At 43.4% G+C, this 144,179-nt stretch overlaps 1 protein-coding gene across 1 annotated transcript; it reads left to right on the top strand.

Moving 5' to 3' along the window:
- Positions 1–40,303: 40,303 nt before the first annotated feature.
- ADRA1A (adrenoceptor alpha 1A) lies at positions 40,304–117,899 on the top strand (the record flags this gene model as incomplete). Its single annotated transcript, XM_080926897.1, has 2 exons — positions 40,304–41,186; positions 117,382–117,899. 2 exons carry the CDS (start codon positions 40,304–40,306, stop codon positions 117,897–117,899), a joined length of 1,401 nt encoding a protein of 466 aa, XP_080783023.1.
- Positions 117,900–144,179: the final 26,280 nt, after the last annotated feature.

Raw genomic sequence — 144,179 nt, 5'->3', positions numbered from 1 at the left:
TGTGTGTGGGCATGTGTAGCCTTCTCCGTGATTCCTCCTCACATGATAGCATCCTTGGAGAAAGAGTATAAAAGCTAGTCTCGTCAACTGGAATCAAAGGTTTCTTCTTTGATGGTAAAGGGTCAGAAGGAGAAGTGTGTGTGGAGACTCAGGGCACCAAGATGGCAGGTATGGTTGAGGAATCCATGTGTCCTTGTATGTAGAGGTGCTTGTGTGTGTGCATGCTTGCACATATAGGAACATGTGCACATATGTTTGGAGGCCAGAGGCCAACCTCAGATGCACTTATTTTTGGAATATGCTTTTGAGACAAGCTCTTGTACAGGCTTGGAGCACACCATGAAGGATGGCTGATTATCGAGCCCAGAGATCTGCCTGTATCTCTCAGTGCTGGTGTTGTAAGCACTAGCCACCGTGCCTTTATTTTATTCTGATTTGTTTGTTTGGTCGGTCGGTTCATATAGATAGATTTAAGAGTGTCGCTCTCACATCTCCATACTTATACTCACTTCACTAGCTGGGCTATCACCCCAGTCATGAATTTCACTTAAAAAAATTCAATAGGCCAGTTTTAATAATATAGTGATAATATTTTGAGAATAGGTGGTAAATGTATTACATAATCTATAAAAATATAGATTTTTTTTTTACAGTGAGGGGAAAGAAGGAGCCGCCTCGTAAGCCAGTGTTGATGCTTCTTTTAAATTTTCAATTTCAGCCCTTAAATACACAGGAATCTGGATGTGTTTTAACTCAGTATTGTCTCCCAGGGTAATAAACACTAACCCTCATTTTCCTCTCTTTCTCCCAGCCATGTCTCTTGATCATAGGCTCTGAAATGGCGTAGCCACTCTGCCTACCAAGAACAAGCAGGGCCAAGCCAATACGCAGAAACTGTTCCAGCAAGGGATGGAATCTGGCTGTTTCCATTGGTTACACAGAGGTACTTGCTGCTTGTGCCAAATGGAACACTCATTTTCCTAGACCCGCTCACCCTCTGTTTGTCATGGAACTAGACAGTGTTTGCTGTTCAACTAAGGATGAAATCAACCTGCTTTCTTGTTTCATTTTGCTGGGAAGGAAAATATTTTGATTTTCTGACAAATTTACTGTTAATGCAGGAGCATTGTCAGCTGACAAGTTCCAACAAAGAATTCAAATGCAGCCTGTTATCAGTGATCTTAAGTATGGGTTAGCCATGCAAGTTTATTAAACCATAAGACAAAAGTGTCTTTTTTTTTTTTTCCATGAGTAGCTATAGGATGCTTGAAAATAGATATGATGTTTTCCCACCTATACTTCATGCTAGGGGCAAAGGGGGCTTTGGACCCCTGCCCTGGCCTCTACCAGTAAGTTAGGTCAAAGAGACTGGAGATCAGACTGGAGGACAATACACATGATCAGTCCTTCAGCTCTCTGGGTTTCTAATATATATCTTCCTTGTTATTAATCTATATTTTCTTGTTATTAATTCTTAAGCAATATCACCATATTGAATGATTACATAAAATTTAGATTTATTTATGTTATGATGAGAAATACTTTATGTGTTTGCTTACTTATTTGTGTGTATTGCTTGTGCATGTTCATAAGTATGGAGGTCAGAGGACAGCTTCAGGGGTTGAACCTTGCTTGAGGTAAGCACCCCAGCTCAGTATACCAATTGGCTGTCTGATGAAATTTGGGGGATTTTTTTGTCTTCATCTCCTATCTTCCTATAAGAGAGTTATGGTTACATACTGGCTACTATGCCTGACTTTTGTATGGTTTCCAGGAATTCATATTTAAGCCAGTTTACATGACAAATGCTCCACCCATTGATCCATCTCCCTAGTCCAAAAGTAAGCAACTTATAAAGCCTCCCAGCTCTGTTTTCTGGCTGTCCACATTCAGTTCTTGGGCTGCTAAATGAACCCATAACATTTACTTGTGTCATTAGCTTAGATGTTTCCATCTTCCAGGACCTTAACTACCTCTGCCTGGGTCCTTCTATTTCTACTTCTTGATGGAGTTCAGCCAGTACTCAGCTCTTCAATGAGATTCCTTACAAGAAGTTCAAAAGCAGGACAGAAATGCCCAACCTCCCGGTGTGCTTTATGTCAAAGAAAGAACTTTACATTCTCCATTATAGGGTTGTCAATATCAAATCTGTAGGTACTTTGGAGGGCCAGAAGCATGGACCAGTCCATAAAGAACTTGTGGTGCAAACACAAAGACCCAAATTTGAATCCCTACACATACATATTCCCAGCACAGCAGAGGCAGAAATAGAAGGATCCCTGGGGGCTTGCTGGCCAGTAAGTCTAGCTGAATTTGTGGGCTCCAGGTTCAGTGAGAGACCCTGCTACAAAACATAGCTGGAGATGATCAGTTAAGGAAGACAGCAGATTAAGAAAGCCTCCACACATAAGCACACACACTCACCCTTACATACATATCATAAACATATTTACATAGACCCAGACAGACACACACATACACATGTACATCACACCCGACACCTCAGTTTTCAGATCTTATACTGTGTCTCTTTCCATATTTTAGAAGGCAGAGCAGGACAGTGGAGATGCACTGGGACTCTTACTCTGGTTCAATCCAGGGCGGTCAGGCTCCAGGTCATGCGGCACAATAGATATTCATGCTGATGGCAGGGCCAGTGAAATCATAGCTTCTTTGGCATGGGTGAGAACACTCTTCTCATTCAATCTGTCTCCACTGGTATCTTGGCATCACTACCTGAAACAACAATGGGTCAAATGTTGTTCCACTTCAGCCTCTCCTAGAAACTGAGGTGAGAATTGAATTCTGTGCCAGGAGTGCCAACACTTGATGTCGAGGCTAGGGGCAGGAAAGCAAAAGCAAAAGTATTAGAGATGTGTGTGTGTGTGTGTGTGTGTGTGTGTGTGTGTGTGTGTGTCCCCTTCGGGTTGTTGTTGTTGTTGTTGTTGTTGTTGTTGTGTGTGTGTGTTTTAACTAAAAAAATTAAAAAGCCTAAGACAGACTATCATTGTCCTCTTCAGGTTGTTGTTGTTGTATGTGTGTGTGTGTGTGTGTGTGTATGTGTGTGTGTGAGTGTGTGTGTGTGTCCCCTTTGGGTTGTTGTTGTTGTTGTTGTTGTATGTGTGTGTGTGTGTGTGTGTGTGTTTTAACTAAAAAAATTAAAAAGCCTAAGACAGACTATCATTGTCCTCTTCAGGTTGTTGTTGTTGTATGTGTGTGTGTGTGTGTGTGTGTGTGTGTGTGTGTGTGTGTGTGTATGTGTGTGTATGTGTGTGTTTTCCTTTCACTTTCCTGGAAAACAAAATTCTCAGATGGAATTTTATTACTTTCTTTAGCATTGAGAAAATGAGTCACCTTCCTAGAGAGCAGACCACGGAACTTGCTGTGTCCGAACGTGATGGCTCTGTTGACGTCATCAGACATGGGCAACTGACCGGATAAGGATCGGTGTGGTCTCACAAGCTGCCGAAATCATTCCATGAGGCGACTCCACCCACCCAGACAAGAACAGGCGGGATTTACTATTTTCATTACTTTCTTTTTTAATTGGGGACACTGTTCATTTTCCTGGAAGCAGGCCCTATATTTACGTTGACAGTTTTATTTGTGGCCAGTGTGGAGGCTCTAACAACTTACTGTAAACTCGGTGGCTTAAAACAACTGAAACTCATATTCCCTCTGTTAGGGAGCCAGGAGCACAAGGTCAGAGTGTCAGTGGGGCCATGCGCCTTTCAGAGGCTCTGAGGAAGATTTCTTCTCCCTCCCAGGTACCTTTCAGTTTATGGCAGCATAATTCTCACCTCCCCTCCATGTTCATGTGACCTCCTCCTCCATGTGTTGTCTGTCCCCTTGCTTTGTTTTATAAGGTCACTGCCATTGGATTTAAGGATGATCTCATCTCAAAGTCCTCAATTCCATCTTCCAACATTGTTTTTCCAAACAAGGCCATGGGTGTAGGTGCTGCCGACATGTCTTTCAGACAAACCACCTTTCTACCAAATACCAGCAAGGATACCATGTAGACACCTAAGCTGACTGTGCCTGTGTTTCTGGTGTTTGTTAATGATTAGAGTTAGCACACTGGACACAGTAGCCTATTTGTCCTCCTCCCCCAAACCTAGAGAAAGGACAAACATCATGTGCTGATATGAAGAAGAGACGCTTGAAAGAGGGATTTCCACCATAGCACATAGTCTGCTTTCCAGCATTATAAAGAAAGACCTGCCACAAACTACTTATGGAATAAAAGGAGCTATATTTTAGGTCCATGGTGGGAGTTCAGGTCCATGATGTGTGGCATCCCAGATCTTGGCCTCTTCTTCTGCTGGCCCTCTCATGGCAAGCAGTCCAGCAGCCACCTTGCTCGCCCGGTTCACAGTCTTTGGATCCTCACATTTCTGAGCAGCAGGACAACTGCACCCATTGTCTCTGTTCTCTTCTTATTACAGATGTGTGGACCCTCTTCCTTCCAAACCTTTGAGGTTGCCTTTTTTCATCAGCTCTTCTGGAAACTCTCGTTCACAGTGAACCTTTTTCTTCAGCCTCTGCCCTTATTCCAGACATCATATCTGCTGGTGTTCAAGCAACTCCAGGATCCTATGGAAAAAATATCTTTTGGCCTCAAATTCCCTTCATGTGGTACTTCCCCCTGCCCCGTGTCCCCTGCCTCCCTCTTCTGCCTCTTTTGCAAGTCTTCACTTTCCTTGGACTCTGTCTTAGTTAGGGTTTCTATTGCTGTGAAGGGACACCATGACCATGACAACGCTGGTGCTGAAGAAGGAACTAAAAGTTCTTTGTCTTGATCCATAGGCAGCAGAAGGAGGCTGTGTTCACGATGGTTAGAGCTTGAACACAGGAGATCTCAAAGCCTGCTCCCGCAGTGACACACTTCCTCCAACAAGGCCACATCTGCTCCAATAAGGGCACACTCCTAATGGTGTCACTCTCTATGGGTCTATGGGAACCACCACAGATTCCATTGACCAGTTCTTTGTAGACACCAATCACACATGTGTCTCAGTCTCCCCCAGCTACATGGTGCACCTCTCTTTCTTCATCTTCATGAATTTATATTTGCTGTAGTCCCCTGGCCCTGAAGGGTTCTTCTTATTCAAGGGTTCATTTTCTGTAGACTGTGACTTTTCTTTTTAAATCTTCATTCAATTTATGTCAAGATAAAATCTTATGGCCGGTGTGTTTACTTCCTTTACCCACTAAGGGAAATACTTTTTTTTGAAAAGGAAATTTTGGAGAAGTATAAATCACTTCTGTATCTACTTCCTTTATAGTATTTAAATATTCTCCTGTTGGTATAAAATCTACCAGGGAGATGAGTCTTAAAAACTGGTAAGACATTTGTTTTCTGTTAAGGTGACTGCAACATAGGTTTGTTTATGGTTTTTTGTTTTGTTTTTGTTTTTTCTACAAACTAGAGTGTTAAAATGTTTCTTTGGGGGAAAAGAATCCCAGAATATCTCTAGGGATGTAAAATTGTAGAATACTTTATATACTTCTTAATTTGTTTTTTTTTCCTTTGTATTACATTTGTAAGTGTGCATATGCGTGTGCATGTGTGTACGTGTGTGAGTTCGTGTGTGCACGTCTTGTCAGAGGACGACTCAAAGAACCCACTTCTTTCTTTCCACCATGTAAGTTCTGAGGATTAAACTCAGGTTGTCAGGCTTGAGAGCACCTTTACCAACTTGTCAGATCAATTGATTTAGTTTTCAATTAGCAAAGTAACAAGTCTCCTGATGACGTCTGCATACTTAGTTTATACTTTGTACATTCTGCAATTCTCTATCCCCCTACCCTGGACCCTTCCACCCCAAGTCCCCGCTGTGCCTGACCTTTTCCACTCATAACACATGGGTCCTATTACCCTCTCACCCTCTTCCCTCAAAACTTTTCTTCCTCCCATCTCACAGTCTCCTTTTTCGTGTCCTGGTCTCACACACAGTTGTTCATACATGACTGGAATCCAGGCTCTGCATATGAGAGGAGGCATTTGCCTCTCCCAGATGCATTTAGATCACTTAATAGACCATATTTTCAGTTCTATTCATTTTCCTTCCAACTTCATTTTTCTTTATGGCTGAATAAAATTTCACTGTGAACATGGACCACATTTTCATCATCCACTTATCTGTTGATGAGTCTTTTATAGTTCAGTGAAATTTCACACCCGTTATCTCATTTGATGCTTGTCATGACCCTGTAGAAGAAGACTGTTTGTTGCTTTTCACACACTGAAAGAAAAAGTTTCAACCAGGCCACATGATGCTTCTAGCACATTAGGATATTCTCGAGTGCACACGCGCGCGAGCACACACACACACACACACACACACACACACACACACACCCCATGGCAACTTAGGCTTCACTTAAATTTAGGATTGCTTCCCTAGTGCCTAAATCTGGGAGTATGTGAAAATCATCCGGAGCCTTGGAAAAGTCTAGAGGCCAAGGCTTCACTCTACAATGATAAAAACAGAATCTTGTGAATTGAGGCCAAGGCTTCAGTAGTGAAAGAAGCCAAGCTCAGAAAGGAAAAATCTCTGTCAACTCCCATGCAGAAGGAGCCTCAAAAAAAAAAAAAAAAAAAAAAAATGCAGGTCTCATAGAAACCAAGCGAGAGGGGAACAGTGGTAAGGAGGTGACTGGTGGGGGTTAAGACTACCTAGGTTCAAGAGGGACCTAGTACCCTGCAGTAAAAATGGGTATTATTTTAGTTTAGTTTGTTTGTATATATGAGTGTTTGCTTCCATTTGTATGTGTACTGCATGCATGCCTAGTGCCTACTAAGTCCAGAAAGAGTACTTAGATCTCCTGAAACTAGGATTACTGGTACTTGGGAACCATGTATAGGTGCTGGAAACCAAAACCTTAGTCCTCTGTAAGAACAGCCAGTTCCCTTAACAGCTGAGCCATCTCTCCAACCCTGAAGGAATAGCTTTACAGCCTCAACACAAAACTGGTGGGGAAATTGATATAATTATCTGCTGAACTAAATTTTCTTTTCCACTTTGTTGAGACATGGTTTCTCTGTGTAACCATTCTGAAACTCCCTCTGTAAATTAGGCTGGCTTTGAACTTAGAGATTTTCCTGCCTCTGCCTTCCAAGGGCTGGGATTAAGGGTGTGCACCGCCACACCCAGCAAGCCCAGGAAGCCTACAACACAGTTGTAGCTGGTGTTTGCTACTTTGTGGGTTCTTCTTCCTTCCCCCTTCTCTATCCTTTCCCCCACCCTTTCAACCTAACACTAGATAGGAGAGAGAAGGGCTGGGAAAGGAAAGGGGACAAGTAGAAGGAAAGGACTTCCTGCTGACCTGGGGACAACTTTGATCTTCACAATTAGAATTTCGAATTTCTTGTTGTTGTTTCTTCTTTGTGCAGAACTACTTGACAAACAGCCATCAATAGCAGCCAGCAGCAACCAATCAGCAACCAACAACCCATTCTCGAGGCCCTACCCTTTAAATACACTCTGAAAACTCCCCAGAATTCCAAATGTTACACTATCACAGAAACTATCTGCAGATGGCCAAATCACACCCCTGCTAGTGCACTGAGGTAAACCATAGCTGCTGTAGACAATCTGAAGTAGTCCCATACCCCATACCTGGGATTAAAGCAAAAACATATTCCAATAATATGTCTGTGGTTTTTTTTCCCAAAACTCCAATATTGTCACTACAGCCAGTATTCCTAGGTGGCCTCCCTTCCAAGAACTAACCAGGTGAGACCTGTTTAGCCACAGAGACAGACAAGATCAGACACATTCAGAGTGGCATGGCCCTAGAACTGAAGGTTTTAACAATGTACAAACAAATTAAATCACTTTGTATTCCATGAATCGACACAATTAGTAATCATCAATTAAAAAAGAAATAAGGATTTTAAAGGGAAAGAAAAGGAGGAAAAAAAGAGGATGGGAAGAGAGAAGGGAGGGACTAAAAAATTGTAGGTAATTTCAGCGAGCTGCTTAATGAATACCAGTAGATAAACTACCCTCCCCAGAACATGGCTCTTTCAGAATCTGCCCACCCCACCTACTCTGCCTGCCACCCCCCATGTCTTTAAAGAGGTCTGTTCTGACATTATCGGGGAAGATGAACATCTGGGATGAAGTTTATCGCAGATACAGGTGTCAGCCTTATAAGGTGGAAATACATGGATATTCCCATTCAGATTGCTCTTCAAATCCCACAAGGCAAACATGTCTGATCCTACAGAAATAATAAACACAGCAGCAATGATCCAGATTCTCCGGGTTTGTTTCTCTGTGGTTTGCTTCATAGCTGGGGATGGCGCCCGACTCTGAGTTCTCAGAACCAGAGACACAGGAATGAGTGTTCTTCCCATACAGGAGATCTGAGAACTTCTTGGCTATAAAATAATTCTTGTGTTTCTCTGCCTGGCTCCTAGCACTGAACGAGAAGATGGGAATTATCGGGCTCTGCTTTCTGAACAGGCACTGGGAAGAGGCTACACCCGTAAAATGTAAGCCAGAAGCATGTTGCAGTTGTTCAAAAAAAAAAAAAAAAAAAAAAAAGAGTAAACGAAATATCCCCAGGGTGTTGTGTTCCACGAATGATGACAATATCATTGTAGAATTTCAAAATGATAGTTCCTGCGTCAGGCTTATGAGGAGAAAGTCTATACTGTTATTCTATGTTCTCGCTCTCTCTCTCTCTCTCTCTCTCTCTCTCTATATATATATATATATATATATATATATATATATATATACACATACATATATATAATACATACATACACACACACATATATATATAGATACACCCCCCCCACACACACATATATATATAAACATCTATAGACACACACCCACACTTACACACATGCATGCACATATACATACACATATACATACATACACACCCCACATTCACACATATCCACACACATACATACATATACACATACCCCACACACTCCCCCCACACCACACACACACACACACACATATATATATATATATACATACACATATATACACACATGCCACACATTTACACATACATACATATACACCCATACACATACATACACACACTGCCTTCTACATCTATGGCTTTCCACAACCACAGGTTAAAGGTGTCCAGGGACCAAACAAGTTCTGACCTCTTTTGTTGCCACCATTCCCTAAATCAGAAACCTATTTTATTGAATTAATAGTTGTTTATTCTCCAAACATAACAACTACTTAAGTAATATAGTATTTATACTGCATTAGTAATCTACAAAAAGGTGTGCATAGAAGATAGGTTTTTAAGGTGCCATTAAATGAAAAAGATGAACATCTATAGATTTGATTATATCTTTGGGGAATCTTATAATCAATCCTGTGTGGGCACCTGGATGTGACCATACACACAGCACACATTTCCAACTTATTGATGCTGTTTTCCTTAAAAATCCAATTTCAGGTATTACCCTACGATGGAAGGAGGCCTCTAAGTAGCTTTGTAAATGCCTGAGATGTGCTGGGGTGGTCAGCTAGACTTTGTTTGCCCCTGCTCGGTCATCAGAAACATATAACTTGGATTTACTGCTCCTTGAAGACTAATCAGTATTCAAGATTCTGTGACTGATTTTCTCATTACTCAGTAGATAGACTTTTGCCTGTTGATTTAACACCATGTCAACATCATTAAATTCAATAAAAACCACAGGTTAGCCCGTGTTCTGGCTCCCTTTCTTCTCCACCCCTGAGTTCTGTGATCTGTCCATAAACGGCATCAGGGTTTCCTGGAAGCATAGTCCACTTCTGACTGTAGCAAGCAGGCCAGACTATTACTATCCCTGCCCATGCTGAGTCTGTAGGGCCCAGTGTCCAGTGTGTGTGAGGAACCACATTCACTCTTTCTCCTCCCTGGATTGGAAGGGGCCCTGGACAGACAAAGCCTTCTCCTGCTGGCATAGCAACCTGTCAAGCCTGCCATGGTGCCCTGACGATGGAAGGACTGTAGGCCCCACACTTACATAACCCTGGGTTATGACTATATCATATCCAAAGTGATCTGCTCTCTTCAGGTGACAGCCTAAGGACTCAGAGTGCCTCTGTTTGCCATCCTGGACTCCGTGCCACCAGAGCCAGCTCAGCATCAAAGGAGAGAGCATTTTTTTTTCTCTAAAAGAACAAGAGGTTTTATTTTTATCATTCTAAATTGTTTATATAAATGCACACGTGAGTACAGGGGCCCACAGAGGCCAGGGGATCCCCTTGGAGCTAGAATTACAGGTGGTTGTGAGACAACCAACATGAGTACTAGAAACAGGTCACAGATCCTGTGTGAGAGCAGTAAGAGGGATTAACTGGTACTCATCTCGGCCCCAGAGAGGATTTTTCAGTTCTAGCAGAACATTAAAATCACCTCGGGGCCTCTTTCAAAAGTCACACAGTATGTCATCCACCACATAGAGCATCCCTACATGGTGTTTGTAGTATTGTCAGTGAAGCTGTTGCCCCCGTGAGAACACGGTTGTAACCGCATACACATCCACACACAGAGAGATCCAGTAGCTGTCACTCATCAGCCTCACCTTGCTCATACCCTCCCGCCCTGGACCACCATTAATCTTGGACTCTACACATCCATTTTCAGTTCTGCACGCTTCCTACACACTGCCTTATATAATGAGGGGCCTTGTACAACTGATTTCTTTGATGTAGCATAATTTTCCAAAGTCCACACAGGCAACAGAGCTGGCTTGTTCTTTTTCAAGATAGGGTTCACCTGTGTAGTCCTGGCTGCCCTGGAACTCACTCTGTAGACTAGGCTGGCCTCAAACTCAGATCTGCCTTCCAAGAACTGGGATTAAAAGTGTGTGCCTCCACCACCTGGCAGTACTCTGTTCTCATAGCTGAGTAATACCCAGTGTGTGCAGAGACCCTGTGCATTAACCTGTCAGTCAATGGCTGTTTGGGGTTGTATATTCTTTTTATTATTATATCCAATGCTTTTTGGAATATCCTTCCTCAACTTTTACCTTCTACAGCTTTTAGGTAGACAGATGCTTTCATTCCTCCTGGAGTGCCTTTAATAGAGTAAATAATAACTCAGTGTATGCTTCCTTTAATGATTACTAGGTGTTTGTTGGTGGTTGGGGGTGGGTGAGGTGGGATGGTGAGTTTTATTTTGAGACAGTCTCACATAGCCCAGGCTGGCATGTAACTCAGTATATAACTGAGGATGTCCTTGAATGTCTGATGCCCTGGCTCTAATTCCTAAGTGCTGCCATTACGGCTGAGCTACCACATCTAGTTTTGTGAAATGCTGGAGATCAAACCTCAGCAAAGCTTTCTGTGCAAAAGCTAGCCCCGTGACCAACAATGACTATTTTGTAATAAGTAAACTGCAAAGGGTTCCACTTGAGACAGATTGACAGGTCTCTGGGAATAGACCCACTAAGCTTCCTGCTGGCTGACAGGAAGCTGTGGAGGTATGGGAAGGCACATGAGTTGATGAACCAGGAGTCCACTATCACTTGAGATGTGCGTGTCTCGAACCGGTAGTTCATGATCTGCGCACCAGATGCTTAGCTGCAGGCTTTGGACATAGGTTGCTTGAAGTACGAAAGTGTTTGCACTTCATGATGAGCTGGGGTTTCCAGCCATCCTGTCAGGTAAGAACTTTCTCATTCCGGACTTGCTATGCATTTTCTGAGTGATGATGGTGATGATGGTGCTTGGGAGTGATGTTTTTGTTTCTTTTTGTGTCGGTACAGGCTGTTCACTTATCTAAGCATTCATGTAATGCCTCATATTTTAATTAGGAAGTCTTCTGTCTCTTTTTGAGGCAGGGTCTGGCTATGCAACCTCGTTAGCCTCTCAGGTGTTGTTATTATAGGTGTGTACGACTATGCCAGGCCACCTCTCTTCCTAAGGAACCGAGTTGTATATTTCATTTACATGACCTCTATCAGATTATTTAAAGACATTCTTGTAAAAGTAACTTTTATTCACTTGATATCATTGTTGTCTGGGGACCATCCTGCCTCCATCTGCAAACCTAAGCCTGGTTCTGGAAGCTTCTAGCTTCCCTACAGTCTTATCTAGGCCTAGAATGTTTTCAGCTGCTGAGACTTACTGCTGAATAAGCTCACCCCTTCTAGTTTCCAGTCTTTGGCTGGCTGATTCGACTCAGCTGTTTTGGTTTAAACTTCTCTCTGAGCTGATGGATTCAATCTGGCTTCTCTGGACTTCTCCTGAATTGCTCTGCTTGGCCTCAGACCAACTTTAGCAATCTGTTCTAATCATCTGTCTCCTTCTCATTCTCTGGCTTATTCTGTCTTCAACCTGTGTCTAGCTTGTTCTCTGCAACCTGTCTCTGTACAGCTGTCCTGATAAACTGCCTGCTTCTCTCCCCCACCCTCTCTTTCTGTGTATGTGTGTACACGCTGCTCTCTCTTAAGTAGCTTCTCTTTCCTCTCTTTTTTCATTAGAGCTGAGCGTATCCTATTCTGTTAAATATTTCTCAGATTTGTCACTTTGTCTGCCAATAAATTTGACATCACTTTCAATAAACTAATGTTTCCTTCATTGTTTGGGATCAAAGGTGTGTGATAAGGACCACACCACAACTAGTAACATATCTTCAATAAATAACACAATCTTAGGTTCACACTGTGATCAAATATCTTGCAGCATATTCTCTCTTATTCTAGAGGTATAAAAACATGTTTTAAACTATATTTTTCATACAATATATTTTAATCATGTTTTTCCCTTGACCCAGTTGCTCCCAGATCTTCCTCACCTCCCTACCTAGACAACTCTGTGTAATGCTGGGCCAAGCCAATTGCATTTCTCCAGTATGTAGCAGTCAAGTGCAGAACTGATGAATTAGGATAGTTATCACCACTGCATCCTAGAACCAACAGCCTTCGCCTCCAGAGAAATGCACCTCCTTACACACTCTCAGTGACAGTTCTCGGTGAGCCAGACCTCATTTTGTACATAGAAGTTACTATGTCTACAAAAGTAAATGAAACTGTATTTAACAGATGTGTCCAGGAATTGCCTCACAAACCACGTGAACATTGATCTCAGTCAGACAGGGATAGTTTATTTGAGCATGCACCCCAGGACTCATTGACCAGGGCCATGGTCTAGATTCAGGAACTGAGCTACTACCCCAAGTCAAGGTCCTCAGCTTTTTAAGCCTGATACCTACAAGCATCTATACCAAATTATTTCACCAATCAGAATTTAGGGATAAGGGATTACATTAGGAACATGTCTTTGTTTTACACTTATTCTGCTCCCACTGGTTGGAATATTCAACTGTGGCAGGAGACTTGCCTTGTCTAACATTTGTGGCTGATTTGTCAACTAGGGTGTCAATTGCCCACTTACATGTCTTTATCTGCCAGCTAAAGGGTCAGTTCCCAGGGAGGTCTTGGGAACTTAAACTTTACTTGACCACTGCTCAAAATGGAAGTCTTATTCCAAATATTTTTTTTATATCTCTCATGCTAGGATCCATACCAGGGGCAGCTTATAAAGAAAAATATCATAAAATCTTATCAATGGTTGCAGGAAGTACCTCTAGGTGGTAGGTTTGGGCTAACTATACAAAGCAGTTCTACTGATTTTTATCATGACTGGTTTCCAGGGTCGCAGACAGAATATGTAATCAACTTGGCATTAGAAAGTTTCCTAGTAACAACAAAAACATAGGAGAAAGTTTCCTTATAATGGCAGGCCAACCAGGTAACAGGTACATAGGTCTTAACATTTTACCCAGGCCTTAACAGACGCAATTGTCATCTCAGAGGCTTACTGCTAAATAATTTTTTCTGAACTCTGGCTGGCTGGTTCAACTCAGCTGTTCTGGCTCAAGACTCCTCTCCAAGGTGACTGAATAAAACTGGCTTCTCTTGGCTTCTCACTGAATTTCTCTGCTTGGGAAAACTGCCTCTGACTTCCACAAACTGACCTTCACTGACTACCCTGACTACATGAACTGAACAGAATTGCAGGAACTCAACTTAACTCAATGGCGTTCCCCTGAACTGCACTAGACTTGACCCAGCCTAGCTCCACTGCATTGGCTGAACTCAGCTGAACTGCACTCCACATTGGCTCTCTGGGTGCTGCTCTTCTGTGGCCTTTTTCCTCTGTTCTTGTGAGAGTCAGGCTTATTCTATCTCTGTCAAATTCTTCTCTGATTCATTGCTTTGTCTGCCCCTCAATTAGGCATCATTTTCAAACATGGCTGCTTCCTTCTACAAACTCACATTACCTACAGTATTTGGGATTAAAGGTGTGTACTAAGGTTTATCTGTATTTCAGCCAGAGGGATTAAAGGTGTGCCCAGACAGATTACACAGACCTATACAATCTTTGGATGTGATCTCTTGCCAGAGCAGCCATATTATTGGTTAAAATTCCTCTCCACAGAAAGCCCTTTCATTATATGATAAAGGAGACTGCCCTCATCTTTCAGAAACCCCACACTTTCTCTGCCTCTATTCCACTGTTTTCTACTGTTTGATTCCAGATGATGATCTGGGTTTGGGAGCTGCTCCTCCCCCACTGATGCTTGGATTTTTAGCTGAGGTACATGAGTGGAAGGGACAGTAAACAAAACAAATCTACAATGCCTCCAGAGAGTGATCTGTGCTCTGAAGAAAAAGGTAAATGAAGGCCATGGGGCAGACAGTGCTATATAGAGGAGGAAGGGTACAAGGTTGTGTGTCCATTACACAGGAGTCTGAAGACACAAATGTGAAACAACTTGTAGAATGCACACAGCACCCGGGGAAGCAAGGGATGTCTGGATCCCAATCCTCCTCTCTCTACATATGCCACATCCCATCAGTCTACCTGCTGTAGAGTGAATAATGCCCCTAAAATCCAGGTATTTGAAGCACTAACCCCTAGCAGGGCCTATGGTGAGGTCGTTAAAGGAATCTAACAAAATAGTTTTTGATTAGAGATTTTGTTAAAAATCAAAACATAAAACCAAAACAAACAAAAAACCTAAAAGCAATGAGGGGGCTCCATGGGTACAGGAGCCTGTTGCCAAGCCTGAAGAGCTGAGTTCAATCCCTCAAAGACCTACATGGTGGAAAGAGGGCGTCAGCTCCTGTAACCTTCCCTCTAACTACAAGAAGCACCACCACATACACACGCACAAGCACATGCACACACACACACACACACACACACACACACACACACACACACCACATATAAACACACCACATGTGTTTTTTAAAGAAAGGGCCAGAAGACAGTCTGTCATCCTCAGAGTAAGCATCCTTCCTGAGGCCATCCTCAGTTAATGGGCTCACATTCTCAGACACAGTCTTCACAGATGACATGTTCAAGTAAATCGCTGGCTTAGCCTTGACTTGCACAGCAGTTCCTGCATCCAAGCCTTGTAAACATCTCAGAAGAGATTTAAACAGCTCTCAATTGTTGTCTTGTTCTTTGGGCACAAGCTGAATATTGTGGTGGGGGAGGGGTGACCAGGGAGACAGGCGGTTATTTTCTCCTGAACTATCAGCTTCCCCGGGCAATTCACCCTGTGCAGAAGCAGCGAAGCATGGGTTTATCCATAATGCCACACACCCAGGCATATTAACCCAATTGCCTTATTAAATGGATTATAGAAAATTTCTTTTGTCTGCTCCTCAAAGAATTCCTACCAGCAAAAAATATTGATATTTAAAGCCTGGATTTGGAGGAGAGGAAGATTTTATTAGAATCCAATGTATCCCATGTTAGTAAAATATAACTGTTTATAATGCACTGCATAGGCCATAGGAAACATAAGGAAATAAATGCTCAGTCCTCTGCTAGCTGCTGAGTGAGACACATGAGACCCCCAGAAAACATCCAAAAGCAATATGATGACGTAGTTACATTCACCAAAACATTCTCAGTCCCTACCAAAGTCCCAGTAAAGATTTGAGAGAAAGAAAAACCAGTGCCACATCCACATGCATGTATCCACATGTGCTCATATGTATATATGCAGTAGTGCTTAACCACTGAGCCACCTTTTTAGCCTCTATTTATCTACTCTTAAAGCACATACATCATCAAATATGAATCTAAAAGCCAACACTGGGCAAACCCTCCTTTGGGGGAATAAACAGAAAGTCATTGATACCACCCTATTTTATATCAAGAAAAGATACCATGTTCCAATACAGAGTTACCCAAAACAGGTGCATTCTAAAGAAACGTGTCATCTTTCTTATCATAAAAGATTAGGCAGGTTGGTCGTCATAAGACATGGACTATACACGACTTAAGTGGAGAGCTGAGGTGTGATGTTGACACTCAGTGGATGCCACACACAACCTCATTATACAGATGAGAAACCCAGAACTAACCTGGCAGCCAGAAGAAGTGATTAGAACAAACACACATAGACATGCCCAGACATATGACTAAAGTTTAAATGCCATTACCACACACTTTGTGCACTAGAACCTTGTACCATGATATGCACAACAAAGTCTGCTTCAATGATGAAAGGAAAAATGACAGAAATAAAGTAACACTGGGAAGTCCTCAGACACAGAATCTCCCTGGTCTGAGACAAACAACAAGGTGACAATATGAATGGGTTAATGGTTGCCATGACACAGTGCCATTTAATTGTGAAGCCACCTCCTTTTCCAGGCCTACAACCATTATTGAATACTTTCCAGTGCCATTTTAGCAGCAAAACCTCAAAAAGAACACAGTAGAAATGGTCCGGATTCCAGTCCTCTGACCAATGATACACACACACACACTATATATATATACACCGAAGTAGGTATTGAGATAGTCAGAGAATATTTATTGCCTGATAAAGAACACTTACAAGCTATAGCCAATGCCATTTCTGCATATATATATATATATATATATAGAAATATATATATATATTTCTATATATATATATATATATAGAAAGAGAGAGAGAGAGAGAGAGAGAGAGAGAGAGAGAGAGAGAGAGAGAGAGAGAGAGAGAGAGAGAGAGAGAGCTTGGACTGCTCTTGCACAGGGTCAGGTTCAGTTCCAAGCCGCCACACTGGGGTCACAGCCACCTGTTAGTCAAATTTCAGGCAACCTGATGCCCTCTTCCGGCCTCCATAGACACTGCACTATTGTGCATAAAGCTATACACACACACACAATTAAAAACAAAATCAAATCTTAAAAACCTAAGAAAGGGATAAATACAACATCAAAGACTGTTGGGGTTGGGAAATACACACATTTACAAACATCTCCAAGATGTTACTGAAATTATATGCAAAGCATTCTTGTGTGACATAAACAAATAGCATAACAAGGGGAAGAAGCCCGGTCCATGACTTTGCCAGTCTGTGTTGTGCAGCTAACATACTTCGGCATCCAATCCGCAAGACTGCAGAAGACATGAGGTTCTTAAAGAACAACTGACAATGGTCAAGAAAACATATCTGAAAACAAGAGATTGAACTTTGTATTTGGAAATCTATTCACAGAGTCAAAGCAAAGAGAAAATACATACAGAGGTCCCACTGGAGGTCTAAAAGCACCAAAGTAGGTATTGAGATAGTCAGAGAATATTTATTACCTGATAAAGAACACTTACAAGCTATAGCCAATGCCACTTCTGCATTAATGGATTGCAAAATGCTTGGCATTTTTAAGAGGAGTAAAAGCAATTTGTAGGATGGAATTACAGTAATGTGAGCTCTCTTTATGCAGCTCACTTTATGCAGCTGCGGAATACTAACCGCCTGCGCCTCATAGCATCCTCACATTACTACAGCGTTAAAGACTTCGGACTGCGCATGCTCGCCCTGTGAACACTTCTCAGAATTCTCGCTACCCGCGTGGTGCTTTATCCTGTGCATTCGACCCGTGAACTCACGACTCCTTCCTTATTACAGAAAAATCCTTGTGGAGGTTGGTCCACATTCTGTCGCCATCGTGAAGCACCTGAGGTTAGCGACTTACAGAGAAAAAGGGTTTGTTTAGCTCACTCTCTTGGAGATTGGAAATCCAGTCCCTGCGGCACTGGTTCTAGCTAGAGCCCCCAGGGCTGTACCGCATCATGGTGGATGGCGCCACAGCAGAGGATAGGGAGGAGGAAGCCAGTGTGCATGCAGAATATAGGAAACCAGAGATGGGTTCAGAGTCAGCCTCAGAGCTTCTAACAACTCACAGTCATAAGAATTAACTCAGGGCCTAAGGACAACTACTACCTCCCCCCAAAACCATATTTTCATTGATTTAAATATCTTTATTGATTTATTTCATATCATACACCCCTATCACATTTGCTTCCCAGTTTTTCCCCCACCCCTGCCAACAAGTCCCAGTTTTGTGTTTTCTAATATATTTACTAGGGCCTTGTCAGACTCAGCAGCCAGGACCCTAAGTAGAGCTTAGTCCTTCCCCTCCTGCACCCCTGCTGAAGTCATCTACATGGAGGGTGACACCCCAGCATCCTTCCACAGTCATTAAGAGTTCTCTCCGATGGGTTCCTATCTAGGCTGATACTGTTTGTGTGTGTGTGTATGTGTGTGTGTGTGTGTGTGTGTGTATGTGTGTGGAGGGGTGTCACGGAAGTCTTTTCGTGTCCACTCTTTCCCAACCGTGCATCGGCAGTCATTAGTATCACAATGAAAGTAATTTAGTTGCTCTTTACGGATCCCAGGAGCATGGGTTATAGGCTTTCTAGTGTCAGCACAGGCCAAAACCAGGGCTCCCTCTTGCAGTAGGACCATGGACCCAGATAAGGCCTTTTGATGCAGCTGAGGTTACAGACATCAGCACTTTCGGCACCAGCATAAGGCATGGACATCGAACCAGTATTCAGTGGCAACATGCCCACAGACATCAACACAGACCCAGATATGGCTGTCAGTGGCAGCATACACCTGAACCCATGGACCCAGGCATCAGCAGGCTTAGGCACAGACCATGAACGTTCATGTGGTCTTCAGTGGTAGGTCAAGCCATGATGATCAACATAGATCCTGGAGACGTGGTCTTCACTTCGGTTTCAGGTAAAAGTGCAGTCCGCTCACATCAGTATGGTCACTGGGGGTTTCATGATCCACGGACATAAACATGTCTAGGCCATGAAGATCTGCATGTTGTCAGGTGAGAGCACGGTTTTCTGACATCAACCTCAACCTTGGCCAGGATGGGCCACTGACCTACAAATGGCCCTCAGTAGCACTTATAGATCTAGGGCAATTTTGTGTCTAGTCAGTTTGTTTTCTGCTTATGCTGCTGTAGACCAGCCCATCCACACTGCTGGGCAAAGACGTGTTCTGCCATGCACCTCTCCATGGCACATGCCCACTCCACTCCATTCCTCCATCACTCCATCTCTCCTTCACACATTGTCTCCTCCCAGTGGCTCGAGCCTGAGTGGCCTGTGTGCCATGCTGCGTGCTCTGCTGGCCTCTGACAACTACTTTAATCCTCCCCAAAGCAGAAGACCCAGCACACTAGAGAGAACAGATTCAAGCCACATCCAAACCTCAGCACCTCATGTTTTGTTTCCTCTCAGTGATCCCGCATCTTCTTTCAGGGACTTTTTTCCCCCATAGTGTTTAACTCAGGGTAGAAGCAGCCTCTGCATTCTCACAGAGCATATCTGAAACTTCAAACAATTTCAGAAAGGGGACCATAGCCAGCGAGTCCCTCAGAAGAAGTGTATACCCTTTGTGGTAATTTGAGTAAGAATGGCCCTCCAAACCCTCCACAATTCCCATGGTCTAAAACACCAACCATTAAGCATTCATGGAGAGACCCTTGGCTCCAGTTGCATATGTAGCAGATGATAGATTTGTCTGGCATCAATGGGGGGAGAGGCCTTTGGTCCAGTGAAGGCACATTTTCCCAGTGTAGGGGAATGCCATGGCACTGAGGTGGAGAGGGTGATTGGGAGAGGGAGCACCTTCATGGAAACAAGTGGAGGGGGGGAGAGGGTAAGGGAGCAGGGGGTAGGAAAGTGATAACATTTGAAATGTAAATACAGAGAATATCAAATAAAAATAAAATAATTTTAAAAAATGATTTAAAAAATAGAATGGTCCTCAAAGGATTTATAAAATCATGTGCTTAGTCAGCAAGAAGTGGCACTGTTTGAAAGGATTAGGAGGTGTGGCCTTGTTGGGGGAAATAAGTCACTGGGGTTAGGGTTTGAGGTTTCAAAAGCCCAGACCAGTGGCTGGTTCTTCCAGATGCCTTCGGATCCAGATGTGGAACTCTCAGCCACCATGTCTGCTGTGTGCGGCCATGCTCCCCACCAAACCTCTGAAACCATAAGTCCCAATTATGGGGATAGGGGGTTCTTTGTAGTAATAAGACACTGACTAAGACACCCTTGGGTTGCTTAATGTTTTCATCTTGACAAGAAGCTAAATATTGTTGTTAGAGATGAATGTGACCAAAAAAGAATATTAAATGAGACTCTTGAGAGACCTGCTAAGGAGCCCCACTGCCCCTCTCAGCTGGCATAATGTCTGAAACAGACTACATCGGTAAATAACACACTAAGCTGCAGACTTGGGATCTGAGGTCATCACACCACTGGCTCTCCTTCAACCCCACTGTTAGAGAAGTCAGCATTTACCAGACAATCAAAGGCAGCACCAATAAATATTAATAACTATCATCTAATTCCCTGTGCTGATTCATGACAACAGCTAAATTACACATCTGGTGGGCATAAAATCCATGTACGGAACATAAAAGGTTAAGAATGGTGAGTGATTCAGCTCCGAAATAAAGAAAATGAGCCAGCGGGGCAATGGGCATAAGAATGTGTGTTTTCATATAGAACATATGTATGCATAGTATCTGTACATGTGATATATGTAATATGTATATAACGTGTATGAATAGAATATAGAACATCACTATATACTATTCTGTTTTTTAAAAAAATCAAAAAAAAAAAAAAAAACCCACAAAACTATGAAGACAAAAGACCAGTAGTTGACAGGGGCTGCAGAGAGAGGCAAATAGGTGGAGCTCCAGAGATGTTTAGCTCTAGTAAAGCCCTCCATGGCCCTGTCATAATGGATAATTGTTATAGCGCTTCTACTCAAACTAATAGCATGTCCAGCAACAGGGTTACCTCTGATGGTAACTCCAGACATTAATTAAAAATGATGTATGCATGAGCTGGGAAGACAGCTTAGTCAGTCCTATCAAGCATAAGATCCGAGTTCACTCAACAGCAGTCATGTAAAAAAAAAAAAAATCTAGGCATGGTAGCACATACCTGTGATTTTATCAGTAGAAAGCAGAGACAGCAGGATTCCTGAGGTTCTCTGGCAAGCTGGTCTAGCTGAATCACCAGCTGATCTCTGGGTTAGACTTAGTGTCGCTGTAATCATAAAATGTTTGTAGCCCTAGTTTCTCTAGAGCATGGAAGGTTGTCCCTCACAGATAGAAGATGCCAATGCTGACCCACAAAGTCTTAGTAAACATTCATTTTGACTCCCATGATGGTGTTAGTCTGTTTCTACTTTGCCATGACCAAGTACCCAACAAAGCAACTTAAGAAATGGATTTATTCTTTGCTCTCATGGTTTGAAAGGTCTCAGTCCACAGTTTGCTGGTTCCCTGATGCTCACCCCATGACTACTGGGAAGCAGAGAGGCTCTAGCCGGAAGCACCACAGATAAAGCAAACCCTTCTGAGGCACTCCTCATTCTCCTTGTTCTCTACCCTGACACCACCTCTAAGTTCTAACTACTTCCAATAACACCATCACTTCCATGGAGAAATTAATCCATCCCTAGATTCAAAATCTGAACAGATCACATCAAGGTAGGGGAACAAGAAGGCATGGCCTGGTTCAGAAGGTGGTTTGTAGGTGCATTGAAAGCTGTATCTTTTACCAGTTTTTTTTCCTGTCACTCTGTCATGCTTTCCAATGCTACAGGGTAAGCAGCTTCTCTCTGCCACACCCTCCCATCATGATAACTTTATGTCACTCAAAAGCAACTGATCTCTTACTTGAATGGGAACCTCTGAAAGTGTGAGCTCCGATAAATCCTTCCCACCTTGTTTTCCGCCAGTGCCTTGTCACAGCAATGACAGGAAGTAGAGAGAGATAACTTGGAATGGCACTTGGCTTTTGACATTTCTAAGTCTACCCCCAGTGACATATTTTCTCCGGCAAGGCCACATCACCTAAACCTGATTGGGGACCAAGTATTCAAATACCTGAGAATATGGATGACATCTCATTCAAACCCACAACACCTTCTGACAAAGACAAGAGAATAGAGATTCCATTTGTGGCTGTTTCAAACTGTTCCGTCTAGCAAGTTTTTCAAGACACAATCGATGAAAATACCCTGCCACTCATCAACAAAAATGGGTGCTCGGCTCCTAAGTGACTGTGTACATGCCAACCCATAGCAGTTGTGGTCACCTCCATGAAATCCAGCTACTTAGAAATTCCAGCACCAGGGCTAAAGTGGACAAGAGCACTTTCTCCTCTTGTAGAGGACAAGGGCTCGTTTCCCAGCACATTTCCCACAACAGGCAGCTCAACTACCTGTAACTCCAGCTCCTGAGGGACCAACATAATATTCTGGAACACACACACATGCACACACAGACCCACACATGCACACACACGTACACACACACACACTCAGGGAGAGATATACATGTACATACCATATATTCACCCCCACACAGATGCATTCATATATATACCACACACATGAACACACATACACAAACATGTACACACAAATACACATATACATACATACATACATACACACACATATATGTACTCATACATGTATACATTTTTTAAATAATGATTTTTATAAATGATTCCAGCATAGGTAGTCAAAGGGCCCCCAAGGCTCTATCTCCAGATAAGGAGTTATTGGCACTTGAGAGAAAAAGAGTCACTTCCCTTTTGGGGATATGACCAGTGACAGGTTCTCTGCTCGCCAGTGGATGACTCTGTATTTAAGCAGCTTATGGATAGCTAGTATTAAAGATTCAAGTGCCCGTGTGTTAGTAAATGCCAAAATGTAGACATCCACACTCTATTGTGAAGAACATCGGCACAGGGCACTCCAACAAGACACCTTCAGAAGGAACAGTCTGGTTCCAAATTGTTTGATCAATATTTAGATTAAAGTCCCCCTCACAAAAAATCTCAGCTCGTTCATGTTCTCCAATAACATTTAAAAAAATAACATAATCATTCTCTAAATTATTGTCAAGAAGTAAATTAAAAGTTATAGCTTTTGTAATGGAAAAAGGCATAGCTGGGTGTCTTTTAGCCGTCCCTGGAGACCTAAGGAACTAGAGGCTTGTATTGAATAAAACAGAAACTCCTTAAAATGATATTGCAGGTTTAATGTTCCCATTAAATGTCTCCCCATTCTGCAAGGAAAACATTTTCTTTCTGTCTCCATGTGCATTTTCCAGCCGTGACCCTCTGCGCCCCAGACTGGCTCTCTGACGAATCGTGACTCCGGAGGCTGGGGACATGAGCTTGTGGCTTTGAGTCACAGTCGTCTGAGCCAAAGATGTCAGTTTTGTTCTGTCTGTTCCTTACTTCGAACAAGGTTCCTGGAAACAGGACTTTTGAGTTCAGCGGCGTTTATAAACCAGCCGGGGGCAGACCAGCACTGTGCCTGTGCTGCTGAGGAGGATGTCGCCTCTGCGTCACCAAGTTATGTTTCCTTCTTTCTGTGTAGTTAATGCTTTGCTTTAAAGAGGAGGAAAATGTGTATGTATGCATACACGCATGTATGTGCAAGTGCATGTATGATAAACACATGTGTGTGCATGTGGAAGCCTAAGATCAACCTTGGAACTTGTACCAACAGGCCACTGAGCCACATGGGAATCTGACTGCTGCCTCCTCCTCGGCATTCAGATTATAAGTGTGAGATAATAATCCACACTCAGACTCTGTATGGCATGGGCCTCAGGCATACACAGTAAACACTTATGAGCTCAGATACCAAATACCAAAGGACTTGTTATTTTTATTTATTTTGTGTGAACGGCTGTTTTGTCTGATTATATGTCTGTGGATTGTGCAGACATACGGTGCTCCCAGAGGCCAGAAGAAGGCATTGGAACCCCTGCAGCTGGAGTCACAGATGGCTGTGAGCCATGTGAGTGCTGGGAACCAAACCCAGGTCGCCTGGAAGACAACCGCTGCTCCTAACTATGGAGCCAACTAACTCTCCAGCCCCAGGACTGGTTGTTACTAACAGGGAGTTGGAAATACTTTGCGTAGAACTAGAAAAATTCAAATACAGACTGGGCATGAACCAACATGAAAGAGTTACTGTTGCTTTCGTTGTGGAAATTATATTGTTTACATTTCAGCAAAAGTAGCCACTTTTCAGAAGAGTATCTGAAGTGCTTAATAAGGGTGGATGGCCAGACATGTGTTTTTTAAAAAGCTAGTCAAAAATTAGTTAAAGCGGATGTAGCAGGCTGTAAATTGCTAGTGAGTCTAGAGGACAGATAAGGGGTGATTAGTAGAGCAATTGGTCTGTTTGTTTTGTTAGGTTTCTATGGTAAGGTAGAATACATCAGATCCTTTTAGAGCCTTAAGGGGACTCAAAGAATGGTGTGTGTGTGTGTGTGTGTGTGTGTGTGTGTGTGTGTGTGTGTGTGTGTGTATGTGTGTGTGTGTGTGTGTGTGTGTGTGTGTTATGCTTGCTTGTATAGGTACATGTGAAGCCAGGAGGCTGATGCCTGAATGTCCCTGTCAATCATTTCTTCTCTCCTCCTTCTCCTCTTCATCTTCCTCCTCTTCATACTTCTCCTCCTCTTCATTCTTCTCTCCCTTCTCATCCTTCTCTTCCTTTTCATCCTCCTCCTATTCATACTTCTCCTCCTCTTCATCCTTCCCTTCCTCTTCATCCTCCTCCTATTCATACTTCTTCTCCTCTTCCTCCTCATGGCCCTCCTCCTTCATCCTCCTCCTCCTCTTCATCCTTCTCCTCACCCTCCTCCTCTTCATCCTTCTCTTTATCTTCATCCTTTTCCTCCTCATTCTCTTCCTCTTCCCCGCCTCCTTCTCCAGACCCTGGTCTTTGTCCTACCACCCTGAGTGCTGAGACTATAAAACCCTCCTAGCAGATTTTGCACAGCTTTTGAGATGCAAACTCAGCTCCCCATGTTTGCAAAGCAATTACTTTGCCCACTGAGCCCTTTTCTTCCCCCAGCACCCAAAGAAACACATACTCAGATACCTTCAAAGGTGTTGAAGTCACTCTTTCCAGTGATAGCCACATTCTCCAAAGCTATGCCATTGGTTGGTGGGAGGACTCGAAGGCCTTCTCTCCAGTTCAGCTCTGCAGCTACATTCTGCTTCGTAGAGTCAGGCTTGACCACCTCAGGCTTGAGACTAGCTCAATGTAGCTGCCACTGCAAAGCCATCAGCTCCACCTCTTTCCTGCCAGCCTCAGGCATCAAGAACAACCAGAATTGTTCTTGCTGCCACTGTACAGTGACAGAAGCCCTGGTCCCACAACCTCTGTTCCCAGTGTCACCTTAGCTGCTGTCCCCAGCAGCAGTTCTACATTGGGACAGCTAGTCCAGCCCCTCTTCCATAAACCTTGGAATGCTTCCATCATGGATCACCAAAATTCTACCAAAGTCAAGGGAGGGCTCCTTGTCATTTTTAGCAAGGCAAAATTCCTCCAAGATTGCTTTATCCCCATGGGATTTGTGGATTGAGCTAACTTTGCATTTCTCTAATACATGACTCTGCTTTGAGCAGTTAGGGATATGCATCTTCAAAATGAATTAGTAGTGAGCAGGAGGGAGTTTCCAGAGCTTAAATGTATTGTTCCCACAGCAGGAAGGCCCAGCTAAGGTGGGTTAGGAAATTTCAGAGTGTCTCAAATTGTAAAAACAAAGCCCACTGTGGTCACACAAATCATACTGATGAAGGAAAAATTATAAATTTTACATTTATTTATTGGCGAAAGGTCCTCGATTGGCCAGCACACATGGAGGTCAGAGAATAGCCTTTTGGGAGTCAATTCTTTTCTTTCACCATGGCTGTTCTGGGGTTTGAGGATGAAACTCGGGTAATCAGGCTTGGCAGTAAGTGGCCCTGACTACTGAGCCATCTCAGTGTCCTGATCAAGAAAACTCAGAGTTGTAAATTCTCATGTGCTACATTTAAATCTTGATCCCTGCCGCCATTCTTCATTCTTTTTTCCTTCTGTCTGTCTGTCGGTATGTCTGTCTGTCTTGCAATGTAACTTCAGGCTTTAGCTTCCTATTTCATTGAACATTTTTGAAGTGTATGCCATTGCATTCTGACACAGAGCCAAGCAGCGAGATGATCGCTCCAGTCAGAGACATCAGCACATTTATCATCCCACAGATTCCCTCCTTCTCTTGCTTTTGACCATGCAGATTTGGGGCATGTGATGTAAGACTGTGGACTGCGCGTCTCCTCTCGGCCTTCGACCTCAGCTTTTGTAGCCTTACTATGAAAACCACCTCCCCTGTGGCCCCTCACACTTTTTTGAGGACAGTTTCTGAAGGTCAGATGAGAATAAAGATGAAGCAAACGCAGCATTCTGAGAAGACAGGAGATGGAGAGAGAGAGAGAGAGAGAGAGAGAGAGAGAGAGAGAGAGAGAGAGAGAGAGAGAGAGAGAGAGAGAAGATGAGCATTAAAGTCTCCCTTTCTTGAAAAAGGATGTTGCTGTCACTTTCCCTGGCCTGTCTCATATTTTCTTAAGAAACTTCAGTTTCCTTGCCTCGGTGGGAAATTATTTTCTGCTGTTAGATTCTTGCTTCTCCCCAGTTACAGGTGGTACCTATCATCTGAGGGTGAATGGCAAACAGGTAAATATGGGACATAGAAAAGCATCAATCACCCCAGGAAGAATCCATCAGCAAAGCACATTACCCTGTTTCCCTGGTTCCTGGGATGATGCTCTCTAACTGCATCCTCCTACTGTACTGCTTCACCACATTGTCTGATACTTTGTTCTTGATATAAATTGGTTTTTATTCATATGTATGTGCATGTGTGCATATATGTGTAGGTGCCCATGGAAGACAGAAGTGGACATTGGATCTTTTGCCACTGGAGTTATACGTGATTGTGAGTCACCCAATGTAGACGCTGGGAACTAGATTCTGGCCTTCTGGAAGAGCAGCTTACCATCTTGACTGCTGAGCCATCCCTCACTTAACTGCTTTGAAAATGAGCCTGAATGAGTGATCTTGAGTCAGATGCAACCTTAAGACAGGAAATCCTTCTCTTGGACACTCTGAATTCATCACTGTTGAGAGTTCATTCTTACCCCTCATGCCCTGCCCGACACCTGAAATCCTGCTCCACCTGTAGCAGCTGCCATCCCATTCCCCACTGTACACCCTGCTTGTGGCTCAGCATGGATGTGGGGTGTGCCTTCTTACAGACCAGACAAGCATTTCTTCCCACAGACACGAACACTGCAATCCCTTCTATGCCTTTTGCTTTTTCCCTTTTGCGATTGAGTCCTCCTACTCTTCTAGATAACTTTGCTCCAGGTGACCTCTGTTGCTGCAGAAGAGAATCTCTGGTCCCTCTGGATTCTGGATGCAATAGCCTGGGAGCAGCAACTTCTTTGATGCAGAACAGGAGGGCATCCTGTGTGTGCTTCTCACATCCCAAGTTTGCAAGGGTCTCAAAGGAGAATGGCTGACATCATTGTATCTGAATTTGGCCTGGCATTAACTCTTCTCTCACTACTGATACACATAAATCAATGGAAGCCTGGAATGGCTCAAAAGGCCTTGGTAGCCAAAATTAGTGCCAGGTTGTGAGAGAAATTTTGTGAAGGAGATCTATTTACACTGCAGTGAAATCTCCCTTTGGAGTTTCTGATAAGGGGTGGAGGGAGAAAGATGAACTACAAGGAACAGATGTGTAGATGGTAGCAGGGAAAAGGACTTTGTTCTTATGCACACTAGAAGCTGAGATGTCTGAGAGATGATGAGCAGACTGGAAAGCAGAGCCCCTCTGTAATGGTGTAAGCGGGAATCACATTTGCATGTCACTCAAAATACCAAGGACAGAACCACATCCTAAAGCTGTCATTTAGCAATGCAAACTCATGTAATGAAGACTTCCATGTACCAAACCTGCTCTGAATGCCAGCTATACAATGCATAGACTGTCACCAAACAGACATGGCATGGGGAAGGGGTCTCTACAGATACTATGGCCAGCAGAGTGTCAGTCCATGTAGGGCAAGAAGGAAGTATGAGTTCAACATACTCAGTGGTGTTGGTTCAAACTTCTAGAATATGACACCAGGCAGTTCCAGAAAAATAAAAAGGTTTCCTGGTATAACACTGTTCTGTGTACACAATAAAACTTAAGACATAATTACATTGAAATGCTTTTCAAAATATATGTCATCTCTTCTATAAAGATGGGTTCTATAGATAGACTACAGCTGTCATTCTAAGGGATTTAGAGATGATCTCATATGGTCTCCACCTTACAGATAGCACAGAGGTCACCTAGGCTAGTGACCATTTCCAATCCTGTTTCTAAGAGTCTCAGGGAGCCAGAGGTGGCATCTGTCATATAGAGAGTGGAGTTCACCAAATTATTAATCACATTCACTCCTAGCCTTTTGGGTAGAAAACAGGTTATACATTTCCTCCTTTGACGAGGTAGCCTTGTGTGTTTAACATTCCTGGTTTATCCAGTGCTACTTTGTGAGAACAAGGATCTTGTGCCCTCTGCAACACTGGTTTAATATCTGGTGGTGCCTGTCTGAGGCAGTGTTAGTCAGTGGTGAGAGCTCTAGTTCAACATTCTATTGGAGATTGAAGGGTTGATTTCAACTTAGGTCGACCAGTTGGAGCTTTCCTAGTGACAACAGGTACTTGGTAAGTGATTGTAGAATTTAGTGCTCTTTCACTGATTAGACTTTGTTAGCAGAAAAACTCTTTAATCAGAAAGATACAAGAGCAGTAGGTGTCACAATTCAGCTATATTCAAGGCCTGAAATATAATCACATCAGTGATAAACTTTCCTTCCGTGTTACTGTGTTACTATAACATATTACTGTCATTATACGTGTGTCTCTGAAGTCCTCAGGCATCTTTCTCAGCATCACATTCTTAATATTTGGCCCAGTGCTTTTCATAACAGGTATTAAATAAAAGTCTGCTGAAAAAGACATCCTTAGAAAGCATCGTGTTGTGTTAAATAAATAATAAAAGCAATAAACTCAGATGAACATATCAAATGTAAGGAAATCTATTCACGTCCTGTCTCTCATACATCATCTCTCACACCATAGTGAGTGGGTTTCCTCTGTGCTCACTATTGAGAACTCTCCTTTCTGGTATTCTGATACAGAGCGCTCTCGTATTCTGGTATTTCAGAACTCTGCTCGGGTCATGTAATGTCTACAATAGCTTTATGACTGCTCTCTCACAAACAAAACCAAAGGACTCATGGGGATAAACACACAGGCAGCCTGAGCCTCCAGAGGAAGCCCAGTGAAAGCTAGACCCCCCAAAAATGACACTTTCCTACTGGGGTTCAGAAATATCAACCTGTAACCGCATGGCATATTGGTTTCTAGAGATTTTCAGTGATCTATGTCTCTCTGTGTATATCGCCTTCAGTGTTGCATTGAAAACACACCAGGCAGAACTCCCCATGATGTTGTCAACATACAAGAACATTTGCTGGCACACAGGTGTACCACCCCTGCTGTGACTGGCACCTACAGAACCCCATAGGAAAGGAGTCTGCAAAATTAAGCTATAAAAGAACTAAACCATAATTATTTCAGGCTTTATGGATTTCAAACATCTCAGTTGCATATTCTTGTTAGGGGAGTGTTGCCCGCTGTTTTTTTAAATACACTTTAAAATATATAAAACATTCTTAGTTGGAGAACCATAGAACATCAGACTATACAGGACTCTGGGATAACACTTCATGGCCCACTAATGATCATTGTTGTACTAGTAACAGTAGCTAGGGAGGGAACCACCCTAGACAGCCACAAATAAACACAAGGATAAGAAACAGTAGTCATCTCAGATCAATGGCTTTTAAACTGCTGGGAAGAAGTATGAAACTATGGTATTTGCAGGAAAATAGATGGGAATAAAATCATTATATTAAATGAAATAAAGCAGACAAAATGACAAATAGCATATTCTCTCTCATTGTGAAACAGAGTTTAAATTATATATGTATGGTGTGTGTGTGCATGTGTGTGCACGCAGGAGTACGCATATATATATATATATATATATATATATATATATATATATGTGTGTGTGTGTGTGTGTGTGTGTGTGTGTGTGTGTGTGTGTGATTGCTTATATTCATGGGTAAGGGTCATGACACTGGAAAGGGGATCCAGAGAGGGAGAAAGATCTTTGAACTAGGGGTGGAGAAGCTAATGGAACATAGCATAAATGAATGCAAAGGGAAAGTTAATGGAGGTTCGGGGGAGAAAGTTGGGAGGGGGAATCAGAGAACATAAGTGGGGGAGGGGAACACACTCCAACAGAGAATCAGGTCACACATCTCTGAAAATAATATGATGAGACTTGTCATTTTACATATAAAAAAATCCACTGGGCTTGTCACCAAACCTGACCACCACAGCTTGATCCCTGGAACACATGGTTGAAGGAAAGAACTGACCTCAAACAAATTGTCTCCTGACTCTACACATGTACATCACACACATAAACACACACACATACACACACACACACACAGAGAGAGAGACTATTAATAAGCAAATAAATAAGTGTAAACATTCAAAGAAAATTAATAAAAATAAGCTAGAGGGTCATATTTTACCCATGATAGCTTCCTATCTCCTGGGAAATGTCAAACTCGCTTCTGGAAGGCGCTATTGTTCTTTCCCCTTGAAGATTCGTACAACACAACATGCAGTTCATTGTATTTGGGGCACTTTTATACTGAGCTACTAATTTAGTCTCCCCAAACCTGTCTGTCCCCAGTCGCTGTGTGATTCAGTCCTCCATTCATTTCCTTGTCTGAGCTTCAGTTAAGTTATCTTAATCACTTTAAGCTGTATTTTTATCTCACACATTTGAGTGTTTTGCCTGGAGAGATGCATGAGTGCCGCCAGAAAACAGCGTCATAGGAGTGACGAGGAGGCACTGGATCCTTCAGAACTGGATTTACAGGTGGTTATGAGATGCTGTGTGGGTGCTGGGAACATAAGTCTCGTCTTCTGCAAGAGCAACCAGTGCTCTTAACCACTGAGCCATCTCTCCAGCTCCAAGTTGCCTCACCTTTTAAAAAAATTAGGAACTTCAATATTTTAAAAAATACAAATATGATATCACACACCAAATTCAAACAGACCCGAAGTCTATATATACACTCAGTGAACTTCTATATAGTGAAGATTTTCTTAAAACTCTGATCCATTGCCTTAGAAAAGGAATGTGAAAATTCTTTACAAACTCTAAACTGTACTTAAGCCCTTGCTGTGGGGACTGTGAATGTCATTGAACTCCAAGAAAATATTAATTCTCACAGGGCATCATGGATTACTTTGTGTGGATAAGGTTCCAGTGATAGAGTGTGGGAAAACCCTAAAGGAATATTGGTTTGGATCGTAAATTATTAGCAAGCTATGAGCTTTTCTTAGAAACTGTTATTTTGTTTACATGGGAAACTACTTTTGGAGGAGAAAGTTGTGGTTTTTTTTTTTACTTTCCACATTCAGTGAATTAAAAACCACAAAAGAAAAAAATTTTTTTGCAAAGAAGTATTTTGAGAAGTGACTAATAAATGCCAAGGATTTTTGTCCTCCTGGCATCAAAGTGACTGAAGAGTCATTTCCATAGAAGACACTTAGATCTAGCTGATAATTAGCATAATCTACCTCAACAGAGAACCAGTTACATGCGGATGAGTAATGGTTGTAACCACCATGTTTGCTTGTCTAATACATTTAGGAACTAAACAGCATTGAATATCACTGAACTGTAGCCACTGACAAATGCTGGCTTTGTATTCTTCCTGCAACCCTCTAAGGGTATACTAATGACAAAGTAAGACCATTTATAAAATATGCATTAGAACTCGTATCTAATTCTACACTCTGTCTTCTTATCTTTAATATGCCTTATCATTATTTATATAGATCATTTAACATTTATAGCTTTAGGAGGAACAAAACTTGACATTTGGAACCTGACTCTTCCAGTGCCTTTACTCTCTGGATCCTCTATGTGTCACAAAGACAGGACAACTCTCCAGGCTCTTCTATTGTCCCAAATTATTCTCCTCATTAACAGTGAAAGACCACACATGCACTTCGCATGTACACACCACAGTCTGACAACCAGAGAGCTGCAGTAACAGCCTGTGAGGAAAGATATGCCCACTGATTCAGTAGAGGTGTGAGCCTTAAAGGAACAGAAAGAGAATGGAGTGGATAAAGGAGGAAGAGATAGAGTCAAGGCACATCACACATATTGCCATGGAATGCTGAAGGAATGAATAACACGAGTCAGTGAAATAAACCAAAAGGAAACTAAACGTACAGATCCATGAAGCTCACAAAGGACCACTGAAAAAAGCCACAGTGCACCCCAGCAGAGCAGATAGAGTTCAAAGAGAAATGGTTAAAACCAGAAGGAAAAATGTAGCCTGCTGCCTTCAGGAAGACAGTGATGGATATCTGACAGGCTCTCTCAAGACAATGGTATCTAGTAAACAAGGGAATATACAGATCCTCAAAATAATCTTCTTTCTTAACTATTTCAAATATTCCCCTCTCCCAATTAAGATTGTAACCCAACACTGTCTCTTTCTTCCTTCTAGTAAAACAGAAATTTGCATATTAGTATGGCTCAAGTTACTGGTTTTTTTTTAAAACAAGTTTCTTTTTTATGCAGTGTGTACCACAGTCTCTGCAGTGTGCGTGGAGGTGAGAGGACAAGTTCCTTTGCTGCTGAACCATTTTACAAGTTCTGGTTTTGATGTCATGGTTATATATATATATATTCCTAATCCTGATTGTCCAAACTCTCGAGTGTGGCCACTAGGTCTTTCACCAGTCTCCTCCTGTGAAACCCTTCTGGTCCGTTCTACTCCCTGCTGGTGTCTGGACCCACACTGGAGTCCTACACTGCCTTAATTCACTGTCTCCTAGAATCAAGGTTGACAGTCCTTTCGGACATTTTAGAATTTCACATACAGATCTGATTATCCACCCATCTTGCTAAGCTCACTGTTAGCTGCAGAAGTTTTGGAGACAGAGCCACGAAACAAATTTTATGGGAGAAAAGATTGGACTCTAAGCTTGAAGTTGGCTTTAAAAGATGAACACATTGTTTTAACTTAAACTTTGAGTGTTGGGTGTGGTCATCCCTAGAAAGTTGACAAATGTCAACCCCAAACATGTTAGTCTGAAATACTGTTTCTTACTTTGTTCGAAACTGACTGTTCTTTTTGTAGTTTAGAAACACACTCGTCACTGAAAATAGCAAGTAGACACTAAGGATTATCTGTTTTCAAGAGTTCATTTTATTTGTTTTTCTCAGCCGATTGTGTGATCCTCTGCCTTAGTTACTTTTCTATCATTGTGGTAAAACATGATCAAGGGAACTACAGAAGGAAGACAACATTCGAGGTTCACAGTTCGGGGTGGGGGTTCCGGAGGCTTCCTAGTTACTGTTGGTGCAAAATAAAAGTGGACTTTTAAAGGTATCTTTTCTCTTTTTCTTCCCTCTTAAGCTTAATAAAGTCCTGTCCATTGGGGTCATTGATTGCTCCCATTGAACACAATAATGATGAGGTACTTTAGAACTTTTTTTTAAAGTAGAATTTGCTGTCTTGATTTTTGCTGATACGAGGAACAAAAGTGTCTTACCAATTTCTGTCTCGTGACTTCTAGAAGGTAAATATGATGCATCATTGGAAGTTAAATTATCAAGACTGGATAGAAGTCTGGGTATTGATCCAGAGTACAAGCTTAGCCTTCAATAAAAAAGAATAAAAGCCTCCCCAGTTTCAAGCCTTCAAATGATGTCATACTTTTTGCTGAACTAAAGCTAGAAGGAATTAAGGGGCCTCTCTCTCCTGATGCTCTGCAGAGTCTTCATTTCAGAAAGACTTCCAAAAACATTTTTAAGAATTATGTGCATTCTTATGTAAATGTGTATGCATGGTTTTGTGTGATTATGTGTTTGTGGAGGTCAGAGGTCAATGAACCTCACATGCCTCAGTCTACCTTGTTTGTTGAGGAGTCTTTTACTGGCCTGGAACTCACTGATTCTGCTAGGCTGGCTGGACATCTACCTCTAGGGATGCTCTATCTCTTCAGTGCTGGGGTTACAAGTGTGTTTCACCATGCCTTGTTTCTTCCTAAAATAAATCCTAAACATGGGAGGGAAACTCAATGAGTCAAGAGGATAAGGGTAAATTCTTCCATGAGGTCACCCTTCCTTGTCACAGAGGGAAAAACTTAGAAACTCCTGGAATTTCTGCATGAAACACAGGAAGGTGCAGTTCTTTGGTAACCTAGGCATACATTTGACAGAGAAATAAAGCAAGGGTGGTTGGTGGATTGTCAAAGATGCTGTTTTAGCAAGCTTGAGATACTATTTGATCAAGTGACCAAGAACACTTGGTTGATATGGTTCATGTCATATTAGGTCATGGGATAGAGGACAAGAAAAGTCTCTCCCTACAAACAAGTTCATAACATGTTTCTTTAAATGTCTGTAAGGAGAAGAAATAAGAAATCTCAAAAATGCTCATTTTGGGTATTAATTTTGCTCTTTCAAGAAGCAGACAAGAAGGCACGATTAGGCATAGAAGTAACTTGTTGAGGAAATATCTGTGATGGAAAAAGGGAGATGGTGAAGTCATGGAGATCCAAATCCAAACCATGAAGTAAAGGGGGGGGGGGAGCAAGGGTGGTTGGTGGAATGTCAGACATGCTGTCTTAGCAGACTTCTACTGGATATAAAGAGTCCATGGGAATAAAGTCTCATGCCTGATTGGAGCCTGAATCCTGAAGTTCACCTGTCTCCATCTTCTCTGCGCAGACATCACAGGGGTGTTCTTGTCACTGCCAACATGTGACTCTCAGAAGGCTAGCTTAAAGGGCTCAAATGCACTTGCACGGTCCCTGCAGACTCAGGGAGAAGAGCAGCGGAGGTCTTTGGTCAGCTTCTCAAGGGTGCAGTGTTGGAGCCTAATGCCGTCATTTTCTCAAGTAAAATTTCAAATTCAGCATCCATGACCTATGCTAGATTATAGGCATACTTCTACTAAAAGTAAACCGAAAATGTGCAGGGTGGGGGGGGGAGAGGAACTCACAAGATTAATCCATTCATAAGATTAATGGTAAGCATCAGTCAGGATCATGAGCAACACTCTTCAGAGAATTGATTTCATGCAGCCTCACTAAAACAGCTTGGCTGAGCTTCATTGTTCCCTTTAACACTTAGGAAGCCAGGACCTGGAAAAGCCTCACAGGAAGTGGGGCTTTCTCCTCAGGTCTCCATGGCCACAGTCTCTTCACTATACCTTCCAGGAGACTGAGTCATGGGACATTTAATGTTTAAAGTATCGTTGGATATTTAAAGGATCACCATGCATTAAAGGATGACTAGATTGAGTAAAGAAAGTGTATAGTATGCACACAATGGGGTTGATCCAACCATGAGGAACAAAATGGTGTCATTTGCAAGAAATGTATGGAACCACCAATTATCGTGCTAAATGAAATAATCTAGGCTCAGGAAGTCAAACGCTGAATGTGTGCAACTTGATCTATACATTTATGTGTATAACACACATAAGTATTTCATATGACGTGAATGTAGAATGTAAAACTATTTGAGAAAATGTAGGGAACTAGAGAGAGAGGGTAATGGGGTGAATATGGTCAAAACACATGGCATATTTGAATTAAAGTGTCATTTTTATAAGCTATCATTTTGGATAATAAATATAAGCTGATAAGAAAATTAAGAGTAAGTAGAAGGTGGCTAGCTTCCCATTCATCAATTGGTGGTTAGCAACTGGAAGGCTTGTGCTGAGAATTCAAGCTGCAAAGATTGAAATTCTAAAGCTGAGGAGGTTTGGAAACATACTTGGTTGAAGTGAGTGGCCATTGTGGTTTGTGCAATAGTTCTAGTCAGTGATTGGTTTGGACATCATCCCATGTGTTGGGCTTAGAGATTTAGGAATCCCAAAGGTTTTAGTTCATTTTCCCCTCTATAGCCTGTTTTCTTGCAGACAAAACCACCTGCCTTATCTACCCTGTAACAGATATTAACAAGAAGGAATGTTCCTGACAGAGGGTAAGAGAATTCAAAATGAAAGAATGGCTCTCCCTCTAGAGGATGATTTTCCCGAAGAACAACTCCTCCACATTTATTTGACAAGGGACAAAAGTCCTGAGGATTCTGGAGAGCATGTGATTTAGTCTCTAGTGTTAAAGGAACTAAATTTCTTGTCTGTATGTCCACAAGACTTCCTCTGTGCTCCAAGTTCATGGAGAAGCAAGCCATTTGTGCCATCCGAATGCTACTAAAGTGAAAACACATCAAATGTGGCAGTGTTATGTCTCTAGGCTCAGGGGTGGTGAGATTCCATACATAAAGGAGAAATAAATCTAAGTACTAAGTCTTCAGTGTTGTCGGACCCCTGGCCTCATACGGCTGTGTCTCTGCACTCTGTGGCATATTGCTATTGAAAAGTCTCTAAACATCTGTGGAAAATGACTAATGTTAACACATGTTCATTCAGGAGAGGGAGCAGAAATATAGCGCTCTAGTGATCTAAGGCATTGTTTCATACATGCATTCAAGAAAAGACTGTACCTACTACATACAAGAGAAGATTGTACCTACTACATACAAGAGAAGACTGGACCTACTACATACAAGAGAAGACTGAACCTACTACATACAAGAGAAGACTGAACCTACTACATACAAGAGAAGACAGACTGGACCTACTACACACAGCTGCAGCCCCATGCTTCTAAGCTTACCCCAGCCTCACCGGATTTAAGGGATTCTAGCAAGCATTTGTGAAAACCAAACTCTGTCTGAGCCAACAACAATGAATGGCAGAGGAAATGGGAACCACACTGGGAGAGTTCTTGTTTATTCCTAGTTCTCTGAAATGCTTTTGACTTCATGTAGTCCGAAGTTAAGCAGAGCGTGGAATTTGTCCAGAAGAGATAAATAATAAAATTGGTGTGTAAGCTCTTCACTCAAAAAAATTACAAAGAAACAAACAAAAATAACAGAAGAGAAGAAACTCTCCTCCACGGTTATATTTTCTTCTGAGAACCAGAAGCAAATGCACTTGAAGACACAGTCATGGGAGCTCTTATAATTTTAAAAACTCTATGTAACCCAATGAAAGGTGGGCTGTATTTTAAAAGACTTTATTTCCCTTGAATTATTGCAATCAAATCGAAGGAATCTTCTCTGGGTGTGTGCCCTTTTTAAACATCTGCAAATAATGTCAAGCACCTGCCCATTTGCTAAGGCCAGCCACAGATTGTTCTGTCTAAAACAAACCCGGTCGGGAGTTGGACTAAACTTTTCAAAGTAACCTTTGGGGAATTTCTGTGAACACATTGTCTATTCCGTAGAAACTTGGAAATGGAATCTGCTTTTGGTTGGTTGGTTTTTGGTTTTGTTTTGCTTTGTTGTGTTTTGTTTTTAATGTATATATCAGCCTATTGATAGGTGGAGACCCAGAGAAGGAGAGGAGGGGGGGTGGAGATCAGCATCTAGAGTGGAGGGGGGAGGGTAGAAAAGAGGAGGGGGTAAATGGGAAGAGAAGACACGGAGGAGAGATAGAAAATGAATAGATAGAAGAGAAACGGAGACGGAGAGAGAAGAATCCACTTTCTAAGTAAGAAGGAGAAGGACAGTAAGTCTGAGCTTTACGAGATTGTGCGGGTTGCTGTAGAGGAATACGGTAACAGCTGGAGATTACGGTACTCGCTAGGCTACCGCCTGCCTTGTACTACGTCAGCCAGAGCCGCAAAGTTCCGAGCCGCTCTTTTCTGGTGTCCAGAAACTGATTATCAAACTGGTGATCGTGGAGTTATTGGCTCGCTGTATTCGTCATTTCTTTCCCCCTGTTTTCGGTCTTTATTTGAAAAGATCCAGAAGAAGCAGAAGCGAGTCCGGAGTTTGAGGTGCTCGGCAGTGGTGGGGTGAGTCAGCGGGTGCTAAGGACTGGGTCTTGGTCTTTGGAGATTGTCCCCTATTCTTCTGCAGAGAAGCAGCCGGCTGCAAGGGCTGAAAGTCTCGCTTCCCCTGGCTCCAGGGCCTCCGCAGCCGCGCAGCAGGTGAGTAGCGCAGCGGTGCGGGGTGCTGAGCGCCGGCGTCCCGCAGGGTCGGGCTGTGGGGTAGATTGGTGCGCCTCCACTTAGCCCTGTATCTACGCTTTGGGACCGGTTTTGATACCAGCACCCAAAAGCACCAGATTTCCCTGATTTGCCATGGGGAGTTACCTTCTAGTTAACAAGTGTCATTTTAACCCACATATAGACCCCAGGTGGGAGAGAGCGGTTCCGCAGTGGTGGCCTGCTTCGGTTTTCACCTGTGAGGACTTGAACTTGTGATTTTCATAGCAGCCTGCTCCTGAGATCCCTGCCTTAGGGCTCAACCCCAAAAGACAAAGTATACAGGTCCCCAAGCCCCAAACCCCTGTCTTATGTCTCCTGGTCTGGTTCTTTTGCAGATGTAGAAATCAGGTTATTTAGGTAGATCATGACCCCTAGCCCAGAAAATCCCAGGCATCCCCGACTGCTGGCACACGGGCTTGATTTTTCTTTAAGTCCCTTAGGGAATCCGCAGTGACTGCTACTCCCAAAGCCTGGTCCGAGGAGTAACGCGCTCCCTCACGGGTCCCCAGAAAGCCCGGGTGTGGCTTGAGATTGGAATCCCTAGAGCAGGCGCCCCTTGGAGACCCTGCCTGGATCTACCCGGACCCTGTTCAGCCCTGGGGATTGGCTTTGCTGGGAACCTGGCTCTTTCTCGAAGGTGGCTTGGCTAGTAGGCAGACCCGCGCATTCTGCTCCCACCAGCGTAAATTCCGCGGGAGTGAGCGTGCGCGTGGCCCTGCGGTTCCGTGCTTTCTGAGGTTCGCACTCCCAGGCCGCCCTCTCCAGGTGACTGTGGTGCAACCTGTTCAAAGGGTGACACGGAGGATCATCCAGATTCCACCGGCTTGCCTCCGTGGGGCAACGCAGCTGCAGACCGGTGTGGAGCTGGGGTGGTGGTGCGGGAAGGGGGCGTTTCGGTGTTTTATTTTCTCCAACCTGCTCTCCAAATTCAGCTTTCAGCTACTGCAGCTTGGGGTTTTGTTGTCATTTTTTGAGGTGGGGAGAATGTTTTATTTATTTATTTATTTATTGGCGTGCTTGCTTTTGATTTGGATTTTGAACTTGGTCAGCCACAGCGAGGTGAAGCATTCGAAGGCAGCTTCCCAGAAGGGAGGACTGCAGAAGGGGACAGAGCATGCAGTCCCCTCCCTTGTCCCTTGTTGCCTACGTCAGGGGCCTCACAAAGCCACTCACAGACTGCAGAGCAGAGGGCTCCCAGCAGGAGTCTGGTTACTGAGGGAGCTCCCTAAGGGCCTGGCTGTCCAAGGCGCTAAGCTCACGGTCTGCCTTTTTTCTTTGTGCTTTTTATTTTCAGCTGGATTCAGATAAACGAAGCTCCAGGGCCACTTCGCTCTCAGCAGATATTTCAGATCCATGTCACCTAGCCAGAACTCCTAGGAGCTGGAGCTAGTGGTATGCCATAGATGGGCAGCCAAGCTGAGAGTACCTGAGGTTCAGCTGCAGCACCCAGATGCCCAGCGTCCTGCCTTGAGTTTCGAAGGCTGAGCCACACTTAGCTACCATTCCAGACTTGTGAATTTCTGCTTGTGTGGATGCACAGGATGGAGCAAACTGCACAGAAAAACAGATTTCTATAATTTCTGGTTGCTTTCTCAGCATGTCCTTTTAAACCTTGGGACAGTGTCCCCAGAAACCCAGAGCGCCCCTGGCCATGTCACCTTTAATGCACTGTGCCTTAACGTGGCCCTCTGAGGGTTCCCAGGGCTGCCCAGGGTGGTTTGCAACAGGTGTGTTCTCTCCCTCCCCCAGCCCAACCCAGCCAGCAGGATTCCCCCAAGCTGAGATTTTTTGACTTGGCCTCTTTCCCCTGCTTCTGCACCCTCCCCCTCCACCAGAGGGTGGCCGGACCTTGCCCCCTTCCCTGGGACCATGGTGCTTCTCTCTGAAAATGCTTCGGAAGGTTCCAACTGCACCCACCCACCAGCACCGGTGAACATTTCTAAGGCCATTCTGCTTGGGGTGATCTTGGGGGGCCTCATCATATTCGGGGTCCTGGGGAACATCTTAGTGATCCTCTCGGTGGCCTGTCATCGGCATCTGCACTCAGTGACTCACTACTACATTGTCAACCTGGCTGTGGCAGACCTCCTCCTCACCTCCACCGTGCTGCCCTTCTCTGCCATCTTTGAGATCCTGGGCTACTGGGCCTTTGGCAGGGTGTTCTGCAACATCTGGGCAGCGGTGGACGTCTTATGCTGCACAGCGTCCATCATGGGCCTCTGCATCATCTCCATCGACCGATACATCGGTGTGAGCTACCCGCTGCGCTACCCCACCATTGTCACCCAGAGGAGGGGCGTCAGGGCTCTGCTCTGCGTCTGGGCGCTTTCCTTGGTCATCTCCATCGGACCCCTGTTCGGCTGGAGGCAGCCGGCTCCGGAGGATGAGACCATCTGCCAGATCAATGAAGAGCCGGGCTACGTGCTGTTCTCAGCGCTGGGCTCTTTCTATGTACCACTGGCCATCATTCTGGTTATGTACTGTCGAGTCTACGTAGTAGCCAAGAGAGAAAGCCGAGGCCTCAAGTCCGGCCTCAAGACAGACAAGTCAGACTCAGAGCAAGTGACGCTCCGCATCCACCGTAAAAATGTCCCCGCGGAAGGCAGCGGAGTAGGCAGTGCCAAGAATAAGACTCACTTCTCTGTGAGGCTGCTCAAGTTTTCCCGAGAGAAGAAAGCCGCCAAGACGCTGGGCATCGTGGTGGGTTGCTTCGTTCTCTGCTGGCTCCCCTTCTTCCTAGTGATGCCCATAGGTGAGTGTTCTCAGCCCAACCGCTGAGATGTCCCCCAGGACCCCAAAATGATGAGTTATGAGGTGGGGAATCTCCCTGGGACAGTCTAAGGTAGAAGAGGGGTCTGCAGTTCAAAGGCACAGGAAGGACTCCCTGGTGGGAGCTGGTGTTTCTTCTCCTTTACCCAGGCTTCCTTGCGTTGGTCAGCCTCAGTAAAGAAGGCTGCTAGAGGTTTTTGGTCCCTTTAAGGAGAATGTCAACTTTGCTTAATGTCCTTAAGCCTGGTTAACTTAAATCCACACAGTCTCTTTTGAGTCCCCAAAGCAGACTACTGGATCATGTTCCTGTTCTGCTATGGGTGGGGAAGAAAGTCCTCTTGGCTTGAAAATACGCGCCGTGATTGTTCTGGGCAAAGGTCCCGTATGATCGGGTTAGACGGTTTCCTCCGTTGTGTTAGCTCTAGTGTCTGCTTAGGCTCTGTCTGTGTTCATTTTTTTTCTCCAAAATTCAGTATGGAAGAGAATATGGTAAGCCACTCACAAGAGAAACATTTTTTTTCATGTCCAAACTAATTTAAAAGTCATAAAGAGCCCACCATTAAAAACACCAGTACACGAATACTCTTTCTTTTAGCAGTGAGTTTGAAAACAGACACCACCCTTATCCAAAACCATCCGGGAAGTTGCAGATGACAACTTGAAAAAATGCCACAATAGTGCTGCAGATCCAATTTTTGCAGATGTAGAATTGGCTGTTGTCAAAATTAATTAGTTTGTTATAAGTATCAACAAGCCAATCCACTGGGAACTGTCTCCTTCCCCGGAAAGGCCTTTCTTGCAATTCCTAAGCACTTCTTTGCTATTTTTGGTCTGTAAACGAAAATACGGACTCCCGTGGTGGTTACCACCAACTACAACAAAGGCAAAATCACAGCAAATGCGCCCTCTGACGTGCCTTTGAGACCACCATCAACCACAGTACCATCCTTTGCGACTCTGTGTCAGAATGACAGGTCTGGTTTTTGAGTACCAACTGTGCCCCAGATACTGACTTTTCAATACCTGTCTGTCCTCTTGCCTCCATACATGGGGAAAAAAAGAGACACTTTTCAACGCTATATTCGCCAGCCACACGTAGCTGTTTCAATGTGTGTCAGAATTAAACCATACCCGAATTCCATCTGTCAATCCCACTAGCCATTTGCAAGTACTCAGGGACCAGCTGTGGCCAGTAGCTACATTTTGAGATTATAGAGGCTCGGGTGATTTCCACAGTGGCAGGATTTGTATGGAACAGTACTACCGGAGAGGTTGACACAACATGATCTTCCTTGTGCCTGTCTGTCCCTGTTCCCAAGTCTTCCTGGAAGGACGTTGGAGCTTTGAGGCTGCCTTAGGCATTGCCTACTATCTTTCCACACTCCTCTCTCTGCCTCCGGAGAGCACACTGGTATAGCTGCACCTGCTCACTCCACAGATGCTTGCTGAACCCTTGTTCGAACCACTAAGGGCGAACAAGGCAGATAGTCTGTACTCACGAAATAGACACTTGCACAAATGCCCTAAAAATGTGAAGGACCAACCAGGGAGTACCATGAAGTAACTGTGCGGCATAGGGGATATTTGAGCAGAACCCTGCCTGAACTAAGCTTGTAAAATCCCGAGGGAAGAGCAGGTTGGCAGAGGAAACAGTGGCTGCAAAGATGGGAAAGCCTCACCTGCTCAAGCAAGAGCAAGAGACAAAAAAAAAAAAAAAAAAAAAAAAGTCAATGTCACATGGGTTTTTTTTTTTTTTTAATGGTGGAGGTAAAATTTGCATACTTGTGATTGGAAGCTGGTAGAGGAGTTTTAGCAACTGAGTGACTCATCTTTATATTTTGTAATGATTATTGTGGTAGCCAGGTAGAGAGCAGCTTAATACAAGCAAAGAAGGAGGCTGAAGGTCTAGGAGAGAGATTGTGAGTCCTGGGCCTCTGGTGTAGTATGAGCGGAAGCAGGGAGGAATGATCACCCTCTGCACTTCCCTCAAAGGCAGAGCCGGGCACAGGGTTGAGAAATCAAGTGTAATTTCTAAGTCCAGAACCTGAATAACTACATCAATGGTGATTTGTTTGACAGAGCCTGAAATGAATGGAGAATGAGAAAGGGGGAGGGGAAGGGGAAAGTGGGACATCTGAGCATCACTCCTACTATGCTGGGAATGTCTCCTGGACACTGAGGTGTCTGCCAGGTAGGCAGGACATATGTGAACTGGGGACACGAGTGTAAAACCTTGGGGGCACCGATGCGTACAGTGAGAGGCATGGGGAGGCCTGCCAGAGAAAACACAGAGAAGAACCAAGCCTCAGAAGTGTCTGTCAGTCAGGGAGGGAATCAGGCAACACAAGGAAGGAGAGGCGGGAGGAAAAATAGGAAAAACGAGAATAAACAATTGCATCACACACAACTCCCAGGTAGAGCAAGTGGAAGCCGCCTTGGTGATGAGGTGGCCCTTGATGGTCGACAGCAGTCAGGTGAGGCTGATGGCTTCTGTAGAGTGCTGGGAACAAAAGCCCTACTGTATATCCTCCAGGGAGAATGGAAGATCAACTGGGATGAGGGGAGGCAGACAACTCTGAAGAAGAGTTTGTTAGAGGTGCTACGAAAGAGTGTTGCTTGAGAGAGCCAGGGGCAATTCTCAAAATTGGAAGATAGGCCTCCATGCTTAGATTCTGATGGGAAAGGTCAGATAGATAGAGCAGGGCACCAAGGCAAGAGGACAGGTAAGAGCGGAGAGAAGTGCCCAAAAGAATGAAATGACAGCAGTGAAGGGATGTGAGCACCACAGCAAGAAGGGGAAGGAGAGTATTAGAGTTCTCAGGGTGCATCGATATCCCCAGAGAACTAAGAAGCAGAGAGAAGGAACAAGGAACCTGCCCAGTAGATAACAAGGAAAAAGGTGAGAGCTATCTTAGGAATGAGAGTCTGTATAGTATGAAAATTTAGTCAATACACAGTAGTGTCCTAAGGGCCTATTTGGAATGTATGGTCATGAATCTGAGACAGAGCAGGGAAGAAGGCTATATCATGCTGTCCCAGCGCTAAGTGACTGAGGGACACAGGGTGTGGCTGAGGATGGAGAGGTATTCTATGGATCTGGATAAGGAGGGCACATCTGAGAGGAACAAACACTAATGGAGTCAGAGCAGGGCCCAAACGGAGCAGATGCTGGAGAGAGTCAGGGGTCATGGATATCTGGGGCTCTAAAGGAGATGGAGTGTGGTTACCCAGATCCTGGTGTCCTGGAGAGTCGGTGGATGTTTGGAACATAGAGTCTTCTCCTAAGCGCTGTACTCTCAAGGAGTTGATAATGTCAGAGTAAAGATGTTGTGGTTTTAAAAATAAATTAAAAGTAGGTAGACAGACAGACAGACAGACAGACAGATAGATCTATAGGTAGGTAGGTAGGCAGGCAGGCAGGCAGACAGACAGACAGACAGACGGGTAGACAGACACAGAAAAATTGAAAACCTATAGTTTCACAGAGTGTCAGAAGGCTGCTCAGTGGACCAGGAGACCCCTAAACTCACCTCTGTGTGATTGTCAATTTCCTCTTAACACCGAAGGAATATGAAGGTATTTCTCCCAGGAGGTATGGACAGGTGAGCAGTCCCAAACACCAAAGCAGGAAGAAAAGAAAGATGCATACAGCACACCCTTGCTTCCAGGCCTGGCAAGTTAATTAAAAAGACACAGGCCCGAAATACAGTTGCTCAAACAGCATCAGTCCCATGTGCTGAGGGGTATACCCGTTACACTCATCTAGAAGTCACTGTAGAGGCTTCCAGAGGTAGCAGTGCTGATGGAGCAGGACTTTGGCTGGGCCGTCAGTGAGATCTGACTTGTTTTCATTAGCAGCCTTAAGTGCCTTTTTCACACAAGATATGAACAGAAAAAAAAAAAGCCATTCTCGTATCAATTCCCAAGAGAAGAGGTATCAATCCACACGAGGCGACCCAAGACTGAGAAGATTAGAAACAAAGCAGGGTCCAGAGAAACAGATATGCCCAGCTGCGACGTGAAACACCCACATGCAGACTATCTAAGGAAAGTCAAATGAGTGAGTTTCATTTTATCACCAAAAGTTCCTGACCACTGAGCTTCGATGGCTCATACCTGTAATCTCAGCACTTGACTACCCATCAAGTATCAGGGAGATCAAGAGTTCAAGGTCACCCTCTGCTATATGATGCTCGAACTACAATGAGTTTGGAAATGGCCTGGGCTTTGAGAGACCAGGAGAAGGCTTTTGTTGGTTTGTGTTCTGCCTTTGTTATGACACACTCCTTTCCTCCAAGCTCCTTTCCACCAAGCCTGGGGTACGTGCTGGATTGACCAGTGTGTCTGCAGGTGGGAATCTAACGGGTGTGCTTCCTAACCCATTTCTTGCTTGTCCTGTTTCCTTTTTGTAAGTCAAATGTTTAGTTGAAGCTCAGAAGCCTTTCAGCTGAGGGAGGTGACACTGGTGGCTGCAATCAGCCATTCTGACTTGGCAGTGATAGTCTAAAAAGTGGGTGTTGGTGGCAGAGAGACTAGAGAGTATTAGCCTTCTACTGAGGAAAGGAAGGGTGGAGACTGACCTCTAGGGAAGGGCCTGCAAGTGTACGGTGTCATCTTGGTAACCTGACCCCTTGTCTGTCTCCTGCTACTTCCCTGGGCCTGAGATTTAGACTTCAGCTCTACTTTTTCCTAAAACAGGAGACACCATACAGACTGGGTTTCCCCGTAGTGCCTAGCTCGGAGCAAATGACAACCATTACTGATCTTGTTAGAACTCACATGAATCATTATGGATGTGTTGACATATGGCTGTTGTCATGGGTGTGTGGCTGTTTCTGTGGAGGGCGGAATGTCCCTAGGGGCATGAGAGGGAGAGAGCATCAGAGAACAAGAGGTGAAGGGAACATTTCTCAAACATACGATTACATGTCCGAAATCTGCGCGTAGTGCGCCATTTCGACACAATGCCTGGCACTGCCCTTGGACCAAGCCACTGCTTTGGCATCAGAGGAGCCAATGAAGTGGGTTGGAATTTGACTTCTAAGGGCAGAGAATATTTGAGACTTGTGCTTCCCGGAAGACAGGAGCCATGGCAGAAAGGGAGAATGTGTTCTGAAGTTCCTGTGAAGGAAGAGCTGGTGAGATGCCTACTAAATGGAAGCAGAAAAAAAAATTTTTCTGTTTACTCAATAAAATTTCATAGACTACCTATTATGTTTAGGCGGCTAGAGAATCAGTGGCAACAACAATAAATCCCTGGAAGTCAGAACAGTTAGAGACTCAGCGGAGCTCCAGACATTGAGAGGTGAGAGCACGAGAAATTGGAAGTGCTGACTCGTAGGATGGTGTTGGAATGTCACATAGCTCCTGGTACCTCAATGGGCGCCCAGAGAACAGGTGTCAATCAGTGCCTTCCTGGAGCGAACACGGGACCAGGCCACATGTCCTATAGAAAAGGATGAAGTCTTACCACCCAAGAACACTGGCCAAGGGCAGTCCCTTAACTGTGTCTGTAGGCTCAGAACTAACTGGCCTTCATGGTAGCCGCTCTTCTTCCAGGGTTCTAAATCAATTTTCCTACAGTGAGACCATATGTCTCCCATCTTAGAGCATTAGCTACCAGGCAGTGGAACAAGCCACATCCACCTTTGGCCCAACATCACAGCTCTCTCTTTCGGGGTCACTGCAGGTCAGGAGACTGGCCTATCTCCAGAGGAAAAAGAGGCAGAGCGGTCTCTGGTACAGTAGTAATGAAGACATACAGGGATGGGGGCGCTGTTATGATCTTGCCAAGCCCCGGCCCTGCGTGTGTGAAGCAGCCTCTCATCTATGTTTCAGCTACATTGAGAATTTGCCATGAGCTGGACTTAACACAACACTCAAAGCCCTTTATTGTCCTTCCTGCCGCTTTCCAATTTCCAGAGTGAGACCCACACAAAACCCCGAATTTTTTACAACGTGAGAAAGTGGCTCTGGATGGACTAGGGTAGTCCTAGACACTAAGACTGAAATTCTCTCCCAGAATGACTTAACCTTGGAGCCCAGATATATAAATGGCTGATCACTAGTAAGCGGGAGAGCTGGGTATGTGGCTCCATGGGTAGAATGTTTAGCCAGCATGGTTGAAGCCCTGAATAGTGTGGTGGTGCGCACCTAGACTCCCAACACTCTGAGGTAATGGCAGGAGGTTCAGCGAATCTGAGATCATTATCCACCCTATAGTTAGTTCAAAGGCCTGCCTGGTCTAAAAGGGGGTTGGGGTGGGACAGGAGGAAAGAGAATGTGCAAAGAGCCTGGTAGAGCCAACCGGATGCCCACAGGGATTTTTCCAGATGGTCACTGTGGTCAGAGTTAATCCATGTCGTATGAAGCTGCAAAGAGAAGTGCTGGATCAGGCAAGGTTTGAGAGCCATTTTTACAAGTTGTTTTTAATCCGATGACAGCCAGGGAACAAGTTCATATTTCAACGGCTCAAAGATGAACGTAAGACTGTGGCTAGACCAGTTGGGAGACCTTTGCATTGAACAGGCTACACTATCTGCCTCCTGCCAGATACAGTCTGTATCCCACGTGCTTTCCAGGGTTCTGCATGCCTCCGGGGTTCCTCCTCGGGCAGCATCTTATGAGCTGATTTACAAGAAAACGTGCCTCATTATCACAGATGGTATATCTACAGTTGACTTTAACTGAACTTCAGCTTCCTCCAGAATTCAAATTGGTCTTGAAGATGTACTTGTCACATTGGCGTGACCCCTGCAGTACTGTGAACAATAGCTGAGTCTTTCAAGCCTGTGTAGTCTGGCAAGTTCCTAGGCCAACAAAACCTGGCTCTGTAGGCAGCACCTAAGGAACACATTGTTGTGCCTTACCTCAGCACTTTGAGGTGAAGAAGAGGATATCTTTTGAAGCATTTGCTTCGTCTAATGAGTCTTTTCTCCTCCCACCCTACTATTTAGCTTGCCAGTCTGACACTTAGACATAGTGACCTTTCGTTTTTAATCGTTTTTAATGGCAAATTTCTCTGCTAGCTGAACGCTTCTTTCCACATTTGTAGTAGTCATTTATATTTTTTTTTCTTTGACAAAATTGCTTGTCTGTACTTTGAGGGTACTTTTCTCCTTCATTGTCTTCAGTAATCACTCATAAATACTGGCTTGTCCGCCTTCTGCAGAACTCAGATGGGCTGAGAAGATACAGCTGCTTTATATTCCAAAGAAACATTTGATCTTTCAGATTTCCACAGCAACACACACACACACATGCACACACACACACAGCCACTCCCACACTTAATAGCATCCCAATCTGATCATTTAGCTCCTCTGATCTGATCATTTCGTATCATCCTACCTGCCCTGTATCCTTCACATGACTTGGTGCCTTGGTTCACATTGATGCCATTCCACATCTGGTTATTTCTAAACAACAGAAACTTACTTCCCATGGCTCTGAAGCTGGTAGGTCTACATCAAGGCACCAACAGACTCATGAAGTGAGACCCTAGGTTCTGGTTCATACATTGTTCTGGCTGTCAAAGTGAAAGAATGGAACTTTGGGGGCCTTTTCTTTGTCCCATCTCAAAGCCCATACCTCCTTATACCATTCTATCAAAGGCTGGATATCAACATACACATTTTGGAGGACATGAACCCTCAAAGCAGAGGACTTGGCCTTCCAGAACTTTCCTCGAACATACTGACTATGCCAGATCTTGTAGAACTCTAGGGTTGTCAGGGGCAAGAAATAAGAGATTGTGTTGGTCAGCTTTCCATACTATAATGGAATGTCCGAGGCAGTGAACTTATAAAGAAAAAAAGGTTGGTTTGGTGCATGGCTCAGCAGATTGTACTCTAAAGTCTGGTGGTCTCGTTGCTTTGGGCCTTAGATAAAACAGTGTGCCATGATGGGGGAGTGTGACAGAGCAAGTACTTAGCTCCAGGAGCTAGAAAATCAACAAGAGATGAAACCCCTTTGGAGCTCACCCTCTGTGACTTTAGGACCTTCTGTAAATCCCCACCTCCTGTAGGTCCCTAGCATGCTGGTCTTGGCAGCAAGTTTTTATGTAACCCACTTCAGGATGTTTCTGTACAGACTATGATCATAAATTTGTCTTATTGTTTTGTGTAGTTTTAGTGCTCTGCAAGGTGAGGTCAGCTAGCCCAGTGGTTGGCCCTCGGATATTTAGTCTCTAACTCTCACACCTGAGGAACCTCAGGCTGCTCTTCCACAGACAGCTGCTCCCCTGATGACCCTGCCACGCCCTGTCCTCACTAGGTAGGACTCTAGACGCTAAAGGTCTGACAGTGATTCCACCCACGCATGGCTAGGATCCACTTGCTTTGTTGCCACTGGACCACTCAGTCTCAAGTCCCCTTGCCCACCTTTGGTAACTTCCTGAGCCAACTTTGCAGTACAGTTAGTTTTTCATTCTGGGCTCAGCACAAAGAGATCTGTGGGCTCCTTGCACATGTGTGTGCTGCCCAAGACTCACTCCCTGTCCGTGATGAGCTCCCCAGCCCTCAGATCTAGACTGCCTTCACCACACACCGGAATGGAAAGTTGGAGAAATGTCCCCAGCCCTCTCTTGTCTTCAGATCCTGGCTCCTCCTTCTGCGCTGAGGAGCTCAGAGCAAGTGCCTACTTGCCTTTTTCTACCATCTCTCCACAGTCCCTCAGAGTGGACAGGGACAAGGCCTCTTCCTCTGGCAAATAAATGGGACGCTGCTGTGAATCTTGCCACCATTTCCCAGCGTGGCACCCAGATTCTGTGAAGGAACCATAGCTAGTGGGCTGCCGAGGGACAAAAACTGGTTTTAAAAGCAAACTAGAGATATGTTTATAGGATCCTTATACTCGGTGACCATTTGCATTTTTATAGGGCTTGTTTGTTTTCTGTCATGTAGTTATATAAAATAGTTATGCAGTCAAATATTTTAATTCATTTCCTCGTGGAATGTGTCCTCCAGGGATACTTGAAGGCGCTTCCCCAGCAGGGCGCGGATAGCCTATTTCTCCCAAAGCATCGTGTTTGTTCTATCTGGAAGTTTTAGTTCATATTTTGGTAAATGACATGTAACTGTATTAGTTTTGAGATGGCTTTAGATCTGTCTCCACAGGTTTATTGAGTGATCTACCAGATGCTGTTGTCCTTTGAAAATACCATTTGTCATAGTAAAGGGGATCTCGAGTCTGTTTTATTTTCATTCATCTGCCTCTCTGCTGATGCCCTGTTAATTGAATAACGGTGCCCTTGTGATACTGTAGTTCCCCTTAATTGTTCGGTTTCCCTACACACTGTGAAGAACATTGATCAATTTAAGACCTTCTGGCTTATGACTCCTGAGTGAATACGCCCTTTCAAAATGATGCTATGTACTGTCAGATGTCCAGTCTTCCCAGGAGGCTCAGGATGTGCTTCTGGACCCACCTTGAAACTGTTCCGATTGCTCTAATTCCATTACAGGTCTCCCAGAAAACAACGATTCAGGCCCAGTTTTAAAATGCATTTCAGCTCATTTCCATTCTGGAGGGCAGTTTCACCAAAACTGGATCTACAGCTTCATCAAAAAAAAAATTTGTTTTAATTTTTTTTGGTGACATTGACGTAACCTATTTTATTTTATACCATTGTCCTAGCTTACATCCTTGGATTAGGTGTTGTGTGAGTAGGAAGCTGCCCCACTAAATATTTACTTCCAGTTTGTATTTCTGCTTCCCTATGGAATCAGTTGTCATCTTTGCCCCCTTTGGGTACCAGCTTTATAAAGCAAATTGTAACACATTGAATTGTTTTGGACCATCAGTAACAGTTGAACTAGTGTAAGAATTATGTGTGCCCTGAAGCTCTGAAAAATTTGCCCCATAAAACACTTGGGCTCCATTCCTTTTATGGATGTGAGCCTCTGAGACTCGTTGCTATGCCGTCCATGAATGTTCATCTATTCTGATTGTCAGGTTTGATAATTTGTGTTTTATTTCTCGTTTTTCCCTCTCCTTGCGGTTGAGTATTTCAGTTTGGATTTGTATGCCACCATATAACTTCTCCTCTCCTGGACGTCTTCCTCATCTTCCTCTTTAGATGTCGAAAACCTCTTTCCCGTGTTACTTCGACAAACTGGAAGAGTCCTCATTTTATGAGTTCATTTGATTGGGGTGTTTGTTTGTGTTTGTTTTTCCTTTCAACAAATTCAGGTTCTGGGTTTATTATTTTAATTTGTTTCCCAATTAATTGATTTAGTCTCTAGGAGTTTCCCTCTTTCATTTTCTGGTTACAGTTCTGTTTTTCAGTATCAGCTTGACCACAGTGTTTATGTATTTTGGTTCTCTCTTGTTGAAGATTGGAAACAATCAAAGCTATTTATCTTCCTCTAAGCAAATTCTCCTTTCTTCTCCTAATGTTTTACTCTCTAGTTTTCTCATCTGCTTGGCCTAGTCTGTATTTCTAATTTTGCTGTTTTCTTTCTTTTGTTCTGTGTAGACATCCAAGGAGTCCTTAGTGGTTAATTTGAAGATAATTGGCATTTCATTGCCTAGTTTCTTAAAATTAATTCCAATTTACTCCAGTCTAGCCGAAAAAACAAAGTAAACTTGGTAATTTTTAGCTGTGGAAATAATTGAGGCTTTTAGAAATAATAAGTAATCAATAATCTACAGGTTTGATAGATTTCATATTTAGTAGGTTTCTCTCATTTTTACCCTTATCTATTACCTAGTTTGTCAGATGTTCTGAGGGCTGGTGAACTCCCACTGCTCCTGAGTTGCTTGTGAGTACTTCTATGTGGCGAGATGAAAAGCTATGTTGTCAGCCTGGGGCTGCTATCACAGGAGCTCAGATTAGCTGCCTAAGTAGCATCATTTCCTCCTTACAGCCCTGAGGCTGAGTCTGGGCTCAGGAGGAGGTGTGGTCTGTTTCCAGACTCACAGTCACCTTAGTCTAAGTCACCTGGGTCTTCATATGGCAAAAGGAGACTTAGAGCCCCTTCTCCTCATAAGGACACCAGGGCTGCTCACAAGTCTCCACCCTCATGACCTCTCTGAAATCTAACTACTTCCCATGTGCCCAAACTCCTCCACACTGAAGACTGGAGCTTCAACATACCAGTAGGGAACACGCGTCCTTCTGTGCCGCTGGTGTGTGGATGCCACGTATGGAATTCGTTCAGTTCTTGGCCTTCAGGATAGAAGCTACAACAACTGATAGAAACCGAGGCCCAACTGGGAATCAGTGACTTCTTACTGGCCCTGTGTGGCTGCCTTCTGTGTGACAGTACAAAGGGTCTCATTCCCCAGCCCAAGCCCTAGGCTCTCACCCACAGGACACTGTCCATTTTCTGGACTCTGCCTGTTTATCCAAGGGAAGAAAGGGTTACATTAGACCTTTCAAACCAAGTGTCAGAATCCTGTGCAAACTAGATCCAAAATAAAAACTCAACGTAAGTGGTGCCTTGCTGGTGACAGCTGACTAGAAACCCTGAGTCCTGAGCCCTAAGCAACACCCACACTCACCCCCTTTCTGCCGGCAGCCCTGCAAGGAGAACACAGGTCACTCTTTGCCAGGAGTATGGAATTCCAGACTCAGTACAAGGCCCTGAGAGGGCTGTTGCGAGGAGAACAGCCTGCCTTTTGCAGAGGGAAGGAAGCGAAGCTGACCTGGGCTCATGGGCCGTTATTCTGGAATGCCCGAAGTGCAGTGGCCTTTGCCCAAAAAGGGCTGGAGAAGGGAACAGTTTGCATGATCACTTTTTTTTTTATGTGCTGTTCACATTTAGCTTATTGCCAGGCATCCAGTTGCAAGTTAGAAACCTGCTGTTCGCAAACTGACTGTGTCGATCCATCCCTCATTATGAGAACTGCTTTAGCAGTACCCCTGCAGTCTATAGTGGTGTTGGCTTGTCTTTTCTTGTGATCTCATGAGCACTGGCCGATTGCTCATAGGTGATCTTAGAAACAGAGGGGGAGAAAACAACCTGAGTCATAGTCCATCCTCCTTATGAAGTAAAGGACAACCTTGAACTTCTTCTGGTTCTCTAGTTTCCAACCCCCAAGTGCTAGGATGATGGGCATGTGCCACCCTAGCCGACTGGGCTTCCCACATCTTAAATAATGATCAGACTCTGGAAGGTTCTCAAAAAGTCTTTCCATCATGTATGTGTGTGTATGTTTAATAGTGACCACTCACATGATATATGGTTTGCTGTCGTAACAATTTGAAAGTGTCAGTTCAGCAGCTCTTGACAGTACGTTGACAATGTTATGCAGCCACAATCACTAATTAGCTCTTCCCCAGCTCCTCCACGTGACACTGGATCCATTAGCCGGGATTCCTCTCTTGCCCCTGGCAGCCATCCATCCTCCTTCATCTGTACGATCGCCCTCTCCTTAGCACACAGCATGTGGCCTTCCATATGTCCTCCCACAGCCTGCTCTTCTGAAAGTCACTCATGCTGTGACACTTGTTGTTTACGACAGGCTAATACGTCATTGTGTGGATGTACAATATCTGACTGAGCTGACCATCCACTGCTGGGCCCTCGGATGAGTTCTACCTTTGAGCTGGTTTTGAATATCTGCCAAGATGAATATTCATGTACCAGTCTTTGAATGTCTTTTGGATCCATAATCAGAAGTGGAATTGCTGAGTCATGGGAGACTTCTATGTTTAGTTTGCAGAGGGTCTGCCAAACCGTTTCCCACAGCAGCTGCCCCAGTTTCTGCAGCCACCCGACGCACAAGTCCCCACTCCTTCCAACACAGCCACCATTTCTTTTCTTGCCTGTGATGGCGACAGCTGTGGACACTGACTCGCAACATTTCCTCGTGGCTCATGATGTCCTGAAGCTTACTTGGTGCTCATGGTGCCTTTGCTTATCCACTCTGCAGTAGTGTCTACCTGCTTGAATCACTTGCCCACTGGGACGTGAGATGTTTGACACTTGTTGCTGAGTCTTGGGATTATTTGTGCCTGATACCAGATCTTTATTAGACTCGTGGATTCACAGATGCTTTTATTCTTTGGGTTACCCTTTCCCTCCTTCATCCCTTTGCCTTCTTGTTATTCCTTCTTCCTCTTTTTGCAGTTTCTATACATAACCTCTCTCAACCTCAAATTCACCATTGTTCCTCCTTGGCAGACCTACTGCTGGAATTCCAGGCACATTTTCACAAGGCACCATTTTCTTCATAATGTTCTCTGATGCACATCTATCTTTCATTTTTGTTTTGAGACAGGGTTTCTCTGTGTAGCCCTGGCTGTCCTGGTACTTACTCTGTAGACAAGGCTAGCCTCAAACACAGACACTTGCCTGCCTCTGCCTCCTGAGTGCTGGGATTAAAGGCACACACCACCACCCTGTCTTTAATTCAGTGCAGCTTTTCTTTTGTTGTATGTTTTGGCTTGCCATACATCGGAATCACTGCCTAATCCAAGATGAGGAAGAACTATTCCTATGTTCACATCTAAGAATTTCATGACCTCAGTTCTAACAGTTGGTCTGTTGATAGGTTGTAAATTATGTTTTGTGTTTGGGGTGAGGAAGGGTTCCACCTCAGTCTTCAGTATGGAGAAATCCAGTTGTTTCAGCGCCCGCCATTACTGAAGCTATTGCTGTCTACACCACTGAATGGCTGTGGCCAGGAACACAAAGTTCTAAGGCCTAAAGGTGACTTCAGCTGTGTTCTCCGTTGTTCTCCACAATACGGTCATATTCTCAAACCTCAATGCTTTCTTCAGGCCAACTGGCAACCAGCCTCAGGGCTGTGTCTGCCTCTGCCCAGCTAGCACTGTTTACTGACAAAAGGGACTACTCTCGGCTTCCCTTTGGTGTTAACTCCAGTGTCTGAGGTCAGAACTCAGGTCCTCCCACGTGTTTGTCAGCCACTGTACTGCCTCCGCTGTCTCCTGGGCCCCTACCCTGCTGTGTGGAATCCACTGCATATTCCATGCGTATGGTATCTCTACACTAACGACACACTGTTTTGACTATTGTAGCTTTGTAATACACTTTTGAAATTGCCATCTACTATTTTCCCCGGTCTCTGGATGCTAAATGGATGCTTTCAAGATAATTACTTCCTGTAGAAAATTGTGTCATGTAGTATGGAAATGTATTTTCTTTGGAATGTCCAATTTCAAAACCTGACAAGACAGAAAGTTCAACATTAATAAGTTGTAGTGCCGATAAATTATTCTTAAATGTTCCAAGGGATGAAAATGCTGACTCTCCTGGCGTTTACTCAGTGTCTATACATAGTAGTTATTCAGCAGCACCTCATATATAAATATAATTAAAATAATAATGGGAACCATAGCCTGACCTGAGGAGAAACTCATGAGCCTATTTGTGTATTTCAAACTCATTCAATATGTTTCACGTGTGTTCATATTTGATTTGAGCTCATGTACACTAGGAATATTATACAATATACAGCATATAACTCCTTACCTTTATAAAAATCTAAATTTCAAAACACATTTAGCTCCCAAGATTTGGGGAAAGGAATCATAGGTAGCTACTTCACGGTGCCCTGATGATTTCCAGTCTCCAATTAGAAAAACGCCACTATAATTAATAGGTTTGTTAATGCAGCTAACTTTGATGTCATCATTGAGCTCTGTTTACCAGGGCATATGGTCCTCCTGGATCCACTGTGACTCCAATCTTACTTCTTCTGCTTAGCTTATAGTTTCCAAATCTGGCCGGAGGGGTGGTGGCACATGCCTTTGATCCCAGCACTCAGGAGGCAGAGGCAGGTGGATGCCTATGAGTCTGAAGGTAGCCTGGTCTACAGAGTTAGTTCCAGCACAGCCAAAGCAACACAGACAAACCCTCACTTGACCAAACAAAATAAAACAAAACAACAGCAAGTTGGTCCTTCAATCAGTTTCCTAGATTGAGCTTTGCCTTCTGGATTATCTCTTGAGACCAAAATGTCCAGGCCATCCCTGAGGTGTGCCATGTTGTTTCAGGGATAACCAGTTCAATATTGTTGCTTATTTTATTTACTCTATAATTTACCAGTAAGACGTTAGGACAGTATTTTCACCATGTTTTATGCCCATAGATGAGGCCCATAGAGGATAAATAATTCACCAGATATTACCAAGTTATTACATGACAGAAGCTTTCTTGGTGTTTTTCTTCTCTATCCTGTTCACTTTCTTTAGCAAATGAAGCATTAACTGTGACTTCAGGAGAAAACCAATAATTCTACGTTTTCTGCTCCACCTTTGCCACGAATAGCTTGTATCGCTCCCTGTATGAAGGGAAGAAGAGAAATGCGTTGAAGCTGGAGAAAGCCTCAAGGAGCAGAGAAGTGGGGGAGCAGAGAGCAAATGATTAACTCTGGGGTCTAATGTCCACTGGGTTTTCCAGGGTTTTCATGTCCAGAGCTAACTCTGAACTTGCTGATTAATCAGGAAGTGTTTGTAAAGCACTGGGCATTTACTGTGCCCTCAGTCCTGAGCTGAGTCTCATGAGGCACTCGGAACAAGATCCACTGCCCACTTTGAGAGACAGAGTTCTGCAACCAAGCAACAGTCATCAGGATGAAGTCAAGTTTGTTAGGACTGAGCTAGAAGTTCAGAGATAAGATGTAGCAGGGAGAGCTTAGGTAATCACAGACTACTTCATGGAAGCAAGGAGTTTTCAATGAGGTCTTGAAGAATAGGATTGGAAAAGTTGTCTGAGCAAGACATGTATGTTTGTGTGTGCATGTGTGTATGTATATATACACATGTGTATGTCAGAGAGGTGTTGCATAGTCATGAATTAAATAATGATCATATTTCATGGGACAGTGTCCTTAATATCTTTTTGAAAACCAGATAAAGATTTGAGTCTTGAACTGAGAAGTAAGGGGCCCCTCGGAGTTTGGGGTTAACCAGCAGTGAAATGGGGTTAGCATGAGTTCAGAACCAGGTGCAGAGATGAGAGGTCCAGGCTAGATTGTTAGATTTTAATGACTGATGTATGGCAGGAAGATGCTGCAGGCAGGGGAGACACTAGAAACATTTCAAAGCAGATCAGTGGGAGTCAGAGCTGTGGGGGAATCAGACTGGAATTCATAAGCATTCAGAGTAGGGTGCTAAGGATGATGGCCAATCAGGTGGTTCCAGAGGCCTTGAGGTTTGATGACATTTCACCTGATATTGTGATGTAGAAATAAAATTCTTGGCAACTATGCGGCCCTATAAGACGGTCCCCAGACATGTGGTATCTGATTAAGCAACTTGCCAAGAATTATGCAAATTAAATGTGAATTAGGTAAAGTTAAACGTGAAAATCACCACGTTTTAAGGGTTGCATATCTGCACTGAGCTGGTGGCTCATATATTGGACAACACAGGGAGAAAACAGTCCATCTCCTGAAAGGGTTGTCTTAAATAAGACTGGTTTAGAGAACAAGAGTCAGTTCTGGTACTCTATAAGAGAGACAGCAAGCACCCTATCTCCTTGTTCTGGATGTGAAGGAAGAAACCAAGAGTATAAAACACTAGGCATTTCTCAAGGAGGCTGAGAGATGAACACTCAGACTTGGAGGATATTGGGAGGAGCAAACGGAAGAACCATGTAAATTCCCTGAGGTTGGAGGCAATTGGAACATTTAGGATAGTGTAAAACTCTGACAGGATGAGGCAATAGTCAAACAGCAACAGAACTGGAAGGAAAGGAAACCTGAGAAGCAATGTGTCACTAAGCTGAGGTCATTAAGAACAGGAAAGTGTTCTCACTGGCAGAAGGCCCCAGTTCTCAGACTGTGTAGATTCAGGACCTGAAAAGCTTTCTTAATTGGGGAAAAAACATCCCCATAAGCAATTGGGCATTGTCTTGACTAGTGATTGATGTAGTAGCCTGGCTCACTGTGGGCAGCGCCACCCCTGGAAGGGTCCTCGATTGTATAAGAAAGCAGGTAGAGCAAGCAATGTGGACGAAGCTGGTAGAGAATTCCTCCATGGCTTCTGCTTCTGTCCCTGTCTCCACGTTCCTGCCCTGACTCTCCTCAGTGATGACTGACCTAGGAGTTGTGACGTGAAACAAAGCCTTTCTTTTCCCCCTAGTTGCTTTTGGTCATGGTACTTTTCTCACAGCAGCGGAGAGCAACTAAGGCAGCAACTTAAGGGAGAAAGGGATTTATTTTGGCTCACAGTTTGAAGCTGCTGTCCGTCATAGTAAGGAAGCCACAGTGGCAGAAACACGAGGCAGCTGGTGGTATTGTAACTGCTCTCAGGAAGCAGAAAGAGGTAAATGTTTATATTTGCTTTTTCTTTTTCATTCAGCCCAGAACCCCGTCCCTTAAAATAGTGTCACCATCACACACATGCACACGAGCACATACCACATACACACAGTCACACACATATGCACACACAAACACACACATACACACACATACACAAACACACACATACACACATACACAAACACACACATACACACACATACACAAACACACATACACATACATACACAAACACACACACATACATACACAAACACACACACATACACAAACACACACATACCCAAAACACACACATACACAAACACACACACAAACACACACACATACTCAAAACACACACATACACACACACAAACACACACATACACACACATACACAAACACACACTTACACACACATACACAAACACACATACACATACATACATAAACACACACATACATACACAAACACACACATACATACACAAACACACACACACATACACGCATACACACACACATACATTAAGTGTAGGTCTTCTGGCCTAGCTTATCCAACTCTAGAAACTCCCACACAAACACACAGATGTTCATCTCCTACACAGTGTCAAGATGACACAATCAGTATTGGTCATCAGAGTAGCCACAGAAATGATGGCTTTCACATTTGGATGGATGAGAATGGGTAGGAAGGAGAAGGTAGAGTCTGGTACCTCAGATGAAAAGAAGCCACAAATAGACAAGAACACAAAAACATCTCAGCGCATCTGATCACCTTTGGTCCCCGTCTCCCCCTGGATTCTTCCTTTTGATTGGTTTTGATCTTGAGCCTTAATTAGCTGCAATCTGATACAGGATGCTTTATGTATAGTTACTAATGTATCTCCTGAAGACATTTAGAGCAATAGGCATTTTGATTCTCATTTCAAGATAGTGTGGCAGAGGGTGATGAAGTAACTCACCCAGGGCCAGGGTCATGCAACAGGCATGCGGTGGAGCGAGAACTGGAGTCTGAATCTCTCTGGTGCCAAATCTCATGTCCTTAATGTCCTCTATGCCTTCCAGACCAGTAGAGAGGCCAGTCTACTGCTGTGGTGAGTGGCTGGTCTACAGCAGTGCCCATGTCCACATAAGGATGCATTTGCTCTCTTCAGCCATAATTCTCCCTTGTTACTAAGAGGTGGAAAATGGGCATGGGAAATAACACCTCCCGGTGTCAACCAGCCTCCATGGGGACACAAGTGCTTTAGCAACTCTTCCAAAGTAACCAAGGAAAAGCTTGACCTTCGAGAAGTTTCTCCATTTAGAGTTAAGTTTGTCTTCAAACAAATATAGTTTGAGTAAATCAAGACCTCCTGTTTCAACTATGTAACTGGGAAGGTGATATTTCTAATCTGATTTAAGATTTTTTTTGCCAAATTCTGCAGGGCAACATATTGAGACACACACACAGAGAGAGAGAGAGAGAGAGAGAGAGAGAGAGAGAGAGAGAGAGAGAGAGAGAGAGAGAGAGAGAGAGAGAGAGAGAATGCCATGGAAAAGAGCATGTATACTTTGCAAACCCATCTGGGGTTTTCATGGTAACTGTCTATATTCCAGCTGATTCAAATCATGTTTGTGTAGAAGCCATTGGTAAGAACTAGATGTGTGTTAAAGGTCAGGTATTAATATCAAATGGATCTTCTGGGACAAGTACAAGAAAGAAAAATCCTATGCATGATACCATCCCAGTCACCACCTAGCCACACTCTGCAACCCTGTGGGAAAGTGTTTCTCAGTGCTACCCGGAATCACCATCCTCTCAAAGTCAGACCAATGCCTGCATCCTACTGTGAGCATCTCTACACTCCAATTACATCTCTAGGAAGAGAATTATAGCCACAAGCTCTTAGTTTACTAATGTTGACTTTCTCTGAGTGTTCTTGGCTAAGAGTGTTTCATAAGGGTCAGGATGGAGATTTGACAGCATGAGCCAAACACAAACTTGAGAAGCTACATACTGCCCTCCTGTGATTCATCCAGGCTCACAGATGCAAGTGAGGTCCAAGATCTGTGGGCAGCTCCATGCAAAGGTGTCTCAAACAGAGAACAAATGGTGTGGGATAGTGTAGTGCCAAGGGGCATGCTCTCTCTCTTGACCTTGGCCAACTTAGCATGCCTGACCCTCCAGTCCCAGGGGAGTCATGAGACCAGTTTGTGTGCTTTCTCCCCAACCCCAAGAGTACTTCACTACACCCCTAGACCCTCCCTGATTTCTGATTTCTAGACCCTGGGAAAGACTGAGAAAAAAAAAAGTGTGCCCCTTTCACCAAATCATTTCCAACCCTTAAAATGAACTCCAGGGCACCTCTTCTAGGAAGCCATCCCAGACTGAACTAAGTTCTCAGAATATCTTTAGGACACAAGTTGAAACCTTAGTGAATGCCAGATTCTAAGACTCTGCCTTCACAGTTGGCCTTTAACCAAGCCCAGCATGGGGTTCACAGTCACACAGGTAGAGTCAAAGAAAGTCAGAGGTCACTGTAGGCTCACAACTGATCACTTTATGGGACAAGTAATGGTGTGTGTGTGTGTGTGTGTGTGTGTGTGTGTATGAGCATGCTTGTGAAGACAAGATGTCAATGTGTGTCTTACTTAATTGCATTCTATGTTTTGAGACAGGGTCCCTTACTAGACCCAGAACTCACTGATTCAGCTATACTAGCTGGCCAACAAGTCCCAGAGATTCTCTTGTCTTTGCCTTCTAGCACTAAAATTACATGCACATGCTGTCATACCCAGCTTTTCTATAAGGCTATTGGGAATCTAGACTCAGCTTATTGCTTGTGTCGTAAGAACAATATCAACTGAGCCATCTTCCCAACCCATATATTTATTTTGTGTGCATCAGGGGAGGCATGGGTGGGGCTGTGTGGGCCTAAAGAAGCCAGAAGTCAGTTTCAGGAGTTGCTCCTCTGGTCCTCTTCACCTTGTGTCTTGAGACAGGTTCTTGCTCTAGCCCTGAAGCTCACAAAGCAGGGTAAGCTGGCTGGCCGTGGAGTTCTAGGGATCAGTTTGACTTTGCCTCTCTCAGTGCTTATATTATGAGTGCTTTCTAAAAGCATAGATTCTGAGGCTCAAAAGCAGGCCCTTTTACTTATATTGAGTAGGCCATCTCTCCAGCCCTGTATTACATACTTTAGGTCTCCACGACCATATGCAGTTGAGCTTGCTCCGTCCTGTAATGGCAGATCCTAAGTGTGAATATCTAGTCTTGATTAGTTTGAGTTCAATATCTAACTACCCCAGAATAAACCTAAGAACACAGTTAGGATCATCATACTTTGAGAACATAGTTGGGGACACATAGACTACTTAGGTCAAAGAGGAGATGGCTCTGTGCAGAGTGGAGATGTTCCTTGAGAGGTAGGGATACAGAGGAGCACCCTGGGCTAGTATTTTATCTGCCATTATTTTTACTTTTTGTTTTGTAGTTACATAACCCATGGAAGTCAGTTCAAAGATTTAAATTTCCTGAACTCTCCCCTGCTCTATACCTTTAGCTAAGATCCTTCCTTGTCTCCAGGCCTTGGTGCATCAGCCCTTAAGTCCCAGAGGCTATTCTATGGGCCTAACCTGGATCTGTCTTATTCATACTTGAATTCTCAAGACCCACTAGGCATCAGAAGTAAGTGCTGAATAAATATTTATTTAATTAAGTTAAAGAGAACCAAAGTCTTTTTGTATTTCGTCTGAGAGTACCCAGCCAGCTGTGGCTTATTTAATATGAGCAGCTTGGATTTTCAGCCTGTCACCTAGGCTCCAACAGTAGTGAGCTGATCTTTAAGTAGATCCATGTTGGTGTCTTAGGCTGTAGATTTAGATGAGTCCTGGATTTGGGCCATGTGTTGTTGACTATGTGAATACACACTGGAGAAACAATTTGGTTTTTCTAGGTGCCTAAATACAAACTTAAGAACATATCCTAGCAGCTTTTTGATGCCTAGGAGGGGAAAAATACAGGGTGAAACATCTGTATGATTAACTGCTTGTCCCAATTTGTACTCAATTACTTGGCTTAACTTTACACAGCTTGGAGAAGCCAGAGTCTTGTGATTGGGTGTAGACAGCCAACTGGAACAACTTAAGCCAAAGGGGGAAAAATCTGAATTGTTCTGATTGTGTGTCCTGCTTACAAGTTGCTGAATTCTATTTCTTTGCCATCTGTGGTCCTTCTATAAAGAGTAAAGTAATACAAAAAGGTAGATGTCAAAGTCACTAAAGGTCACTTTACTGGGTCTCCTTTAAAGGGAGGTGGCTCAGCTGGCAAAATATCTGCCTTACAACTCTGAGGACTTCAGTTAGCTATGTTAAAAATCTCATCACTAAGAAAGCAGAGACAGAAGTATCCTTGTAGCTTCCTGACCAGACAGCATAGACAGCAAGTTCCAGACCAGCAAAAAAACTGCTTCCCGACCCCAGAAACCAACAGTGCTAAGGAATAACACCTAAGGTTGTTTTCTGGCCTTTACATGCACGCACACACACACACACACACACACACACACACGGGGGGGGGGGGCAGAGAGAGAGAGAGAGAGAGAGACCCATGCACATCAAGGGAGGAGCTAATTGCAGTTGAGACCATTCAGAATCTCATGTCCAGCCGCAGAACCCTCTGCAAATAAGCTAGGTTGCCAGTGTGGGCATCTGAATAGCCCCTGAGAAGTAGTCTCCTCCATCCAAGCTGGTGTTGCTGGGTGGTACCACATCTCCAGGAAGCAGCAGACAGTCTCCTCCAGTTCATATTAGAGCCTTCAATCGTAATCTTCTTGCTTCTCTTTTTATCTGTTTGTAAGTGAAAGTTTTTTAAACATGAAATCTATCCTCCTGAAGCTGTTTTCATCCTACATGGGGCAAAAATTATAGGAGCAAAAATGACTTGGTAATCTCTTTAGATGGGGCTAAAAGCACATAAGCAGAGGAAGATGAAGACGATGAATATTAGTTTTATTACAGTTCACATGGTCAACTGTTTCACAGGGCATCTGTGTTGGTCAAGTTTCTTTTCTCATTTTGTACTAATAATACTTCTTGGGCCCAGTAGGTACAGGATCATGAGTTAGGAAATGGCTGGTCTTGGATTCTAACCTGGATCTCCAGAGTCTAGCGTCAGAGCCTTTCCCAACTGTGTGGCTTTGCCCATCTGCTGTGAGCTTCTGCATTCTCCTCTGCCCTTTGGAACCTCAATAACTGTGTACAGCCTAGTGTGATTTTAACAATAACCTTGATTCACCATCCACCCAAACACTACTGCTGGCTCCTGGTACCAGACACAGGTGGAGCACTCCTTTTGAACAACCATTAAAGTTTTGCTAAAAGTTCTAAGCCCTGTTTATGCTTCGCAACTTGACATAGGAGAGCTACTGGCTGGCTTTCACATGTGCCATGCATATATTAAACCTGCAAAAGTTGCTTTGGTTTCTCTCTCTCTCTCTCTCTCTCTCTCTCTCTCTCTCTCTCTCTCTCTCTCTTACACACACACACACACACACACACACACACACACACATTCTGCTTTTACTAATAAAGGGTCTTACTATAGCCCAGGTTGCCCTCAAACTTGATCCTGTCTCAGCCTCCCAGTCTCTAGGATTGTAGGTATGCACAACCCATACCCAGCCACCTCTGTGTTCTTGGCATTTAATAAGTCTTTAGTGACTTAGAAACAATGCGGTACATTCTTTGTTTCTGAAACACACATGCTTTCTGACTGACAGGGCATTTGCCACTTCCTCTCACATAGTGATATGGTGTGGGAGCCTCAGCATTGACCCCAAGAAAGGAGTGTTGGGATACTGGCCTTTGTGACGATGTGTCCAGAATAGCAGCCAGTTTGCTTACTGAGCTGTAGATTAGAGGCTCTAGCCCATTGCCACATACTTGGCTCTATGAAGGATTATGAAGAACACAGGATCACCAAGGAGAACACAACCAAACACATTCCAGCTGTGACACTACCTTCTCAGACTATGCCACGGAGTGTCTAAGGACCCACAAAATTGGGTTTGTAACAAGTTCCTTATGGAGCTCAGAGTTGAATTATCGGAGAAGTGATTTGCACACCATAAACAGAGAGTCATTATGGAAGTATAAGACAGTGTTGCATAGACTGTGGGGGATGAAGGTTCATCCCCTCTAAAGGAAGCCAGGCTTTCTCTGATGTGCTCCAAGACAATCAACAAGACTCACCTAAGAAAACAAAGTATTTGGAGACACAGTTAGCACCCGGAGACCAAGTTCCTGCCTGCTGCTGAACATAGTAAAACCAGCAGCTGCTTCTCTTGTTTCTCTTCTTTACTTCGTTTTTACAATGAGTACCTGTTAGATTTGAAAATTCAGGCTCTCCACACTAAGGATGCGGCCATCATATTATGAGACCTCAAAAGTCTAGCAATCACATTAAATATTAAAACTGGGGTCTACGCCTTTCACCTATATAGCATGAAGCCCACTGGAAGTGGGAGGCATCCAGTGTTCCAGATGGATGGTCACTCCTCTAACAGATGTTTGTTGTCATGGAGACCCAGCCACAGGATGTGTACCGAGTGCACATCCAGATTCTCTCAGGGCGGTCAATAGAGACAGGTCCAAATTGTAGGTCCCCAGTGCTTTATCTAAGACAGTGCCCAGGGAGTTCCAGGACAGGGGTGCTTCTGGGCTGGTAGAGTTGGGTAGAGGAAGCCCCTGGGCAAAATAATGTCCATGAGAAGCCACAGTTGCCTGAGGAACGAGAGCTGATTTCTGTGTCCTGAAATGTTGGCTGGTAATCGAAAGAAAGCCCCATCTGTATTTTATCACTAATGTTTATAAATGGACACAACTTCATGCTCATTTGAGTGTGTGTGTGTGTGTGTGTGTGTGTGTGTGTGTGTGTGCACGTGCCCGCAATGTGCTATGTGCTTGTGGGTGTGCACACTGTGGTGCATATGTGGAGGTCAGAGGACGGGTTGTGGATCTCGCTGTCTCCTCTCACCTCTCTGATGCTCTCTGGGCTCTGGGATCAGATGCCCGTTGTCAGGATTCACATTCTCCGGCACTTTTACCACTGAGCCCTCTTGCCTGCCCGTATGCACCTTGAAGATTTCTTTTAAATCGAACCAGCCAACATTCATTCCCTGCTTTGCCTCGTTTTGTCTTTTCATTCATATGGATTCTTCCAGGTGAAATTAAAAATGCTTTTGGCCAGTGCTAATAAACTATGGTTTGGAGTTCTGTTGACTAATATACTCAAACAGATAAAACTGATATGTTCACCGTATAGGCAAGTCTCTTTGGAGGCAGTAACAATTCTCTAGAAGCCAGCCCATCTGTGTGGTTTTCCTGGTGTTCTTCTGTACCTCTTTGCATCCCTGGGTATTCCATGCTTTTACTACTAAAGTGAAAGGAATTTTGTCCTCTATTGTGTCAAATGCTAGTTGTGTTGTTACTAAATAAAGCCACAGGTTTGGGGGAATTTATTGCTTAACCAGATATGTCCCTGTTTTCTTACTATACTGCTAGTACTTCCAGTTAATCCTTATTCATTATCCAAGTATAAACACTATCCTAATTTACTGGTGTCTTTCCTTTCCAGTTCTCATAGCTGGCTTTCTCTTGGCTCTCTGCATTGGCTGTTATTTCTACAGCAGTCCCATCTCCATTTCTTTCTCAATTGCTGTAATAAAATACCCTGACAGAAGCAACTTAAGGGAGAAAGGACTTATTCTGGCTCATGGTTCAAGATACAGTCCAGGTAAGGAAGTTAAGGAATCAGGAGCTTGAAGCTTACCGGTCATGTTCCATCCACAGCCAGGAGGCTAGAGAACAATAAATATTTGTTAGTGTTCACCTTGCTTTTTCTGTGTTATGCTTTCCAACATCCTTTAGGGAATGGTGCCACCCACAGTGGGCAGATCTTCCCACCTATTTAGCCAATAAAAAAATAATCCCTCACAGATACTCCCTGAAGCTTTTCTCCTGGGTGATTTAAAACTCTATCAAGGTGATACTATCACAAGCACCATAGCAATAGTATAGAATAGTATAAAGAAAATATTTAAATATTTCTATTTAAATAAAAATAGAAATAAAATAGTATAAATGAAAATGCCAAGTTGGAATACCATAATCTTCTGAACTGTTCTTTCCATATCAAAAGCATCAGGTTACTTTGAGGTTGTGTGAGAGCCTTCATCCTTTCTCCAACACTTATTAATAAAAGCATAATGTCACACTGAGCAGCGATGTTTGGAGGAACTAACAGGCTGAACACATTGCTTCTACTTGCTTTGAGGTTACAGTTAGGGGAGAAAGTGTCTAGTGATGAGGTCCTTCCACTTTTATAGCATCTTAATTAGTCTCAAGAGGAGAGCGTGAGTCACACAGGGATGCTTGTTTAGGGCAGAGACAGAGCAAGTACCTTCATTTCTCAGCACTCTGAGTCACTCTCTGCCTAAGGCAGACAGTGGGGTATCAGCATGGAGTCTTTACTTTGTATCTTATTCTTGGTACCAAGTATGAATTCATATTCAAGGTACTCCAGACAAGTCAAAGGGAGATAAAATTTATCCCTTGGTTCTATTTTCATCTCATTCAAAAATAGAAAGCAGAGAGCTCTCAGGAACTGGTATGCACTCAGACAGGAGGTTGCACACCTGCTGCCACTGGGACAAGGTCAGAAGGAACCACCGGTCCTGAGACAGCACCTAAACAGCATAAGCTTGTCTGTCTCCCATTAAAAAGGAGTCCTACCAGCCTTAGAGTTATTGGTATTGATTCATTGTAGAATTCAAGACCAAAGACGCTTACTTTTTTTAGTACAATTGTGCACACCCGTCCATCACTTCACAGATACATACAACCTGTACTCATGCCCTGAGCGCTGTAATGAGCCATCTGCCTACCCACATCTACTCCAGAGTGTGTGGATGATTGGCAGCAGGTGGCTGAGTGTCTGCCCTGATGGCTTTCCTCTGCAGATGGAAGATACCTCCTTCCTCGCTGCAGAAATCCTAATGGCTAATCCATGTCCTTATTCAATACCCGTGCCCAGAGATATGCTATCTTTGCTATAGTTACTATTGCTGTGATGAAACCCCATAACCAAAAGCAATGTGGAGAGGAAAGGGTTTATTTCATTCACAGTTCCATCTACAGTTCATTATCAAAAGTAGTGAGGGCAGGAATTCAAGCAGAATAGGAACATGGAGAGAAGCAGAGGCCATAGAGGGGTGCTTCTTATTCATCATGGGTCACTCAACCTTTCTTATAAAACCCAGGACCACTCTTATAGGAAGAGCAACTCCCACAGTGGGCTGGGCCCTCTCCTATCAGTCACTAATTAAGAAGATGCCCTACACCGGGATGTTATAGAGCCATTTTCCCCATTGAGATTCCTTCCTTTCAGATAACTCTAGCTTGTGTTAAGTTGACATAAAACCAACCAGCACAGAAGCCCACTATCCAGAGATAGGCTAAGGCCTTTGTCTGGCTTTGTTGTAGCCCAGCTCTTTCTTCTACATCTTTCTGCTTGCAGGTGTAACACCTGGGAAAGGTCCAATAAACTGCTTAAAGGAGAATCTTCAGCTCAGCCTCTTTCCCCAACTTATACAGTCTGTTTGGCATCATTATGTTAGTACATATTTACATTCATGCATATTTTCGTGTGTGTGTGTGTGTGTGTGTGTGTGTGTGTGTGTGTGTGTGTGAGTGCACAGGTGTGTATGCACCTGCATATGGAGGCTAGAAGTCACCCTTCAATGTCTTTCTTGGTCTTTTTATAGGAAGTGTCACTGACTGGTCTGGAATTGGCCAACTAGGCTAGCCTGCCCTGCTGTGGAGCCCAAGGATATGCGCTTCTCTGCTTCCCCAGTGTTGGTTTTACAAGCTCATGCCGCCACTCCTGGCTTTTATCACATGAGTTCTAGGGATCAAACTTAGGTCCTTGAATTTGCAAAACAAGCACTCTGCCAACTCAGCCCTCTCTCCAGCCACCTTTCACTTCTCCCACCCACAACCTGATTTGTACTGGCATGCTTTTCTTTTCGTGTTTTCAGTAAAAGCTATCTGTAGTATAACCAAAGCTTCACTTCCTCTGTAACCACTGTGTATCTTACTCTAGACCCTACTAACAGTGCTTCATTGGACAAAGGTGATCTTACTACTGGAAGATGTCAGAAATTGAAGGGTACCAAATGAAGAGGCACGCATGCTTTCAGTTGTAAAAGATGTCACTGGCTTCCATTCTCAGGAGGATGGAGCATGTCTCTCTAGCCATGAAGAACAGCCTGCTATTTCTTGCCCCTATAAACATCCTACTTGCAAATCAAAGGGCAAGCCAGGCCACTTGGTTCACAGCTGTACCACCTCTCACTGTGTGGATGGAAGGAGGGATTTGGCAGGAGAAAGGCTGGTGGTCTGTCTCAATGGAAGGAAAGGACCTAGGGCTCTTCATGCCTTCTTCCTCTAAGCAGCTTAGAGACCAGCAGGGCATCCTCCCCTCTTCAGCCTGCAAACCTGAGACACAGGTGAGCCAGCCTAGAGTATGGGGCTATCCAGGGCAGACAGTACATGGGCTGCCACTACTGCTGACAGCCCCAGAAAGGGGTGGGGAGCATTGAAGGACAGAAACTGAAGATGGAGAAAGGGTGACAGAAATCATCACACAGAAACACCTAAAGGACCCTCAGTTCCCTGTGAGGATGACACTGTGTGTTGGGAGGGGAGGAGAGTACAGGAAAAGGACTCTTCTCAGGATGACTGTTCTTAAAGTTAAGAAAATCCACTTAGACTATTTATGTACAATGCACCTCCTCCAATGTCACCTGGAATTTCCATGACGTCTAAACTGCATGTGTGTGTGTGTGTGTGTGTGTGTGTGTGTGTGTGTGTGATGTGTACATGCAGAGGCCAGAGGAAGATGTCAAGAAGTGTCTTGCTCTATTACACTCTGTCTAATCCCCTCAAGACAAGATCTCCCACTAAATCTAGATCTGGACCGGAAGCCAGTAAGTCCCAATGCTCAGCCTCTGACAGCCCTCAAACCCCAGTGCTGGAGTCATACATGTTCAGGATCACAGCTGGGTCTTTACATGAGTTCAAGTTCAGGTCCTCATGTTTACCCCCAGTGTAAGTGCCCTTACCTGCACAGGGATAATCTGAGTCCCAGCAAGACCTTTCAGAAACCTCAGTGAACAGGAGCTTTTAGGGGCTGGCTTCTGGGCAGGCTCAGAAGGGTTCAGTGCCAGCTTCTGGGCAGGCTCAGAAGGGTTCAGTGCCAGCCTTTCTGCTTAAGCCCTGGGCACAGCCTCACCACTGTGTTCCTATCTTGGCTTTGTTGGAGTCTCCCCTCCCCTCATCAGTGTGTGAATTGAAACTGACCCTATGGGCTGATTTGTGGAAGAATCATTATCCATAACAAGCACTTCATAACTCCATCTATTTTTACCAGTTGTTTTAGATCTTCCTCATTAGCTCCGCTGGGCATGCTGTTATCTTAATCTTCGTAAGGTCCATGTGAGTCTGACAGATCTGCAGGGGCTGTCTGTGTGGCTGCCATGGAAATGTGATTAGGTTATAGCTCCACGATGTGAGGCTCCTGAACTTCCCTCTTCCCCACCCTCTGCACCCCAGATTCAACTCCCAAGCCTATTTCTTTAGCCTTAAGAAACTGTGAAGATGCCCATGTAGAAGTGTGAGTGGAGACATTTATGTGAGCAACATCTTGTTCTTTCATCAAACCATTCAAGCTCGTGTAAATCAGTTGATAAACAACAAAAAGTAAGAGAGAGACCCACGCAGCAACCCCAATCCCGTCTCAGACCCTGCTGTGGCAATGCAAGCCTGCTCTGTATCGGTCTCAACCACACTTACGGGAGAGTGTTTTGCTTTTTTGGTTTTAGTTTTAGTTTAGTTTTTTTTTTTTTTTTTAAACATGGTTTCTCACTGAATCCAGAGCTTACTGATTTAGATAGGCAGGCTGACTGGCCAGGGAACCCCAGTGATCTTCCTGTCTCTGGCTCCTCCCCCACTCCCACCCCTACCCATGTCTAGCACTGGAGTTACACTTAGGTCACCATGTCCAGCTTTTACATTAGTTCTGGGGATCCAAGCTCAGGTTCCTGTACTTGGATCATGGCACCATTTCCCCCAGACATTTTCCTATGCTGTTTAAGGGGTACATAGATCTCCATTATCTTGCTTTTAAGAAGCATTGTCGGTGAGCTGGGAGAACTTCTGTGTGGTGATGTGAGCACACACTTAAATTTGCCTTGGCTGTAGCCATATTTTTATCAACCCTCCTCCACACTATCTTGTGTGGAGCCGAATTTATCCAGACTCGTGTGTTAACAGTGGCTAAGACAGGCAGGCTGTATTAGTCATTGTAGATAATGGCTTGATGCCAACTCAGGTGACGGATTGAAGCCACTACTGTTACTAGTCTGTCTGAGATCCCAGAAATCTACAATCTAGTGTGGCTCTGAAGTTACTGAGATGTAACACTATTGCAAAGGTATATATATATATCAGACATAGGAGACCTGTCAGGTACAGCCTTGAGCATGCAGACCCCAAGATAGGCACTCCTTGTTCCCACTGTAAAGGAAGAGGCACAAAAATCCTAAGACAGTATGTGCTGGCATTTGAGAAAGGCAGAACTTGAGCCAGGTCCTGGCCTCCTACCCAGAGTGCCCTGCGTTTGATTATGACGTGTCCCTGACAAGGCATTGCTTTGTTATGTTGCTTTCATTGTTCAGCTCCACTAGGTACCAGCTCAGGAAATACAAGGACATGAAAGAACTGAAATACTAAGCCATGGCTTCATAGGGAAAGGTTCTTCAGGGTGGGAAGGCCTCTGAAAAATATGTAGATTCTGTCATGCTGTGGAAATGCCAGTGTTAGAGAGAGAGAGAGAGAGAGAGAGAGAGAGAGAGAGAGAGAGAGAGAGAGAGAGAGAGAGAGAGAGACCAAGTCAGATCTTTGGTACAAAGCCTACATCTGCACATACCTACTTGTCTCCAGCCTGTTTCCATCCCTAAACCAAATTCCCCACCTCCCCTCCCTGACCTTTTCCCTGCCTCAAATCACCCATCAGTCCCCAGCTTGTTCTGGAAATGAACAGCACCTATGGGCTAAAGTGTTGCTACGTGATGAAGGGCATGGCCATGACCCCTTCCAGGAAGAGATGAGAAGAAGAAAAGAGAGCATACCTGAGTTTAACAACAGATCTGGTCCCCAGAGAGGACTTTGGAATTAAGTTTCACAGATAAGTAGGAAGTGGTTTGTTTGGACACCAATATTCCTTAATGTGAGAGAGAAAATGAATGAAATGAATGGATGGATGGATGAATGAATGAATGAATGAATGAATGAATGAATGAATGAATGAATGGAGAGTGTCTGGGACACCTGGGTCAGGATTTTGATCCTTGTGTGAGGTACTATGTTTCACACAGTTTCACAGATAAGAAGGTTTGGTGTCTTGGCGCTATGGTCTGAATATTTGAACCCCCAAATCCCTATGAAGAAACCTTGTCACCACTGTGGTGGCAGCAAGGGCTGAGAGCTTTTGGAGGTGATAAGGTCATGGGAACAAAGCCATGATGGTTAAGATCACTGCCCCCACCTGCAGAGACACAGCTACAAGAATCAGAAAAGTGACTCTCATTAGACATTGGATGTGCCAACGCCTTGATCTTGGACTTCCCAGCATCTAGGACCATAAGTCTCTATTGCTTATAAGCCATATACTGTATGCTATTCTGATATAAGAACCAGGACATAAATGCTATGGGACTCACACATCACCTTGCTGGTGGTTGACAGAGCTGACATCCCAATCCGTATCTGTCTTCCAAAACACTTCTACAAACCACCACACACTCTCTCTATCCAAAACTATCCACTACAGTGAGCCCCAGAATCTATAGCCTGCTCTCTGTTGTCCTGTGGCAGTTCATAGAAAGGATAAATACTCTATAATTACCAGCTGTCACTGTGCTGAATCATGGGGAACCGATGGTCATGGTTAACGTTATCATGGAAGAATTATGTTCTTGTTCTCCATTTTATAGACGGAGATGCTGAGTCACAAACTTGGTTGTGTGTGTGTGTGTGTGTGTGTGTGTATTCATGTGCACACAGGAGATGACACAAGGTGTCCTTCTCTGTCGCTCTCTGCCTTGTTCACTTGAACACCCGAGACAGAGTCTCTCACTGAACCTAGAACTGTGTTGGCAGCCAGTAAGCTCTGGCAATCCTGTCTCCCTCCCTTGGAGTGTTGGTATTACAGATGCATACCTAGATGCATATGTCACGGCAAGATCCAAACTCAGATCCTCCCATTTCCAGCTCTATACCACAACATTTTGAAGGCCTCATAGAAATGCTCTATTTCTTTAAAATCGGAATAAAAATAAAGCTTACGTCAAATAAAGCATACTGATGCACAATAAAGTCATCGTCATACCGCCGAGAGCTGTAAAATATAATTGTTAGTATTCTACATGGCATTAGGGTCCCCTGAAGGCAAAGTTAGCAGGAGCTAGAAGCAGTCACAAAGTCACATGCCTTCCTCCATGCTGATGAGTCAAAATCAATTAGGAAGTGATCTAACTACTGGTGGGAGAAGTCTGGGTCCCTCCCTACCTGTCAATCACAAACATAGATTCAAGAGCTTACTCATGACCTTCGCCGATTGCTTTAGCATACCTTACGCTATTTTCCTTGACACAATGAGAATGTTAGAGTTATGAGTTCTGAGGAAAGGCAGGGAAAGAAATCCGATCTGCTTTGAGCCATGACAGGCAGAAAGTGGTAGATCAGCTGGAGCCCAGCCCATGGTCACTGTCTCTACAAGGAGAATGAGGTCAACTGGTGGGGGTGGTGGCCTTAACTACAAGGAGGGGAAGGCAGTGCTCACAGGAAAGAATGTGCTTCTGGCATGGCCAGAGCCTAGCACAGTATCTGGAACACTGGAGGAATCTAAAAAAATGGAGTACTTGGAAGCCTGTTTTCTGCTGCAATTACCATTCCATAGGCAACCACATTGCCCAGCGCTGTGCTAACACAGCCTCTGCAGAACACCGAAGGGATAGAAGATACGGTGCCTAACCTTGCTTGACAACTCCACGGGACCTAGAATCAGCTAGGAAACCAGTCTCTGGGAGAAGTGTTCTAGATTGAGTTAAATGAGATTGGAAGATCTATCCTGACTGTGGGCAACACCACCCCATGGAGTGGGGTCCCAGACTGTATAAAAAGGAGAAGGATGAGCCTTTATCTGTCTCCCTGCTTCTGCAGCTACAATGTGACCAGCTGCCTGAGATCCTCCAGCCGTGCCTTCCCCACGATGATGGACAGTATGAACTGTGAGCTACAATAAACCCTTTCTTCCTTAAAATAATCTTGTTAGCTACTTGGTTATAGCAAAAAGACAAGTAACTACCACAGAAGGCTGATCCCTTCTCATGGGACGGCCACGTCAGGACAGGCACAATGATGGATGAAGTGATGGATGCAGTGATGGATGAAGTGATGGATGCAGTGATGGATGCAGTGATGGATGCAGTGATGGATGAAGTGATGGATGCAGTGATGGATGCAGTGATGGATGCAGTGATGGATGCAGTGATGGATGCAGTGATGGATGCAGTGATGGATGCAGTGATGGACGCAGTGATGGATGAAGTGATGGATGCAGTGATGGATGCAGTGATGGATGCAGTGATGGATGCAGTCCAGATGGAGTTATAAGCTCATTTCAGATCTGGTCTAAAGAGGTGACAGGGGCAGGATGGGCATAGGTGAGAAGAATTAGGCTATCGGGTTGAGAGGTCAATATGGTTAGGATGACCGACACAGAATGGCCATGACCACTTCAAGTGAAGTGAGAAAATTAAGTCCATCTTCTTCTCTCCTCATCCTCCCCATTTTGTAAAACAACCAAAACCCTTGTCATCTGATGAAGGAAGAGCTACAGGTACCTTTCCACCATGGAGTATCCATCACAGGAAACACAAAATTGAGGAAAAGTCTATTTTATCCTCCAGTGTCAGAGATGTCAGTCTACTGGCCTCATGGCCCAGATGCCTTTGGGGCTGGAGCAAAGCAATGCATCATGGGTGACATGGATCTTATGGTAGGAGAAACTGCTCAGGTTATAACTTCCAGAAAGCAACGAGGAGAGAAAGAAATCTTAGTCTTGACACGCCATTCAAGGGCGTGACTCCAGAGATCTCCTATCCCAGTTAGGCTACACCTTCTAGACTTTCCCCTTCTCCCTGTAGCAACCAAGCTTTTGGGCCATGGATTCTGAGGGAGTTTGAAGATTTGAAGCACAGTGAACAGGAATGAGAAGAAAACTGCAGGGGGTCCAGGAAGAGGAAAACAGGTTAGGGATTGATGACCCACAGAAGCCTTGAGTAAAGAAGTCATTGATTTCAAAACATCCCATACAGGGCCCAGAAATAGCTCAGGGAGTTGAGGGGGTGCTTCACTCATGAGTTTGGGGCCCGGAGCTTATGTAAAAAGCCAGGTATGGTGTGTATATTTTGTAAGGCAGAGACAGCCTAGCCAACCAATGAGCCCCAGTTTCCAGTAAGACTCTGTCTCTAAAAACCAGGATGGACAGCAATTGAGACATGACACCTGAGGCTGACCTCTGGCATCCTCTTCCACACATACCTATGCAAGCACTTGTACACTTGTGCTCACACATGTGTGTGGGCACATGGACACATATATATTCGAGTACACACACACATACAGGTGCACACACACGCATGTTCAAATCCCAGGAAAATGCCACTCTCTCCTACCTCTCTCTCAATACAGATAGATGCATGGACCAAGGCCGTGAAATTATAGCCAAGTGGGAGTGGGATGTGTGGATTTCAGTGGCATCCTTGCAACACATATGCACCCTTGTTTTATAAAGTTCTTGAGTTCAGAAAAACTAACAGCAGACAGTATGGAGTTGCCTTGTCATTGCAATGGCGATTGGGTCCCACAGGGTAGATATTTAAATCTGCTCTTAAGAGAACCTCCTAATGCAGCTGAGCTCCAGCATCTGATCAGAAATGGGAGCCGCCTTCTGCTCTTTCTGTCCATGATTAAGAAGTAAGCATGCTCATGGATCAGAGAGCATGGCTGATTTTTCTTTCAGGAATAAAGATGGGCTCATTTAACATAATTTCTACCTGTTCTCCTGTGATTAGTGTTTAAGTGACTGTCTCTGGGTATTAGTCACTCCAAGGAAATGAAAAGATGCCACGGTAATTGGCCATGTGGTTTTCTCTGCTTCCCTGGGGATTTCACTGGGCTCAGAAATCATTTTTTAACACAGGTCCTGTCTGCACTCTTTATTTAGCTAATTAGAGGGCTTAAGGGAGCAGTTGGCATGGGAGGGGGCGTGGGAGGCAAGAGGAGAGACAGTGTGCTATAATGTCAGAAGACTTGCTCGAAACGGACTGAGTTCTCGTCCAAACTAATAAGCTTCCTCTCCAATTACGTCCTTCCCTGGGACGGCTGCATTACCCACTCATCTCCCCTAACCTACACCCTGCAATGTTGGCATCATGCCCTCCTTCGCACTGGTGAGCAAAGCAAGTTCAGAGAGGCTGCCTTGAGCAAGGTTTCCTAGCTGGAAGCAACAAGAGAGGGGACAGAGTTCTAGCTGGCCTTGACTCCTTGGTGTGCCCAGCCATTCTTGTTTAACCTATTAAATGCACCTGGGTTCCTGGAACCTGCCACTTTGCCTCCCCACCCTTGCTCGCTTTGTGTGTGGTCCTGCCCATGCTGGCTCTGCTGGGTGCTTTTCTTTCTGAGCTGTAGAAGATACTAAGCATTTTCTCTCACTTTCCCCTTTCTCACTCCCTTCCTCTTTTGTGTTACTTTTCTCTTTGCTCCCACAACCAAACCAGAGCTGGTGTTGCAGGTACAGAGGGTAGAGAGGGGAGGGATGGACTGAGTGGGGAGGGTGAGAGGAAGAAGTGGGAATCTGTTCTCTACAGTGTTTTCTGGAGTTGGGTGATACTTGCTTCTCAACAAGCTCAGAGCAATATAGGAACAAGAGGTGAAGCTTGTTTGTGTGTCTTCACCAGCTTTTATTATTATTATCTTTGTTGTTTTTGTTGAGAGGCATTCACTGGACATGTTATCACACTTCTAGCTCCTTGTCACCTCTCCAGCTATAATTATGATCTGTGAGAGGTATTCTCCTGCCTTGATTTCTCTTATCCACTTGATGCAAGTCACATAGAAAGAAGTGACTTCCGTTGAGAAAGTGCCTCTATCAGACTGGCCCATAAGCAAGTCTGAGGTGTATTCTCTTGATTAATGATGTGGGAGGGTCAAGACCACTGTGGGCAGTGCCACCCATGGGCAAATGATTCCAAGTTATATAAAAATCTACCTAAGCAAGCCGAGGAGACTAGACCAGTAGGCAGCACCCATTCATGGCTTCTGATTTAGCTCCTACCTCCAGATTCCTGCCTTGAGTTCCTGTCCTGACTTCCTTCACAGTGGACCATAAACTGTACAATCAAATAAATCTTTTTCTCCATAAGTTGATTTTGGTCATGGTGTTTATCATAGCAATAGAAACCAAACAACGGGGTGGGGGATGACCCTCAAAGTCACAAAATCCTACCAACAACCAATGTAACTAATGGATTATAGACCCCAGACTCAGCCTTCTAGCCCCAAATGTCTACTGACCCGAAAGCAGGAGTGAGTTTCCTGGTGTTACATAGATGTTGGTGGCCTCATGTGTGGAAAACTCTACCAGCTCATTTGTTCCCATTTTAAGGGTGTAGAAAGGATTTTTTTCCTCTTCGTGGAAGCCACACCTTTTTTTAGAGGACTTGTGAATTCACCAACATAAAACTATAACTTCCCTTGGCTCCTTTGCAGGTTCTAGAGACAGGGCTCACCGTATTGGTCACCTGTCCCCAGAATCGATTGTCTGCAGTGGACTTGGAGTGAGTAGATCCCACCACCAGTGCCCAGCCCCCCAAATCATTGATGCAAAACTCAGCAGTTAACAAATGTGGGAGGCAGGCATCACAGTAGGTGGCCCCATGAGTGTGTATCACAGGCAAAGGCACACTTTGAAGAGAGACCAGCCATAACGTTTGCCTCCCCCACCCTTCCCTCTTTTGTTCATTTCTGCCTTTTCTATCTACACCTGTACCAAAGAATCTCAGTTTACAGTTAGGGGTCAGGTCATCCTGTCCTGAAAGCATCCTTGAGTTACCATATGGACTGTCGACTCACTTTAATTTGTAGGTGGCCATCTTTATAAAGCCCATTACCATCTTTGTTTTTGCCTCAACTCTGTAGAGATTATAGGAATCTTATTTTATAGCAATGTAAGTCTGTCTGCCCAATAGAAAAGCCACTAGACGGATATGGCTATTTAACTTAAAATGACTCCAGAGCTAAGTAATCGAAAAGCTTCCTTTCCTCCACATTACCCATATCTCAAGCTCTCAGTATCAGCATAAAATAGTAAGTACATATGTACAATCATGCTTCGCCCTCGCGAGACTTAGCAACATGGTCGGGGAAGCAAATACAGCTTTATAGATGAAGTTCTGACATTTGGAGTGAGGAGCATACAAAAAACACTTGGGCTAGTCAAGCTCCTGCGTCCCCATTCTGAAGAATCGTTATCACACTGATATGGAGAAATAGCCACAAGGATGCTTACTGAATTTGCTTTGGGCAAATTCTGCTTCTGGGAGGCGAGCACACAGTCTTTTACCTGATCCTCTCACTGAAAGCACAACAGAAAACCCCAAGGCACTACTTATACGATAAACGTGAGAAGATGCTAAAAGTTGGACAAAAGGTAGACTAGCTACTGTCCGAAAGACGGGAGGAGCAACCTGGTGACAGATCCCTGAGATTTTCTCCCCCCACCCCCACCTTGTACATCAGTCACTTTATTGGAGCTAAAGAAGCCAGCAATGCAGAAACTCAGGTACAGTAAAAAATACTGTGAGCCAAGGCTGCCTTCTTTAGCCAGACGCCCTTGATAGGAGCGGACAAGGTATGACAGAGTTCTGCACAATAATTTCTCTGCTTAAAAGAAACGTCAAAGGAAAAAGTGTAGCCCATCCCAACCCATGTCAACGAAGGCTGAGCACGGAGCAGAGACCTCTGGCCTTGCCAGGCTTGGGTGAGGTACCTGAGCCTGGTCTGGAGAGTGGGATTTCCACCCCCGTCAAATGGCGACAGACCGAATCATGATTGTATTGGAGATACCTGAGAAAATTAGATCCCATTCCTATCAGGGATTCCTCTCCACTCCCAGTCATGGGGGGTGAGCTGCTGCCGTATACTGGGTTTTTAGATTAGGGTGTAGTGTTTGCATCTTATAGGACATGTACAGAGTTATAGCCTTACTATGCTCTCTCATTGATACTTTTTAAGATTTTTTTTAAAGTTTATATGGAGGCAGGAAGGATGCATGCCCCTGTGAACACAGGTTCCCCAGGAGACCAGAGGCATCCAGTCCCCTGAAGCTCATATCGCAAGTGGTTGTGAGCTGTCCAACGTGGATGCTAGGAACTGATCTCAGGGGTTCTCTATAAAAGCAGTGCGAGCTCTTAACCACTAAGCCATCTATCTCTCTAGCCCCATGATTACTCTTTAAGCAGTTTGATACGACCACTCCTATTTTTCAATATTTGTTTTTGTTTTATGTATATGAGTGTTTGCCTGCCTGTATGTATATGCACCACACGAGTGTCTAGTGCCTCAGAGGCCAGAAAAACCCTAACACTGGAGTTACAGGTGGCTGTGGGCTGTCACCTGGGTGCTGGGACTGGAACCCAGGTCCTCTGCTGAACCCAGTGCTCTTACCTGCTGAACCATCTCTCAGGCCCTGGGGTAGCAGCATTTACACCATGTATTAGAAATCCTCTAGCGACGCTGGGAAGGAAATGAAAATGTATGCGCAGGTTATATACAAACACTGTGCCTTTTTATGCCTGGAATTCCAGCATCCCCTCCTAACCAAGGGATTTGAGTCCAAAAACCAATTGTCCACACATACCATAAGACGGACAAAACAACAGCAGCAGCAGCAGCAACAACAACACCCACAACTAGAGTGGGTGGCTAGAGAAATGACTCGGCTGCTCTAACAGGCTCAGCTCCCAGCACCCGCACAGAAGCTCATGGCCATCTCTGACTACACTTCCAGGCCTTCACCCTGAAACATTGTGTTCAACCATTGAGCTGTCCCTCCAGGCACTTACAGAACTTCTCAAATAAAGAAAATCATTGTTTTCTCAGGTTCAGTCCGATGATTGATATTGGTCTGTCTTCCCACCTCCTCTGTATCTCTCCTGAGTTTATCACTTCTGTTGCCTGTTCTGTTGTTCTGCTTCCACGCCCCCTTCTGACATCTGTGGGTATTGCACACACATGGGGCACGTGCTCACACACACATGGGGCAGACATCCATACACACACAAAATAAAAATAAATAATTTAAAAAGAGAGAGTAGGAGGGGAAGAGCAAACTAGAACTAACTTTAAGAAAAAAGAAATGAGAGCAGAAACCATTGCAATTGAAAACAGAAAGAAATCATTGACAGAGAGGACTAGTTCTTTGGAAAGATCAATAAAATTGACATTCAACAAGTCTGAGAAAGAAACTAAGAATGAAGACATACTGTTCAAATATCAGAAGTGAGGTGAGAAATTCCCTGGAGCCCTGCAAATGTCGAAAGGCACAGAGCTAATGCCAGTTCGAGGTCATAGGTGAAGTGGACGGGTGTCTGGAAGAATCAGAACAGCCTGTGTGGGCCTGCAATTAACCACTTAAGAGCTGGGATTCAAGCTTTGAGTTTTTAAACTGCCAGTAAAGAAATGGCTGGCATCCTATGGCTTCACTAAAGAATTAATGAAAAGGAAGAGTTAAGAGCAACCATAGGCATTTCCTTCCAGGAATTAGAAGGTAAAATCCACTACAATTGTTCACGACACTTATATTGCTCTAATATGAAATCCAGAGGCCATTAAACCATTAAAAAAAAAAAAAAGCAAAAATAACCCTCTGCCAGTTCCTTGAGAATAGAATGCAAAAGTCATTAGCCAAACAGTAGGAAGTAGAAGTGCGCTGGGGCGGTAATGTGTGGGGAATAAGGAAGGAAGACCATGAGCTCAAAGCAATCCTCAGCTACACATTAAGTTCAAACCCAGCTTCAGCTACATGAGACTTGATATCAAGATACCATAAAAGATGACTTAATCCCGTAATAAGTCTTGCCATCCACACCTAAAGACCTGTGTCCAATACCCACGACCCACATAGTAAAAGGAAGGAGAGACTCAACTCCTCCAAGTTGTCCTCTGACTTTCACATGTGTGCTGTAGCCACATGCATGGCTGCCACACACACACACACACACACACACACACACACACACACACATACACACACACACACACACATACACACACACACACACACACGTATGTAACTATGAGTACGAGTGCTCACATAAGAGAGAGAAAAATGGGAGGGAGGGATGGAGGGAGGGGGGGAGACGGAGACAGAAAACAAATAAGTAAAATAGACAATGAAATCAACTCAACTGTCTGTCAAAAGCATTCATGGGTTAGAGATGTGGCTCAGCTGGTGCACAGCCTCACTGTGTGTGTGCCTGAGGCTGCCTGAGCTCCCGATCTCTGCCACAGCCTTCCCAGCATTGGGGGGCTAACACAATCACCACTTCACACAGATTCACCTTAAACATGCGTAATTCCCGAAGTCCTAAGCTAGGATGGCTATAGCCATCTTAAACCTATCTTGAGCTTGCGTACTAGAGGAGTCTTCATTTACATTGTCTTCATAGTAGGACAGTATTCTGAATTTGTCTTTTAAAATGTTATAATTTGTTGTTTTTTCTCTGTTATCAATTAATAACCTTTAATTTTAACTTGAGGAGCTCCCTCAACATGTCTTGTAAGGTGGATATGGTGTAAAAAAAAACTTACAGTTTCTGTTTGCCTGAAAATGTTTTGTTGTTGTTTGTTTGTTTGTTTGTTTTCTCTCAATTCCAAGGGACAACTTCATGAGGAAGTGTTCTTGTTTGACAGGGGCTTTCCCTTCCTTCCTTCCTTCCTTTCTTCCTTTTTTTCTTCCTTCCTTTCTTCTTTTCTTCCTCCTTCCTTCCTTCCTCCCTTCCTCCTTTCTTCCTTCCTTTCTTCCTCCTTCCTTTCTTCTTCCTTCTTTTCTTTCTCTCTTCCCCCTCTCTCTCCCTCTCTCATTTCCCACTCCACTTCAGCCTATCAGATCATGCTACCTTTCAATGTTTCTACCAAGGGCGCTCCTAGGACCCAGATGCCCTCTAACTTCCATGTAATGAGCAGCTTTCAATTTTCTTTTTGTCTTTGGCTTTTGATCACTTGATGATTTGTGTTTCCATTATCATTTTTTATTGATCCTCTGAGGCGCTCTGAAGCTCTCACTGAACCCATTTCTTTCCCCTGGGGCCAGTGCTCTGCTGTGCTTCAGTTAGGGTGCCTTCTTTATGAGCACTGTCAGGTTAGAGGACTGCACACATGACTGCCAACCTCGTGGGGAAGAGGTTCTGAGTGTTGAGGGTGTGAGCAGACTAGTTGAAGAGGACAGTGAAGTGCGATTTGAGATTTGTAGCAGCCTCACTGTGACCCTCCCAGGACACTTGGTAGAAAGTGAGGTGAGTTCTGTGCTCCAGTCCTGCCTTTTCCTCTCCCCTTTCTGCCACTACACTATTTCTTCAACTGTGCACCTCCCCTCTGTGCCTAAGGTAAAGTGAGAAGTAAGTCTCTTGCACAGAGTACTATAGGGTTAGGGGAATCTTGTGTTAACCTCTGTGGGGAGAAGGGTTTCTCTCGCCTCCGTCTTCCCCTAAAGGATACACCATGTGATATAAAGATACACCATGTGATGTAAAGATACACCATGTGATGTAAAGATACACCGTGTGATGTGTGTATCTGCAGATCATCTTTGCTGCAGGAAGAACAGAGTCATGGAACCACCTTACTGGGCTTCTGGGCGCTCACAAAACTCTTCTGTGGGTGTCGTTAAAATGGTTAATTCTGTGAAGATGGGACAAAACAGGGAACCCACCTATCCCATAGCCCACTTCCTGATTCCATTTAAGAGCTTTAAAAACTACTTAGGGAAACACAGAAGGGAACAAAGACTGAATGGAACCCCCTTCTAACTCTCCTCACTTCAATAATAATTACTCCCATTCCTGAGACAGTTACAGAAAGCTAGGTGAGAGGACGCATGTGAAATGCTATAAGTGCTAACCTTGTCCAAAAGATTAATAATAGGAATTTCAGATAGCAAATTCCCATTGGGCATTACGTGGAAATGCAGTTTATATGCAATAAAATCTATTACTATAATATGTTCAGTAGAAAATGTATATAATCATGTAACTGCTACCACAATAAAAGAACAGGAACATTCTGTCACCCACAAAACTTCCTTCACACTCCTTTTTACATAGCCACAGAGAATTTGTGTTCTCTCCCTCCCTTCATCCCTTCCTCCCTCCATCCCTCCCTCCATCCATCCCTCCCTCATCTCAACATCTGTCCCTCTATCCTGCCCTACCTCAGCAATCACTGGCTTTCTTATAAAGATTTTTTTTTTATTTCATGTATGTGAGCACTTTTCCACTGTCTTCAGACACCCCAGAAGAGGGCATTGGATCTCATTACAGATGGTCGTGAGCCACCATGTGGTTGCCAGGAGTTGAACTCGGGAACCCGGGAAGAGCAGTCAGTGCTCCTAACCACTGAGCCATCTCTCCAGCACAGTGCAATCTTTCTAACAACGCCCCAGGAATGCAGCCATGGAGGCATCCGAGTGCCACGTTTTGCTTCTCTCGCTTAGCTTAGCATCCACATTCGGAGTCCATCAGTGTGGTATGGAGGATTCTTCACATCAAGCTGAGGCGGATGCCACTGTGCAGATGGGTCACAGGTCTTCATTCCCACCGGGGAGGCATTTGTGATAGTCCCAGCTGGTGTCTCTGACTGTTCTTGCTGCTGGTTTTTGAATGAACACAGGTTCTCATTTAAATGCCTAAAAATTAATTGCTTGGATTGTTGGAGGTTTAGCACCACAAAGCACCGACAAACGGCCTTGCACGGTGACTGTGACATCTTGTGTTATTATAAACTATTCAGACAGAATTATCCAGAGGTTTTGGGTGGAAGGGATGTGTTAGCCAGACACTACACTTTTCACACCATGATGTCTGGCATACTCCAGGAGAAGGAAGGAGACTTGAGTTTTCTCAGTCTCAGAGGTGGTTCTTAGTGAGCTTTTGGTGAGGCAACCAATCATGGTGGCACATGTGGCAAAGGCTGTTCGTTCCACAGCCTGAAGGCAGAGAGACGCACTGAGAGACTAGGATGTGTCCAAGGGCACACCCATAGGGACCCACTTTCTCCAGCTATGCTCGTATCCAAATTAGCATCATCCACAGCTGTAGACCAAGCCCTCAACACCTGATACTCATATCCAAGCCATGGCAAGGAGGAAGACTAGCTGTTCTGTTAACTGTTCGGCTGCGTGTATAATGGTATTTCAGTATTTGATCTCCATTTTCCAGGTAGCCACTGATGGACCAGTTATTTATTTGCTATTGTCATTTATTGGTGAACTCGGGGTTAAAACTCCTTCACTACTGTTTTATTGAATCATTACCTTACTGGTAAATTTGAGGGTTTTTGTGTCTTCTGAATATAAGTAATTTTTTTAGACATTTGATTTGAAAGTGTTTTTTTCCTGGTCTGTAGCTTATCTTCCATTCTTTTAGTGGAAACTAAAAGTGCAATAGGGTGTTTTTTCCCTTACGTTGAGGGCAGGAGTTTTATGTGTATAAATATGGATATGCATGTGTATAGAAATATAGTTGTACATGTGTGTGCTGGGTGTATACACATGTGTGCACTAGCCTGTGGGGGCCCAATGTTGCTTTGGAAGGTTACTCATGGAGGTAGGGTCTCTCAGTCAAACCCGGAGCTCAATCGACTTCCCTGTAAAAGGAGAATTTTTAAACGCCTGGGCTGTTCTTTCTCCAAAAGTGGAAGCCTAAAATGTGATCCTGAAGTGTCTTAGAAGACTTCCCCTTCCTCCTGTGTAATTCAATCCAATATGCCTTGGTGAGAATTTTATAATGGAATTTTCTTTTATCATTTTGGCCTACGTGCCTGTGTGATCTTGACCAATGAGAAGGGGGAGGATGAGCCATTCTGAAATATCAAATGACCGAACTGCAGAAGAGCACACACTCAGGAATCATGCTGCCCGGGTGTGACATTCAAATTCTAAAACTCTCCTTAGAATCTGAAGAACGAAGCTCACGGGTTATTCAACTCCCGTCCAATCACACCCATTCAAAGGACTGAAGCTGTGATGCGTGTAAGAGAGAACGTGCGGGGCTCCCAGGTCCAAAGTACTTCCCTTCTGGTGATTTTCCAGTTCCATCTATTTCATCTTTCGTGTTTGTCCTGCTTATAGTTGAACAAAATCTCACCGTGTCTATGGACCACATTTTCATTATCTGTCCATCAGTTCTGGGGCATCTAGGCTGTTTCCGGCTCCTAGCTATTGTCAACGAAGCAGCCATGGGCACACACACACAGCTGTCTCTATGGTAGGGTAAAGAGCCCTTTGGCCATATGCCTAGGGATGGCGCAGCTGGATTGTGTTTCTGGCTCTGTTTCTATTTCAGGAACTTCCATGTGGATTTCCAAAGGACTGAGAAGCATTTCAGGAGGAGGGTCTGAGTGGATGGTGCTTAGTACCCATAAATGAGGGAGGAAGACTAGTGTCAGAAACAGTAAGTCTTTACACCACCAGAGGATAAGCTCACCTAGGCAGGATCCAGCCTTCGTCAGGATTGTTTCTCTCCTAGGAGCCCATAAAATGATGGTGGATGCAGCCAGCCTGTCAATCAACTCGGTGTCTGCAGCGAAAAACGTTCCTTTAAATCCATGATTGTGTGCTAATTATAAATCCATGATTGTGTGCTAATTAGCCCTGAACACTGGCTGAACACATTGATGAGAAAGGATGGAACATTAAAATGCAGGCCAAGCAAATCTTGAGTTTTCTTTGGGGGTGGGGACTTAGGTTTTTCCATGAAATGCTCAATGGCACTTGAAATCAAGGCAAATTCCTGTCACCTCACTAGAATAGGACACACGCTTGTTATAAATCAGTTGCTGAACCTGCCATTCAAGGAATAAAGTTGTGAGGGCACATGTGACTATGTGGAGACGGGTGCCAGGATAGGTCACTTCTGATGTCCTCTAGAGCCTTCCTCATGCTGTGGCCCTTTAATACAGTGCCTCATGTTACGGTGACTCTGCCATAACTCCATAAAGTTATTTTCACTTCTATGTTAAAAATGCATATTTGCTAGTTATGGATTATAACATAAATATCTGTATTTTCTGATGGTCTTAAGCAACCATTGTGAAAGGGTTGTTTGACCCCACACAGGGGTCATGACCCACATGTTGAGAACCACTGCTCTGGAATCTCTGCAATTTTATGAATTAATAGTTGCTTTTCTATGAACAAAACCATAGGGCGTGCTATAAACTGGCACATTCTGCAACCCCATCACCATACCATACAGTATTTGGTATGTGAAGAAGAATTTCCTTTTTTTTTTTTTTTTTTTTTTTTGTTTTTTTTACGTTCTCCATATTTATTGGGAGGAGAGGATGTATGCCATGGTAAACAATGATCAGAGGGAAGCCTGTGAGAGCTGGTTCTCTCCCTCCACCCTTCGAGTCCCAGGAAACAGCATGGGTCATGAGGCTTGGCAGCAAGCCCCTTCACCCTCTGCGCCACCTAGCTGCCCCGAAGCATTCCTTCTACTTTTGGTGTTTCAGAACATTATGTTTGTAACTTGTTGCTTTTAATTGAGCTTCTCGAAAGCACTCTCCAACTGTTTCATCCTTTTGCCCATGGCTGGAAGATTCCAACAGATGACTCCATTCCAGAAACACGTGCAGCCTTTCTCCCCAGTGAGGCAGAGCAGCTGTTTCAGTCTTGTTTCCTGTCACCAAGTCTTCAGATGGAGCAAGGAAAACAAAAAACCCTGCAAACTTGATCGACTCAGTGGGAATTCAGACGTGCAGCATGAAATGAGTCTGAAGTAAAGTTTATCTGGATTCATAGAACTCGCATGACTCGCCCCTTGGTAAAATTGCTTTGGTGGCGACCACAGTTGGTCAAGAGCCTGGTATTGTGGATATGACCTCTGAACATATTCAAGTGCTAGTAGTCAGCTGTATGAAAAGACTTGCACGAGCTCATAAAATTTTGTTCAGGGAAAGGCAGGAAGTAAGAGCACAGCCAGCTTTGGTCAGAACTTCCACAGCTGTGACAAGTCAGGAGGTCGATAGTGGAAATGGAGCAGTGGTCTAGGGAACGTCTATTAACCAGCTATAGCAGGTAGACTGCAGCCATTAGCTGTGCCTGGGACTGACACTTTGCTATTGCACTGTGGGTAGGTGGCATTAGTCTGCATGCATTGAGACTAAATCAATAATAATCCATCCCCCCTCACTTTCCAGCCTCTTTCTCCCCTTCCGTTTCTCCCTCCTTCTTTCTCCCCTCTCATTTTCTCCCTCCCTCTTCCCCGTTCCTCCCTTCAACAGAAAATAACTTTCCACCTATATCACATCTCTCAGTGTAAAATTAAAGTTACTATACTTTCTTTTAATTGACTGCACATCCCCTTTATGCTTGGCAAAAATATGTACGACTTGGTGGTCTTTAAAACTGTTACTATATTGATTGTTCCACGGACTCCCCATTCTCCAACAAAGTTGTGAAATATTCATCTTTCAGCCCCCAAGGGCAAGGCTTGCTGAGGAGCAGTATGGTGGTCCCCTGTCTGAGACCAGGCTCACAGAAGCCGAGGTGACAGGACTCTGGTTCTAATTCATCTGCTGAGGAAGAGGCTTTCGTGTGGGCTTTGGTGAGTTTAGGATGGTTAGGTATTACTTTCAGAGATGCTGGGCCTTAGAATTTGATAGGTCTTAGATCAGAGTCGAGAAAAAAAAAGTCTTCTAAGGAGAGAGAATTACATAGTCCAAGCCATAAAAGCGAGGCGGCATTTTTTGGTAGTAGCTCAAATTAAAATTTGTGATTAAAATTCAGTCTGGGTGTGGCAGACAGAAAGACTGAAAGTGCTCATTAAAATTGCACTGTAGAGAAAGCTCTGCAGACGTTTGCTGGGCAGGTGCACACATTGTTAGCATCGTGGCAGATGCTTAGGGGACAATGGTGAAGGGGGCAGGTCCCTGTCTTCAGAGCTCATCGTTCTCAAGAAGAGCCTTGGGCTCTCGTCATAAACAGCAGTGCAACCATCTTCTTTACCACCAAACACTACATTCTCAATGTGGGGGATGATGGTCCAGTAAGAGGGTGGGAACTTTCTTCCAAAACCTTTTGTACAATTGTAGTGGAGACATAGGGGAAGGTGTTTTTAAAAATCAATTGTTACTTGTTATTGTTTTTAGGTTGATGCATATTTATTTTTATTGGATATTTTATGTATTTACATTTTGAATGTTACCCCCTTTCTCATCTTTCCCATGTCCCCTCCCATTCCCCCTGCCTCTATGAAGGTGCTCCCACTCCCACCCCTACCCACTCCCACCTCACTGCCCTGGCATTTCCCTACACTGGGAAAATGAGCCTTCACAGGACCAAGGGCTTCTCCTCCTATTGATGCCAGACAATGCCATCCTCTGCTACATAGATGCATATATATTTTTATTCCTTTACTTTAAGAGATTTCTCATGTTGTCTTCTGAGGATGTTCTATGGCTTTGTGTGAACACTGTGCATTAATCGTACAAAATGTGCAGTTTCCTCATGACATTTTTACATGCCATATGGCATACTTTGAGAAACACTTACCTTTCTTATGATCACCCACCTTTTTTTTTTGCTGCCCCCTCATCTCTGCTAGCATCTTTTCTACTTTCCCATCGATTTCTGTCTTGAGTTCCTCCACACAGAGAGAAAACATGTTAATGTCTGTCTTCTTATATTTGTCTTAGTTCAAATGACCCAACGACCTGCAGGTCCAGCCACCGTCCCTGAAAAGAGCACTCTCTTGTCTCTTGTCACTGAATAATGCGCCACTGTGCATACCCACCTCATCTTCCTATGCTAACAACATATTTATACATTTTCTCTGCCCGTTCATCTATTGACAAGGACCTAGGCTGGTTCTAGATCTTGCTGCAGTGATGCCTCAAGAAACACAGTGAGCAGATACTTGTGTTGTGCTGGGTTGATTAGATTCCTTAAGACAGAAACTCGAGAACAGGATGACTTGTTCATACACTACTGCTGTCCTTAGAAGAACTTGCTCCATTTCCACGGTGGCTGGACTAATTTTCACTCCTACCATTGATGTAGAAGAATTCATTTTCCATGATTCCGGTTCCACCACCCCCAGAGTGTGTGGTTGTAATATGCTGTTTTTGTGATGCTTTACTATTGAAATCTCACTCCCCCTGCCCGCTTCTGTGTACAGCTTCAAGTACTAAGTTTTCAGTACCAAGCTCTTCTCCAAATGGTTCTCCAGTGTTAGCTCTGTGTCCCGTGGTGATGGTTTGAATTAATTGTTTGCTCTGCTCACGGTTGTTTGGGCTACTAGGAAATTTTAAGATTAATTTTCTAGGTCTGTAAGAAATGTAACTGTTTTGATGGGGACTCACTGAGTCTATGGATTGTCCTCAGCGACAGTCTCATTTTGGCAGTATTGATCCACTGATCCATGGACTCCTTTCATTCTGTCCCTTCTTCCATGATTTATGGTCTTCACTGTAGAACTTTTTGTCACTCTAGTTAAGCTTATGACTAAGTTTTTTTTTCTTTTGTGAGATGCTTGCAATTGCAATTATATTCCTGATTTCTTTCTCAGCAACTTCATTGTTAGATGAAAGTCTGGGTATAACCAAACATGGAAGTATACCCTGCATTCTCAGCACTCAGATGAAGAGGCAGGGGGATTGTTACAAGTCTATAAGCCAGCCAGGTCTCCATAGTGAGTCCCAAGGGATACACAGTGAGACCAAGTAGTTTGACGGTATGAGCAAACGAGAACGAAAGGACCTATGCAAGAAACTAAACCCAGTTTACTGCCCTGTTTGATGTAGACAAGCAAAGTTTCTCAGCCTAGTGAGAAGAACCAGTATGGCATCCTGGTGTGCCCTTTTTGCTGAGAAGAGACAATAACAGAGAAACATGAAAGGAACAACCAACATGTGTTTGGAGGTGGCTGAGAGAGGTGTTTGTGAGATCCCAACCCTGTGATGTCAGACGGGCATCCAGAAACAAGCTGAGAGACAAACATAAGCAAGAGAGCCATAGGCATGGCCCGTGGAGTCCTGGGGAAAGCCAAGCCACCACGGGAAGAAAAGAAAACAGATATGCAAAGGCCCATGCTGACAAATTCTCCATGACTAGTTGCTATGTTCACAGTGTACTCAACATGAAAACACAAACAACCTAGGTACTCACCAGTAGAAATGGGTTGAACACACAAACACACACACAACACACACACACACATACCTACCTATAAGATTGAAGAAGATGTATGGTCAGAAATGAGGTTTTTTAAAAAAATCATGTAGAAGCATTTAATATACTACCTTTTGATTAAAAAATATCAGAAGTAGAAATATAGAAATGTGTTTCTTATATTTCCATAAAATAAAACAGCAGAAGAATAAACAAAAAAAAAAAAAACTCTGGGGGGAAACAGAAGAGACGGGGTCAAGGCTAAAACATCTCAATGTGTACTGTGTACATTGTTCTAACTTTTAACCAAGGAACTGTTTAAGTACTCAGGGTATGGACGTAGGAAAGTAAGGCAGTGCTAAATGCACAGCCATGCATCCGGTGTGAGGGGCTTGGGAAGCGTGTGTCTCCAGAGAGGAAAGGTGAAAGCTCTTTCCTGTTAGTTACACAGCTTGAAAGGGAAGGGGTGGGGTCAGAATTTACAGGTGAGGGGCAAAGGTGAGTTTCCTTTTTCCCTTCTCTTCCTCAGTCCCCCACAGTCTTTATTCCATTCTTCCCCGAACCTTCTGAGCTGTTTCCACTGTGGGCCTACTACTGCCCTACCAAAGTGAGCATCCTTCCTGCCTGCATCTTTCCTACAGGATGCTGTATTCACCTAAGCTTTCACCTGCCTAAGCTCCTGTCTGCTCAAGACACCAGAGAAAGCCCAGAGCTGGACAAGCCCCAGACCCTCCCTTAAAGTTTAGGAGCAATAGGCCAGCAGTGAATAATGCAACACACTCTCCTACAACAACTTCCCAGAGATTGACACCTTTTCTAATTTAAAAAAAAAAATCACCATGGAAGAAATTCACTCCAGTCAAGCCAAAAGGAAGCAGAGGGGCAGAGTGAGACCATTCTTCCAAGCTTGAGACACTAGTCATGTGTGTCAGTTTGATGTTTTCAGTCTGTATCTTCTCACCCATGTGCCTGGTTACCTCCTTAAATTTTATGTCACATTGTTACACAAATGTCCAAAGGAGACCTGTGAATATAGGCATGATCATACTCATAGTATAAACAAATCAGAGGAAGAAAATTTTAAAAGCCGTTGGCTCATCAAGGTTCTATTCCTAGTTATGAGAAAGATTTAGAGTTGAATGATGTGCCCCGTGATAGACACACATCGGTTTTGTTCTCTCTCACTCTCCCCTGCCTCTCTCACCCCCATCCCCTCAACCCTCTCTACCCCCTTCCTCTCCCACTCATTTCCTTCCACCTCCCTCTCTGTCTCTCTCTATGTGTCTCTTTTTCCTCCTCTTCCTCTTCTTCAAGTTATCTAGCTAGGCCTTACTTACATTACAGGCATGCCCCACTGGCTTTCTGAGATGCCTGTCTTTTCAGGAAGCCCTGTTTAATGAGTCCAACTAGCTTTGTTCATCTTACAAAGAGAAATTAAGATTTGCCATGAGAGTACTGCTTGGCTCTTTTGTTGGTGTGAATTTTACCTTGCAAAAGAATCATGATGATCCAAAGACTTCTAGATTTTTCAGAAGCTCAACAAGTTAACACATATTGTGTGTGTGTGTGTGTGTGTGTGTGTGTGTGTGTGTGTGTGTGTGTGCATGTGTGTGTGTCTTCAAAACCAATTTTATCACAAAGCCATGGCTGGGCTCGCTGATGAGCTATGAAATTCCAATTTCATGGCTTCTCTCAAGCTGTTAATATCAAACAATAAGAATAAATTAAATTTCCATGAGACCTTATCGTTGTAATTGTTTTCATAACTCATTTCACTTGGACTCTACCCCAGCCACCCTCTGTTCTGCCAAGTAGACACATAAAGGTGATCTGTGTCATTCTGGACCTAGAACCAAATTTTTAGCATAAAGATTTCTACTTTATATGGTCACTTGTTCATTAAACAGAGATACGTGTTTAGATAAAACCAGATGCCCACAAATTCCACAGCGATATGGATTTCAGTCAACAGGCAGATGTTGCAGCACATCTGTAGTCATGTCAGGGTTCCAGCTGTCAGCGTGTGAGGAGCCATACAGAGAATGCCTTTTTCTTTTCATTCACTCACCATAATGATATTGAGATACATCCATATGAGTCATGAAATCTGTCCTTTCTTTATTCTGCAAATGTTTATGTGTGTGTAGAGAATAGTTTTTAGAGAGAAAGAGAGAGAGAGAGAGAGAGAGAGAGAGAGAGAGAGAGAGAGAGGGAGAGAGAGAGGAGAGAGGGAAGGAGGGGGAGAGAGAGAGGAGAGAGGGAAGAAGGGAGGGAGAGAGAGGGAGAGAGGGGGGGACAGGGAGGGAGGGAGGGAAGGGAGAGAGGGGGAGGAAGAGAGAGTTTCCAATTTTGTGATTTTACAAAAATGTTTGAATATGCACATACAAGCCTTTATGTAGCTATTTTTTTTTTTATTTCTCTTAAGAGTCAAGGAGGGAAACAGCTGGATCAGGTGGGAAGCATGTGGCATGCGTTTAACTTTTTATGAAATCACATTTTTATTCTCTTGCAAAGTGATGGCAGTATGCAGTAGTATCTGATGACTGTAATTGGATTGTAATCTCCATCTGATGACTAAGGATGCCACCATTGTATGAAGCTGAAGGAGTCGCCTGAGGCCTGTGTACTAAAGGCCTGTGAACTATTCAGGGTGATATAGGAATCTGGCAGAAATCTAATAGGAGGTTTGAGGTCACTGGGGGTCATGCCCTTGAAGGGAATTATGAGATACTGGCCTTTTCCTCTTTCCTCTTGTCTAGCATTTGTTGTGAGGTAAACAGGCCTCCCACACATACACCCTCAGTGACATGCTTTGTTACTACACGAAGCTAGAGTCATGAGGTGAGGCCAGCTTATTACATACTAAACACGGTTGTTATCTTCTTTTCTGTTGATGTGATAAAATGCCATGGCCAAGGCAGCCTAAGGAAGAAAAAGTTTGTTTGCTTTACAGTTCTAGTGGAGTAAGTATCCCTCATGACATGGAAACATGGCAGCAAGAGCAGACGGCTGAGAGATCACATTGTGAATCATAAGCATGAAGCAGAAGCAGCTAACTGGAAGGAGCTGGATTCTTGCAACTTCCAAAGCATATTCCCCATAAAATACTCCCTCCATCAAGGCCACACTTCCTAAACCTTCCCAAACAGCACCACCAACAGGACCAAGTTGGTGCTGCAATTACACCTATGGGGAACATTTTTATTCAAAGCATTTCACATACCAATACGTCCAAAACCATGAGCCAAAATACACCTGTGTTGTTGTTTTTTTTTTTAAGTGTATGGCCTAGTGTCTTGGCCATGGCTATTCTTTTATAGTGACTGAACACTGACTGACAGATGCTAAGTATATTTTTATGTACCTACAAATCAACTGTGTATCTTCCCCTGCACAGTATCTAATCACATTGCTTTTCGGTTCTTAGGATTGGCACTTTTATTACTGAGCAATCATCTTGCTGTGTGCACTTTAAACACAACTACCTGCACATGTCCATAATACCTGCCTTCTCTCTCATGTTTTATTTTGTCTGCTCATTTTTAATGGTCTTTTATCAAGCTGGTTGATCTACTTCTGTTTTTATCAGTTTCTATGTCCTATGAAAAATATAATCTAAAACCACAAAAAAATATTTTCCTATCTTCTCATAAATAGATGTGAATTCAGGGGGCTGAAGAGGAAGTTATGAGCACTTGGTGCTCTTGCAGAGGACCCGAGTCAGGTTCCCACCATGTACTTGGAAGTTCACAAGCATCCGTCATTCAGGTTCCAGGAAATCTAACACCTTCTCTGACTCTGGGGACACCAGATGTGCACTTGGTAAACATACACACATCCTGACCAACACTCATATACATACAATAAAAACAAATCTTTACAAAGAAAAGGCTATATAGCCTAATCCTTTACATTCCTCAGTCCATATTAAGTTAATGTTTATTGTAGAAGATAAAGAATAACTGTATGATTGTCTTTCTGTTGCGATGGCCAGTTTCTCCTGCCCTCTCATTGAAAACACCTGTCTTCTCCTTCACTGAATTGCTTTTACACCTTTGTTGAAAACCCAATTTGGCTGCATCTGTGCAATCTGTTTCTTACGTCTGTTCTCTTCCATACATTTCCCTCTCCTCTCACTAACACAGTACGGCTTTACTCACTACATCTCCTTCATAAGTCAAGAAGTTGATCTAACTTGGCCAGTGTTTTCCCTCTTGCATTAGCATGGCCATATAAATCAGTTGATGACTTTTAATATTCTTTAGCCAGTTTTGAAGTCTTGCCTATTTCAAAGAATGTGCTCATCTACATTATTGAGTTTATTAGAAAATCATCAAAAATATTCGCCTACTGTTTATGCCTTAAAGAGTGATTCAAGAGGTTCTGCATGTGTGGACTTTAAAAGTGAAACAGGGCAGAGTGGGAAATTCATCCCATAACTTAGACTTAGCCAAGACCTCGGAAAAGTATCGCTTAGGAATTCAGGAGCAGTGGGGAAGCCTCAGGTTGAGTCTCAACAAATGTCTTGGTTCTCTTGTAGTTCTTACCTCTTGGGCGCACAGACCAGTGTTTAGCCCAGTTCAGGAAGCCTGTCTGAAGGCTGCACAGTCCCTCCCCAGACCTTGCCTTTCATTTCACCACCTCTCCATCCGTAATGACAATCTCTGCTTCTTCCACCTAAGGAATTTTTTCTGGGCAAGCTCTTCCCTTCCTGTGTGATGGGTGCAAACTGCCATAGAGAGAGAGGGGAAGCAAGCACAACCTTTGAACTTCTCTCCAGTTGTGTGTTTTCTTCTTTGGAACCCACAACTCTAAAATCAAAAAACAGCAAGTCTGTGTAGTGCCCAATTCTATCATTATTTTTTATACCAGGAAGGTATGTCACAACCCATTACTGTACCATGTCTGGAGTCCAGCACCAAGCTTTTGAACAACTGCCTATGTCACTGAGACAACTCCTCGGAACTTTTGGCTAACTAACTTGGAACTCCATTATTGAAATTTATACATGGAAAGGCTCTGTGTAAGAAACAATTGGGAAGCAATAGTCACAGCATCTTTTGGAAAGCTCTCTCTGGATGTGGAGGGGGTGCAGAAAGGGACTCAGAGCCCCTGCATATGCTGGTACACACAAGATAGGAAGAAATGACTCTGTAGGTGTAGACAGAAGGTGCAGATTTAACATGGGTTGACATGGGCATGTTTTAAAAGTTGCTTCAAAAACGGTTTTTCCCCATATGAAGAATGTGATACACAATCCCCCAAATTTTTTTTTTTTGTGAACATTAATATATCTTAAAAATTGTCTTCTCTCCGGATATCATTGCAGCTTCATTTTTCATTAGGTTCCAGGGACATGAGCAAGTCTGCTTTTGCTGCACAGACATTAAATGGCATGTCAAGATAACAGAATTGTTATCTATGCCTGGGAAACTAATTTGGAAAAGAAAAATGCCCTAAGAATAAAAAGCAAATGAGAGTGAGCAAGAGGCAGGCGAGAGCCACGGATGCTCTTGACTTCAGTGCAAAGAGAAACACACATGCTCATCTGCTGACCACGTTTTCAACGAATCTGCTGAGTGTGTTCTTAGGAAATCTGCTGAGTGTGTTCTCGTCCCCTTTCACACTGTGTTCTCTTCACCTGGGTGAAGAAAACTGCTTTTTCTGAATGAGAGAAGTTCTATCTTTCTCCCAAAATGACCCTAGGACATGGCTCAGTAGGTAAAAGTGTTTGCCTCCAAACCTAATAACCTGAGTTTGATCTCTGGGACCCGTGGTTAGAAGCCAGATAGAACCAGTTTCCTCTAGCTGTTATTTGAAGTCACGCTTGAGCTCGAGCTCTCTCTCTCTCTCTCTCTCTCTCTCTCTCTCTCTCTCCCTCCCTCCCTCCCTCCCTCCCTCCCTCCCTCTCTCTCTCTCTCACTCACTCCCTCCCTCTTCCTTTCCCTCTTCCCCCTTCTCTCTCTCTCTCTCTCTCTCTCAGACACTCAAACTAAATACATAAATAAATCATTTAAAAATAATGCTTTCTCATGCAGCTGGCTGGACACTGGCAGTGTTGTGCTGCTATCTAGAAGAATGTCAGGGTTCAGTGAAGGAGGGCAGACAGGAGAGCATACTAGGGATGAATATGGGCAAAGTGCATAACAAACATGCATGAAAAAGTCATGATGCAACCCACTATTTTGTACACTGACTAGAAAGTTGTAATTTCAAAAAGAAGTTATTTAAGACAGATATGTCAGCTGATGCAAACAGCAGCAATCTGATTTTGAATCAAAAGGCAAACTTGATAACTTGAAGACAACTTTATCTCTCCTGCCTCAGCACCAACACCCCAGACCAGACCCAGGGAGTGCTTAACAGACTTATCTATTTAGTTCTGTAGTGACTTCTTCTCTTTTCTGAAATTTGCCTCAACAAATGGGTTTTCAGACCTGTTGCCCATTAACAGCCCCCACTGCATTGTTACACAGGACCTCAGGATTCTGTCTGTGTAGACTAGGTCTCCCAACGTATACCATATTTGTAATTAAAACTGAAAAAATATTTAGATACAAATCATTTAAAATAAGAAAAACAAACCCAACAGCAGCAGTAACAACACTAGCAATAAACCCCTATGTGATGAGATAAGGAATATATAGTTGTAAAAAGAAACTTACAAGAAAAAAAAATCAGGGCTGGAGAAGTAGCTCAGAGGTTAAAAACTTTCTTCCAGAGAACACAGTCAAGCTCCTAGCACACACATTGGGATGCTCACATATTACACACACACACACACACACACACACACACACACACACACACAATTATTAAATTTTAAAACACCACATTTCTGTGCAACAAATCAGCATATAGTTCAGAAAAAAAAATGGACTTTATTTGTTTCCATTTTTTTTTCTTTCAGTGAATTGATTTTATCTTTTAGGTTATTATTAATTGGCTGCAATTTAAAAGATCTCTTCTGTTTTCAATAATGGAAACGGAAGGATTCCCTTCACAATAAGAGATAATTCCCGCTAAATCATTAACTGGGACCTCTAGGTCAGTTCTGAACTAGTCCATTGCTCCTTTTTGTGTGATTCAAGAGTTGGGAAGGATTTGGGGATTTTTAGATGAGTATGGAAAAGAATCAACAGAATGCATTCTCCATGACAGCTTATCTAAAGTTCAACGTTAGTGCCTACGATAAAGTTCTATTGGATCCCAGCCCTGCACTTGCTTTTGCATCCTTACAACTGCTTTCTACATGCAATGGCAGAGCTGAACAGTCAGAGATTTGGGACTTGAAAAACTGGAAATAGGTACTCTCTGGCTCTTCACACAAACACATGTGCCATATCGTGCTACACTTGGTGATATCGTGTTTCAGAAAGAAAAAAAAGAGAGAGAAATACATCCAATGAATTCAATTATATTATATAATTATTATATAATATTGTATGACATTGCTTATACTTGATGCCATTCTACAAGGTTTTAGGATTTTTGTCTTTTGGTGGTTAGGGATAATTGCTATTTCTCATCTCCTTTGCTTTGACTTGAGAACCTTTCTTACTTTGGGCATCAGAATCCTGCTAGCTTTAAAAGTGATCACTCTTACTTTGCTTTATTCACTATAGCACAGAATTAGGAGATATATGTGTGTATGTGTGTGTGTGTATATATATATATGTGTGTGTGTGTGTGTGTGTGTGTGTGTGTGTGTGTGTGTGTATGTATGTATATATGTGTGTGTGTGTGTGTGTGAATGCTATTCAGCCTAAAGAAATATGTAATCACAAAATTTACAAGAAAATAAATGGACTTAGAATGTATAATATTACATGATATTAAACAATCTCAGAAAGAAAACCATCCTGCATATATATGTATTATATCCAGAATCTAGCTAATGATGCACATCTAGGTACAGAATAACACGTTTAAAAGAGACCAGAAAAGGCTATGAGGTGATGAGGAAGGACTGAGCGCAAGCAATGAGCCGGAACTGTGGCAAAGAACGTCAAGTTCATCGGTTTCTAGCTCTGACTCCATCATAAAGTTCTGCCTACGTGCATAAAGATGCATTCAACAGTCAAGGTGTAAGGCCCAAAGTGCGGCTCCGCAGCTTTCCCTGCAAGTGGCTGTTCTCGCTCTGCAGAGACTCCGTGAGTGGTGTAGCCTGAGAGTTGTGTTAACTTCCATGTGGACTGCTTCTTGTTGTTTTGTTTTGTTTGTTTCTGCGTCATTTTTAATAAAAAAAAATTCCATTTTTAAAAGTTAAAAAAAAAAAGTAAGCAGGGATGCTTTGGACACACTTAAGACCTTGAGAAATACTTACAAAGCGTTGGTACAAAAAAAAAAAAATGTTGTGGACCCAGCACCTGCTGGGGTAAATCCTGATCATTTCTGTTACTCAAATGTTATGCCTCTCCTTGAATAGAACTGTACAGCTGTCTACAAAATGATCCCAGATCTTAAGAGTAGCTACAGTTTTCTCCCGACACTGCCTTTAGTCCTCTAAGCATTTAAAACGACATTTCTTTTCTCACTATTGATAAGCAACTGGGCTCCCCCTCTTGTGTTCAACCAGGCTTCTCAGGGAGCGGTCAAATCTGGGGGTCATCAGAGCAGATCAAACTAAATTTGCTAATTCAGCCAAATGATTTTCTGCTTTCTAATCACAGACTGATTGACTGATTGGTTGATTGAATGATTTTACTTTCTGTATTTTAAGTTTTTGGTCTCTTCAAGTCTGCTTAGTCTAATGGTCAGTTTCGATGTCTATTGAGTGTTCCCTGGCTACACCCGGACCATCTAACATTCTGTAGGGTCCAGTTGTGGCTTCTTGCATGATGCCGTCATGGTCAATGTCTACAAGTTGCCTTTCAACTGCAGTTTTATTTTTAAATGCTTCACTGAAGGAGTTTAATTTGTGTGTGCAAATACGTGTGCGGTGCATGAGAGTGTGTGCATGCATGTGTATGTTGCTGTACACATGCCATTGTATGCCTATAAAGGTGAAAGCACAACCTTCACAGGTCAGTTCTCTCCTTCGACCATGTACGTCCTTAGATTGAACCCAGGTTGTCAGGCTTAGTGACAAGCTCCTTTACCACTGAGCCGTCTTGCCTGGTCCAAATCCTTACAGCTGTTTTTTTTTTTTTTTAATATTACTTATTTAATGTATATGAGTACACTGTCACTCCCCTCAGGCACACCAGAAGAAGGCATCGGATCTCATTACAGATGGTTGTGAGCCACCATGTGGTTGCTGCCTATTGAACTCTGGAAGAGCAGTTAGTGCTCTTAACCGCTGAGCCATCTCTCCAGCCCTACAGCTGTTTTTTTTTTTTTTTTTTTTTTTAAGTTAAAAGGGATATTAGAAGCTATTTCATTTTGTGTTCCCCTTTTCTAATATTTTTTGTTACATACATTGCTTGCTATCATTTAGGTCATAATATTTGACAGCTGTAGCTTCTAGTTAGTAAGCGTGCCGTTTCTCAATTTGGAAAGCCCATTTGTTGTTGTGAAACCTTAGGAGCCTTGTACTGAGTGCCTGCTCATTGTCCCTTACTAGATGGCAATTATTCCTAGCATGGGTACATATAGAATTTTTCCTGCAAAGAAAAAATTAGAAATATGGGCTTAAACACTTAAAAAAATATATATCGTATGATTCATAAGTCTTTTTCTTAGGATGTATCTTGAGAAAATATTTTTTAAAAAATCTCTTCCAAATCCAGCCACAAAAATAAAAACCAAAACAACAACAACAATGAAAAAAAAACACATTTATTTCTTGGTTGTTTGTAATCTACAGAATTTGGGAAGAAGCAAACATATTAGCAAGAGTAAATAAATCTCAGTTCACTCATTTGAGAAACACTATAACGTCATGAAAAAAAAATTGTTTTCTGAAACAAAAATAAAATAGAATGTCAGTGTTTTTTAAGTGAAGAAAGGCTTGTCACAAAAGCATGTGCTAGAAATACAATCCCAGCTTTTATGGTGTGTTCTTGTTACCAGAATTAAAGTCGGAGTGTCACACTGAGGCCAGTGCTCCTCTGGAGATGAGTATGGAGAGGGAGGAATGGTGCAGTGTCTTTAAAGACAGATGGGCTGCCACTTTAAAGCTCCACCCCACGCTCTCAGAGGCCAGGAGGAAAATAGGAAGCCCAGTTCTGTGCCATTCAGCAGCTTCCTCTTTAAGGAAGGAGCCCTGCTGTTCCTCTAATTCTTTTTGGAAAACCCTATACTTTTTTGTAAGTTAAACCTTATGTCAGTTAACAGACCCAACGCCTATTTCAAAAGTCTTCAGATTGTCCTGGGTAAAAGTAAATAGAGATTTAACTGTGGTTTTCTCGACCCCCTAAGGTAGGACTTCTCTTTAACACTTCAAATTCTTAGCCAAGGGGATGGGGAGAGGCAGCCAAGGTGTAGAGGACCGAAAGAAGGAAAGTGAAGGAGAGCTCTCAAGAGGTACCCATTCCATCTGTGTTTCTAGACTATAGCATCTTGATTGACTTCCACTGGCAGTGTGCACGTCTGCACATACACACTCACACATGTGAATATGTGAGAATCCATTACATAAAATGGGCACACTGTGGGGGATATGCCAATGATGAATTAATCTAGTGACTTGTACATATTTGGCATTTGCAGCTCAAACACAGCCATTTTAAGCACAGCCACATAACTGTTTTCAGATGGGTTTGGTACCTGGGTACAGGCACCCTCATTCCCAAAGCAAAGCCACCGCACATTACTATACAAGGACTTTCTAGAACTTTCCTCATCATTGCTTCAACTTCCTCTGCTCTTGCTAAGTCAAGACCTGATTTTTGCTTAGATTCATCCACAGGCATCCATAGCACACAGCAAAAGAAAATGTGCGCTGCATACACAGGCCCTCAGCAACAGAGCCAAAGGCAGGCAGCATAGCCCTAAACTCATTTCGTTCTTGCTGGTTATTTGTTCTTTGGGAAATTATTGAATACCTCTGTCTCATCTTCCTCACCTGTAAAATGGGGATAAACCATACGCAGCTTCTAAGACCGGGATGAGCAGCTCATTAAATAACACAGGCCAAGCATCCAACACCAAATGCCCGATGAATCATACTATATAGTTACTGTCAGCAGACCCCACCATGACCCAAAACGCCGAACAACCCCTACAGGTGCTTGAAAACTTTGGGAACTTAAAATAAATTATTTCTAACTCTTAAAAGCCCTTTCATCTAAAAAAGAAAAAAAAAAAGGAAGAGGGGGAAGATAAATACAATGGGTGGCACAAAGGAACATCCTCCTAGCGCTGAGGAGGCTGAAACAGAAAGATTGCAAGTTCAAGTTCAAGTCCAGTCTGAGCTGCCTAGGGTGACCTCCCAAAAAGAGACAGATAAACAGATGAAAATGGGTACATAGATGACAGGTTAATAGAGCTAAATAGATGATAGACAATAGGTTGGTAGAGAGGTTAGTAGATAATAGGCAGATGTAAAAATGATATGTTGATAAAGAGAGCTAAGTAGATGATATACCAGTGGATGGATGGGTGGATGGATAAATGGATAGATAGATAGATAGATAGATAGATAGATAGATAGATAGATAGATAGATAGATAGATAGATTGATAGATAGGTGGCTATATATAGATGGATAAACAGCATAAACTTCTTTGTATAATATCATCTTGAACTTCATCCAATGTTTTATTTAAAACGATAGCACATACTTTCTGACTTACTCCTGCTTCTTTTTAAGTACATTTTACTAATAAAATTTTATAAGAGGTTTTCTACAGAACCTAGTGTGTGCACAGTTAACCCGATGTCCAAACATGTCTGTCCTGAACACATAATTATTCACGTTCTGTGGTTATTATCCACTCTTAATGATCAGAATTGTATAAAATTTGCTTTCTGAAAAAAATTAGTACAAAGGGGTATATGATTAATTCTCTTGTCCCCTCAGATAACTGTCTCACTTCTGAGTTCACATTGCTGCAACACCACATACCTGCTTCATTATAGTCAGAAAAGTAGAGGCAGACTGCATAGATTACATAATCTAGAAAGTGAAACATAGTTTAAACACCAAGTTGGATTTGCATCTTAGCCCAACCAGATATTTTAGCTATGAATTAAACTCCCTAAGCTTCCAGTTTTCTCACCTGTAAAATGGATTTGCTGGTGTGTTTACATAGGGTTGTCCATAGAATTAAATGGAATAAGATTTACAAAATATTTTACATATTGTCACAAATTAAAAGGCCCAGGTAAGGGCTGGGGAGATGCCTCAGTTGGTAAGGTACTTTCTGTGAAAGCTGGAGGACCTGAGTTCAGATCCCAACACCATGCTGAAAATTGGGCATAATTACACACATTTGTAATCTCAGCATAGAAACAAAGATCATTGACTGCTCTGTTTAGTGAAAGACCCCAGTTCCAAAAATAAAATACTGAGTAGTAGAGAAAGATGATCAATGCCTACCTCTGACTTACACACACGTGTACACACAGAGACACATGCACACATACATACTTATCTCAGTACATGTTTTATTCATGAGTAAACACTTATCAAAATTCTATAATGTGCCAAGTACGATTTCTTTCTTAATAGAACATAGAAAGAGAAAGACAGTCAAGAAGTCATCACACATATTGTCAGAGAAGAACAAATGTAGTAAATAAGGTGATGGAAAAGCCTAGGCTGATTATACAATGTTTAAGAGACAACTCCTCCTAGACTGGAGTCTGAAACATAATGGGTAAGTACTAGAGAGACTTTCCCGAAGGAAGTAGAATTTAAGCTAAAACCAAAACAGCAAATGGGAACCTCCATCACAAACATGATGAAGATTCAGAGAGTACCCCATATAAGAAAACCATCAGAATGTCCAGAGCAAGGTCAGAGCAGCATAAGAAGGCATGAAAAGTAACACAAGATCATATGTTCTAGTGGACCATGTTAAGGATTCTAGATTTCATCTCAGAGTCCAGGAAGATGTTTATGGCACTTTAGCAGAAATGCCACCAAATTGGAATTGCAGACAGAGATGCAAACATGCAGAAGGCTATTGCAAGTGACAAGTTTTGTGGCTCAGCTTGGACAATGGAGATGAATGTCAGAAAGGACTTGGGCAGCATTAGGCATGTTATCCACTGTGGATGATCAGAAGAAGATATCAGAAATTATTTCTGTTTCAGCTTTTCATCCACTGTAACAAACACCCAAGATATACGATCCCAACAGAGGAAGAGCTTGCTCTGGCTCATGGTTTTGTAGGTGTTAGTCTATGGTGCCAGGAAGAGATGACTAGAGTGTTCACTCACAGCATCCAAAAAGGAGGGCTAACTAGCTCCTTTCTCTTCTCTCACTCCACCCAGACTCCCAGCCCATAGCTGTACCAACCACATTCACAGCAGGTCTTTCCTTTTTGACTCATCTGTAAGAACATCCTCAAAGGCATAAATGAAATCATGACAGTCACCACCCTCTGCCCCATTTCCCAGGTACCTCTAAACCTAATCAAATCAAAGACCAAAATCAGTCATCACTATGCCATATTTTTGTGACCAAAGAGCAGTTGCTATCTATCACTTATAAAGTGGGAAGCCATGGGAGGAGAAGCCCTTGGTCCTGCCAAGGCTTGATGCTGCAGTGTAGGGAAATGTCAGGGTAGGGAGGTGGGAGGGGGTGGGGGGACTGAGTGAACACCCTGACAGAAGCAGGTGGAGGGTGATGGGATGGGGATATGGAGGGCAATCTGGAAAAGTGGATAACATTTGAAATGTAAATAAAATATATCCAACAAAACAAAAACAAAAAAATGGAAATCAAAGAAATAATAATAGTAAAGTGGGAAGCCCTAGAAGACAAGCAGAGCCACATGAACTGCTTTGGACTGAACTACCATACAAGTTCCTAGGAGACATCTAAGTGTAAATGTGTATGAAGTTGTGAGTTTAAACATTGAGGACCAAGCCACACACTTGATAGCTGGTGCCAGCTATAGATACTCTTCAAGTGTCCATTTGTCTCAAGTAGGTTTCCTGAAAGATCTCAAATACTTTGAGGCAATTTCTGTCTACCATGGCAAATGAAAGTTTTAACATATTTATTAACAGGAAGCATTATGAGCCAGGAATCTGAAAATCTGAGCATTTTACCTGGTTCTTACTTTCCTGAATGGTCACATTCTTACCTATTTGTAGCCCAGTCAACTTGGTTCTTCCTGTCTTACAGGTTTATAAAAGTGATATAGATAGTGAATAACTTCAATATCATTTAGAGCCAACTGTCATTTGTGAAGATTTGTAAATTCCTTAAAACATTTAAGCAAATTAGCCAAGCTAAGTGATTTGTCATAGCAAACAATATGCCCATATTATTTTATACATACATTTAAAATTCTTCCAGTGGACAATTTCTTTGCTACAATATAAAAAAGAAAACAAGACATTCAAAACATCCAACTTAGAGCCGGGTATGGTAGTGCATGCATCTAATCCCAGCACACAGGAGACAGAGACAGAAGGATCTCTGTGTTTGAGGCCACTCTGGTCTACAAAGTGAAGTTCCAAGACAACCAGGGCTACACAGAGACACTCTGTCTTAAAAATACCAAAACAACCAATTCACTTTCCCTCAGTGCAGTCTGTGTCTCAAGAAGTTCTAAGGACTTGGGGTTAAGAGGCTTCATAAAGAGTACTATTTTTACTAATTTATTTTATTACATCTTTGAGAGTTTCACAAAACATATTTTGATATTTAACACCCTCTCCTAACTCTTCTCAGATCCGCCCCCTTTTTAATCCTTCAAAATCAATTTGTGCTGCCAAAATATTCTTGGATATGTGGTCTTCCATTGTAGAATGATCAGCTTACCAAGGCTCATTAATTAATATTTTAATATTTGTATTTTTCCTTTGAAAATTTTATCCATTTATACAATGTATTTTTACCACATCCATCTACCATTACTGCCCTCCAGGCTCCGGCTCTCCCAGGTGCCCCTCACCTCTGCCAACTTCATGTAGTCCTTTTCCCCCTCAGCGAGATGCTCTAAAATGTGTAAGATTCTGGTCATGTGATTTCAAGCAACACCCTAATGGAAATAGGTATCAGGTGAAATGTCAGGCAGAAATCACAACATTGGAGAACAACCTTTTCTGACAAACATGACTGTCCTTAATAACAGAAAAGTGACACCCTGAACTCAGAATTCGATCTTTCTCCTTAAATTTTTACTTATTTTTATTTATGTGTATGTGTGCCTGCTTGTCTGTGTGTGCACCACACATATGCAGGTGCACATGAAGGCTGAAAAGAGGTATTGGATTCCTTGGAACTGGAGTTAGAGGTGTTTGTGAACTGCCTGATGTAGGTGAAGGTAGAACCCAGGTCCTCTCCCAGAGCAGCAATACTTTTAACCACTGAGCCATCTTTCCAGCTCTGAAGTTAGATCTTTCAAGAAGCCTTGAATGTTATGACTGCTGTCATAGATTTGTCCTTAACACTCTCCCCATGAATCTTCCCTTCAATATCATTCTGTCTTCTATTTTCCCCTTTTCTGTCTTCTGGGTTTTACCAAACTTTCTATTCCATTGTCAGAACTTCCACTGGAGCTGTTGGACTTTCTAAGAGATTTCTATTCTTTGACCTTAAAAAAACTTCTAGTGCATGTGTTGCTGCCTAGAGAATACATTTTTAGTCCATAATTAAACACATAAACAACTGTATACACCATTTGTTCTACTTTTAAATGAATCACAATGAATAAAAGGCACCATCACTTCATTGACTGAACAAGCACACATTCAAATCCAGATTGAATTTTCTATTCTCCTTTGATACTTGTGAGAGACTTGGGGACACTGGGAAAAAACCGATAACTAACTTGTTATCAAACAAAGTGGCTGTTTGATCTCCTTAAATTCACACTTCATTGAGGAGGAGTCATTGAGCTTAATTAAGAAAGTAACAGAGATAATCAGGATTGGGATTCTCTCTCTCTCTCTCTCTCTCTCTCTCTCTCTCTCTCTCTCTCTCTCTCTCTCTCTCTCTCTCTCTCTCTCTCTCTCTCTCTCTCTCTCTCTCTCTCTCCCTCTCTCTCTAAACTTCTTGAACATAGTGTGAAAAATAGGTTGAAAGATGTATAAGTCAGGGTTCTTTAGAGTAACAGAGCTTATAGGATGAATATATGTATGATATATGTATATATGTATACACACACACACACACACACACACACACACACACACACATACACACGCACAGCTGCCTGTGAACAGAAGGTCCAAGAATCTAGGAGTTGTTCATTCAGTTGACAAGGCGGATGTCTAGCTGGTTTTCAGTATATACTGGAATCCAGAAGTAGTAGGCTCTAATACCAGTGAAGGAATAGACTTGCTAACAAAGCCATAGAAAACAGGAAAAGAGCAAAAGCTTCCTTCTTCAATGTCATTATGGAAGGCATGGCCCAGATTAGAGATTGGTTTTCCCAGATCAAAAGATTTGGATTAAAGGTATGTCTTCTCACATCAATAATCCCAATTAGAAGTGGATCGTCCCACTTCAAATTATGTGAAAATTCCTCAAAGCTGTGCCCCTCCATTTTGGGGTTTTAGTTAATTCTGGATGTAGCCCAGTTGACAACCAAGAACAGCTACCATAGAAGGGGTAAGACCAACAACAGGGAATTAGTTGGAGGACTGGCACAGAGTTATAACCAAAAGAGATGGTGGCCTGAGTGGAGACAGACAGTGACAGGAGATTGACAGTCATCAGGACCCATGAGCTGTCACAAAGGAGTTGGGAGAGTGAGTGGTTGTAGCAGCCAACAGGGTTCTAGCTTGAGTAGCTGGGGGGAAAACTGCATGACTACATGTAGAACAAGAATGAGCCCTGGGGTCAATGGGAGACAATGAGTTGGATTTGGTTTGTTAAGGGTGAAACAGTTTGTGAGCATCAGGAGGAAGGTTTGATAATATGAATGCTCTGGAGACAGGAACTTGGGATTTGGATAGAGTCTAGGTAATGGGATGTGAGAAAATCATGGGTCAAAGAAAGTCAAGGAGTCTAAATCAATGACCTGTGTAGAATGATGTCATTATACAACAGGGTGGGCCCAGCCTATCATTGGATGAGAAGGAAAGGTAGGCAGGCAAAAGTCTTGGAAGGAAGAGGCAGAAAGAGGAGTGGGGAGATTCTAGTGGAGGCAGGATGGAAGCAGTCTGGATGTTTTTCTTGGCACAACTCTATATAGATAAGGTGGTTATGATTATTTCTAAGGGTTTCTATAGGTCAATTTATCTTATATAGGTGGGCAGTTTATATCTTTGTTAACTGATTGTAAGCTTATTGTGTAGAGAGATTATGGACTGAGAATTTAACATATAAACCTATTTGATACATTAATGATTGTAGAGTCATGTTTTTACCAGACCCATGGAACGAGCTGTATAAGTACCAGGCTTAGGAACTAACCACTTAGGGGGTTGTACTCCGGCTCCACTGGAGTAGCTACTGGCATGGCCCCCACAGAGTAAGACAGTGGGAAGTAGCAACAGAACCTTTTAATATTACTGCAACTGACCAGCCCCAAACATAGTCTTATCTCTGAAAGTAAGAATCACACAGTTCAAAGGAGAAACTGCAGAATACTTCATTAAATTTGAAGAGTTAAAAAAAAGCCTTCAAGCAAAGCTGAACTCCTTAAATGTTTCATTTATGATAAAGGACAATTCTCATTTATGATGCCCAGCATTAAGACAATACCATGCACTATTGCTGTTTTAAAATTTCATTGCTCCAATTCTTTATAGTATTTTAAGACTGGCTAGCATCACTGTACTTAGAAGCAATATTATAGATTCCAAAAGATGTCCTGCATCTTTAAAATGAACTATTAAAATTCTTGGCTATATCTACTCTGACAGTTAAAATACCCATATCGGGTAGAAGTCAGGGACTATGGTATAGCCTGAGCCCAGGCTGGTTCTCTCTTTGGCTGAAAAGAAAGTGTGTGAAGCCATAGACAACCCCATCCCTGGCTCATCCTGGGATGTTGTGGGCAAGAGGGTGAGGTTGGCATGATGAGCCACGAATAAAAAACAGTTACTCAGATTCTTACATACTACTGGAGGGTTGCTCTTGAATCAGTGGACATGCCTATCGATGCCCTGGTAGCCATCAAAAAAAGAGTACATAATATATAGTTTCCAAGTAGGAAAATTATCCAAAAAGCATTAAACAGCATCAAGAACCAAAGCCTTTTTGTGAGCTTCCCCCATTCAATTTTCACTACCCCAACATCAGCCAGCTTACCTTGCTGGCAAAAACCAGGACTTAGACTTCACTTGGCCTTTCAGCTCAATGCAAAGGAACACAGCCCTGAAAAAAAAATCCCACACTTCCTCCTAGGAAGACCGATTTTGGTTATTTATGTCACTGCTTTGGATTGATGACGTTTGGCTCCAGACTCATGTCCACAAATATGGGTGGGGATGATGGCTATCACAGCTGAAGTGCAGGCTTTAGCTCTTCCTTCAGGCCCCTGTAAAACGTTTTTATAAGTACTGGAAGTAATAATTTTATGAAGTGCTTGCAACTTTACCATATAAAATTGCTTGGAGAATGCTCTCATTTTCATGTAAACATGAACGTCTTGAAGATCGGGAAGATACAGTTTTAGAATATGAGTTAAGATTCTCTCTCTCTCTCTCTCTCTCTCTCTCTCTCTCTCTCTCTCTCTCTCTCTCTCTCAGTGTATTTATAGTTGTGAGTCGATAAAGCAGGAATTTTATTCAAAATAACATTTTCTTCCATCAACAAAGGCCATCCATGAACCCATAAACATTCACCAAAACTGTTCCTATCACCAAGACACATACAAAGGCTCACAAGTAGCATGCATCTTCAAAAACACTAGAGTCATAAAGATAGAGGACACCATTCCACAATATTGGCAGAAACCTACACATTTTAGAAAACTGTTGCTAGTGTTGGGGATACAACAGCAAAGCCAAAATTGAAATGGTCTGTCCTCTTGGGGACTAAATACATAAATATGTAAATAAGTAAATAAATATAAACAAATAGACAGGCGGGTGAGTAGTCGGGTAGGTGGATAAATAGATGTAGTTAGATAGATAGATAGATAGATAGATAGATAGATAGATAGATAGATAGATAGATGAAAATAGAAAAATAAAAGTAGATGCTAGAGAAACTAATAACTACTGTGAAATGGGGGAAAGTGGGAAAGCAGGTTAGACTTCATGTGTAGAGGGGCTTATAGATGAGTGGAACTTTGATAACAAACAAGAGGAAATTTGAATGGACTTATCTTTAAGTATTTGTAGGGGCAGGTCACTGAGAAGAGGAGAATGGAGTGAAGAATTACAGCCACATCTTGGAGGCTGTAGTGGTCTTGGTGGATCAATGAATAGACAGTAAATGTATGCTGTGCAAAGGAGAAAGCCTGCATATTGGAAACTCATAACGCAATGTGCACAGGCATTGACTGGGTATGTGAATAGACTCTGAGTTCCACAGGCAGGACCTATATGCCTACCTCTGACCACCTCCGCTCCAGTTGCCATCACACTCCCTGACTCAGAGAAGTATTTTTAAGCAAATAAAATAATGGAAGAGAAGATTGTATAGAAATAAGTTCAGGGTCCTGATGAAGGGTCTTAAATGATCAGATGTTATTTGATGAGCTTGAACATGGTCTCATGAGCAACAAAAAGGCCCTGTGTGACCCATGTCATCAGGCAGATGGTTCTCATTTTGAAGGAGAGAATTGGTGCTCAGGGCATTGTTGGCTGGAGATTCGGGACTTTTGGAGAGCTCTGGTTTGGGCAACTTGGAGGTATTTGGAGAAAATGTTCTATATCTGGAGGGATATCCTGGCACAGAAAAGCCTGTGAAGTTTACTTCATCTTCTATTTGTTGTCTTCTTGCCTTTCTTAATCTGAGAGAAATGGTGGTCCTGTCTCTGGAAGAATAGCTAGCCATTCCATTCCCCCACTGGACAGGCTCCTAGGGGACCCAAGTTTGCCTCTTCTATTCAGTTTGCACATTATTTTCACTCACCATGTCCTCCCATGGATCTACACTTTCTCATCTGCCTGTCATTTCCTAAGAGACACAACACACTGACTCCTTCAAAGAAGGAGCCACTTGTCTGTACTTAAGCATACAAACATCTTCTGATCCTACTCCAAAGTTGGGAACTATCATGAGACAAAGGCTGGATGAGGTACATCAGGCAAAAGCTCACCTTGTTCTCACTATCTGCCCAGGCTTAGCCATGTTCGCCATCAGCATAGAGCACTGTAAGATGCTAATAGAAACTGATGGCCTCTCCCCAAGATAATGTAAATGGTATATACAAAGGTTTGATTTAAAATTCACAAGGAGGGCTGGAGAGATGGCTCAGTGGTTAAGAGCACAGACTGCTCTTCCAGAGGTCCTGAGTTCAACTGCCAGCAACCACATGGTGGCTCACAACCATCTGTAAAGGTATCAGATGCCCTCTTCTGGTCTGTCTGAAAACAGCTATAGTGTACTCATATACATTAAATAATTCTTTAAAAAATAATTCACAAGGAATATGTACATAGGTCTTGAGTTGTGAGCTTGAGTTCATGTATAGGCTAATCCAGGCAGTATTATTAGTGATTCCTAACTGCCATACCATATGAATACTCTGAAGAATTTTGGTAATTTAGAACTTTCCAAATGTGACCTGGATGGACCCCATAAGGTGCTCAATCGGGTCACTATGACACAGCCAAACTAGGGACCCAAATTGGGCCATCTGGTAGACCTCAGGAGACTAAGAAACTTGAGTCTGTTCTTACACTGTCATTTCTATGGCATTTCTCTGTGGTTTGATTGGATGAGGCAATTTTCTCCTTGGTATTAAGGGGCCAGCTGGTTTGGCCAAAATGTTACTTGGCACTGGAGCTCCTTGGCAGGTCAAACTGGCCAATTGATTCTCTTCTATGTTCATTGGATATGTACCAGGCCTACTACTGAGACCACTGGTTTAACAATAATCAGCAATTAAAGGTAATTTTCTCCCATAGTCACATATATCAGATTCTCCTTTAGTGTCAGTTCTTTTTAAACTAGAGTTATTTAAACACTATTTTTTCAAAATCTGATAAGAATATTCTGAAAAGCTTTCTGAACAGTACATTCTAACTTTTTAAATAATATGGGTATTAATTATATCAGTTCACTCTTCCTTCTTATATGGACCATACAGTGGAAACTGCTTTCATTGCCACTGTTCATGCTGTTATTGGATTGCTAAATGGCACATGAAGATTGGGGTGGGCAAGGATAAAGTGAAACAGGATCTGGGTCTGGTCTTCACCCATTCACAGAAGAGACATGCAATTGGGGTAAACTACTGACCTGCTCAACTTAACTGCCTTGATCTCTACATGGCAGAGGGAGGTTCCTGGTCTCTAGAGTCCTGCCAATTCTTGAAGCCTAGAAATCCTATGGCTGCACTTAGCTGGAACTCACCACAATCTAGAATCTCTTAAAGATGTCATCAGGACCTCAAGCTTTCAGATAGCTAATGCAAAGCACACATACTGGAAAGCTAAAAACTTTCTAATTCCATACTTTCAATAGTGAGTCCCCCTGATTCAGGAAAAAACTGTTGAGCTAGAAAATGGACCCCTATAAATATCAGTGTTGGGTTAGAACTGAAGCATTCCATTTCTGTTGTCACTGATTTTGGGAATAAGCAGAAGGGCTTTAGGAGCAAATTGACGTAAGTGGATCATCACTTGTTGATCTTCCTATGAGCACTGAAGTAAAACCGTGTTGTCACCTCATAGCTGAAGCACATCTGTAATATCCAATCCTTTTTGTGTCTCCTTACCAAAACACCAATGGAGCCCCAGGTCAAAAATGAGAAGCCGGGTGTTCCAAATGGTTAGGACTTTAAGTGAAAGGCCAGAAGGCTTCATCTTAATTGGCCAGTGTCAGTTTCTCCTTGGACTCTAGAAGCTTCTACAATGGAAGTGAGGATTCTGGCTCTCCAAAGGTGAGAAGATTGTTCATGTTGGCCTTTGGCCATGAGCACCTGCTCCACCTGCCTCTAGTCAGCTAGTTTTAAAATGATCACAGTGTTTAGGTTGGAAAAGAGTCCAAAACCTGCAGCAACTAAAAGTGGATGAAAATCAATTGTCCCAGACCAAGGAGATCACACAGTAGGTTAAAGCACCAGTATCAGACCCTGACAAATAAGTTCTGGCCCTGAATCCCACCTTAGCCAGATGCTGAGGTATAAATCTATAATCCTGACACTCCTACAATGAGATGAGAGGCAGAGACAAGATCTAAAATCAATGGGATAGCTGGCTTAGGATACATAGAACAGGGCAGAACAAACAACAGATCATCATCCTGTGTCAACAAGGCAGAAGGAAAGAATTTACCATGGAAAGTGTTTTCTCTAACCTTCACAAACACATTGTGGTATGGTCAGACAGATGCACATGTAACACACACATACATACACACACACACACACACACACACACACACGCACACACACCACTTTGAGAATGGATGAATAAACAAACAAATAAATAAATAATATTTTTTAAAGAAGAAGCTCCAAAGTATTGAAATTTTTCCAAAGCCTAAGAATTAACATAGGCAAATTCCCATGTAAAAGGTGACCTTGCCTACATACAGGGCAAGATGTTCCAGGAACTAAGCTGATTGCTGTTGGATCCCTGGAGGCAAAGTCAGGACAGAGGTCACTGGGGGATGAAACATGGCTATGGTGACAAGAGAAGCAGACACTTCTCACATAGGGGTTTCAGAAAACTTACTCTTCCTGGGAAGCGGGACAAGAAATGTTAAGGTGTTTGACAGCAAATGGTTCCAAATGGGAGAGGCACAAAAGAAATGCCAAAACATCAGACAACCAAAGACCAGAAAGAAAGTGTGTGGAAGAGGAAGAAAGCTCGAAAAGTGAGGGACCGCAGTGCTTAGAAAAGAAAAGTGCATGCCACAGGGTAGCCACAAGCACTGGAAAAGCAAGGACACAGCCAATCAGTCAACAGTCATCCTCAACAAGATCAGCCACTCAATGGGAATAGTGGTTGCCCTTCCAAGTCATTGTTCTGGGTTCTAGAACTCTGGGAGTGAACAAAGGCAAGGTCCTGATCAAGTGGAGTTCACATCCCACTATCTGAGTCAGAGAACCATAGTTTGTATTTGTTACCTTTACGTTGCTGTGAAAGAAAACCAGACAGAAGTAATTTAAAGGAGAAAGTGTTTATTTTAGCTCATAGTTTTAGGGGGTATGGTCTGTCATGGTGGGTAAATCAGGATGGCAAGAGTTTGAGGCCCCTAGTTACACCACATCTACAGCCAGGAAGCAGAGAAGGGTGAATATTGGTGCTCTCTTCCCTTCATCCTTTTTATCCAGCCCATGAAATGGTGCCACCCACAGTACAAATCTCTCACAGACATTACGAGAGATTTCTCTTCTAGGTGATTCTAGGACCTGTCAGGTTGACAGTGTCAACCTTCACACATTCTTAGCATGACCGGTTCCACCCTGGTGCTCCTGATGGAAGACCAGGAATAATCTTCTTCAGCTGCATTCGTACTTCCCATCACCAGTAACCTGGGAAAGAGGGATCTGAGAATAACACGGACTTTGGAAGGATACATTTGGGGAGTCCAAATAAGACTGAATCTGTGTGGTAAGGTTTGGGCAAGATAGGAGACCATGGACTGAGGAACTTTGATGGGAACTAGCCTACTGCCCACTCCAAGCACTCTTCCTAAGACAGAGAAATGAAGTAAAGAAAGAGAGCTGAGGAGATGGCTAAGATTAAAGGAGAGTACAACCCCTCGCTATCTTCTCTTGCCCACTGGGAAGTCAATGTTCGAAGTCTATTCTGCATCCTCCCCTAAGTATAGCCCTTTAGCAACTCCCCAGAGAGAATCACATGTGTCCTTTCTAAAGTGAGAACCACACTATGCAAGGGAGGAGATACAGCCACCTTCCTCTAGGGAAATCTTCTGATGAAGAGTGAGCAAGTACATACTAGGCTGAGACACATCCAGGTACTGTCACACACTTACTGGAATAAACCAAATGGGGCTGTTTATGAAAAGGTCTTTGACCTGGAAGTATCCCCCACTCACTGTTTGACCTGCCAATATTCAGAGATGTTCTTGGGTTAAAAAGAAAATCTCCCTGATGAATTGAGGCTGGAGGCTATCTTGCATCCAAATTTTAATATGTTTCTTTTTTTAAAAAACTAATTCCTTTCCTTATCCTATACCTCAGCTACAGGAAAAACAAGTGGGATGTTCTGAATGGTGGGCATCGAAACAGAAGACCTGCATGTGCTGCTGACAGAGTGGACACAACATGGAGACCACAGGAAGAGAGCACATAAAATTAGCCATTGGTCATCTAGATGCAAGATTAAGAAAGCAGGGGTCAGGAAGGAGAGAGGGGCTCAGAAACTGAGGAGTGGAAGGGAAGGGTGAGATTTATGAATGCCAACCTGGACTCTAAGCAGAAACAGGATCCTTAAAGGAGCCTCTCAAATCACTTTAATAGCTTCTTGTTCAGAGGGCATATGGGCTGTGTTGTCGCTGCTGTTAGCTGGAAATTCTTCAAATAAGGAAAATACCTCCCCCTGTCTAGCTGATTTTTTTGTAATGAATTCTCCAGATGAGGTGGATTTTGCTATACTCAGTTCATCTCCGCTTGCCATTGATCATTAAGCCCAGGAAAAGGCAGAGGTTTGTAGAAATGAGTTGCCTTAATCACATTGCTGTCACCATGAGAGAGAAATATCGGCCAGTATATAGGCATTAGAATGCAAAGTGAATTTTCCCCAAGAATTGAGAGTATTTGCACAAATCCAGTTATCCTGTTAACGTAGACCACTTTCTCTGCCCTCAGATGAAGTCTGAAAAGCTTGAGTCTAATTCAGCTTTTACCTGACCCCTCATCTCACAGGTCATGTATACCATTCTCTTTCCAAGAAATATGTCAGTCTAGGAGATCCCAAGAGTCCATAAAATTAGATTTGAAATGTCAAGTCCCAGTCCTGTCCAAGGTGACCTGCGTGACCTTGGTTGAGTTACTCTACCTCATTAAGTGTCAGGGTGTTTGGGATTTTTGCTTGGGCTTTTTTGTTTTTTTTTTTTAATATCAATACAATAGAATTATTCATATTAAGCCTGTAATTAGTTATGTGAGCACATGCTTATGTGAAGGTGCGTATGTGTGTGTAGATACATATACATGTGCATATGCTTGCATGTGTGTGTGCATGAATGTGAAAATCAGAGGACAACTTCAGCTCTTGTTTCTGAGGCACTCTCCATTTTTGTGGGAATGGGAAACAAGTTCTCTCACTGGCCTAGCACTAAGTAGGCAAGGTTGGTTAACCAGAAAGCTTCAAGGATCTATCTGTCTCTATCTCCTCTGCTCTGAGATGAGCTACATCTGTATTTTTTAATGTGAGTTCTGGCAACCAAATTCAGGTCTTCAGGCTTTTGCGGCAACCAAGTGTTTTACTGATTGAGCCATTTTCCCATCCCAAAAGTCATATAACTCACACTATTATTGATTGTTAAATTATATGCAAAAAGTTGTCTACACAGCCTAACTCAAGACATAATGGTGACTCTAACCTTTGTTTTAATTATTAGATAGCACTAAAATATTTGAATCTAAAGTATAAAACTTCCTCAGCTACATAGTAAACATCTGTCAACTCATATGTGTATGTGAGTGTATGTCTGTGTACACAAGTGTGTATGTGCACAAGTGCTCACATGTCTTTGTGTGTGTGTGTTTGTGCATGTGCACGCATGTGTGTGATTTCTTTGAGACACACTGAACTTGACAAGAACTATGCTTAAGTGATAAATGTTCCCATCAACTGCCTTACCATTCTATGTGTTTTACTTCCATGGCATGTAAGTTTTACCTCTGATTGAACTCAGAATACCGTTGGCTGGAGTCAACTGTAAGAGCATCCAGCGTGCATGTTAGGAATCCTGACTCTCATGAGTCTGCAGCTTGAAAGGAAGAGAAAGAAAGAAAATAAAGGGCATAGTCTTCCCAGCATGGATAGAGAAGGTGGCCCATGAAATCCCACCCTTAGCTGAGGACATTTCAGTGGCTGACGGCTGCTGGAAGACACAGGAGTATTGGTCTTCTTCACAAATGTAGCCCCTGATAGGTTGCCCCTGCTCCAGTGTACCTTCGCTAAGTGTGCTCCATGAGTTATAGGAAGATCACAGGAAGATGAGAGGGAAAAGTGGTGAGGATCTGGAGAGAAGGAAGTGTGAGCAGATTTTATCCAAACACATTGTATGCATAGTGTGAACTTCTCCAACAATAGTAAAATAATAACACTAAAAATCATAGGCTGAAAGAAAGAAAAAAGATGTGGGGCCTTGAGAAAGGCCTTCATTCCACCTTCCTCTTTGATCAAAAAGAAAAACTGAAGCCCACAGCTGTAATGAACTTGGCTTAAACCACTCACTCAAGTGGACAAAGAACTGTTACAGGAAGCAAAGGAAGAAAGGAGACCAGCTCAGGCATGAAACATGGAACAGGGCGAGAGGACTCTGAAATCATTCTTCAAACCTGTCTGAAAGGAATGAAGAGGAACATTTTGGGGGTGCATAATTTATGCAATGCCTTTGGGGGCTGCATGATTCGTACAGTGTCTTTCCAAGGAACTAGTAAGTGTTAGGTGCTAAAATAAGGAGCTGGGACTGGGCGTACTAGATCCCCATGCTCACAAAGGATAGACTTGATCTGGTAATCACAGTAGTTTCCCCTCCACAGCGAGTTTATCTATATAGCCCTGGCTAGTCAGTCTTGGGACTCCCTCTGTGAACCAGGCTCGCCTCAAATTCTGCCTTCAGAGTACTAGGATTAAAGGCATGCAGTACCACACTTGGCTAGGGTCATCACATTTTAATGTGACGTGGGTTTGAGTGTACCCCTACTTTATTTTATCACTCAGGCAAAACTGAGTGTTTAGACTCTACCAAAATGTGATACTGCACTCTATAAAGCTCTGAGGAAGCCTACAGATGACTCCCTACAACTAGAGAGGGAACCGATACAAACCCTTCCGTGTGAAGTGGTCTTTGAAAACCTAACAAAGGAGCTACCAGCCAATGTGAGACACTCGCTTGCATCTGGAAGTTCTTGAATAAATATAAAAACTATGTGTGTTGTTTGTGGCTCTAACCGATTGGCCTCTTGACTTGCCAATCATACACGTAACTCTTTGCTTTCTCTTTTAGGGTCCTTCTTCCCGGATTTCAAGCCTTCGGAGACTGTTTTCAAAATAGTATTTTGGCTCGGGTATCTAAATAGCTGCATCAACCCTATCATCTACCCATGCTCCAGCCAGGAGTTCAAGAAAGCCTTTCAGAATGTCCTGCGAATCCAGTGTCTTCGCAAAAGGCAGTCTTCCAAGCATGCCCTGGGCTACACCCTGCACCCGCCCAGCCAGGCCCTTGAGGGACAGCAAAGAGATATGGTGCGCATCCCGGTGGGCTCAGGAGAGACCTTCTACAAGATCTCCAAGACAGATGGAGTCTGTGAATGGAAGTTTTTCTCTTCCATGCCCCAGGGATCGGCCAGGATTACAGTGCCGAAGGACCAATCTGCCTGTACCACAGCCCGGGTGAGAAGTAAAAGCTTTTTACAGGTCTGCTGCTGTGTGGGGTCCTCGGCCCCGCGCCCCGAAGAAAATCACCAAGTTCCAACCATTAAGATCCACACCATCTCCCTCGGTGAAAACGGGGAGGAAGTCTAGAGGATGGGAAAGGTCACAGGAAAAGGGGTAACACTAGGTACTTCTGATTTTCCCATTCAGCCAGGACCGTTCAACAAGGGAAAGGGGAGGAGGAGGGTACCAGTTTATCCGGGAAAGAGGCAGGATGTAGGGTAGCTAACCGCTTCTAAACGATGGGAGGCCCATTTCCCTCAGTTGTTCTCTGATCCTGCTTTCCACTGTTGACCCTTTCAACAAGAAATACCATGGGAAAGAAAATTTCATACACAATCCAAAAGACTATAAATACAGGATGATGATTTCATTGTGAATATTTTGAGCACACACTAAGTTTGGAGCTATTTCTCGATGGAAGGGAGAGGATTTTATTTTCAGGCTGAACCTACTGGCGACTGCATTTGACATTTATGGAGAGGAGACCTAGACAGAAAGGAGTGTAAGGTAATGGCCAACATGCTTTTAGAGCAAGTTTGGAAACACTACCATAGTCTCAGCTTGGGTGGACCTTGAAGTGGGGTGGGGGCGGTGCTTTCGGGTGGCTGCTCTCTGGTTTCTTTTCCTCATTTGAAACTGGGGTGCATTTTCCACTCTTGGATCTGAGGCGTGCAGCCAGAACTAACCAAGGACAGCATGCTTTTATCAGGTATGCCTGGGGCAGCAGTTCCAAGACCTGGTGAAGGAAGGCTCCTTCTTTTATCTCCTTAAAGAGCAAGAGGCTGGAACCGATGGATACTAACACCAGGCTAATACCCTGCTTGTTCTGTGCCCTCTTTGATGTGATAAACTACTCTCACCTTTTCCAGAACTTCCTAATGGAAATCCAGGAACGGCCAAATGCTGGTTTCCTCCACTGCCTTCACTACTGTGTACTGAATGGTGTTCACTTGCGGCATGTAGAGTGAGTCTTAGGGTCCAGGTGCACCCCTCAAACACTTATACTCATTGCCAAACAATGGCCCAAACCTGGGAAGATGTGTTTTTTTTTTTCCTTTGCTTTATGTAAACCAAATTTTTGCATTGTTAGTAACCTAGATCATTACAAGTGTTGCTTATGGCAATCACATGTAAAAACTAAAATATGCCTACCATTCTACCATAAGAATTGTAAGATGAGGTTTCTGTCTGTGGCACCAACTCTAACAAGAATCATGGCTACAATGTTTTTTATAACTTCGTCCCAGGCTCATCTCATTTCTTCTAAGAGCTGCAGAGCAGGCTGAAGCCACCATAAAACCTTCACGGTAATGCTTTTGGCCTTCGAGCCTTTCCTTTCCTCCATTACATCAAATGGAACTCTTTTCTTTCAGCCTTTCTAAGGGCAAATTTCTACCCACATTGCAGTGGAGGAACTGTATCCATGTGGCTCTGGGTGTTCTGGTTGGTTGTCTTGGAACTTTGACTATAACCTGCTTCCTCTACCTTTGCCTGGATCCTGTTTTCTTATATGCCAGCTAGGTCGTTACTCAGCCTTGTGTTCTGAACTTGGCTTTTGCCACTGAGCAGTTGGCTGGGATTCTAGGCTCTTGGGCTCTCCACAAAACTCTTAACAACTATAACAAATGTGGGTGAAATGACATCTGGAGAGAACTCCGGGATGCAAACCTGGCTCATCTTCTCTACAGGCTTCTTTGTTCAGAATATCATCCCTCTAAGTCTGAATTCAAAAACCCACCTTTGGCCATTTCACCCCCTCACAGAAGGGCATCCTTACAGGAGGAGGGAATCTTAGCTTTTCTTCAGTAGGATACCATTCCATGTTACTGATCATCTTGAAATACGTTGATAATAAAAGTGAGAGGGTTAGGCACACTAAAAGGCCACCATTGGTGCCATTTCTAATCAAAAAAGAACAACAATTAGAAAATGAGTTGTCAGATACAACCTTGACAATCATGTACTTGTAAAGTTGTCCATAAACAATCACTCGCACACTCTGCTGGCTTCCCTCCATCTAAGGAGGCAAGTATCTAACAGTGCTCTTTCTGCTTTCATAGCAGGACACTGGATAGAAACACACCAACTTTATTAGAAATTGATAATGTCATCAAACCGTAGTGTCAAACATAGGGTAAACAACTTAAAAGTGGACTTGTGTTTTAATCATCCACCAGAAATGTCTGTACCGTGGAGTGTGCCAAAAACCAAAGTGGTTGCAGCCAAACAAATGATTGTCATATTTATATTCATGTGTTTACTGCTTCTATTTGGAGTTTGAGGAATTTACCCAGAGTAACCCCAGCTAAAATGTCCTCTTCTGTGTGTCCTGCTAAACGATTGCTTTTGGATTGTCTCTATGTCACAAAATCAGTCCAACACTGTGGTAGCAAATTTGAGTCCCATCTTAGATTCAAACCGTGTGTACAAACAGGAACCTTGGATCTCTTTGCTCAAGAAGTTTCTCCAAGGAATCAGAGGTGTCACTCAGTTGGTGGGGTGCTTGCCTGGCATACACTTGCCCAGAAGCACCTGAAACTTGAGTGGTGACCCACAACTGTAAACTCAGCTTTCAGGAAGTGCAAACAAGGGATCAAAAGTTCAAGGTCATCCTTGAGTACTTAGTTTGAGCCAGCCTAGTCTTCTCAAGACTCTATCTCTGTCTCTGTCTCTCTGTGTCTCTGTCTCTCTCTGTCTCTCTCTGTCTCTGTCTCTCTCTGTCTCTCTATGTCTCTCTGTGTCTCTGTCTCTCTCTGTCTCTGTCTGTCTGTCTGTCTCTCTCTCTCTCTCTCTCTCTCTCTCTCTCTCTCTCTCTCTCTCACACACACACACACACACACATGCAACGTTCTTTCTCAATTGCCCACATTCCAACTTTTATTTTCAACTTAGCAAGAGCGGAGGAGTCTGGAGGCATCTCACTAGGGATTGCAGGGCATGAACTGGACACTTAATTTTTATAGATGCCACTCAGAGAGGAAAGTTCAGATTGCTGGTCTCCAGGTAGCCAGAGACCGTGGTTGTTTTTGATGACAGGCCATTGGTAGGCGGCTGTGCATCTTACTTTGCTTCCTTTTCTATATGAGCCATCCTAGACCAGCAGGTTTGGGGAGAAAGCCCATGAGCAAAACTATTTTAGGAACTATTTTCTTGAGCTATTTTATTGTTCATGTGTTAATCACACTCCATAATCACCGCTAACAACCATTCCTAATTGCTTCTGGGGAAGAGCTCTGTCCCCATCCTCTTGCCAAAATATGATGCTGCCTCTTCGATGAATGCCTGCTGACTTAATTAGGGAAGAGCTTGGCTCATTAGCGAAGGGAACAGTGAACAGGTGGGTGTTCAAGCAAGCAGATGGAAGGCAAGCCAAAACCAGGGAGACAAGACAGAGGTAGCAGATGAGCAGGTATCAGGTATACTCACTGTCACTATGGTCTCTTTCTTACACTACCAGGGCTTTTATCCATGAAACCACCTGTTCGACAGAGCCCAGTTGGAACACTTCACCTGCTCTGGGCCTCCAAACTAATGCTGAGGAGCTGGGCTGAGGCCACATCTTCCAAAAGCCATGGCAACAGTGGCCTCTGGCCCTCCAAGGTCCCCGCAAGATGAAAGAGTGGACATGACTGTGGGGGGTAGGGCCTGGGCTGGGAAGCAAGCTAGAATTTCAGCATACAGTGCCCATGCCCCAGGGAAAGGTGCCATTGGCCAGATCTTTTCCATGTTTCCCAGACCCTATGGCATATGAGTGAGCTGAGAAAGAGGCTTACATGCTCTCCGTAGGAGAATGTCATGGTTCAAACCACCACTGCTGAACCGATAAAGGCTGTAGGAATGGCAGGGAGCATTGGGGGGAAGATTGGCCACAGCTGTGGCTCAAAGCAGAGAGGTTTAGCTACACTTACCTGTGACTGATGAGCTAGGAACAGCCCAGACACTGGTGGTTCAGCTTGGGAGTGCTTGCCCTATTGCCCCTGTAGTGCACTCAAAACCATCCCGATATAAGTTAGAGGTGATGTGTTGTTAAGCTATGAAAATAGAGACTTAGGTAAAAAAAAAAAAAAAGTCTTAGCGCAACTTAGCACTGCCTATAGAGAAAAAGACTATGATGAGCATCCTGGTCTACAAAACAGGCTGAATAAAATAGGTGTGTGTGAAAGTCATGGGGAATTAAGACTGAAATTCCAATAGGAATTTAATTTAATGTGTATTGCCACATACTTATCAAATCTTTCTCAGGTCATTCCTGTGTGGAAGAAGGAAAATGAAGGAGGTGGGGGTTTTGGGGGGGTATTTTTATTTTTAACCTACTTTTGGTATGTGAAGAAATAGATGTTATGAATCAAGGACTTCTTTGAACACCCTCGTATTCTATCTGTATCAGTGATGCTTCCATGTCCCCCAGTGTCCGCTGTGTATTTTGACACACTGACTTTCATAGTGAACTTCTTCAGTTCCAGCTTGTAACTGCAGCTCTGTCTGGACCTTCTCCCCTCTTCTCCTGGCCAACAATTGGAAGAACTTGTAGTACATGGCCACCCCCCTTCTTGCTTTCTTGGCTAACAGACAGGCACGTGTCATTTTGTTCTTTCTCCATAGATAAGCTGTTACAAAGCCAGGGAATCACCAGGGCAATCGTTGCTTTGCTCAACAGGATGACATGTAAGGACAAGCCAGCTGTGACTGTCACCCTAAGGTCCTTAAGAACACAAAGGCCTCAAAGGAAACCTGTGGGCCATTGGGCATACTCTGACCAGCAGCCCCAGATGGCCACTGTTCACTGCACCACCCTGGCATGAGACCAAAGAGAAGTGAGGACAGTCCCCAGTGTATGAGCTTGCAGGGTTCTGAGTTCATCTGTCTTGAAGTCAAGAATGTGTTTTTCCAAGGGGCATTGTTACAAATGGGGTGGGAGGTGTTCCTAGAGAAACCAAAAGTAAATAAATAAACACCTGTTTTATGTATGCCAGGAGTTGGCTGTTTCCATAAATGGCTAGATGGTAAACATTTTAGGCAAGATGAGCTGTATGGTCTCTGTTTTGGCTCTTTGGCAGGAGGCCATAGACAATCCTTTATAAACATAGGCCCGTCGTTAGTTCAAGATAGCAAGGTGTATTCCAGGTTTATCCCACGGGCCACAATTTTTTATCCCTGATCCAAACCACCACCATTTTATGTTATAGAATCAATACTACAGAACTATAGCTGTAGGTGATCAGCATGCTTTTAACAGTAGGTCATTAACATAGCCACTGGACTAAATCAACGTTCCCAACCTGTGTGAGTTCTTTACATTAAGCAGCAAATTCATATCTTCATGGTGGGAGTAGCAGAGGAAAGCACTTGCCAGTTCCCCATTGAGCCCTAAGGCACAGGCAGGTCAGCAAAAGGCACCATGAGGGAGAAATCTTCAAGGGTTAGGAGGTAATTTCCCCCCATGACATATATACAAAACTAACTCTAACCCCAACTTCAATCCAAACCTTAAACCATAAATCTAACCCTGATCCCGACCCTGACCCTGATTTTAACCCTAACCCTAATCCTGACCCTGACCCTGACACTGACCTTGACCAAAAGTCCAATCATAACCCTAACACTAATTTGACCCTAAACCTAAGCCTACCCCTACCCCAATCCTAACCCTAAGCACAACCCTACCCTACCTGACCCTACCCTACCCCTAATCCTGACTACTGTTTGGGATGGTATCTGAAGAACTTCTGTTCAACCTCTCACACTCTGGACATTTTTCCCAAGCTCTCAAAGTCAGCTTTGATTCTCCATCATCATCTTCTGTCTTTTGCTTTGCCCCCCCTTTTTTTATAAGCTTTCTCTCTTAAGAGTTCCATAAAGCCTATCAGGGCCTTGATACATTAAACTCGGTTCCTCCTTTACCCTGAGCAATGACTAATCCATCAGGAAGCAAATCCCAGGCTAATGACCACAGGGATGCTGCTTTCTCCAAGCCTCTGTTCCTTGCTCCTCCCAACACGCGTTGTTCTGTGTGCTCCAGAACTTGGGATGGCCCTTTTCATGGACTCTGCCCTTGAACTTGAAGGAAAACCTCTGCTCTAGAGAATCTTTCCCAACATGGGTGTTCCAGTTTGTGCTGGAGCTTCAGCCTTTATATCCCCATTTACACAGTTCTTCAGGCTTGCCTGGCTTCAACAGAATTCACTGGTTTCCTTACCAACCTGGAGGCCAGAGGTCCAAAATCAAGGCATAGGGTGGTTGTTTCTTCTTCATTGAATCTTGACTTCCTGCTGAATTTCCGTGTGGTCTTTTCTCTATGTGTACACAAGTCCCTGTGGGAATGTCTACTTCTTACAAGGACACTGGTCACATTGCATGAAGATCTGTCCCCTATGACCTCACTGCACCTTAATTACCTCTTTAAAGACTATTTCCAGACACAGTCACATTATGAGGAAACAAGAGATCAAATTGAAGTGGGAATTTAGGAGGCATCCAGTTCAACTCATGAGATCCCACACACTCTTGTTTCATGCCAAAAAAAAAAAAAAAAAGTCCATAATCCTTTACCAGGAGAGGAAGTTCAAACTCAGCCCTTTCTGTTTATCCTCCACCCCAGCAAGTTTTATGCCAAGTGTCTGCAAAATGTAATTAGCAACTAATTATACACTTGCTTGTGTTTTTCCAGATGCCTCCTGAAACTCTTAATACTTAGAGTATTTTGAGAGGTACCTCATAAACATTGATCTTATGTGGGTTCTGATATAAATTCTGAAGGGCAGAGACAGTCACTCCGTACTGTCCCTCAGTACACCACTGCACCCCTGTGGGAGGAAAGCCCTCCACCCCCAGCCAGGCAAGGAGGTAGAGAAGAAATGGCTGGGAAAACAAATCAATGAGAACCTGGAAAGGCCAGGGTATTGGTAGGACACATGGAGTTTCTAGATATTTAATAACTTTATGCACTAGCTGTGGGAATCCTAAGCTGGCACATGGTCCTGGGTCAGACAGGCATTTGATTTCCATGAGAAATATCAGCACCCAGGAAAACAAAGCCCCAGCACCCAGTGGGGCAGAGCCTTGACTACACAGTTGGAGTGAGGCAGAGATGGGATTAAAGATAAATGGCAGCCTCAGTCCTGAGATCTGGATCAATAGAATCTCATGGAAATGTGATCACCACAGGTGCCATCTATCAGAATAACAGGACCAAAGGTCGGGATGGCCACTCCTGGTGAAAGGGATTTCAATGAAGACCTTTGAGGATTTCTTCCCTTGTGCTTTGCCCTTCTTTAGGGCCATTGAGCACTGCACCTTGTCTACATCACTTATTCTGAAGTTCTACTTCTGCTTCATAATCCACCCTAGCCCTTGCGGTAGACAGATTTGCTGTCCCCACAGTCTGTGACAAGCATGGAACAATGTCTTCCCCTCTGCCCTGCTTCCTGTCAAGAAGTGAAGAGCATCCATCCTCATTAGGAAGTCTCAGCTCTTCCACAGCATGGTGTATCTACTCTGAGCTCCTTACACTGAGCTGTGCTTGGGTTTCCTGGCCTCACCCACCCCAGAGCCTCTCAGGCAGGAAATGTCTCTGGTCTCACCATCTCCATCACAGTGCAGTGTTTTGCCTAGAGTGTCATAACATGTTTAGCATGAGTCCAATCTAGAAGTGAGGAAAGGAGAATTTACTGTGGGATCAAATCCTACAGAAGCGTTCAGAGACAGAAGTCACCCCAAAATAGTCTGAATGTGTCTTGATAGATCCACTAAAGATGTCTGTTGTTTTTGTTGTGTTGTTGTTGTGTTGTTTTCTCCTCTCTGATCAAAATCTGAATCTAGGATTATACCATGCAGTGTCTTCCCTTCCTGGTCCCTGTGTCATAACAGAAGTGACAGTGGTTGTAAAAAAAAAAAAAAAAAAAAAAAACAGAGGCATGGGGTACATCAACAAATAGTAAGCCTGTGAGCAGCAAACTTTCTATTACAGAAGAAGCGCTCAAAGTCCAGCTGATAAAATAGGAAGACTATTAGATACTTAGTAACCATTCGTTACTAGTTTTCTACAAACTTGATTTTGTGTTTTTGTTTGTTTGTTTGTTTGTTTGTTTGTTTGTTTGAAGAATAAAATTCTTACTGGGGAGTAATTGAATTAAAAGGTAAAGCCCTTGCTTGCTCTCACCTCCATTTCTAGCAGTCAGCCTGGCTCCTGCCTTCCTAGGCCTGGCTCCTGCCTTCCTAGGCCTGGCTCCTGCCTTCCTAGGCCTGGCTCCTGCCTTCCTAGGCCTGGCTCCTGCCTTCCTAGACTGAGTATTGCACTCAACCTTCATCCCTAATTTCAAGTGAGAGCAGTCCGTCTGCCAGAGCCATCCTGTCTCAGCTTCAAAAGCCCAAATCAAAAAGCATGCTTTCCCCATCAGATGTAAAGGATAAGAAATTGTATTCTCTGGATCTAATAAATCACAAACAGCATCCTACCAGTTACTTAACTCAAGAGAGCAGATACCAAGGTCCTCTCACTCCTTACTGTGACTCTGATGGTGCAGAAATGAGGCTTAAGTCATTTAAAAAATGTTTTTAGGCCTGTGGGGATAAGTCAACTGGTGAAATGTTTGCCTTGCAAACATCAAGAAATCCCCATAGGCTATGAAAGAAAAAAAAAAAGAAGGAAAAATAAAAACAGACAAGAAGGAAAGAAGAAATAAAGGAAAGGAAGGAATCACAGCTCACAGCATTGGGGAGCAGACAGGTGGGTCCCTGGAGCTTGCTGGCTATCCAGCCTGGTCAAATCATTGAGTTCCAGGTAAATGTGAGAGTGTACCTAAAAGACAAGATGGTCAGCTCCTGGAAGAAATTCCCTGAGGTTGTTCTCTTGCCTACACACATATACACCCATAGCTATATTTTTAGAATGCATGCTCCAAGCTAGGACCTTTAACACACTTTGAAATGACGACATACTATGGGATCAGATTTTATAGTCACATTATAAACGAAAGATTTTCACAGAAAACTCACACACACACACACACACACACACACACACACAAAGGCAAATGGAGAGAGGGGAAGGTCTGCAGGGAGTTTGAGACATAAAAGCCTGAGACTTGATCCACCCATTGCTCTGAAACTCTCTTGTGTGAACCTGAACCAGACTCAGCATGCTGCACCTTAACCTACTCAGCTCCACCTAGACCAGAAGAAAAGCCGATGATGAGATGACGTCAGGGTTGGTATGAAAAGAAGCCTTCAGTCCTGGCCTTCAGTGTGCCTCCTGTCTCGTGGTGACTCTGAGCAAGCCCCTTGACCTATCTGGTCCCATATCTTCATCTGTGAAACAGGGGTAGGTGTGATGTGAATTCAGGAAGAATCCTCCTGAGATGATAAAACTAACCCCATCAGAGTGGGCCTCTGCGACACACCAGGATACTCCTCGTCTGTATCATTTCCCCTCCCAGCTGTTCCCTACATGGGACATTGTTAAGGTGTTAAGGACCTGCAAGGCCTGTACATTCCACAAACAACAACAGAGAGTTTAAGTTTTTCCTTTACCCTTCATTCCTCCTCAGGCTTACCTGCAGGATCACCAGCATCCATGGATAATTTCTGTATTATTAGAAAAGAAGTCAGAAACAAGCTGTGCTGGGCCATTCCGGACGCTGCACTCCAAAACTCAGACTGAGGCTCCATTATCTGTCCCCTTCACCCGCTGGGCTATTTTCTTTGGATTAGAGATGCCTTTACCTGGAAATTTCACTTTAATATTTTTTAAGTCAAACTTCTTAACGTACTTTGAAGATTTCCACCAGACCGGGGACTGTCTAGGCAGGGTGGTGCTTGTACTTTTCCTCAGCTACCAACAGGGTACTGAGGAGCATTTTATGTTACCTCAGCTGTCCTGTAAAAGTTATTACATGCATGGTGCACATGTGTTTGCAAAAACTGATGCCACAAGAAAGAAAAGGCATTCTGACTGTGGGACAGGGGACAGGATTTGACACAGAGCTTCGGTTTAAATTTATCTGAGGAATTGGGACTAAGCAATGCCTGGCAACTGTAAGAAGTAAATGTTTACAAGACAAACAGCCATTCCCAATTACTAGCAGGGGCAGTTGGAATTGTCATGGAAAGGAGCTCCTGTCATGTGAGCTGTAGGTCACATGTTCTCCTCGGATATGACCATGGACCTGTCAAAGGACCTCTGGGAACCTCTGGACAGGTGACTTAATGGGAGGGTGCCCACCACAAGCATGGCTGAGCATGACTAAAACATTTGAGGAGATGACTCTGGCAGAGGTTGGCCGCCATCTCTCTGCCAACAGTCTCTCATGACTCCAGATCTCAAATTTGCTCAGAGCAGAAGAGAAACATCAGTGTCTGAGCTGAGGCTCTTGGCCCAACTGTGCTTCAGATAAACACAGCCCAGTGACTATTTCAGTTCTGGATTTTAGGGAGCAGCTGCAGGGGTTATGAAAAGAGCCAAGGAAAGGAAAGAGCCTTGACCCAAGTGACTGTGTCTCTGAGTGCTGGGAGAAAGAAAGCTGGAGCATGGCCCCCTCAGAGGTCAGGAGGACATCATGGGGCTGTCCCACTGATGGGGGACATGTATCTCAATTCTAAGGACCTCTTGGCCAAGTTCTGACTCTAAAAATGGATGTTTGGGGTTTGGAGTAAAAATTTCACTCTGTGTAAAGAGTTTTATAACATTGATACCTGGTAGTCTAGCAGAATATGGGGGCACAGCAAGATGGCTAAAGACTTGTCACCAAGTATGAAGATGTGAATTCAGTTCCTGGGATCCACATGGTGGTCGGAGAGAACCAACTCCTTCCATTGTTCTCTGACCCCCAAACACAAGCTGTAAATATAAAACAAACAAAGAAAGCTCATTCTTTAAAAAAAAATCATAATATGGTTCCCTAAAGTCCCACCTACCCTGCTTTTTATTGAAACATATGCCTATGACAGGAAGCCAGATACCCATCTGTTACTGATATCCAATCTCCCCAAATTATCCTCTGTCCTCCCAGGATCACCTCAGGAGATGCTGAGTCCTGCCTGACAAGTGGGTGCGTCCCTTGTGTGAGCCTCATCTCACAGGGACACAAGTCTCACAGTCATGTCCCAGCTTTCAACACTGGGACAAAAGCAGTTCATTATCTATAAAGTGAGCTCAGATAACTTCCCCCACTGGATTCATACAAGTTAAAAACCACAGGCTCAAGGTGTGGCTCAGTGGCCTGGCATGAATATGGTCTAGAGTTGATCCCCAGCACCATACACACACACACACACACACACACACACACACACACTAGCTAAACAATGAAGTCCCTTTAGTGTCCCTCAAACCCTAGCATATCCACATAAGTAAAGGGAAGCCAGCACACAAAACAAATTCCCACCTTCTTCCTGAGGAAGCTCCCCTACATCCAGCTGTGGGCGCCATTACTGATCTAGGATGTAGTATGGGCTGTCTAGGACCCGAGGGATGAAGAACAACAGTGACAGAGAGATAGTCTTTACCTTCAGAGCATCATTGGTCCATGGAGGGAAGGAACAGATCAATAAATCTGTAAGTAGAATAGTTCTGAAGAAACCTGTGTGGGCGTTTAGAGGAAAGTACCCACTAGCCACAAAATTAGGCTTCTCAAAAATATTAGCCTTTCTGGATCCTGAGAGGAAAAGACAGTGGGTAATAAAGGAAGTTGCTCCCAGAAAGGAAGAAATACACCCTTGAAAAGGACCTGTAGCTAGTCTATTTCAAGTAGGGGCTAAGTTTGCCCCTCCCTTAGTGTGCCTGGCAGCCCAATGACTCAGCCAACCTTACTCCCCAGGTCCTCCTCCACTCCTATTCTCTTTCTCTTTCTCTCTCTCTCTCTCTCTCTCTCTCTCTCTCTCTCTCTCTCTCTCTCTCTCTCTCTCTCCTTCTCCCTCTCTCTCCCTTTCCCTCTCCCTCTCCCTCCCTATCCCTCTTCCTCTCCCTCCCCTCCCTCCTCCCCTCTCCCTCACTGAACAAACCAGGACACAGCAAATGTAGGGGCTCTTTTCCAGTAGGACCACCAGGTTTACCCTTGCTGAAAATAGAAAAGCATTGCTTATCAAGTTGCCTGCATTTGTCCTCAAAGCTTTCTACAACATTATAGTGAGATGCCTGTACAGAAAAAAAATCTAATTTCTTTCTCATTGTACATTTTCTCAAGCATGAGGTATTTAATCCAAAAGAATAGCCAAAGGCTTGAGAAGGCTTAGTAAGGAAATTGTAGGGAAAGCAATTCTGTGCTGTTAAAGGCAGAGAAACTGTTATAGCATGAAAACATTGTGCAGTATGTTTAGAAAGAAGGAGGGATTTTATATATCTTGCAAAGAAACCTACAGCAGTGAACTGCATGCATCACTATGACACCCTACTGGTTGCCTTCCATGCCAGAGAAGAAGGGGCAGTAGATGGTTCTACCAGGGTAACTGTTCAGCCAATGGTGTTTGGTGATTATTACAAACTAAACACAGCCCAGGCAGTAGAGGAAAGAGCAGATAAATCAAAGGACTTGGACTACACTTTTACAGTCCACCGGCACTTACCAACTTGACTCACTCGGTCTAGGGAAAAGTGTGTCTCAGTAAATAAACTAAAGCTGCTGCTCTTCTGACATGAACCCTGACATTTGCTGGCCTGATGCAGTTTTTCTGCCTGTCTCTTCCTCAGAGCTACTGATTATACAAACACAAGACTTCCATGCTGCCAGAGATGTAGACGTGGGCTTCCTGGCTGGTTTTGGCTGCAATTATTCTCCCATAACCTTGGAAATTGTGATATGTAACATCCTCAGGAGGTTCAGTTTCTAACTGCCCAAATCAATCGAGAGCTATGCCCACCAGTTCCAAGTCTGACCTTTGGTCAGTGGAGTTGATGGTCATGATCCCTTTAATTAGTGTAAATCATGCTGAGAGTCTGGTATGTGCTCTATGCTCTTTAAGGGAAAATTCCCTCCTATGTGAAAATAATGTATCCATGTGTGTGCATTGCTGTACTTGAATTGTGTGCACCATTGTGATTATGCATGTAGGCCACACCAAAACATCTACAATAGCTTTGAAGCTTTTGATTCCATTCAAATGAATTCCGTGCCCTTGGCATGTGCTATGTAAGTGTCTATGAACCTTTCACACAGCATTTTTACAGGTCCATTTATTTATGATGTGGCATGGTAGACAGTCGTGTTGGGTTTATGTTCTTCTTGTTTTCCAAGAAAAAGATAAATGTACATATTACTAAGCAAGTGAATAAATTATCATGATATAGACCTGATGGATCATGACCACTGTTAAAAATAAATTTATCTTGTTTCATAACGTGTCTGTCACAATGATGAAAATTTATATGGCCCTTATACAGATTGATGCCTTGTACTTAAGCTTTGTTCAATATTGATGAGTGCTCCCTAATAAAATATTTTAAACCTCTTTCTCTAAATACACAGTGCCCTCACTATTTCATTGTGCTGTGCTGTTAATATGGCTGGTGATAACTGGAGTGTGTAGCTAAGGCTAGGAACGCTGATGTTTGAGCAAATATGACAGAATGGAGTTGCAGTGTGTGTGGTGGCTGCATTCAAGGCACAGACCATATGATATGACCGGCTCATCAGGCTTAGAGGGAGCGAGAAGAGGAAATAATAGAAGTCAGATTTGGAGGTATTAAATGTGTTCTAGGTGGATTGAGGGGCCAGTGGTCAGAAAAAAGATGTGCACAATCCAGTCTGAAGAGAATCTCTTAGAGATTCCGATAGAGATTATGTTCTGACCACAATGTCAGAACCTCAGAAGCCTAGGGTTACACTTGAGACCCATTCCCTCTAAAGGACCATTCACCATGGCCAAATGAGCTTGGTCAGTGATGCAGAGATGGTTCAACGTGCACAAATCAGTACATCGGAGTATGACATGCAAGGGCAGAAATCACATGACCATCTCAACAGATGCAGAAAGGTCTTTGAGGAAATCTAAAATCCATACATGAATAAAACCTCAAAGAACTAGAAATGAAACAGAGAAAGAGCAATGACTGAAAGGGATTTACCTCAATATGGCAAAGGCTTTATACGCCAGACCCACAGCCAACAGTATAGCAGGTGTGGAAACTACTAAGTTAGAAACAAGATCATGGTGTCCGTCTTCTCTGTTCTCATTCTGTAAAGTATCTGAAGTCTTACTAGAGAAATAACATAAGAGAAACAAATAAGAGGACCACAAATAGGAAAACAGAAGCCAGTACTACTATAGGCCGGTGATACAATTCCATATGTAAGAGACCTAAAGATTCCACCAGAAAACTCTTAAGTATGATAAACACTGTCATTAAAATATCAGGATATAAATTCAGCATACCAAAACCAGCAGCTTTCCTATGTGATAACTTCAAAATATTCCCTTTGTCAGAATATTCAAACATAGAGTTACAACATGCAATCTTGAGAAGAAACAAAGCCAGACCCAGAATGTCACAGTCATACTTTCAGAACCATGTTTACAGAAGCAGCATGGAGCTGGGACAAAAGCAGACACATCAATCTGCAAAACAGAGGATCCAGCACTAAACCCACCCAAGTATAGCCACCTGGTTCTTTACAAAGATGCCAAAACATACATTTAGTGAAAGACCGCCTCTCCAGCCGGTAGTTCTGAGAACCATGTCTACATGTAGAAAAACAAGCTAGATCCCTCTCCATCACCCTGCACAGGATAGTTTTCAAATGTATCTAAGACCTAGACTTCTCAAACTGGTAGGAAACATTTTCACAAATAGATGCAGGAAGGAACTGCCTATGTTCAACAAGTGGTATTGCATGAAATTAAAGAATTTCCAGCAGGGGGAAAAACTATTAAGCGAAGAGGCAAACTACAGAATGGGAGAAAGTATTAATGATACTACTAACACAACATTAACACCTAGAATTTAAAGAACTCAAATGGCTGAATACCAAGAAAAACAAAGAAGCTATCAATACATGAGCGAAGAAACAGACCTCAAATGATGAAATACAAATAACCAAGAACCTTAGTGCAGTGGATGTTCAGCAGTTAAGAGCACTGTCTGGTCTCCAAAAGGACCAGGCTTCAGTTCCAGCACCTACACAGCAGCCCACAACTGTGTGTAGCTCCAGTTTCAAGGAATTCAAAGTCCTCCTTTAGCTTCTGTGGATACTGTACACATGAGGTGCACAGACATACATGCAAAACACCCATACTTATAAAAATAAATTTTGTTTTAATAAAACAAACATATGAAAACTGTTCAGCATCTTTAGTGATGATGGAAACTCAAAGCTACACTGAGGTTCCATCCCTGGTCAGAACAGCTGGCAAGAAGAAACTATAACGGCAAGTACTGGCCCAGATGTGGGGGAAGGGGAAGCTTTATGTGCTGCTGATGGCAGTTCAAGTTAGTAGAGAAATGGTGGAAAACAACATGGAGATTCTCTTCGAAAAGCAAAAGACAGAACTACCATTTGGCTCTGCTATACCAGTTCTGAGTAGGAGGATGTTTAGTCATCATATCACAGAGATACTTGAACATCTATGCTCACTGCAGTACTAAGAGCCAAGTCAGGAGTCAGCCAAGGTGTCCATCAACAATAGATAAAGGAAACACCATATATATATATATAACGGAGTGTTGTTCAACCACAAAGAAAAGAATTATGTTATTTGCCGGGGGATGGGTGTAACTTCAGATCATCACATCAAGCAAAACAAGCTACAATCAAGAAAACAAACAATATATGTTTTCTCTTTGTTATAGACACTAGATTTTTATGGAGATACATAAGCCCTCTTGCATATGTAGGACATGAAAGCAGAGAAAGCTGAGCAGTGGGGAAGAAGAGAATGTCAGGGCAAGGAGAAAAGAGAAGAAGGGGAATGGTGGAAGGCTATGGGGTCAAAGTGCATATTGTACTTGAAAGGATTCTTTATGAAGCTTACTACCATGTTTGTCACACTCAGTTCTTAAGGAATACTTCTGTAGGATGATGTCATTATACAACAAGGCAGGTCCAGCATAAGGGGAAGCCTATCATTGGATGAGAAGGAAGGATAGGAAGAAAAATGTCTAGGAAGGAGGAGAGGAAGAGGAAAAGTGGGAAATTCAATATGGAAGATGAAGATGGTCCATCTCTACCCACATGCCTCTGAGTAGCCATAGGTAGAAAAGTACAGTTTTTTTAAAGCATTTTGGCATAAAGCTATATGAATATATTTTTGTCAGTACTTGATTTTTTAAAGGTTTGATAGTGTGCATTGAAATCTTACTAGTTACCATAAGCATAAAGTACATGTAAAACCAAAGTATACTTTCTAAGGGATGGATTTCTATAGGTCAATTTATCTTATCTAGGTGGGTGGTTTATATCTTTGTCAACTGGTTGTAAGCTTATTGTGTGAATGGATGTGGACTGAGAATTTAACATATAAATCTGATTGCTAAATTATTGATTACTGAGTCATAATTTTACTGGGATGTGAAGGACATGTGTGGAAGCAATGGCTGAGAGACAGCATGCAGATCTAGTGCTGAGCCTGCAGAGTGAGATGCGTGTTTGCCAAGCATGGAAACAACTTGCCAAAGGAAAGTGAGTGTAAACAACACACTGGGGCAGTCATGGACCACCTGGACCAAAAGCAGTCAGAGCAGGTGGAACGGACCGCCTTGGTCAAAGGAAACCATGGTCTGCGAGTACTTGGGGGTGGCATAGAGCCGCTGAGATAGATACCCCTGCAGTGCCATGTGGCCCTACTGGTGCCAGCACTAGTGTGGGATAAAGGTTACCACTTTTTATATTTACTACAACATACTTCCTCAGGGATATATGTCTGAGGCATTATACAGCACAGGCCCCTTACAGCCATCCACACTGAGTTTGTTATCAAAAGCTGAGTGATAGTTCTATCCCTTTCCATTCTGATGTTAGCCAACATATGGAATGACTCTGTGAACCAGTTTTCCCAGAGAGCAAATGCTAAGTCACTCTGCCAGTCAATTATCATCTCTCCTGTTTGTCAATGTAAATTGCTTCTAACAGAATTCACAAAGAGTCGCTGTTGTGTAGATGGGGGTGGACGAACCAATTCTCTGTACTTTCTCCTCCACCATGTTCTACTCTGATCCCGACACTTATTTCAAACAGAATTCATGCACACAGAAGCTAGTCAGTTAAATGGGAAGCTAGTCAATTAAATGAATTATCATGTTGGGGTTGAGATGTGCATCGGGGTCTGAACTGCACCCTTCTACAAGAATCAAATGCAGACAGATGCCAGCCAGTAACATTCAGTGTCTACTTGTTCTCCAGGAGAGCTGTGGCCCACATCCTGGGTGTCACTACTGAGCCACTCGAACTCTTTCAGGTTTTTCTCATCTGACTTGCTTGAATCTGAAATTTCCAGGGTTGCAGAATGCTGTGGGCTGCCTGTTCAGATCCTTCCAAAATCCCTGTGCGGAAATCTAATTTCCAGTGTTTCAGGGTGAGTGAAGCATTTAGAAGGTAATTGAGTCACGAGGGGAGAGCCCTCTTTCCTAGGATCCATGGACTAGGGAAAACCAAAGATAGAAGACAGTTAGAGGGTATTGAAGAGTGAGTAAACACCAGCAAAGCGTGGTGTGCACTATGGAAATGTCCAGTGATGTTTATTAACTTATACATTATCTTGATTGTCAACTTGATGGAATGTAGAGCCATCATAAACACAAGCATCTGGGCTTACCTATATCAATATTGGTTGGCCTAATTAAGATGGGATGAGTTACACTGAGTGTGGTGGTACCACCCTATGGACTGGGAGTCATCTCTCTCTTCTTCCTGACTGTGGTTGCAATGTGACCATCTGTCCTCTGCCCCTGTTATGACATCCTCACCTGGATGGACTGTACTCTTGAGTTATGAGACAGAATAAGCCTTCCCTTCCTTAAGTTCCATGCATCAGGTATTTTGTCCACATATAAAGTAACTAGAGCACTTAAAATGTCAGAATAATTATAATAAATAAAGTGGCAAAAGTACCCCCCCAAAAAAAAAAACCAATGACCTCAGAAAATGCCTCATCTCTTCTGTCTTTATGGAATTACACACAGAAGATCATCTACTAACCAGAGAACAGGCCCATGGAACTGTGGTAGCTCATCCCCCACAAATTTTTGTTGACTAGAAGCCACTAGTTTGTACTTTTTAAAATATAACAGCCCAGAGTAAGACAAAAGAACACCCCAGTGTCCTCTTCCACCAAAGCCACAAGCAAGTCTTAGTCACACCAATTCTACAGGCATGGCCCTGACCGTGGGATAACTGAGAGGGGATGTTAACAAGGAAGGGTCACATTCATAGGCTAAGAATATGTGGTTTAAAGACAACCCAGACTATATCTTCCTCCTTGATATAGGGGCATGGGAAAGTCACAAGAGTCAAGAGTGGAAGGAATGTCAAGGATCTAAGGTTCTTCCCCTCTGTGCATGAAGGTACAGATTCATGGAGGGAAGAAGCATTCTTACTGATCTCTCCATGTAAAAGCTGTCAGACTGATGCCATCAAAACACTCAGTAAAGAATGGTATAGTGGAGAAAAAGCTGTGGGTCATGGTGATTCCATGCTAGACATCTTCAGAAATGGTCTATGCACGTTCAAACCCACAGCTCTTTTTAATCGCCTTATGAAAGCAGTGTGAGACGGATCTCCTGACTGGTTGCCCCCAGTGTGTTTCATAGGCCAGCAGCTGAATAAATGAAGGTTCCTGGTTATCTTAGATCTTGTGTTTCTGCTTTCACAAACACACCACCGAGTTAAAGCCAAGTCCTGTCTCCTGCTCTTCGGAAAACAACAGTATAATATTGAGAGTCCTGCAAAACGACTCTCGGAGCTTATTTTAGAGTTTCTAGCATTTCGGAGGGCCATAAACTTCTTTCAACAGTGTTGCCACTGCCCAAAATATTTCTGGAACTCTTCTGAGATTGCCTTTGGAGCCGATTCATTTGTGGTGCTGCCTCCTGAAAGTTGGTTATTTACTTAAAACCTCACATAATCCTAGCCTTGACCGCCAACGTTTTTTCTCAAATGAGAAATGTGAGCCTTGTGGGTGAGGGGAAGCTTCCATGGCCCCTGCTGATAGAGTCCACAAGTAGCCATTGACAATGTATTGGCCAGATGACTCTGTCATCCTGTTAGCCAGATGCAAGTCACAGAGGTCAAATCACTATAAAAAGCTGTTCTGAATAAATTCACTGGGAAAAATTGGGTCAATGTTTTACATAGATTTTTCTCTTTTTTCCCTCCATCTTGCCTTTTTTTTTTTTTTTTTTTTTTTTTTTTTTTTTTTTTTTTTTTTTTTTAGCTTTTCCCGGTGTGTGTGTGTGTGTGTGGTGTAAACTATAGCTTAAGGTATCATTTGTCAGGCACCATTCCTCCTTGTATTTTTGAGAAAGTGTTGCTCATTGTCCTGGGGCCCTCCATTATACTGGGCAGATTAAGGAGAGAGCCCCAGGAATCTGCAGGCTCTGCCTCCCCAGCACTGGGATTACAAACTGAGCCCCTAGACATTTCTAATTAGTGTCCTCGTGTTTCCCCGATGTATAGTATATGTAAAGCAGACAAAAATAGAAGAGGCCTGCTGTGAGAAAGAGAGCCAACCCCCAGCTACTCAGTTACTCACATATATATCCTAGTTCTGCTTCCTTCCTAAAGCCACTGTAGCGGGCCTGAAACGAAGCAGAATTCGCCATCTTCTGGAGCGGCGGCAGCCATCTTGTTTTGCCATAGGCTCATTGCCCATGGCCATCCAATCACAGAGTTTGCCGAAGGAGGGAGGAAGTGCCTGGCTACTGGCGTTGGAGCATGGCCACTGAAGGATTTGACTTTATAGAAGTCTACTACCGATAAAATGAGAAACAAAGTCCAAAGTTTGTTACCAAACATAGCTAGCACCAGCAAGAATTCTCCCATGGTGACTATTCGGAAGACTTGAAGGAAGCAGAGGGACTGACTGCTCACAGCCCCGGGTCATGAGAGGTTAATAGCAGATGACAAAGAAGGTGGTGGGCACTTGGGATTTCTTTTGGTCTCTTCTTCCTCAGCAAGGTCCTGGCAAACATAAAAAACTGAGTTTGATTCCCAACACTCAAGTGAAAATGCCAGAGGTTGTGTCACATGCCTGTAATCCCAGCACTGGGGAGGCAGAGAAAGGAGGACTCCTGGCATTCATTAGCTGACCTGTGAGGTCTGGACCAGTGAGAAACCCTGCCTCAGAGAACTTGGCAGCATTTATGAGGATGACACCTAAGATTGTCCTCTGACCCCCACACACACACACGAGCACCCACACATTTAAAGATGATGATAATGATGATTTAATATTTTGAAGGAGAAAGTTACCTGAACATCAACTTTCATGACTCTTTGCTTTTAACTGTGGATATAATATGACCAGCCAACCTCAAGCTCTTGCCACCATTACTTCTCCACCACAACGAACTGTACCTTTGAACTGTGAGCCAAAATAAACCCCTTCTTCATTAAGTTGCTTCGGTCAAGAAGTTTTTATCATAGTGTCAGACAAGTGACTGATACAGAAGATACAAGACAAGTGGCTAATGTTCAACTCAGGCTAGATATGTGTGTCCGTGTGGGACTAGTCACTCTCCACGATGCTTTCTTTTACTTTCAACTTGGAGTTCAGCTTAGTATGTGTTGTGAGGTTAAAGCCCTGTTTCTTTCTACGGTAAACATCTGGTTATTCCAGCAAATTCAGCCAGCAACATCCTTGCCCCACCCCCTCCCATAGATCCACGTGGAGGAAATGATACAGGTGTTCAGTCGGTGGAACTTTTGCAAATGCCATTTCTGTTCCCCACAGAGATCCTTAAATTAAATCTAACTCAGTGCCACCATAATTACCAAGTAATGGCATTTTGTTTATGTCCCATTTCTGATTGTCCTCAGTTGACTCATCCTACTACATGCAACAGACAAACGAGTTCAGTACATTCCAGATATAAAATAGCTCCTTGTCACGTGAAGCTTCATGAGTTTGCTCGGTGGGGGAGGGGGAGCGAATGGCTGTGTGTGTGTGTGTGTGTGTGTGTGTGTGTGTGTGTGTATGAGTGTATGTGTGTGCAAGTGTGTGCATGTGTGTGTGTGTATGTGTGTTGTAAGGATATTCCCAGTCTGCATACATGGAGAAGCTATCAGTGGACACTGGGTGTCCTCATCTTTTCATTTTCATTTTATTTTTTAAGACAGAGTCCCTCAGTGATGCTGGGACTCCCCGTCTGAGCCAGACTGTGTGACTAGCAAGCCTCCTAGTTCAGTCCCCTAGTTCTGGGATTGTGGGTATGCATCACCATGCTAGCGTTTACAGGAAGGCTGGGCATCTGAACTCAGGTCTGCATGCTCACACAGCAGATGTTCTAACCACTAAGTCATCTCTGCTGTGTCCCCAGATTTCACATCATAAGCTCACCTCTCCAGCACTGCGAGGCTTTCATTTCACAGGGATCACAGGGTCTCCAAAACTAGTCTGCAGACAGCCTAATATAAATCATACTTTGTGGTGGTTTGGATGAGATGTTGCACACCCCACCCACCCATCCTGATTCTCAGACATTTGAGCGCTTGGTCTCCAATTGGTGTCGCTGTCTGGTGAGGCTTAGAAGTAATGAGTTGTGACCTTCTAAAAGAACTGTGTCATTCCCAGGTCTGTCTCTGTCTGTCTTTCTGACTCTCTGTCTCTGTCTCTCTAACTTTGTCTCCATCTTTCTGTGTGTGTTTCTGTTTCTCTGTGTGTCTCTTTGTGTCTCTGTCTCTCTGTGTCTCTCTGTGTGTCTGTCTCTATGTCTGTCTCTGTCTCTTTGTGTCTCTGTCTCTTTGTGTCTCTGTCTCTCTCACTCTGTCTCTCTGTCTGTCTCTCTGTCTCTCTGTCTCTCTCTCTCTCTCTCTCTCTCTCTCTCTCTCTCTCTCTCCCTCCCTCCCTCCCTCCTTGCCACATCTGGTTTGCGACTGAGAACTCTCTGCTATTCCTGCAACATCCCTGTATGCTGCCAAGCTCCCCACAACCACCATGGCCAGTAGAGTACAGACCATAGGAGGCAAGAAGATATGTCGGCTCAACATGCCTAAGTAGCCAGTGTTGGTTCAAACTTTCAGAGTCTGACTCTGAGTATTTTTATTTTAGGCATATTTAAGCACAACAGAATTTGGCGAAAACTTTGCTGGGGATAACTCAGCTCCCTGTGCACAGTAAAGCACACATAAATCTTCTTGGGAAACAATGAAAGCTAAGTAAAGATCAAGCTACTAACCACATCTTCTCCCAGCCTTCTGGGTAGATTACAGGTTCTGCTTCTCCTCATCTGAACTCTGTGTTTTTAACTCTTATGTGTTTAACATTTCAAGTTCTCAGAGCTTATCCATGAACACAAGAACCTTTCCTACTATAGTGGTGATGGCCTCTTATCCTTCTGGTAGCATAAGCCCAAGACAAACCTTTTTCTTTGTATAAGTGACCTGGGTCATGCTGCTATAGCACAGCAGTAGATGCACTAAGGCTCCTCCATACAGAAGACACTCCAGAGCCTTTACACACTCAGACTACCTCTAAAATCACACCCTACTCTCTCTAGCTGCTCACAGGTCACGCTTTTCCAAACTCCCATGCTCTCCCTGGCTTCAGAATTTTGCAAAGGCAATTTCACAAATAAAGAAAGGACAGAAACACATACAGAATATCTGGGGTAAAGTGGGCTGTACACACCTTGATGGAGCGAGTGGTGGCACCAACAGTGTAACAGCAGAAACCCTAGAGCATTTGTTAAATGGGGGGCGGCGTGGTTAGTCTGCTAGGAGCGTTAAGAGGTACCTGTTGGTGAACAGTCTCAGGAGAAGGGAGCTGCAGTTGCTAGTTTTCATGCACACTGGCCAAACATTTGTTAACACTCACAGTTGGGCCAAAGGGAGGCTTTGCCTTTCCAAGCCTGACCTGAAGGAAATGTGACTATTTCCTATGAATCTGAAGCCTTAGTCTTTGACATGGCAGCTCATGACAAGCAATACACATTCATTCCAAACTTCACTCTCTCCCTACAGGGATCTACCAGCTAGAGAAACCAATGAATCTCTCATCAAGAGACACTGGAAAACAGTCACAAGTACTTATGACTTGTAGTGATGTAAACTGTAGCTCCCCTCGTCTGTGGGCCATTTGTGGTGGTGCCTTATTCTGTCTCTTCTAAATAACAAAAGACTTTAAGACACCAATTTCAATCTTCTCTTTCCTCTAACCCCTGTCACTGGTACCTCAAAGCCACCTCCAGAATATATTTTAATAACACGAACTCCATGTGTCAAGCCTACGAAGTATCCTCCAGGACTGGTGAGATGCTCAGCGGGGAATGGTGCTTACCGTGGCAGTGATAATCTGAGTTCTGTTACAGAGTCACAGTGAATGGATAGAACCCAGTCCTAACGTCTGTCCACTACCTGCATATGCATAGTGGAAGCAGGGAGAATGTGGGTTGCTTTTCATTTCCTTATCAGAGCAATTCCCACGTGTGCTAGACTCTTTACCGTTGTGATAAATACCTGAGAATGTAAATTACAGAAAAGAAAGACTCGTTTGGGATCATGGCTTCAGTCCACACTCAGCTGGATCTGCTGCTCAGCCTGAGGTGAGACTGAACATCATGGTGGTAGGAATATGGGGCAAGGACGACTTGCTTCATGGTAACCAAGAAGCAGAAAGAAATACCAAAAGAGGGTTAGGATTAAGATCCACCCTTTAGGATACACTCACACTCACACACATTCACACACTCTCATACTCACACATAGTCACACACATACACACACACTCACACTCACACATACACACATACACACACTCACACACACATTTACACTCACACATACACTCACACACACACACTTTCACACACGTTCTCACACTCACACATATACTCACACACACACATACACTCACAAACTTACACTCTCACACTCACACATACTCACATACATACTTACACTCACATACATACACACACACTCATACTAACACTCACACAAGCTCATACTCACACACACACATTCACATACATATTCACACTCACACACATACTCTCACACATACCCACACACACACTCGCAATCACACTCTTCTTCCAACTAGGTCCTGATTTTCACATCTTACCAGATACCAATAGTCTGTTCCTTTTTTTTTTTTTTTTTTTTTTTTTTTAGCCACCCATGGAATAAAACACAAGTTACTTGAGCACCCCTGTGATCTAATCATCTTTAGCAAACCCTCACAGGCACACCCGGGAGTGTGCTTTACAAATCTCCTAGGGCATCTCTCAATCCAATCAAGTTGGCTTTCAGAATAAACCCTCAGGCCAGTTAAACCTACTCTTCTGGGGTGCCATCTGTCAGCTGGGTTAAGGATGGGACTAAAAGGGAGTAAAGAGACCGTGATAAATGCTACCTGGCTCTATACCTGAGGCACATCTGGTGGGACCCTTGAATTGCCTTTCTCTTCCATTTGGAACCAGCTCTGCCTGCTTTTCTGGGGAGAGTACATATACAAAAGCCATTTGACTGGCTGACACTGACCAGGCCCTTAGACTGACAGCTCACCTCTAGTGGTTCCTGATCATCCTTTACAAACATCTCTGCCACAGGTACCCAGTCTCTTCTGATAGGAATTTGCCAAACACTGAAGCATTCCATGACTGTTGGAGTTGATGGGGACTAGAAGAACTCTGGAGTCACCAGCATGGACCCCTGGCTCCATCTTTTTACATCCAGCAGTGTGTGTGTCAGCGGTGCCTCTGGAGAAGGAGTCTGGCCAACCTCTACAAACTTCACGCTCTATTTTGTCCACAGATGTTTCTGGGAGGGACTCTAAGGCATTTAATCAAAAAGGACAAAACTGAGAAAGTGACAAATTATCCTGACAAATGAGGGCTGGGCTAAAATGCCCTCTGCTCTTCTGTGGAGTCAGTGTGTTCCTCTCTGCTTAAAACTGACAGCCCCATGTTCTGTGCACACAGTCCTCTCCTCACCAAGCCCTCAGCCGGACTCCCTCCACCCCTCCAACAGCTGCCCCTGCTTCTTCAACTGTGCCTCCTGCCTGCCTCCTGGGGAAGTTCCTCCATCTCTCTAACCTCTTTCTTCTCTTCCTTAGGCCTCCTGTGAAACATCATCCGCCCCTCCCAGATGCCGAGGCCACTTCAGAACTCCTGTGTGTGCACTCTAGTAGCAGCGCTCACTTCCTTGGGTTGCTTACAAGATTGTTAAGCAAAAGTGTAATTTGCAAATATATATCTGAGGCTGGGAGGGTGTGACTCCATGATGGATATCTTGGATATACCAAAACCCAGATGTGTTCAAGTCCCTTTCCTACAAGAGAATAGTATGTGTGCATTTGCTATACACATCTTCTTGTATACATCAAATCATCTCTGCATTACTTAAAACAAAGAGCATAATGCGATGTAACGTTAGTCATTGTTACGTTCTATTGCAATGACTCTCAGCGGCGGATGAAATAAGCCAACTCAAGCTGAATTGAGAGTCATAAAACGGGTTTATTTGGGGACAGGTTCACTGGTCTCAATGAACAGGGCCAGGGAAATAGCCATGCAAACAGGAAGATGGGGGAGGGGAAAGGGGAGCATGCACACTCAGGCGAGGAAAAAAAAAAAAAAAAATATATATATATATATATATATATATATATATATATATATATATAAAGAGACAGACAGAGAGAGAGAGAGAGAGAGAGAGAGAGAGAGAGAGAGAGAGAGAGAGAGAGAGAGAGATTGTACAAAATGTCTGGATTGTATAGGAAAGAGCCTCTGGGGGAGGGGAAGCCCAGCCCCTGGATTGAAAAGTTCAGGGTAGGGGGTGGCATATGCCAGCCATATCTGTAACAGGTAGGGACTGAGGAATGCTGGGAGAACCTGGAGACCAAGTCTGCTTTGATATGTTAAATACGTTCAATAGGCACCTTCTGTCTAAAACTTCCTAAAGCTGCAACCATCTATTACAGTTCTTCACACTGTGGTGACCCCCAACCACAAAATTATTCCATTGATACTTCATAACTGTGATTTTATTACTGTTATAAATCATAATGTAAACATCTGATATATAGTATATCAAATTCCTAGCCCCTGTGAAAGAGTCGTTCAACCCCCAAAGGGATTACAAGCCATAGGCTGAGAACAACTGCTCTATTGTCTAAAGCCTAGTGACGAGAAAGACTATATATGCATAGAACTGATAAAGGTTCCCCCGTCTTTTAGTAAGTGTGTGTGCATGTGTGTGCACGTGCATGGAATGTGTTCAT

The sequence above is a fragment of the Micromys minutus genome, assembly GCF_963924665.1.
Source record: "Micromys minutus genome assembly, chromosome: 12".
NCBI classification, from domain to species: Eukaryota; Metazoa; Chordata; class Mammalia; order Rodentia; family Muridae; genus Micromys; species Micromys minutus.
This window is presented reverse-complemented; position numbering and strand designations above follow the sequence as displayed.